The 121896-nt window shown below is 40.3% G+C and overlaps 3 protein-coding genes and 1 long non-coding RNA gene across 7 annotated transcripts; 3 read left to right on the forward strand and 1 right to left on the reverse strand.

Annotated features, from left to right (window-relative positions):
- The first annotated feature begins 18899 nt into the window (after positions 1 to 18899).
- Positions 18900 to 39296, forward strand: LOC140500236 (uncharacterized). 4 transcript variants are annotated; one of them, XM_072602561.1, is made up of 8 exons: positions 18900 to 19172; positions 27238 to 27324; positions 27729 to 28070; positions 30127 to 30240; positions 36221 to 36337; positions 36727 to 36865; positions 37041 to 37118; positions 38234 to 39296. In XM_072602561.1, exons 1-8 carry the CDS (start codon positions 19142 to 19144, stop codon positions 38343 to 38345), a joined length of 1020 nt encoding a protein of 339 aa, XP_072458662.1. In that variant the 5' UTR covers positions 18900 to 19141; the 3' UTR covers positions 38346 to 39296. The 4 variants fall into 4 exon arrangements, with proteins under 4 accessions (XP_072458662.1, XP_072458664.1, XP_072458663.1 ...); XM_072602563.1 differs by lacking the exon at positions 27238 to 27324; XM_072602562.1 differs by lacking the exon at positions 37041 to 37118 and having other exon boundaries at positions 18901 to 19172.
- Positions 39297 to 60552: 21256 nt separating this feature from the next.
- On the reverse strand, positions 60553 to 117350 carry LOC140500239 (uncharacterized). Its single transcript, XR_011965659.1, has 3 exons — positions 117266 to 117350; positions 108765 to 108794; positions 60553 to 61232 (listed from the first exon to the last, which is right to left on the reverse strand). It is a non-coding gene; the product is annotated as an uncharacterized lncRNA (long non-coding RNA).
- On the forward strand, positions 98554 to 108702 carry LOC140500238 (butyrophilin subfamily 3 member A2-like). Its single transcript, XM_072602566.1, has 6 exons — positions 98554 to 98895; positions 99239 to 99580; positions 103219 to 103332; positions 104920 to 105036; positions 105331 to 105491; positions 108112 to 108702. Exons 1-5 carry the CDS (start codon positions 98814 to 98816, stop codon positions 105459 to 105461), a joined length of 786 nt encoding a protein of 261 aa, XP_072458667.1. The 5' UTR covers positions 98554 to 98813; the 3' UTR covers positions 105462 to 105491; positions 108112 to 108702.
- A 41-nt stretch (positions 117351 to 117391) lies between the features above and the next one.
- CCDC166 (coiled-coil domain containing 166) lies at positions 117392 to 119581 on the forward strand. The gene is made up of 3 exons (XM_072602565.1): positions 117392 to 117606; positions 117943 to 118408; positions 118711 to 119581. The coding sequence occupies exons 2-3, from the start codon at positions 117953 to 117955 to the stop codon at positions 119458 to 119460; spliced, it is 1206 nt and encodes a 401-aa protein (XP_072458666.1). The 5' UTR covers positions 117392 to 117606; positions 117943 to 117952; the 3' UTR covers positions 119461 to 119581.
- The last annotated feature ends 2315 nt before the right edge of the window (positions 119582 to 121896 follow it).

Raw genomic sequence — 121896 nt, forward strand, 5'->3', positions numbered from 1 at the left:
ATCCATCCAAGGAATTGACCTGAAAAAATATACTAAAAGAAGCCCTCAACCCTAAGAAAATAACTATGAGCTCAGCTTCTCTGCTGCCCCCTTCCCATATCAAGTTTCAAATACAAGCTAGTGGCTCACATGGATATAGCATCCTTAGCAGCTGCACCAACCTAACAAAATAGGTGAAACATGGTCCCTGTGACACCCAAAACTGAACTTCATATATGAAGTTGCTTTATTCACCTTTCCATTGTGCCTTCTGGAATTCCTATAACTTAATAAAAAACTTTCCTTCATTTTAAACCTATTTCTTGTTTCCTACTCCTTAATTCACAAAATTGTTTTCATTTTAGACCTTTTTCTTTCTTATTCCTTCCATTATCTGGCACTCAGTAAGACCTGGCTCCTTCTCAGGGACACTTTATCCCTCAGAAGTCCTTGTCAATACTGATTTTACCTTCTTTCATAGCTCCCATACATTGGTCCTTTAGAACAAGGAAGAATGTTATTGACTCCATTGCAACTTCCAGAATCCCCCTGTGTTGCTATCACTCAACAATCTTTTATTTCTTTGAGGCTTGCTCTATTTAAATATATAACTCAATCCATTGACAGTTTCCAACTAGCCCTGAGATCATTCCTCTTTATTTCTTAAAGAGTTAAATACCTGGCTCACAGTATTCCTTTCCATTCCAAATCATGTTAAACTAGGGCATTTATTGTTGCTATCATTCAATCATGTACAACTCTTCACAATATGGTGGGCCATGGATGGTCCTAATCCATAAGGTTTTCTTGGCAAGGATACTGGAATATTTTTTTCATTTTTCTTCTCCAGAGGATTAAAGCAAACAGAGGTTAAATGGCTTGCCCTGGGTCACACAGCTAGTAAGAGTCTAAGACCAGATTTGAATTCAGGTCCTCCTGACTACAAGCCCAGAACTCTATCCACTGAGTCATCTAGCTGCCTCTTATGTCTACATTAATATTCCTTGAAACTCACTAGCTTCTCAGCTTCTTGAGTGCCTCAGCTCCCATGATTTAGTCCTCCACTCCAACTCAGTCACACAAAGGTCACATAGCGACATTCTTGACTTTCTCATAACCCACAATTTTTTACTCATACTATTTTCCCCTGTGCCTCACTATTTCTAAACCTAATCCTTCTACCCCTTAATACTTTTCCAGATCATCATCACTGCCATGACTTCACTTTCGTCTATTTCTAATATTAACTCTATAGTTAACCAGTGAAATATTAAATTCTTGTTTTATACCCCAAATTCCACCCTCTTTTAAATCCCCCAATCCTCTCAAAAATATTACCATTCTTCCAGTCACACAGATGCAAGACCGTAGTGTAATCCTCAGTATACTCAGTTGTCAAATATTGTTAACTCTACTTTCAACATATCTCTTATGTTATTAATATCTTTCTCTGCTCATATGGTCACTTTCTAATATAGACCTTTGTCTGTCCTTGCCTGGATTGTTACAATAGCCTCTCAATTGATCTCCTTGCTTCAAGCGTCTCCTCTTTCCTATCCATCACCCACTCACCAGCCAAAGTGATTTTTGCTAGCTTCTTAAGGGCAAAGATTTTTCTCCTTTTGTCTCTGTATCTCTAGTATTCAATACAGTGCCTGGAATAAATAGATATTTAATAAATGCTTCTTATGCTTCAAGGATGCTAAATTTCAAACAAATTCTACTAGACTTTTCCTTTCCTCTTCATCCTGTCCTCTCCCTCTTCTTGCTTCACTTTCAAGGCAAGAATTGTCTGTAACCTACCCCCATTTCTATCTAAATCTATTCTTCCTTCAAGACCCATCTCAGGGGTCATCTCCACACTGAAACATTTCTTGACCCCATTCTCATTGCCAGATAAAAGTGACGTTTTCCTCATCAGATTCTTCACAGTATATACTGTGAGATCCTCCTTTGTACTTCTCTCACTTTTGTACCTATGGCTCACTCTCATAGAGATTGTCAGTTCCAGGAGGGCTAGTACAAGTTAACAAAGGTAAGTGCCTAGTGAATCAAAACTTCATCTTCTTTTTTCAGCCCATACCACAAAGTGAATCATACAGTCAACTGTTCAAAATGTTGGTTAATTGAAACTTTTTTCAATTGCTTTAAAAAGTCAGAGATGATTCTTATTTAGACTCTTACCTTGCCTACCATACCCAGTGGCAAAGATTGGGACTTAGGGAGAGTGAAGAAATAGGTTTTTTTTAATCCCATAAATCCTAGCACATGCTTTGCACACAGTAAATTGACCAACATATGTTGAATCAATTATTGGGGAAAGAACGCCATAGCTGGACAGGATTGGCCCCTCTCAGAGGCCAACAGAGAAATACAAAGTGGGAAATGGGATGAAGAGGGAAATTCATGTGATAACAAAGGTAGTTGGGAGAATCAGGGTTCTAAGAGTGGGCATTGAAGAGCATAGAACATAAAGGATCCTGGGGAGGGCAAGAGACACCCTGAGGAAAGTGATCAGGGACTGGGTAAAAGTCAGACTACCAAGACTCTAGGTTCTAAAATCCCTGTCCCCTCTCTGGCCAGACATGCTTGATGAGCCAGGACTAGGAAACCCTTGCCCCAGTTTTCCCTTATAATTACCTCGGACTAACAGAATCCACAATAAAACTAATAAAAATGTCAGGACCCAAAGTGTAACAAGGAGCAAAAAGAATTTTGGTGGCAAAATCTGTGACTCAAGTTCTTGACCTAAAACACAATTGCGCATAAATGTCAAGATCAGAAAGGTAATGAGAATCCTTACAACCTTTCCCCTCCCTACCTCCCACCCTCAAACCCCCATTGAACAGAGGCCAGGACATTTTGGTCCCCTCTTGCCCCTGCTGCTCCCTAAACCAACTTTGTACCCCATAGCAGACCTCCTCCCTCTTCCACCAATAACATCACTATGCCTATAACCCCTTTCTCCCTCCCCAGATTAGGACACATTACCTGGTCTTATTCCCATTTATTTGTAATATATATGCATATATATATATGTATGTATGTGTGTATGTATGTGTGTGTGTATATATATATATATATATATATATACATATACATATATAAACATTAGGTTACATTGATGGTACCAAGCAGTAAAAGTAGGATGGGGATCAGTTTTGTGTACTTTTGAATGGATGTTATACTCACAGGATCTCAGAGTTGGAAGGGATCTCAGAGGCCCAACACCCACTTGAATCAGAATATCCCCTGAGACTATCCCTACAAGAGGACAGCTAGCTTTTGCTTAAAGATTCACAGACAGTTATAGCTAACTATCTTCCAATGGGTGTCCTTTACACTTTGATATTGCTCTAATTGTTAGGAAGTTTTTCCACACATCAAGCCTAAACATTTTCTTTTGAACATGGTGTTCAAAGAGGACAAGCTACTGTGAAATCGAGATTCTGTGAGCCTCTAAATGGGAAGAAGGACCTTGAACTGTCTTTCACCCAGAGTCAGCTTGAAACAGAAGACAGAGCCATGCCATTACTTCATCTCTAGTGCAGGCAATTTTTCCTGTTTTCAGGTGAAGGAATCTTGGAGATGTCTATGACTCTGTGAGCTTCAAAAAATACCATCAGGGTGTCTAGGGGTTAGGGGTAGGGTTAGGATCTCTGATACTCAGAGAACAGCTGAAGAATAATCTGAGAGAATCCACAGAAAGGAGGATGTCCAGGATGTGAAGAGTTTTGAGATTAAACCATAAAACAAAACTGGTGAAGTTTGGCACCTTCATTCTGCCCATTTAGTGACTGTTGCAGCCTGGAGAAGAGAAGACAACCAGGGCAAGATAGTTGTCTATAAGTATGAAGAGCTAGACTTTAGAAAATGAATTAGACTTGTTCTGATTGTCCCTGTGGCTGAAAGCTGCAAGACAATCGGCTGTAAGTTTGATGTCATTTAAACCTCACTAAATCTATCTAAAGGAGTGGCCTCCTTTTCATTTGAAGTTTTGGTTGGAAGCTCTATCAAATTCAACTAACATTCATTATTTTCCATGTGCAAGTCAGGTAAGGGGCCAACGACAAAGAACAAATGAAAATAGGTACCCACTGGGCAGGTAGACAGAGTTTTCTTGTTCAGAAAAGTGTTAGATGACTTTTGAGTTCCCTTCCAACCAGGACATCCTATGATTCTGTTCATCACAGAGCTGGGAAGATAGTTTCTTTTTCACCCCTAATCTCCATACATGTATACAAATATGCCCATTCCAGGCCCCAGCTCCTCACCTAAGACCTTCAGCTCCATGTCTGCTTCCCCCTGGTGAAAACCATACTCAAAGAGACACATGTACCTTCCTGCATCTAAGAGTCTCACATCCAATATCTTCAGGGTGACATTCCCACTTGTGATGGCATCTCTCACCAACTCTGTTCTTCTTTGGTAATCAGGGGCTTGGTCTCCAAACTGATCCTCTCCATCTCGATAGAGATGTACCAACCGAGTGGATTGCAGCCAGACCACTTCCATGTGCTGAGCACTCTGAGGCGGGAACAGGTAACATGATAACTCTGCCTCTCCCCCAAGTGGGACCTGGATGGGTCCTGCAGGTCCAGTCACTGAGAACTGCCCTGTTTGATCAAGCAGGAAAAGGACATAAGGGATCAAAAAGGATTACACCAGAGGGGTGAGACTTCAGGATATAAAAGGGGGGAAAGGAAGGAAACTTGAAATAGGATGGGGAGGGAGGGAGTGGGGTGGAAGAGTTCAAAGTGAGAGAGAAGTAAAGAAGGAGGGAATAGATTACAAGGATAATGAGAAGGTCTGATGACAGAGAGATTAAAGAAATTGAGAAAATCCCAAAAAAGGACTAGGAGAAATATGACTCGAGAGAATATAAGGAGTAGGGCAGAACAGTTCCAGGTCAAAAGAAACCAAATAAACAGAATCAAATACTTACCTAACGCCATTTGGGGCATCAAGAGGGTGAGGGAGAAGAAGGCTAGGAGGGAGCTAGAGAGAAAGGACACTAAAAGCCTGAAGATCTTCATCACACCTGGGAGAGGACACAAGGGAGGAAATAAGAGAGATTAGTGACTATGGCAGGTACATGAACCTGGGAGAACAAATGATTGTAATGAGGAAGTGGGAGAATTTCTGTGACGGGGGCATAAGGGTCCAATGACATGCTGTGACATAGTGTATATGAAATGTGCATATGACATGTATATGATCAGTGCATACAACAAGTACATAGAAGGACTGAATATGATAAGGATATGGGCACTGGTTGTGGTGAGGATGTATAACAAGGACATGGAGAGAAAGCAATGTGACAAAGTTGTCACATAGTGATTGTGACACAAGGTGATGATAGGATCTGTGAAAGAGATGGAAATGACCATGTCAGTGAGAATCACTCCCTTAGTAATGATCTCAGAACTCTTTTGTGGAGGGAGGAGTCTGAGGACCCCTTAAGGATGGCCCTTCACTCCAGCTTATGTCCACACCTCCTGTCCTATGCACAAAGAGTTCCACTTATGCCAACGTGATTGAGGTATTTGGAAAAGAAAATCAAGAAGGGAATTGTTCAATTTGAGGCTCCCCCTGATGACTAGGCTTGGAGGGATGTTCCTGTATCCCAGATTTCCTTTCAGGAAGAAGGTAGGATATTCCACCTCTAGCTCTCCCTTCCAATTGTTCCACACAGAGATCCAAAAGCGAATAAATAAAGGAATAAAGGAAAGAAAGGAAAGAGTCTTCTCATGAATTCACTCAAAACTTAGGTCACATATTTACTCATCCCAGAACTGGCCCCAAGGTATACTCCCTACTTCCAAGATTCTAACAGTGCCCCCCACTCCCTCTCTTTCCTGTGTATTTGGGGAAAGTGACTCATGATTGAGACTGAGAGATCTTTGAGCCCTGTGATGCCTGCCCGTGTATATAGCGGAGTGATTGTTTCATTAGGGGAAGAAATAAGCCCTTCTGGAAGAAATAAGCAGAGGAGAATAAAAAGGAGAATAAAGATGAGAAAAAAGAAGGCACAGATTTGAATGGGGAATAAGAGATCATTGAAGCCACAATTATACAGGAAGGGGAACATGTACTCCAGCATGTCTTTCAATTCCCAGTGCTTGCACCCTCAAGAAACTGCTAAAAGTAGACATGTGGAGTGAAATCATTCTCTCCCTGATTAACCTTAGATTTTATTGTGCTCCTGGGAGGCAGAACCCCAGGTATGGTATATTTTATCACCTAATTTATCAGTATGGATTCCTCAATTACTCTTTTAAGAACTTGATTTGATAAATATGTTTTCTCCTGTCTGTCAAAATCTTACATAATAAGTACATGGTGAGAGGTGGCATTAAGCTGGCTCAAATTAACCTCTGACTCTACAAATCTGGAGTAGGACTACTTACCCCCTCCTTCCAGCAACCAGGGAAATTGCCTTTTATCCTGAACATCAAAAAAATCATGTCTTTATAATTGAAATATCTGATTGTAAAAACTTGGCCTAATTTCAAGCCCTATACTTTTCTTGAAGTTAGGAGAATGAAGGAATAAGCATGCATTGACTGTAGTCCTTTTACTATCCACAAAGGTAGAATTCCAGTCTCCTAGAAGATGTGAGGTAGGTCATCTATATATCTATTGATATATATCTGGCCTGGACCAAAGACACTTATACATAAAGACTTACCCACAAGAATAATTTCACACTATGGTGGTTTCTCTTACAAATTTTTTTTAAAATATATTTTGGACTACTGACAATTTAGTAGGATTCTGACATTCCACTACTAATGAATATTGGTAAAAATTCTAAATAAAATACTATCAAGGAAATTGCAGCAATATATTATAAAGATCATCCATTATAAACAGATGGATTTATACCCAGAATGGGAATCTGGTTCAATATAAGGAAAACTATAAGCATAGTTGACCAAATCAATAACAAAAAAATAACAAAAATCATATGAAATCACATATCAATAGATGCAGAAAAAGATTCTGATGAAATACATTCCTATTAAAGACACTAAAAAGTATAACAAATAAAGCTTTTCTTAAAATCATAAGTAGTAGCCATCTCAAAGGGGAGTTATGTGGCTCAGGGGATAGAGAATTGGGCTTGGAATCAGGAAAACTCACCTTCGTGAATTCAAACTCAGCTTCAGATACTTACTAGCCAGGGACCCTGGGCAAGTCACTTAATGCTACTTGCCTCAGTTTTCTCATTTGTAAAATGATCTGGAAAGGGAAATGGCAAACCATGCCAGCATCTCTGCCAAGAAAACCCAAAAATAGGGTCACAAAGAGTTGAATGTGACTGAAATGATTGACAACAATCTATTTAAAACCAAGAGTAAGCATTATCTGTAATGGGAATAAACTAGAAGCCTTCCCAATAAGATGAGGGGTTAAGCAAGTATGTCTATTATCAACATTACTACTCAACATTGTATTAGAAACAATTAGTCACATCCAACTCTTTATGACTCCATGGACCATAACTGTTCATGGGGTTTTCTTGGCAAAGATACTTGTGTGGTTTCCCATTTCCTTCTCTAGTAAGTCTTTTTGTTGGGTAAAGAGAGATTAAGTGACTTGTGCAGGGTCACAAACTCAGGAAGTATCTGAGGCTGGATTTTAACTCAGGTCTTCCTGAATCCAAGCCCAGTGCTCTATCCACTGAGCCATCAGCTGCCTCTGTTAGAGATGGTAGCTACAATAATAAGAAAAGAAAAAGAAATTGAAAGAATAAGCATAGACAATGAGGAAATAAAACTATCACTTTTCACAAATGATATGATAGTATACTTATAGAACCCTAGAGTCAACTAGAAAACTAGTCGAAACAATGACCAACTTCAGCAAAGTCGCAAAATACAAAATAAACCCACACAAATCATCACAATTTCTATATATTACTAACAAAACTCATCAGGAAGAAATAAGCTGAATGACCTTGTTACATTTCCGTAAAATAGACGTACAAAAATAATGATATTAGAAATAATAAATCTCTGAAATATTCCTTGAGAAACAATTCCAGGATTCAGAATACCAAGTTATATATGTGCCCCCAAAGACCATCAAAATTAGAAGAAAAAAACTGAAAAAAAATGAGAAACAATTGCATTCAATAAATACTGCCAATAAGAACAAAAAATCATTGTTGTAAATAGGATATCAAAAACAAATTAAAGTTTCCAAACCACTTCAAAACCTAGGATGAAAAATTTTCCTGTGAGGAAAGTGAAGACCAGTCAATCCTTCCAAAGTCACCACTGTAGCATAGTGTTCAACAAACACAAAGGTCCCAGTTACTCAGAGGAAGACTCATTCTTTGACAAAATCTTCTGAGAAAATTGGATAGCAGTTTGGCAAAATTTGTATTTAGACCAAAATTTCATACTATATAGCAAAGCAAATTCCAAATGGATTCATGATCTAGATGTAAAGGTCACATCATTAAAAAGGGGAGGAGACAAGGAAGAAGTTAACTTTTAGATTTCTGTATCAGATTCATGACTAAACAGGTGGTAGAGAGGATCTCACAATACAAAATGGACAATTTTGGTTATATAAAATTAAACATTTTTACTTTAATATAGTTTAAATTTGAAAGGGAATGTAAATGGGGAAAAACTTGGCAAGTTTCTCTGATAATGATCTCGTACTGAAGATACATAGAAAACTGACTCAAATTTATTAAAGAGCTATTTTCTAATAAAGAAATGATCAACAGAAGAGGCCGCTGTCATTCTTCTCAAGATTCCCCTCCTGTCTCTCCAAACTCTCTTTACCCTGCCACAGCAGCCTTTCCCCTCACCCCTGAAAGTTCATTCTGCTTCTGTAGCCTCTTCCCCGTGGAAGTTCACTCTACCCCTGACCTGCTTACCCTCAAGGTTCATCCCATCCCTCAGGCCCTTTCCTCTGATTTATTGGTTTCTCTTAGGAACTCCATTTTAAGAAAAGTATATAGGTCAGCAGTATATGTCTTCTTTCTTTTCCTGGCTGTACCTTTATGAGGACTTCAGAATTCCAACAAAATACAATGAAAAATCACTATTCCAAAATAATGACAATTAACTGATCATTAGGTGGATTAAAATCTGGTTCAATGGCTAGACACAGAGAGTAGTTATTAGTTATTTAAAGTCAACTTTCAAGGTCTCAAGTGGGCTGCCTCAGGGATCTGTGTTTCAATCCCACAGCAATTTTAACTGATGACTTGAATAAATTCCTATATGGCAACAAAGTAGATGCTCACCAATCAATAAATATAATGAAACATTGCATTGCTGTGAGAAATGAGGAATAGATGAATACAGTAAATCTCAGAAAAAGAAAGAAGCCAAAGGAATAAATCCTCTCCAAAGGAAGAAGTGGGCACTCTGAGAAACTGACTTATCGGTGAGGTTTAACATCCAGGGTTTCCTTCACAAAGGAGATTCAATTCAATTCTTCAAACATTTCACTTTGTTGTTGGAGGAAATAGCAAGTTTAAATTTGTCTGAGTATATGGCTTCTTGCAGGTAATTGTCTACTAGAAGATTATGACATGCACAAATAATATGGGACAAAACATGAGGGACAGGAAGGACATCTGAAAGATCAGAGATACCTAAAGCAAAGGCACCCAGCAGCAGAAGGTATATATGGTTTAGAGATAGAGAGTTGGCCAGTTTGGTTAAAGCATAAAGTCTGGAAAGGAGTAGTAAGATGTCTGACTTAAAAGATACCTGATCACGAAGGACAGTTCAATGCCAGGCAAAGGAGCTGAAATGTGGGTTCTAGACAATCGGAATATTCTAGGGCATAAAAGATCTCTAGTATGGTGGATCTGAGGAATAGTCCATGGGTAACTGAGGGCAGAATCATGGAGATATATGCTACCATAGTAAGATATCCTACAAGTCAGTAGACTCCTTGAGAATCCATACTTAACTCCAATGCTGAGTTGAGCTAAGGCTATACTGGGTACCTCTGGTTGCTGACCTGCCTTGTGTGCAGTTTCATTACCAAGGATCTTTACTCTACAAGAAGATGCCTCCTGGATGCCACCTGGGTGGGGAGTCAGTTATGGTAGAGGAGTCAAATCCCTTGTCCACAGTTTCTCTCCTGTCTCCTCTGCCCACTCCCCACAATTCCCTTCTTTCTTCAAGGCAGGGCATGGGCAGATACTTTTATTCTAGGCAATTGAAAAAAGGGAGGACCACTGGAACTGAGCCAAGATCTTTATAGCTCCCATTAACACCTTCTAAAACCTGTTCCAAACCAGCCTTTGGTATCTACAAGATGTGACCCAGAATATCCCTCCTGTCTCCTTCCTGGATCTATATTCTGTGACTGCTTTTTTTCAGGTCTTTATAGGTACCTTTTCTAAACCATTACCCATTTCCTTCCCTTCTTTTCAAACCTGATCCTCATCCCCATGTCTTTCAAACATCTCTATCTGCATCTGGATGTAGATTTTATCTCTCCTTCACTTCCAGCTACCTGAGTTATCTTCCCCTCATTCCTTGGTTTGAGGCTGAATCTCTATTTCCATTACAAGGACAGGGAACTTCTCCCTTGGGACCTGGATATGGAGCTACACTTGGGCCTATGTGTAGGACTGAGTCTTCCCTTATTCCTAGCTACCTACTTTTCCCTCCCTAGTGGCCCAGGTGTACTTCCCAAGTATTTCTGTCCCAAAGCTCCCCATTACTGCTACTTTTGGTTTTCTTGTTCCTGGGCCTGGTTATAAGGCAGATTCTCCCTTTTAGTACATCTTTGTTAAAGCCCTGGACAAGAGTGAGAGAGATAGGCTATGAGTGACAAAATTTCTCTCCCAGCTTGTGCTGTACAACAAGCTTGGAATAAATTCTCATTTCTCAATCTCTTTCTCATCTGACATGATCAGATCTATGACTAAAAAAATCACTTTGGTAGCTCTGTGGAGGATAGATTGGTGAGAAGAGAGACTTAAATCGGGAAAACCCTTTGGAAGACTATTATAATAAGGCAGGTGGTGACAAAGAGGTATGGGTGGGTGAGTAGAGAAAGCAATTGATATAAAAAAAGTTCTGGAGGTAGAGTTAGTAATATTTGACCACTCATACAATATGATATATTTGATGGGTGAAGAGTTAAAGATTACTCCAAGGCTGCAAACTCATGTGACTTTTAGAATAATGGTGCCCTTGATAGAAATAGGAAAGTTTGGAATAAAGATGGGTTTGAGAGGAAAGATAATGAGTTATGTTTTAGAGATTTTAAATTTGAAACACCTATGATAAATCCAGGTAGAAAGACCAAATAGTTAGTTGATATGCATGCCTGGAGGCCCACAGAGAAACTAAAGCTAGATATAAAGATCTGGAATCCATATGCAAGCAGATGACAATTAAACCAAGGGAAGCTGATGAAATCACCAAGTGAAAGAATGTAAAGAGAGATGAGAAGAGTATCCAGGACAGAGCCTTGAGATGTACTCACAATTAGGGGACTGGATAGGAGTACATCTCAAGGCTCTGTTCTTTGATAGAGTAGTCAGATAGGAAGAGAACCAAGAGAGAGAAGTGTCTTGAAAATAAAGAAAAGAGAGTAGTCAACAGTGTCACATGCTGCAGAAAGGTTGAAAAGAATGAGGACTGAGAAAAGACAGATAATGTTATTAAGAGATAATTGATAATTTTGGACAAAGTAATTTCAACTATTGATGAAGTTGAAAGCCAGATTTCAGAGAGTTTAGCAATGAGTGAGAGGAGGAGAAGTGAGGAGGAAGGCAATGAGTTATAGACAGCTTTCTTTGTCAGTCTGTGAAAGAGAAGAGATAGGATGATAACCTGAGGGGATGGTAGGGTTAAGTGACAGATTTTTTAAGAATGGGGAGACCTGGACATGTTTTAGATAGCCAAAAAGGAATTATTAGGTAGAGAAAGATTGAAGATTAGCTATCAGAGATGACTGTGAAGGTAATCTGCAGGAGAAGACAGGAGATTGAACAAGGGTGTATATATAGAGGGGCCAGCCTTGGCTAGAAGAGCCACGTCTTCATAAGAGAGAAGAGTTAAAAAGGAGAGAAGAGAATGACAACTTCAAGAGGCTTGGACTTGTAAATAAGGGGTGAAAGGGAAGTTCATACACATGGGTCTCTACTTTCTCAGTATAATCTGAGGCAAAGTGCTCAGCTCTAAAAATGGGAGAGATTTGGTAAAGGAGGCTTGAAATAAGAAAAAATTTGGAATAGTCAGTGTGGAGAGTGGGACAGAGAATCAATGAAACAGGCACAATTGCCTAGTATATGAACTTTATTGTTAACCTCTCCCCCAAAAACAAGCAACAAGAGAGAATATCAATAGCTATAAATCCGTGTCTAATTTTGCATTTCCTCAAGATTTTTGTGAAAATAATTTATATAGCCATCAAAGAAATCATTGATGAAGGTATAAAAAGGAAATAGGTGAGCTTTCGAAAACAATAATCTGCAGTCAACAACATCTTTACAGTCACACACAGTTGACTGAAAGGTATAGGGAATGCAAAATTCCATCATTTCTATTGCTTATTGACTGTGTAAAAGGAAGCATTTGACTAGCATTTGACTAGGAACAAATTGGTGCCTTCAAGACTTTCCTTCCCAAGGTATCTCCCAAGCATGTGTCATACATAATTAAACAAAACTCTTGGAAAAGATAACAAAACTATTTATGAACTCGTTGTTTATTAATCTCAAGCAAAGAATAGAGGAATGAGTCACCAAAGATGTCTGACATCGTCATAAAGATCGTCTAAATGGAAGAAGGATTTTCTGTAGATCATGTGGTTTCTCTGATTCCCCTATTTGTAGATGACATTGTGCTGTTTTCATCAAACCCAAACACTGTAAAGCCTTGTAAAAGAGGTCCATAACTACTCAAAGTTTTCACATAAATATCTATATAAAAAGTATTAAAAGAATGCATATTGTCCAGAATATAATTTAGAATTGGATAGAAAACTCACAGAGATGGTTCTTCAATGTATCTTAGATGCCACTACACACAGTCAATGAGCTGGACCCAGAATTGCAAGAAAAGAGCGAGCTGAAATGTGTTTGGGAAATTATGTAGTGCTTCAAATTAATCAATCAAGAATTTACTAAGCACCTATTCTGTGCCAAGCACTATACCTGGTGCTAAGGATACAAAGAAAAAAAGGAAACAATCTGTGCCCTCAAGAAGCTTACCTTCCAATGATCCCAAGCTTCTTCCCTAAGTAATGGCCCAATTGTCCTTTTAAGCAGCAATATTCCTTGGTGATACTGTTTGACTACAAATCACAGAATAAGTCTCTGAAGCACTGAAGTTGAGCATTACCCAAAGACTAATGGAAAAGCACAAAGTGGATGGATAGAGATGCTAGCAACACATTAAAAATGAGGAATTATGTAGAAGTGATGTAAATGTAAAAGTGACATTATACAAAAAAAATTATGACTAAAAAGATGGCACACTGATCTTATAGTGAGTGTCAAGTATAGCAGTAGTGTTGTCCAAGTGGAGTCTCTACTGGTCTGGGCAGGATTGTCACTCTCTTTGCCCATCTTTTCTATCTTTGGACAGGACTCTATTTCTTATCAACTTGCTATCTCAGATCCTCCCAACTCAATAAGAATGTTTTTTTTTTTCTAATTGACAACGGAAAAAAATGGGAAGGAAACTGTTGCAACTAATTGTTGGGGGACCCTATCCACTACTTCTGATTCACTCATTCATTATCTAGACTAATTCATGTATGTCCCTTATCTATGCATTGGAAAGCTGTAAAAATGAACCAGAAACAATGAAGTGGGCAGAACTTGGACCTGGAGTCAAAAAGACTTGAATTCAAATTTGGCCCGAGACACTTCCTACCTCTATGAACCTGAGCAAGTTACTTAACTTCAGTGTGTCAATCACCTCACCTACAAAAAGAAGATAGTAATATTATCTTCTTTCTAGGGTTATTATGAGGAGCAAATAAGATATTTGTAAAGTGTTTTGCAAACCTTAAGGCACTACATAAATGCCAGAAATAATGATAATGATAATGATGATGATGATGATGATAGCAGTTATTCTCATTTTCAGCTTTGAACTACCAGCCAGATCATCACTGGGGAAAGAAAAAGAAGAACAGCATAGACTTAAATCTGCCTCTGTCTCGATATTACTCCCCTCTCTCTCCTTTTCTCCTCATCTTTCTCTGTGTCTTCCTTCCCTTCTTTCCTCCCTCTTTTCCTCCCTACCTCCCTCTCCCACCTCTCCCTGGACACTACTTGGTTGACTTTCTCTTCTGTATTTGATCAATCACCCATACTAATCAAGAATGTGATAATTAAGCACATTTTGTCACAATTTCCAACTTGAGACTAAGTAAATAGCACAGCTAGCACGGTGATCAGTTAGGCCCTATTGGATGAGAACATAGATTCTAGAGACCTGAGTCAACACCCATTGTTTATGTCCCATAGGAATTGACCCTGGGCTCTTTGCTCTGGGATTGCCTGATTTCCCATTTTTTCCCTTGTTTTTTAAATTTATTTTTAGTTTTCAACATTCACTTCCATAAAATTTTGAGTTTCAAATTTTCTCCCTCCCCTTTCCTCAAGACAGTGTGCAATGTGATATAGACTCTTATTTATGCATTCATATAAACATATTTTCACATTAGTCAGGATGTAAAGAATGAAAACTAATGGCAGGAACCACAAGAAAGAAGAAACAAAACAAAACAACAAAAGAAAAGGAGAGCAAAGAGTATGCTTCCATCCACATTCAGATTCCAAAGTTCTTTCTCTGGATATGGATAGTATTTTTAATGCATTTATTTATTTTTAGTTTACAACATTGAGTTCCACAAGCTTTTGAGTTTCAAATTTTCTCCCACTATCTCCCTTCTCCCCTTCTCCTCTCTCCAAGATGGCTTGAAATCTGATATAGTCTCTACACATACATTCACAGTAAACATATTTTCACATTAGTTGTGTTGCAAAGAAGAATTAGAACCAATGGAATGAACTATGAGAAAAAAGAAACAAAACAAAAAAGAGAGAGCTGTTTATCATTCTTATAGCACAATAGTATTCCATTACATTTGGATACCACAACTTGTTCAGCCATCCCCCAATTGATGGGCATCCCCTAAATTTCCAGTTTTTGCCACAATAAAAACAGTTGGCATAAATATTTTTGTACATATGGGTCCTTTCCCTGTTTTTATTATCTTTTTGGGATACAGACCTAGAAGTGGTATTTCTGCATCAAAGAGCATGCACAATTTTATAACCCTTTGGTCATAATTCCAAATTGCTATCCAGAATGGCTGGATTACTTTACAATTCTACCAAGAATGCATTAGTTTTGCAATTGCCCCACATCTTCTCCAACATTTGTCATTTTCCTGTTTTGTCATGTTAACCAATCTGATAGGTGTGATGTGATACCTCAGAGTCATTTTGATTTACATTTCGCTAAACAATAGTTATTTAGAGCATTTTTTTCATATGACTATAGATACCTTTAATTTCTTTATCTGAAACTCACCTGTTCATATCCTTTGACCATTTATCAATTGGGAAATGACATATTCTTATAAATTTGACTCAGTTCTCTATATATTTTAGAAATTAGGCCTTTATCAGAGACACTGGTTGTAAAAACTCCCAGTTTTCTGCTTCCCTTCTAATCTTTGTTTCTTTGGGGTTTTTGGGGTTTTTTTAAATTTTTTAAAATTTATTTACTTATTTATCTATTTTTAGTTTTCAACATTGATTTTCAAAAGATTTTGAGTTTCAAATTTTCTCCCCATCTCTCCCTTCTCCCCACCCCAAGACACCAAGACACCATTCCTCAACATATACATGCATTCTGATTACCCTTTCCCCCAATCTGCCCTCCATTCTATCACCCTCTTCCCTTCCTTTATCCCCATCTCCTCTATTTTCTTGTAGAGCATGATAGATTCTGTATCCCATTACCTGCATTTCTTATTTCCCAGTTGCATGTAAAAACAACTTTTAACATTCACTTTTAAAACTTTGAGTTCCAACTTCTCTCTCTTTCCCTCTCCCTACCCATCCTCACTGAGAAGGCAAGCAATTCAATATAGGTTATACATGTGGAGTTATGCAAAAGACTTCCATAATAGTCATGTTGTGAAAAACTAATTATATTTCCCTCCATCCTATCCTGACCCCATTTATTCTATTCTCTCTTTTGACTTTGTCTCCCCCCAAAAGTATTTACTTCTAATTACCTTCTCCTCCCATTTGCCCTCCCTTCTATCATACTCCACACCCCACTTATCCCTTTCTCCCCTACTTTCCTGTAGTGTAAGATAGATTTTCATGCCAAATTGAGTGTGCATGTTAATCTCTCCTTAAGTCAAATGTGTTGAAAGTTTCACTTTTTCCCTGTCACCTCTCCCCTTTTCCCCTCCATAGAAAAAGTTTTTCTTCCCTCTTTTAGGAGAGATAATTTGCCCTGTTCCATTTCTCCCTTTCTCCTCTGAATGTACTCCTCTCACCCCTTAATTTTATTTTTTTATGTCATCCCTTCCTATTCAAGTCACCCTGTGCCCTCTGTCTATATGGATATAATCTCTCCAACTACCCAAATATTGAGAAAAGTCTCAAGAGTTACAAATACTGTCTTTTCATGTAGAAATATAAACAGTTCAAATTTAGTAAGTCCCTTATGATTTTTCTTTCCCATTTACCTTTTCAGGCTTTTCTTGATTCTTGTGTTTGAAAGTTAAATTTTCTATTCAGCTCTGGTCTTTTCATCAAAAATGCTTGCAAGTCCTCTATTTCATTGAATGACCATTTTTTCTCCTGAAGTATTATACTGAGTATAATACTGCTGAGTAGGTGATTCTTAGTTTTAATCCTACTTCCTCTGACTTCTGGAATATCATATTACAAGCTCTTCGATCCCTTAATATAGAAGTAGATCTTGTGTTATCCTGATTGTATTTCCGTGGTACTCAAATTATTTCTTTCTGGCTGCTTGGAATATTTTCTCCCCTGACATGGAAACTCTGGAATTTGATTACAACATTCTTAGGAGTTTTTCTTTTGCAATCTCTTTCAGGAGGCAATCAATGGATTCTTTCAATATTTATTCTACCCTCCAGTACTAGAATATCAGGGCAGTTTTCCCTGATAATTTCATGAAAGATGGTGTCTAGGCTCTTGTTTTGATCATGGCTTTCAGGTAGTCCCGTAATTTTTAAATTGTCTCTCCTGGATCTATTTTCCAGGTCAGTTGGTTTTCCAATGAGATGTTTCATATTGTCTGCTATTTTTTCATTCCTTTGGTTTTGTTTTATAATTTATTGATTTTCATAAAGTCATTAGCGTCCATCTGCTCCCTTCTAACCTTTAAAGAATTATTTTCTTCAGTGAGCTTTTATATTTCCTTTTCCATCTGGCCAATTCTGCTTTTTAGTGCATTCTTCTCTTCATTGGTTTTTTGGATCTCTTTTGTCATTTGGGTTAGTTTATTTTGTAAAGTGTTATTTTCTTCAGCATTCTTTTGGGTCTCCTTTAACAAGCAGTTGACCCGTTTTTCATGACTTTCTTGCATCACTCTCATTTCTCTTACCAATTTTTACTCTATTTCTCTTACTTGATTTTCAAAATCCTTTTTGAGCTCTTCCATGGCCTGAGACCAATTCATATTTTTCTTGGAAGCTTTGGATAGAGGAGCTTTGACTTTATTTTCTTCTGTTTGCATGTTTTGGTCTTCCTTGTCACCAAAGTAAGATTCTATAGTCTGATTCTTTTTTTGGTTTTTGTTCATTTCTCCAGTCATTTACTTGACTTTTGAACTCTTTGTTAAGGAAGATCTCTGCTTCCAGTGGGGATGGGGGGGTGTACTGTCAGCCTCTTGATTCCCCCACAATCTGTGAGCTAGAGCTCCAGAACAGTTGCTGTCTCTGCCTCTGCTTCTGTAGTAGCTCCCTCCTAATCTTTGTTGCATTGGTTTTGTTTGTGCAAAAACTTTTCAATTTAATGTAATCAAAATTATCCACTTTGCATTTCATAATGTTCTCTATTTCTTGTTTGGTTGCCTAGTTTCTCAATAAAGGAATTGGAGTCTCTAATTCTAGAACTGCTTATTATAAAAATGGTTATGTCTCAAGGTCTTGGATTTCCTCAACATGTACGAAAAGGAGTCATATATCAAAAAAAGGTTTTTTTATTCCCACATAAAAATTAGTTTGTTAATTAGCCAGTTCACATTTCACCTCCATTGAGCACAGACCAAATATAACTGACATAATCTTTCCAGCATCCTCTCTCTTTAATATCACCACTTGCCTTGTGACAAGCCCACTTGTGCTATTACTGCCATATCTGCAATGATGCTAACAGACCCTTGCCATCAGCATTCACAGACCTTCTAGGACCTTTCAATGTTTACCTTCAGTGCCAATGCCAATGCTAGAGGAAAAGAAAAACAAACTGAGAGGAAAGGCAATCAGAGGCCTCCAGTGCAAGCCTAGCTAGTTTAAGTCCATGCTCTATATAGGGGTCTAGGGACCTAGAGGATCCTGTGGTACTTCCATTATGCCAGTGTGGGGAAATACTCTTTCTTCCTCTTTCACCTCTCTTCTCCACATGCCGCTACACAGCTTCATAGCTAGAAAGCAAGATAGCCTCACCCAATTCCAGTCCTGCAGGCCCATAGATACTACTGGAGGGCAGTGGCAACTTGGGTGGGTACTGTTCCTTTCCAGAGACACCAGTGAGCTCTGAGGGACCAGAAAAATAAAGTCTGGAAGGGGGAAAGAGAAAGGGAAGTGAGATGGGCTGAAGTAAGTGGGGATGGGCTACAGTCCAGACTTCAGAGCAGGCGCCCACAAAGGATCCTCCCACTTCCCTTGTCTCACTTTTCCTGTTTTTGGGTCTGAGATACCTACTCAGTCACAAAGGAGAGCTAAGGCAACAGAGTCTTTTCCTCTCTTCCTCTGACAAGGAGATATTCTCCAGAGAGCATCTTCTCCCACCCCCACCTACAAGGTATCATAGGGACTGACAGAACAAGTGATCCAGAAATCCCAACCATCTACAAAAATGTGTTGTGACACTGTTGAGCCTCTCTGGATTTGGGGAAGACATCCCTAACCTGGCTCTGGTCCACTTTTTCCAATGCAGAGGCTGCCTTTGGAATCATCACAGGGTAAGTAATGACCCCATACTCACATTCCCCACAGACCTCCTCAGTCAGACACACCCTGATCTTGGTCACAGTCATTGACTCTGTATCCCTGTATAGTCACTATATTCCTGTCAGACACCAACACTGTCTGTTTCCCCATGTCATAATCATTTGCTTTCCCATATTTTTGTCCCTGACACAACCTTAATTCTCCTACTTAGTCCTCCTTCCCCTCCTACTCCTTTTTCTCCCTCTCCTTTTGTTCCTTTTCTTCCTCTGCCTTTTTCTTCTCCTACACATATTAATAATATTGCTCCTTTTCCTCCTAACTTGTGTTCTCTCCTAAGTGTGATAGAGATTGTCCCTTGGGCTCTTTTCTCTTCAGTCCTCATTATTTCCCCACTCCTTAAGATACCGCATTAACTATAGGTGTCAGGGTTTGCTTTTTAGCCACATCTCAAAGTCTGAGAAAGGAACCCTGAAGGCTAAAGAATGAGATTAAAGAAATGCTATATTTCTCTTCTTTTCATTTACCCCCCAAACCATTCTCTGATACTCTCGTAGGCTCTTCCTCCAATGTCTTCATCATGGCCTTTACTTTGCTTCAACTCATGATCTCTTCTAATTCTTTCCCTTCCAACTTCCTTTTCCTCCTCTCCTTTCTACCTTATTATTCCCTCTTCTTCTCCCCTCCCCCTGCTATTTCAGGGGTCTGTCTTCTTCTCCATCTCTACCTAATAGCAGTGTAGCCAATAAGTTCTTGACTTATCTTAATGAGAAGTTTACCCTTCAAAAGGTGGAGAAACCAAAGGAAAGTCTCTTCCACATCACATTATCATTGATAGGGAAGAATAGTTTTCTGGGATGAAAATAATGAAAACTTTGAAGGGTAGTACCACTCTCTCTCATTGTTTGTGATAGAAGAAAGGAAATTCAGGAATCATTTGAAGACACAATAGTAAACAATTCCAAGGAGGAGAGAAAATGGGGTTTGTAAAGAGATTAATTCATTAATTCATATTAATTCATAGTTGTCTTAATTCCCAGCAACTGTTTTAGAGTTATAAGCTAGGAGCAATGGTTAGAAGTTGCCAAGAGGCAAGGTTAAGCTTGATTTCAGGAAAACTCTTCCTCATAATTAGAGCTGACCCAAAGTATCTTCCTTTCTATCTCCCCTGGTGCTGAGTATAAGGCCTTTTATGTAGCTAGCATTCAGTGTACATTTGGCAACTTGAACTTGGATGCTCCAACATGCAGCTGATCCTAGTTCTAGACCTTTTGTCACTAACTGTTACTCTGGGGAACCACACTGCCTGGACTTCCTTAGACTCAGAGGGATACAACCAATGGCAACTCTGAGGGAGGCCACTTGCCCAGAGATCATGGCCTCTTTGTGCTGTACTAGGGGAAGGGATCTTGACCTATAAGTCAAAGAGTATAAGGAACTGCTAGTAGGAAAGTTCTCTCTGCCTATGAAGGTCAGCCACTTAATCTGAGTGAGTTTACCTGGGTCACAAACCTAGTATGGTTCAGAGATAGGACTTCAATTCAAGTCTTTCTGAATCTAAGGCAAGCCCTTTATCCCCTAGTCACTAATTCACAACCGCCTCTCAGAAAACTTTTGTTGTTACTTATTTCACAGGTTTAGGGAATTCACAGTTTGAAAACTACTCCTACTGATCAGCCCAGAAATTCATCTTTTATATTAGAAAACGAACCCAATATACCAGAAACCATCTCTTAGAGACTGCACCCAATGCTGATTTGCAGGGGAATTACTCTACTCCCCTCTGTTTCACTTCCCCTTTAAGAAGAGTTTTTGGCTTCCTCCTTCATCCATATTGAATCTAGGTTGTGGACAAAGTGAACCACATCCTTCTTGTTACATTTTCCAGGCTCAGGGGCCCTTCCCAAGCCTTGCTCATATAAGCTTCTCCTGTGTGCCTCTTGTTCTATACGACAGGCACCTGTGTTTCCAAAGCTACTAGCCTGACCTCTTTTGTATGTGATTTCCTCTCATATACATACAACATACATACACACACACACACACACACACACACACATTGAGTTTATGTTAGGGTGGCACACAAAGGAATTTAGCCCACTCTGAATGGCTCCCCTAGGCTCCAAGTCATGCATTTGTGTAATGGGGAGCAAGCAGCCCAGTGGCGGCACTCAAGACACCTACCTATGACTGCCAGTCACAGAGCTGCCCTTACCTGGATAAGGGACCTCCAATAAGTAACTTTTCCTCTTTGAGCCTCACGTTCTCTCTTGGACAACTTTGTGTAATAGCTATGGGGGTTCAATAGAGGGTTAAGATGGATTGGACTACATGATCTCCAAAGAGACTTCAAGCTCTGACTCCACAGTTCTATGAATGCTCCACAAACAAAACCAGAGGGAGGCAATAAGAGTTTATGAGGCCCTTGTCTAGGACTTAACATGAGAAGGAAGGAAGGAAAGTTTAGGAAGCACCTATTAAGTTTCAGAGTCTATGATAAGCTCTCCATGGGACCTAGGTGTTGGGATTGGTGGAAGACAAAAGGAAACACAAGGCATAACAGGGGAAGAAGAAGTCCAGCTGTCAACTTTTTTTTATAGTGAGACTCAAAATGAAACTTTGAGACTCTCACAGAATGAAACTAATCCACAAACCCTGCGCTAGGAAGACTGGAGCCCCACCAGGACATGCTTGAGAGTCTAGGACCAGGGCTGGGAGACTGAAAAGATTATGGGATTTAAGGATTTAGAAAGTGAGGGAATTCAACAGACTAAAATGGCCAGGTGCCTGAAAGAGAATGAAGACATTTAAGAGGATGAAGGGCCAAAGGAGGTTTATCAGGCCTCTGACTCCAGATTAAGGATACTGAAAGTATGCAGAAAGATCCCTAGACTGGGGGAGTGAGGACTAAGAACCCTTAAGCTACATGCAAGGACCAGACAGGTTATTGTGAACACTAATGCTTTCCTCTTGCCAGATCCAATTGTAACTCCTGGCCTGGCATCACCAAGCTGTTTTCCCCTCCTGAAATCTATTTGCTTGTAGATCTGTCCTACAATATATTCCTAGAACCTTTTTAATTTTTCAGTCTTTGTTACTTATTCCTCCATGTCCTTGGAGCTAGCAAATTTAAGGATAGTGCAGGATAATCTTTGCCTAGATACATGCTCTCATAGCATGATTGCAAAAAATTAGTACCTCCTTCCACAGACGAAACAAAGCAGTGCCAGTCCTTCCAGTAGTGCCCATTCACCCAAGAAAAAGCTATCCATGGTATAAAGAAACCTTACACACTGAAGGAGTTGAGACTCAATTCAGGTTCTCCTAACAAAGAAATCCTATCCAGAGTTGTATACATCCCCATAGGGGAAGCCAAGCCTCTACAAAAACACAAATAATGGACATGCACACACACACGCATGCACACACACACACACACACACACACACACACACACACACACACACACACCACACTCTGAAAAAGAAAAGCCCTACCCTAGACAGAGAAATCCTCTGACAGACAGGAAGACATAAGTCACAACATAACCCCTTCTAAAAGATAGAAGTTCAGCCTTCCTTCCTCTCTTTGCCCTAATTCCCAACCTAATTCTCATTCTCCCTCCTCTCAACCTCTAGACAGAGTGCCAACAAGGGGTGTTCTGGGAGAACAGATAGTTCTGCCACACAAAATCCCTTGCCCACATCAAAGGACCCAGGAGCAGAGACAACTCCCTCTATTAGAACCTGTTGACCTATCCATAGACTGTTTAATCCCATATCACTCACTTATCCTGTCCTCCTCTCTGAGCACTGGGGTGGGGGTAGCAAGATGACAATTAAACTTAATCCTATATATAATGCTTTCAGTTTTACTGAGAGGTTTAATCAGCCTAAATTTGTTGTTTGAGCCACTTATTGATTATCTATAGCAGGGATTCTTAAAGGTGGGGAGAGTTATGGTATTTGTAGATAGATTTTTGGGGTGGAGATTATCCTTGTAATTGGATGGAGAAAATTACTAATTTCTGAGAACATTTCATTTGGGTTTCGAAACATTATGATCCTCACTTCACAAATGAAAAAACTCAGAGTTTACATGACTTATCAAGGATCACACAACAAGCTAACTGTCATAGATAAATTACAAACCAAAATGACACCAGCAACAAGAAAGAGAAGGTTCTTAGAATCACCACAGACTTTCCTGTTAAATCTTCAGGGTCATTTCATCAGTAGATATAGTAGCTGGATCTTGTGATTTCATTGGCATAGGGAACTCCTAGATGAGGATACTCCCATTACTTACGCAGTTCAGCACTTTCTCCAAAATTTAAATTTTTAATCAAGGTGGGATTTGAGTTCTGTCTTTCTGATTTCAAGGACAGCTGCTTTGAGATACAGTAGTCAAAAAAAAAACAATCACAGTAGCACATTGCCAAGAAGTAGTATAATAATTACAATTAAACAATTGTCCATCAGAGTTCCAGGGAACCCACAATGTAACCCCACCAAATCAGTCAACAAGAAGCCATTAAACACCAGCTATGTGCCAGGTGCTATCTTAGGTGCTAGGATTCCAGAGACAAGGAGTCTATAACAGTCTATGAACACTATCCCTCACAATGAGGAAGACAACAAGCACATTTACAAATATAAGCTTCATAAATATAAAGAGAATAAAGGTTTCTAGAAAGAAGGTATCTAACAGACAAGGTAATTAGGGAGGAAGGGCACTGGCAATTGGGAGGATCAGGAAAGGCTTCAACGAGATGATGGTGTTTGTTCTGCTTCTTAGAGAAGTAAAGGAATCTGTTATGTGAAGTTGAGAAAAGGGTGCATTTCAGGCAGGTGGGGGAGGATCGCCAATGAAAGACATGGAGGTAGAAGATGGAGTGCTGTGCATAAGAAACAGAAAAAAGAGTTATTTAACTGTATTGCAGAGTGCAAAAGGGGGAAGGGGTGCAGGTAATGTCCAATGAGATTGGAATGATTGGTTGGAGCCAGCTGTACAGGGCTTTAAAAACTAGAGTTTTTATTTTATCCTAGAGGTATTAGAAAGCCACTGGAATTAGTTGAATAGGTCATTCACATGATGAGACCTGTACTTAACCAAAATTACTCTGTCAGAGTAACACTGGGACCAGAATCATGAAGACTTAAGTTCAAATTCAGCATTAGACAGTTATTGTCTGTGTGACCTTAAACCAGTCACTTGACTTCTATCTGCCTCAGTTTCTTCACCTATAAAATGGGTATAATAATAGCACCTACATCACAGGGTTGTCATGATCAAATAGGATATTTGTAAAGTGTTTAGCATCTTATCTGGCACATAGTTGCACTGTATAGATGATTATCATCTCCTTTTTCCTTTTCTAACAGTGTGTATGGACTGGAATGATGAAAGACTGGAGAGAGGGAGATCAATTAAGAATTTGTTGCAATAATCTGGGCAAGAGGTGATAAGGGTGTGAAAAAAATGGTAGTGGTGTCAGTGAAGAAAAAGTTTCTGATGTAAGAGACAGTGAATGCCCTCGAACACAGCTGTCACACTTGTCTTCCACTCCCTGCCAATTTTCTCTTATCCAGGCTAAATATCCCCAGTTCCTTTGATTAATATTCAAATGGCTTGGTCTCAAGACACTTCTCCACATTTTTGCCCTCATTGGAACTTTCTCCAGCTTATTAGTGTGTTTTCTAATCAGAGAAACAATGTCTAATTCTGGATACTGTGCCTTTCTTAATGTAACTCAAGATCAAATTAGCTTTTATGGTGCTTTAACACATTGTTGTCTCATGTTGTGCTTACAGTTCACTAAAAGTGCAAATGTTTTTCAGATAAACTGCCATCTTACCTTACCTTCTTATTTTGTACCAAGGTAATATTGATTTTTTGAACCCATGTGTAATAGAATTTAAATTTATTTCTATTATTTCACATTTGTTGCTATTAACATTCTTCTTATTAGATTCATCCTAATTGTATATGTAAGAGGTTCTCAAAGTTTTTGGCCTCAGACCCTTTTTACACCCTTAAAAATTACTGAGGACCCCACAAAGAACTTTTGTTCATGTGCATTATATCTATCCACATTGACCATATTAAAATTAGAATGTTATTATTATTATCATTATTATGAAAATAATTTTGACCTAAGAGACCCCTGAAAGTATCTGACCCCAAGAGATCCCCAGACCACTCTTTGAGAACCATTATTCTAAGATCTCCAGAAGCTAAGATGGTGGAGTGATCAGTAATTGCTATCTCCCTCCTTTTGTTGACCTTGAAGAGCCCAGAGAATATCTCCCCAGGAAAAATCCTGGAACAGTGGGAACAGCAGAAGGAATAAACAGTCTCTTAGCCCATGAGTCTAGTAAAAAAGCTAAGGAGGGTCCCTATTGCTGTGGCTGAAGGGGACTAGTGCAGGACTGTAGCTGCCCCAGACAGCCCCACCTCAGCAATCAGGGAGAAGATCCTGAGCTCCAGGGGGGTGAAGCCCACAACCACCAACACCAAGACCACATGCTTGTCTCAGCACCCCAGGGGAATCGGGAAAACACTAGCACAGATGGCATCACCAACCGATGAGCTCACCTATGCTCTAGCTCCTGTGGCCAGATCACCCCTCCCCCACACTTAAAGCAGATAGCTCCAGGGTAACTCTGGGGAAACCCAAAAAGACTTCACCTGGCCTCTGCTTTCCAACACCAGTCAGCTCAGTACCAGGTAAGCTGCAACATTTTAGCTTCTAACTGAAAGAAGCAGAGGTCACAACACACAAAGCCTGAAGTTTTAGGCACAATAACTGTGGGACAGAGCCTCCTGTGCCCTAGATGCAGCAATCTACTTTAAAAGCCAGGAAAGGGTGACCATCATGAGTAAGAAGCAAAGCAGAAAAGACCATAGAATCTTTCTATATGGACAAAGACCAAAACACGAATACCAAAGAGGTCAGCATTGAGACTATACTCCCATCTGAAACTTCAGAAGGGAATATGAACTGGTCTGAAGCACAAAGAAGCATTCTTGGAAGAGCTCAGGAAGGATTTTAAAAGCCAAATTAGAGAAATAGGAGAAAAACTGACAAATTATTTTAAAAATATGAAAAAAATAAATCAGAAGAATTTAAAAGAAAAATTGGACAAATGGGAAAGGAAGTACAAAACCTAAGTGGAGAACTATTATTCTATTCTGTCCAAGATCTTTTGAGGGCTTACGTCAGTCATCCAGTGTATGTCTGGGCACCTAGTTTTATGTCAGCTGACAAACATGCCATCTGTCCCTTTAAATTATTGATAAAGCTTTAAAAAAAAAAACATAGGGTCAAAAAGAAATTCCTGGGACATTCCCCTAGATCCCTGCATCCAAATTAACTTTGGAAATTAACCATTCTTTGAGTCCAATTGTTCAACCATCTCCAAATCCATCCAGTTGTATCATTTTCTACCTAACATTTATTCATCTCCTCCTCAAGTGAAGAATTTTATCTTTTTGCCATACTAAAAATCTATACAAACTATCCTTCCAGGATTCCCCTAATCTACCAGTCATAGTAACCCTATCAAGAAGGGAAATAAAGTTAATCTTGCATGATGACCCATTCTTGATGAAGTCATAAATACTCCGGACAACCACCACAATTTGTTATAGATGTTCTCTTCAATATTCTAGGATTTAAGTACTTTCCTAGGAACTGAAAGCAAGATAATTGGCCTATAGTCTAAAGATCTATCCTCTTTTTAAAAGGATGGGTGAAGGACACATTTACCAGGGTAAAATCTCTGGGACAGAGCTGCCGCAAACTGACAGGCACTGCTTGTGGTGAGCTGAACTTCACTTCACACAAAAATTGAATAACTGCCTGTGGGGCATGTAATAGAGGAGATTCTTATTGGGATAAATGTTGAAGTAGATGACCTCTGAACACCTGCCCACTGCTGATACTCAGTGGGGTTTTGTTTCTGTAAATCCTATGGTTTCTTGAAGTCATGACCAATGCTACTATGACCAGCTACTCCTTGTTCCCATTCTAGTCATTGATCCCTTTTCATGCTTTCTTCTATTTTGCTCTCCTAGGTGTGATGGATTTAATCAGTCTCTCATGCCACTTATTCAGTTTCCTTGTCCCCATTCTCTTCCTTGAGATATCCACATTGGCCTCAGGTATGAATATTTGTTTCCCAGTTCCTTATAATGGGGTATGGATTGAGGGATGAGGCTGAAGAGATTCTATCCCTGCCTCTATCATTCTCCATTAATTCATTTCCTCATTGACTGACATATCAATCCCTCTCTTCTCACATCATTTCCTGGAGTTTTCACTAGTTTATCTTTCTCTCCCTTCTGGAGACTTTTCAATATCTTCACCACTTTTACTAATTTTCCCTTTATTCTTCAATGGGAATCTCTTTCATTCTCTCTCTGCCCCCTCTTTCCTCATTTTCTCTGTTTCCCATCCCACTTGGGAATACTATCCTTCTCCCCTATCTATAGCATAAAGGCTGGCCTCTTGATTCTACTGTATTTCTCTCTAAACCCTGATATCTTCTTCCCAAATGACTGAACAGGGAAATTCTCAGTGACCGGACCTCCAGGACCTATCCAAGTCTCAGTGGGAGAAGTTGCAGAGTTGCCATGTCACCTCTCCCCAGCACAAAGTGCAGAGGACATGGGGGTGGTCTGGTTCCAATCCACTCGGGTAGTACATCTCTATCAAGATGGGGAAGATCAATTTGGAGACCAGGACCCTAATTACCAAGGGAGGACAGAACTAGTGAGAGATTCTATCTCTAGTGGGAATGTCACTCTGAAGATACGGGACGTGAGACTCTTGGATGAAGGAAGATACAGATGTCATTTTGAAAATGGTTTTGATCAAGAGGAAGCTGATGTAATATTAAAAGTCTCAGGTGAGGATCTGGGACCTGGATGGGGATGATAAAGTATAGTATGATCTCTTCCCAACTAAATGCTTCTTCTCCTGCCAAAGAGAGAATACATTTGAGAATTAATTTGCTAAGGGATGGATGATGAAAGGAAAGTCAAGTTTATAAGTCAACAAAAATTTATTAAATTTATTAAATCCTTATTCTGTGCCAAGCCCCGTGCTGAACACTAAGATTACAAATACTAGCAAGAAGAAAAAGACCCTGCCCTCAAGGAGATCACACTCTAATAAAGGAAGACAACACATAAAGGAAAATGAATGTGAAAGAGAAGGAGTGAAGGTAACCCACATGGGACCATGGTGGGGAAAAAGTTATTGTTGAGGGTCATTGTTGAGGAGGAGAAATTTCAAATAATCTCCAGAGGGTGGGTTCCTGGGAGAAAAGAGTAAGAATCAAAGAAGTGAAAAGAATTAAAGGACAAACAGGTGGAAGAGAAAAGAAGGGTTGTAAAAGATTGAACATCATTCTTTCCTGACCAACTTCCTACCTACATTCCCTGATTACCCTCTTCCCTAGGCCAAAGAAGGCCAGCACATACAGTTTCATTCATAGCTAGCAGCACACAAAGGGCATAGGAAATCAGTACTTCCATAACTTTTCTGAACAGGGAACATGTTGGCCTTCAAAGTACTTTTAAAGTATTAGACTAAATCCAGCAGTGCTAATGCTGGAGTACTTGGGGCATGGGTTGGTAAAATTAAGAGAAATTAAGCCAGTTTGTAAACTGAGACTTCTTTCTAATATAAGAAGCATGTAACTTATGCTTTGCTCCATAGTGAATCATTAGAGGGGAAATATTGATTACACTGAAGTAATTTTCTGGAATTAACTTATTATTAAGTATTTGCTAACTAAAGTGTTTTTTATTTATTATTTATTTTTCCTCAGTTACATGTAAAAACAATTTACAAAATTCATTTCTTAAACTGAATTCCAAATTCTCTCCCTCTCTCCTTTGCCCTCTCATTGAGAAGCCAAACAATTCAGTATAAGTTATATATGTATGAAATATATTTCTATATTAGTCATATTGTAAAAGAAAACTAAAGGCCAAAATTAAAACCCAAGAAACATAAAGAAAGATTTTTTAAAGTATTCTTCAATCTGTATTCAGATCTCATCAGTTCTTTCTCTGGAGACAGATAACGTCATTCAGAAAAGTCCTTCAGAGCTATCTTGGATAATTGTATTGCTAAGAAATAGCTATAACTAAAGCATTTTCAAAGAAAATAGTTTGAGAAATATCCATAAATATAATATATCCAGATTTAATCAAATCACTTGACAAGGTTTCTCAGCATGTCCCTAGGGACAAGATGAAAAAACGTGGGATGGATGATAGGCCAGTTCCTTCTTGGGACTGATCCAGGAGAACTTGGCTTTGGGCCTTAGAGATTTCACCTTTCACTGTTTTGTTCACTTTCCTTGATAGCTTAATCACAATTCAAGGTACCAAGTCTCCTGTCCATAAATGGCCCCACTCCTGCTTTATACTCTGAATCCTGAGGTCAACCTCACCATATCCCTTCTTTGGCCACTGCTGTCAGAACTCATAACTGGAGCCCCTTGTCTACTATAATCCACCCCCCCTTCACTTCCTATTATTCTCTGCTCACTATTCAGATTATAAGAATGAACTTTCTTGTATTGCTGAGAAAAGAAAGGAAAATATATAAATTCAGAAATACTCATTGAAAAGAAATCAGTGCAGTCCCTTATGGGATGTTCCTTGACTTCCTAGATATTCTAGCTACAGTTACTCATGGGTCCATAATGATACAAGCTGGCTCTTCCTTTACACTTGGCCATATCTAAACACCTCTTCCTAAACAAAACTCACTTCAGCAGGAGTGTTCCTAAGTCAAGGGAATCATGCACTTTCTGAAGAAAGGTAGTAGCATGTGGAAGAGTAAAGAGACTGCAAGGTTCCTCATCCCAAACACTAGTTCCAGGTCAGAGGAGATTGAGGGCAGGAGATTGCCCTCACTGATGTGTTTTGGTGGTGGTTGTATTTTAGGTGAAGAAGTTAAGCCAGTGTTGGTTTTCTGGATGGTCCTCTTCATTGCATACATAGCTGCCTTCTGGGTACTGACATTTGGCTTTTTCACATGGTTCATCCTGAGATACCAAGGTAATTATGAAAAGAAATTGGGGTAAGGACATTTTTTCTGACCCATCACACTATTCTGGGCAAAGACAGCACAAGTCTTCTAAAACCCTGAGAGTCCTGGGAGCCTGACCTTTACTAGGATCTGGTCACTTACTCCAGTGCATTGCCTTCAGTAACCCTGTGACCTAAACCTTAAATCGGGTAATTCTTAAAATGCCCACTCTTGGGTACGCTTCTTTCTCCTGTACAAATTTGTAACCTTATGACACTACACACTCTGGTCAGCTGGAAACCTCTAAGAGGAGGTGGCCTTCTTATCCATTCTTCTTTTGCCAGCTATCTACTCAGAAAATCTGCTACCTGCTTTGGGCAAAGCTTTTTCTTTCTAAAGGCATTTTCTTTCCCCTTCCTAATCCTTCACCTAGGGGGAGAGGTAGAAGTCTGAAAAAAGGACTATCTTCAACTTCTGGTTTCAATTCACTCAATTTCAACAAAGAAAAGAAGGAGGTGGAGGAAGAGAAGGAAGAGAAGGAGAAGAAGGAGGAGGAAAAGGAGGAAGAGAAACAGGAGGAAAAGGAGCAGGAAGAGGAGGAGGAGGAGGAGGAGGAGGAGGAGGAGGAGGAGAAGAAGAAGAAGAAGAAGAAGAAGAAGAGGAGGAGGAGGAGGAAGAGGAGGAGGAGGAGGAGGAGGAGGAGGAGGAGGAGGAGGAGGAGGAGGAGAATGGTAGACAATTAATACAAAATGTTCTCCAAAAAACCTGCTTTCCAGAATAACTTAAACTAGGTTTAACTTTTTTTTGGGGGGGGGGTCCCCACATGAGAAAGCAGGTGCCACTATCGCTACACTCATCTCTATTCACAAGCCTCACAAATTTACTGGACTGTGAGTTACATGAGGACAGGGCCAGTGTATCTTGCCTAACCTTCATTTCTCCCTCAGTCCAGAGAAAAACACTGTATAAAACAGGTTTTTTTTCGTAAGTGCTTAGTGAATTGAAATTGATTGAATTGAATCAAGGAGTCAAAGATGGTTCTTCTTCATAATTATTTCAACTTACATATTTTATTAGAGTTGGTTTTTTCTTTTCTCAAAAAGCTAGGACAATTTACTTTTTGTCCTGCAAAGTTTTCACTTATAATTTCTTGAAATATAGCTCTGAAAAAACAGGCTTTTAAAAATGGCCAGTAACAGCCCCCAACCCAAACCTCTGTGACTCATTGTTTAGATTTTGATGAGTGAATAGAATTAATAAAATAAATAGCAATTATTTTCTGTTCTGGGCAGAAACTCTAAGGGTCTTCCCCTTTCAGACTGATAATTTTGTTATGAAAAGTTGGGTTATCTTTTGTCTCAATTCTTATCTAGTCCCTAATCATTGAATAAGCATTGCTTCAGACAAATTGAGACATGGGAAAGACCTTAATTTAGAAAGTTTAAAGTCACCTACTGCATCCTTGGCCATCACCAGTCATCTTGACTTTTGTCTTGCCTCTGGACTTGGATGATTCTGGAGAGAGAAAGAGGCTGATGATTTTCCAAAACTCTGCCTCACTTAAATCCAATTCACCTGCAAGTCAAGAGATCACTGACATAATGTCATTGGTCCTCGTTGAGAGCAAAGGGTGAACAACAGCAACTCAGAAAATCTGTGCCTGCTGTGGGCAAGACCCAAAGAGGGTCATAAAGTGTTAGACATGACTGAAAAATTGCTAATCAAATTCTTAAACTAATCAACTAACCTAACCTGGCTTCAGGTTCCTCATCAATAGTCATTAAGCCAGATGATCTCTAGAGTCCCTTCCAGCACCTAATAATCTAATCAAAGACACCTTGAAGGGACCTCCAAGGCCATCTAGTCAAATTCTCATTTACAGTTGCAGAAAAATTAAATGAGATTAAATGATTTGTTCAATATTGCACAAGTAGCAAGTGTCAGAGGTGGGATCTGAACTCATGACTCTAAACTTAGAGCCAATGTTCTTTCCATTGTTCTCTGCTATCTTCTAATCCTAAAGGCCCTCCTAGGCAGCCAAGTGGCAGAGTAGAAAGAGTGTTGAACCTGGAGTGGGAAAATAATCAATTAATCAATAAATATTTATTGAGTACCTACTTTGTGCCAGGCACTGTGCTAAGCCCTGGAGATACAAAAAGAGACAAAAGCCAGTCCCTGCCTTCAGGAGTTTACAGTCTGATGGGAAAGTCAACATGTAAACAAAGCAAGCTAAATACAGAATAAATAGGAAATTATTAAAAGAGAGAAAGCACTGGAATTAAGAAAGAATAGGGAAAACCAGAAATCAAATCCTGCCTCAGATACTTACAAGTTGTATAACCCTGGGTAAGTTACTTAACTTCTGATTATCTCCATTTCCTCATCTGTAAAATAGGGATTTTTTAGCACCTACTTCCCGGGGTTATTGAGAGGAAAAAATATTTTTGAAGTGTTTGAAAACCTTAGTTCTATAGAAAAGCTAGTAAATATTATATAAATACTAGCTAATATTCTGCTGATGAAACCATTCAAGGACACTTACAGAATCATAGAATTAGATTTAGAACTAGAGGGGACATTATAGGCCATCCAGTTCAATCTCCCATTTCACAAAGGGGGAAACTGAAGCCCAAACAGTGACTTGCTCAAACTTACAAAGGTTATAAGTGAAAAAGGGAGTATTTGAACCCAGGTCCCTGACTCCAAGTCTGGTACTCTTCCCACTTTACTACACTGCCTTCTCCTTTTCTGTCCTCTGCCTGCTTCAATTCAAGTGTCCCACCTTCTGCTCTTTCATAGGACTAACCTTTATGCTGCCTTTCAGTTCACACTCTCTCTTGCCTCTGACCCAATGCTGCTTTCCTCCTGGGTCCCCTAAGTAATTGACTGGAGGACTCCTCCTACCCAAGAATCAACACAAGGTCCTGTGAGGATTCTTCGATTGTGGAGACCAGTAAAAATGCCTTCCACAAGTAAGTTCTTATCATCGATACTGGTAGTCAAGGATGTTTTTCTGTATGCAGAAGTCGTTGTTGTTCAGTTGTTTCAGTCATGTCCAGTTCTTCATGACCCCATTTTTGGGATTTCTTGGCAAAGTTACTGGAGCGGTTTTGTCATTTTCCAGCTCATTTTACAGATGAGGAATCAAGGTAAACAAGGTTAAGTGACTTGTCTAGAATCACATAGCTAGTAAGTGTCGGAGGCTGGATTTGAATTCGGGAAGATGAGGCTTCCTGACTCCAACTCCAGTGCTCTATCCATTGTGCTATCTAGTGGCCACCTGCAGAAGCAGTTGCCACCAATTTTGGTTTATGTTCTTTTCATATCTACCTAGGGTTTAAATTACAAAGTAATGCTATTTCCTATTTCATTTCTTTAATCCCAAATTCATTCATTTCCACCACCCTACCCTTCAAGTTTAAGCTCAAGGAAAATATCCAAGCAGAGTTTGTCTCCATTTTAGATTATTATTTTTATCTACTTTACAACTTATTGTGACCAAAAAGGAAAACATTCACCTTATAGTTTAAAATGCATTTACCGTATGAAATTGGAATCACAAAAACATAGTATTTTACTTCAAAATCCCTGCATAACCCTGGAAAAGATCTGAAGATTCTCCCCTTCCTGCTCCTCAGTCAGCAGCTGAGTATGCCCTTGAAACCTGTGTAACATCTCGATTTTCACCCAAGGACAATCATTCCACATATCCAGCCCCACCCTTAGAATTTGTGCTCAGCACTTTACCAGGGTATCTGCACTTTCTCTAGCTGGGTTCCCTCATACCTCTTTGGTATCTCCAATATGATTGACACTACAATGCATATCTAGCCTGGTGGCCCATCTAGGTCCTTGAATGTGTTCCCTCTTTGGGATGTTGCCACAGAGAAGGCCAAGGTCTCAATGCCCAAATTAACCCCTCTCTGGTCTGGCCCTTTAAAGTAGCTGACTCATTCTACTCCAGCAGGGTCCCAGTTAGTGCAAATATTACCTCCTCTGAAGTGGTTCTACGTATTCAAATTTGTGCTCTTTTATATTACATTTAGGTAAAATATGGTAATAGATTCCAGTCCAATGGAAATATACAGTGTAAATTTGAATCATGCTACCACTTCAGGAGTTTCATTATTGTCACTAATCTGGAGCCAACTATATGCCACTCTCATGTTCATTCTTGTGGTGCCTAATCAAGAAGCAGAAGGAAACAATTATGGCTTGGCATAAATCCCAGTAATTTCAAAATGACAATGAGAGAAAACAAGGGAGAAATGCCAGTGAGTTGAGATGAATGTTTTGACCTTAAGTCAATGACATGTGAGATTTTACAGCAACTACCAGTAGTCTGGCCCATCTCTGTCACTCACTCTGCTCTCTGGTCCATAACATCAGCCTAATGCTTTCATCCTATCTCCATCCAAGGATCTCTGCCTCAGCCACTGAAACTCTCTAAGACCTGTCCCAGCTGTCTTAGCTATTCAGGAGTTCAATGACAGTAGTAGTGGCCCATTCTGTTCCCAGGCACTTAGAAGAAATGGAATGTAACAGCAGGCCAGCAGTCTTCCCAAAGGGGCAAGAGTCATGAAAAATTTTGCCATCTTCCAATTTCTCAGTTTCTATCTGAAATTTGTGTTGAGGAAATCCTGTTTTCAAAGTCCTCCTCAGTCTCCTCTGTAGTAGACCCTTGGGCCCCTCTGGCTTATATCAAAATGAAACAGGTTGCAGATTCAGAGTGAAAGCTAACCAAATCTTAGAAGCATACCAACCAAAATGAAGGAGGGAAAAAGATAGTCCTGCTATCTTTTGCCCTGGTCAAAACACAAATTCAATGGTATTTCCCTTCTTGGACACTTTAACATAGCCCATATAAACTCTAGAGATCCTCATTCCAACTTCCATTCTCACTGATGGGTCTCAAGTCCTGAAGGAAGGACTTTAAGGGTACTACAAAGAACTGATGGTTACTCTTTAATGTCATTAGCTTGAGCCCTCTGGTGTACTTCCCCCTCAAGATGATAAGTTTAGAATAAGTGAAGTCAGCCAACCTTAAATAGCTTTTAGAAAGGAGTATTTGCTTAGGTGGTACAAACAGTTGGTACAAAATATTCCCCCCCAAAAAAGTCTGTGACACATTATACAGAATTCAGGAGCAAATGAGCTCAAATTTAGAGAAAACAGAAGATAAAAATGTAACTTACAGATACAAGATACTGGAATTCCTTTTCTCCCATTTGAAGATTATTTAAGAAGAGCCCCATTAGCTTGTCTCCTCTTTGAACCTCCTCTGGCCAAAGGGAGGAGTAAGACAGGGTATGTGAAAGAGACCTGGCAATGACTGAGGTTAAGATGCCCCCTTCCTCATAGGTGGTTCCTCTTCAGGGCTTTTACTGGAAATTCATATTTGCTCCAACATCTGCAGTTCCCTGATTCTGGTTAACTTTTACACAGGACCCAGAGAACATGATAAAATCCTTTATTCTATTCAAATAGAACTCCTGTCTAGTCTTGTTTTACTTTATTTTTCTCAGACTTTCACACTGAGTCTAAGGTAGTTTGATCGAATTTGTTGGTTGGGCATTGTTATCAATCGATCCCACTCCTACACTGGGAAGAATATTGACAAATAGAAAAGTTACAGAAGCTGAGCTGGCTCCCTCCTATTTGCCTGGCTTCCTCACAAGTGCATTTTATCCACAGGGTCATCCTTGCTCAGTCTCAGGTCTTCCATTATACCCCACTCCAGAAACTCCTTAACTTGAAATTCTCTCATTCTTCTTCCTTCTTTAGTAAGAAAGACTCTGATGCACACAGGAACCTAGGGTGACTATTTAGGGGCTCAGAGATGTAGTGAAGATTTCCCTACACATAAGAAGGACATCATGGAGCTCATTTCCATTTTAGGATCATCTTTCTTCCTCTAGGAATATCCCAATATTTCCTAGGGGTTGTGGGACTGTGTGCTGAGGGACCCAGGGGTCACTGTCTTGTGCTAAGAGTGGGGAATTCTTTCAGAATATCTTACTCAGACCAGTCCCTGGATGTGGGAAATAAATGGTATCCTGGTTGTGTCTTGGTCATTTGAAATTGGAATTGCCTTGTATTTCCTGTGGATCCTGCTACGATGCCAAGGTAAGAAAGATGGGTACAGGGATGTCTTTAAATTATGAAATAGTATTAAAGCTCAGTCCCCTCACTACTAGACCCTGAGTCCCCCTGCAGCCCTGGTCTCTGAATACTTTTTTAAACCTCCATTGTGGGCCCACAACTTGTCTGAAGTCTTCCTTAAAGATGGGATCAAGGGGGATGAGTATGGATGGACTCTCAGAGCACAGGGTATCAGGCAATGCCAGAGATCCAGAAGGGAAACTGACTGGAGGCCTGGGAGATCTCAGATCACTGGAAAGAGGGAGGGCAGAAACCTAAAGCACCAACCCACCTAGCTTTAGGGCTGCTGGGCATGGAAGGCCAAGGGCTTGCCCTGACCAAGGGGCAGCTGATGGATCCCAGCGGTTGTGCAGGGTTTTCTCACCAGAGAGAATCTGACAAGCTTGACTGGATGGACTGGGTGACCTTTCTGATCACACTTTTCCTGCCCTGGAGAATGACCACAACACTTTTTACCCTGTTCAAAGGACTGTGCTGCTGTCGAAATCAAAGGTAATTCCAGCTATTCACAGCTATGCATACAGGGATTGGCCTGCCTGGGTCCAACAGAAAACTACGGAAGGACTAGAGTCCTGGAATTCACTTGGGGGGAGGGGGAAGACTGGAGGACAAAGAAAAGAAGTAATTATAGCTGTAATTGGTAATATTTATTTTCACTTGGGACAAGCTGTGAGATTGGTGAGGATCTGACCCTGCAAGGAGAGAGAGAGAGAGAGATGAGGCTCTCCTGGCATCAGGATACAAAGTAGGTACAAAATTCACCCAGGGACAGCCAAGTGAATGTGTGGAGGAAGATGAGTGTTGTAGTAGGATGGGGGATAATGTTCCCCAGAAATGTGCTGCCAGGTCCAATACATTTCCCACTCAGGTACAAGGAATGAAGGAACAGTTGCTCTAATTATATTAGGGGAAGGAAGGGACTCTTGGGAGTGAAATCACTAGGAATCTAGTGAGTTGGATGGAGTCCTTGGAAGATTAAGGGCCTCTTTAAAGGATGGCTAGGTGTGGGGAGGCAGAAAAAAACCCAGAGTTCTGTCTCTCTGTCTCTGTTTCTCTACATCCTTCTCCTCCTTTCACTCCCCCTTCAGTCCTTCCACACCTCTCCCTCTTTCTCCTTCCCTTGTGCCTCTCTACCTGCTCCCTTTGTCACTTCCTCCCATTTCCCTCTCTTTTTCAATTCTCATTTTCCTTCTCTGTCTTCCTTCACCACTCCTTACCCATGCATCCCCCTCTGTCACTCTCTGCTTTCTCAAACAAAAGCTTGATCCCTCATTGAGGTGAGCAACCCTGATCCAAAATAGACTTCCTTCCCTCCCTTGTTTTTAGTTCCAAGGAGGGGTACAAAGGGTGAAAGACCATAATGCTCCTTTTCTTGGTCATTACTCCCTTCCTGCCCTTCCCTGCTGTGCTCTCCAGCCCTTCCACGTCTCTACCTGCCCTAGTCTAAATTTCAGTTAGAGGTTAGTGAAAATAAGGAAGTAATTTTTTTCCCATTCAAGTTCATGGGGTCCTCTGAAAACCCTCCACAGACTTCTTGGAGGTTCATGGACCCCAGTTGAAGAAGTAATGATTCAGAGGCTAGTAAGATCGATCTGTCTCTGGGCCTGCCAGGTGGGGGTGCTGCTGCCAAGTTGGCAGACAGTGGTGCCACATAAGACCATTAAGTGCCCTTCCCCAGGGCTGTCACTTTAGTTTCAGACCAACCAACACACAACCCCAACAAAGGGGTACCAGCAGAATTGGAAGTGAGGTTTAAAGTGTCAATCAGTTCCCTGAAGTTCTTCAGGCAGCTTAGGAATACAAACCACCAATCCCTACACTCAGGCACCAATCTTGTCTCAAGAAACTTTACCTCCCCAGGTTGCTGCCAGGATCTGAGAGAAGCCCCAAGTCCAGCCCCCAAAGTCTCTGCTCTGTGGATCCAATGGCTGGCTGTAGGATCACAAAGGCAACCTTGGAAGATGGTCTCTGACCCTGAAGAGACTGGAAAGCCCTTCCGTACGTGCTTTCCTCAAGCCATGGCAGCCAGTTAACAAAACACCTCTGAGGTACTGCCTCATATCTATCAGATTGGCTAACATGACAGAAAAGGAAAATGACAAATGCTGGAGGGAATATGGAAAAATAGGGACAGTAATGCACTGTTGATGGAGCTGTGAAATGGTCCAAACATTCTAGAGAACGATTTAGAACTATGCCAAAAGAGCTATAAAATTGTATATCCTTTGCCAAGGATATGAGTCAGCCAATCAGCTACCAAGTCTATATCCCAAAGAGATCAAAGAAAAAGGAAACGGACCTATATATTCAGAAATATTTGTAGCAGCTCTTTTAGCAATTGCAAAGAATTGGAAATTGAGACTATGCTCATCAACTGGAGAATGGATAAACGCTATAATATATGATTGTGATGAAATACTATTGTGATATAAGAAATGACAAGCAGAATAGTTTCAGAAAAACCTGGAAACACTTAAATAAACTAATCCAAAGTCAAGTGAGCAGAACCAGGAAAACATTATACACAGTAACAGAAATAGTGTACAATCATCAATTGCAAATGGTTTAATTCTCCTCAGCAATACAATAATCCAAGAGAATTCCAAAAGACTTATGGTGGAAATTGCTATCCACATTCAGAGAAAGAACTGATGGAATCTGAGCACAGATCAAAGCATACTATTTTAACTTTCTTTAGGTTTCTTTTCATGGTTTTTTCTTTTGTTCTGTTTCTTCTTTCACAACACGACTAATGTGGAAATATGTTTTATACGATTACATGTGTATAATATATATCAGATGGCTTGCCATCTTGGAAAAGGAGGAGAAAAAAAATGGAACTCAAAATACTGTAAAATAAATGCTGAAAATTGTCTTTACATGTAATTGGAAACAAATAAATATTATCTACATTTCTTTAAAACTGCATATCTTTTGACTGAGCAATAACACTATCAGGTCTGTATCTCAAAGAGAAGAGAGAAAAAGGAATAGGATTTCTACGTACAAAAATATTTCTAATAGTTCTTTTAGTGGTAGCAAAGAATTGGAAATTGAGGAGATGCCTCATTAGGGAATGGATGAACAAGTTGTGGTATGTGATACTGATGGAATACTATTGTGATGTAAGAAATAATAAGCAGCATGATTTCAGAAAAACCTGAAAAGATTTAGTGAACTGATACAAAGTGAAGTGAGCAGAAACAGGAGAATATTGTATACAGTAATATTAATATTGCAACAGTGATCAACTGGGAGAAACTTACTCTGATCAATGCAATAATTCATTTCAAAATGCTATCTACATTAAGAGAGAAAACTGATGAATTCTGTGTGAAAATTGAAGCATCATTCTCTTTCACCTTTATTTTTCTTGCTTTTTTGCAATGAAGATAATATGAAAATGTTTTGCATGATTTCACATGTAGAATTGAAATTATATTACTTTCTCAATGGGTGGAGGAGGAGTTAGAAGGAAGGAGAGAATTTGGAACTCAAAATTTTTTAAATGAATGTTAGAGTATATTTTTAAAAACAAAGAAATAAAAGTTCCTATGGTGGGGGAAGCAGGAAAGGCACACACTTGGCAACATCCTATCATGGTTTGTCCAACTCACTAGATTAGGGGTCAAGATCAAGGGGCTAATACTGGGTAATACTGAAAGTAAAAGTCTGCTAAGAGAATTTGAACCTATATTTCAGGAACAATCCTGTCATGCATGACATAGAGATGGAGGCTCATTCCTCAACTGATACCTTTCCCCTTCTTACTCAAAGCATTCTGAAAACAATAGAGAAAGAAATGTGGGACTTGGAAGGAATTATGTTCTCTAACAGACCCTGAGGATTTTCCTATAGAATTTCTCCCCATGAGATAGAAAGATCACAGAGTTAGAGACTTCAGAGGATATCTAGTTCAATGCCCTTGTTTTCCAGGTAAAGAAACTGAGGCACAGAGAAGTGAAGTGACTTGTCTAAGATCATATAGGTAGTAAGTGACAGAGACAAGATTTGAATCCAAGTCTTCTGATTCCAAAGGCAGTGCTTTTGCCACTGCATAGCATTGCCATGAGAACTATGGTAGATTATATGCCCTTACTGTGCATGTACCCAGTAGATGACCTTTTAGGGACACTCTAGGCTCTTTTCAAAGATATTTCACCTTTAAATCTAAGTAAATGTCATTGGTAGTTAAGCTAACCCCCTGAGATCAACTGGCACAAGGAAATCTGAGTTCAAACCCTGGTTCTGTTACCTATATGAACTGAAGTAAGTCACTTACCATCTCTGGACCTCAGTTTTCTTCATCTGTTAAATGAGTGGGTTAGCTCAGATAATATATAAAGTCCTTTCTGGGTCTCTGGTCCCATTGACCACCTTCTCAGGCCAGCATCAGGTACTGTTCTCTTCTGTGGACTAAAAAATGCCACTGTTTCTGTTCAAAGACTAGACTGTCACTCATCGAGAAGGATGAAGAAATGGGCCACATTTTATATGGATGATATAGACATGGGTGACCATCCAACTCAAATAGTGAGCTTCCCAAATAATATATAGTCTTGCTGGGTCAAAGGGTATAGGCCAGGGGTGGGGAACCTGTGGCCTTGAGGGCCACATGTGGCCTTTTAGGTCCTTGGGGACCTTAACCTTTTGACTGAGTCTAAGTTTTTACAGAACAAATCCTTTTATTAAGGGGATTTGTTCTATGAAGTTTGGATTCCATCAAAGGGCAACACTTGAGGACCTAGAGGGCCATGTATGGCCTTGAGGTCACGGATTCCCCATGCCTGATATAAGCAGTTTAATAACTCCTTGGGCATAATTACAGATTGCTCTCTAAAATGATTCAACTTCAACTCTTATCTTTGAATCATTCACCAAAAAATGGTTAAAATATGAAGTTCCCAAGTGTCCATTTGGGTGACCAGAAGTGAATGCTCTGGAGAATGAGGTAGAGTTAGAAAAACACCTTTCCCCCATGCCCTACTCCCACCATTGACAGCAGAGGAAAAGAAGATACAAATCAACCTGATGCATTCCTCTTGTTGTTATCCATCCTTGGTTCTTGAAGAGGATCAATGACATAAGAGGGTGGTGTCTCGATTTACAAATGAGTTGGATTTAAGTGAGACAGAGCTGTGCAAAGTCATCAGCCTCACACTCTCCTCCAGAATCGTCAGAGTCCAGCAGCAATTCATAAGTAAAGACAACTGGCAATGGCCCAGTTTACCTTCCAAAATTGGAAATGAAGATGAGGGAGGTGGACTGCAAAACAGTAAAAGAAGGGGTAGAGCCCACAAAAAGAGATAGGTGCAGAGCAAATGACCAAACACATGTGAAGTGCTTTGCCACTGTATAGCATTGTATGTAAATGTCAGCTGCTATGATTGTTAAGGGTTTGAAATTAACAATTTTCTGTTTGATGTAACTTTTTCCCAAGCTCTGGGCAAAGCATATTTGGGGTTACTTTTCTTGATTAATGAGAGATATTACAGATGGATTTTAAATCCTATGAGGTTTTCAATTATTAAATTAGTGTTCATCAACAAGAAAGAACTGTAAAAAGATTGCATATAAAATCATGAGTTTCTGTGATTCACATTTTGTTTTTCCATGTATATTAAATTTAACAAAGTAGTAGCAAGATTTTCCTGCTCGATCCCCTTCTGAATTTCTTTTCATTTTGTTCTGTGTATTTTGTTAATGTTTTGGTGCTCTTTCATTTCCTTCTTGTCTCTATCATTGGGGCAACCAGGTGGCATGATGGATAAAGTGCCAGGCCTGGAGTCAAGAAGACTTATCTTTGTGAGTTCAAATCTGACCCCAGATACTTACTAGCTATGTGAGTCACTTAACCCTGTTTACCTCAGTTTTCTCATCTGTAAATGAACTGGAGAAGGAAATGGCAAACCACTCCAGTATCTCTGCCAAGAAAATCCCAAATGGGTCACAAAACATTGGACAGGACTGAAACAACTGAACAATAACAAGGTTTTTATCACTGTACTATAACCCATTGTTTCCTTAGCCCTTTCTTGTAGCATAAAGGAGACTTTACAAAACTTTGGACAATCTGAAACTATCAATTAATCCATAGTATTTATCAAGTGCCTGCCACATACTAGGTGCTGGGGAATCCAAACACAAAAAGGAAGCAGTCCTTGCCCTTGAAGATCTTCCATTTTAACCCTCAGAGGCATCATATGCCTATATGAGTAAGAGCCAAGATATCTCTGCCAAGAAGTGATAAAGCAGACTTCATCAACAATCCTTTAAAACAGTGGTGTCAAATTCAAATAGAAACCTGCAGCCACATATTGACTTAGAAAACCACACATTAACATTATCTATGTTGAACTGTATTTTTATTTCTTTTGTTAAATATTTTCCAAATGCATTTTAATCTGGTTTGAACATAGGGAGTTTCACTCAACTCTTATGGTTGCTACATTGACACCTCTGCTTTCAAGTAATAATTGTCATTGCTTGAATCAGAATTGTTATCCGTTCCAATATTAAGTCATCACCCATAGCATTTTACCATTTTATTATTTTACTATTCAATAATTTTACAATTTTATTATTTACTATACAACTATTTTACCATTTTTTACCATGTTACTATTTCATTCTCTTATTATTTTACATACCTTAAAATCCTGTGGCAATGGGCTAGTGACAAAGAAGCAGGTACAAATATACTGGGAGCTCTAGTCACAATGATGCACACAGGCATTCCAAACCATAGGGTCATCTTCTCACTGGACTGAAGCAGCAGTGAGATTTAGCAGCCCCCAGGTGACTTGGCAGTCTTTTTGAAGGACCACACTGCTCATCTCCTGGAATAAGAAAGGGCTAGAAAAGGTGCTCTAAAAATCGTCCAATTCACCTAACCTTGGTCTGCTTACCACACCAGGGAGGGATCCCTCCCTGAAGTTGAATCATAAAAACACATACAAAATTTTTACAATGATGATTCCATGGATACATAAATATGTACTCACTTATGGACAACTTGATATCCAGTAGAACTCAAAGACAAACAGCTCTTCTTGCAAGAGAACTCAGAAAGTATCACATCCAAATCACGATAAAAGATGTCTGGCAAATGAAGGCCAGCTGACTAAAATTTTCTCACACAGAAATGACTGATATGGAAGCGTTTTACATGATTTCATATGTATAACCTATATCAGATTGCTTACTGTCTCAGGGAGGAAAGAGGGAGAGAATTTGGAACACAAAACTTTAAAAAACAAGAAAAAGAATGCTAATTATTTTTATGTGTAATTTAGGAAAAAATAAAATATTAAATTTATATAGACATGTATGTATAAAGTAGGAAATGGGAGTTTGTGAACAGTAGAATTCTAACACTTTTGGCAATGACTTTGATGATGTATATAGTATAGGATCATGGATTTATAACTAGAAAGGACTTTCAGTGTCATCTAGTCAAAATCACAGAATTTGAGGTTTGGAAAAGATCTCAGTGACCACCTAGTAATGAACCCTACTCAAAAGGAATCCCCACCACCATGTACAAGGTGTCAAAAAGACCACCAAGGGGGAAACTCTACTACCTCTCTCCACCCGCCTCTTTTGATTTGGGATAGCTCTCATTTTTAGACACTTTTTCCTGATATCATACCTAAATTATCTTCCTTAAAATTTCTACCCATTGTTCCTAGTTCTGATTTTGGTGCCAAACAAAAACGTAAAAAGGTACATTTATTAAGTACCTGCTATACACAGACACTGTTCTAAGGAATGAGGATACAAACAATGGCAAAAAAAAATCCCTTCTTTCAAGAAACTCACAGTTGAATGAAGGAGACAACTTGTGAATATCTGCATACACACAAGATATATAAAGGGTAAATTGAGGATAGTCTCAGAAAGAGGGCATTAAGATTAAGGAGAACAAGAAAGGATTCTTATAGATGGTGAGACTTTAGCTGAGATTTTAAGGGACCCCAGAAAGCTAGGAATGAGGAGAAAGGAGAGCATTTCAGACATAAGGGGACAACCAGAGAAAATGCTCGTAATCAGGATATGGAGTATCTTGTGAGAGGAATGGGAAAGAGGCTGGTATCTCTTGATCACAGAGTATATGGAGAACAGTAAAATATAAGAAGAATGGAGGGGGCATAGTTTTTGGAAGAAGCTTTGTGTGCCAGATGAGACTCTGGAAAGGCAGTAAGCACCCCCTGGCTTTGAAAATCCAGATGTTGGTGCTTTCCTCTCTGGTAACTATGTATGTATGGTCAAGCAGTTGCAGTTGTCTGTTGAATTGTGATGTATGTATTGCTTACTGTCAGATAGTTTGGAAATGCTGTCTGTTGATTTAGACTTTTCTGTACCTTCTCTGAAGTTCACCGTGCTGACTTAATTAAGTGAATGATAAATATGCTTGATTAAAGTGATCGTTGACCCCTCGGAAAAGAAAAAGACTAGAAAGAAGGGAAGGAGGCAGATTATGAAGAGACTCAAAAGCCAAACAAAGGATTTTACATTTGACCCTGGCATTATAGGGAGCCACTGGAGTTTTTTAATTGTTGGGGAGAGATAATATGGTCAGACCTGTGTTAAAGGAAGATCAATTTGACAAATGAGTGGAAAATAGACTGGAGTGAGGAGAGGTTGGAGACAGAGACTCACCACCCAGCTATTACACTAGTCCAGGGGTGAGGTGATGAGGGTGGGGACTGTGTCAGCAGAAACCATAGGGTTTATAAGAGAAAGGCTTAAAGATAAGAACAATAGCACATGGTAACTAATTGGATATATAGGGTGAGAAAATGAGGAGTAAAGGATGACATCAAAGTTATGAGTCTGGGTAACTAGGAAGATGGTGGTATACTCAACAATCAAATAAGTTAGAAAGAGGGGAAGGTTTGGGGAGAATGATAACAAGTTCACTTTGGTTCATGTTAAGCTAAAGATATATATATGAGTTATCCAGTTTGAGGGGTCTAATAGGTTGTTGAAGATAGGAAACTGGAGGCTGGGAGGGATTAGGACCAGAAAAGTATATCTGACAATAATCTGCATAGTGATGATTTTTGGAACCATGAAAGCCTTTTAAATATTTGAACACAGCTCTCTTATACTCTCTCAGTCTTCTGCTTTTCAGAACACCTCATACCCATCAAATTAACAGAGATGACAAAGGAAAGAAAGAAACAAGAGGGTCACGGAGGCTTCACTTTTTTAAATACCCAGAAGAGAACAGAAGGCTTGCAAGAATCATAGGCAAGCAGGACAGTTTTGAAAACTACAACTTGATGTTCCTATTTAACTTATAAGAAAAGCAAGATGCCCATAATGGAGATCCACAGTTTTATGTACAATCCTTTTTTTATTCTACTATGCGTACGGAAAGGCCATTGTATTTAGTGTTTGATAAGTTTCAATATTTTGAAATCTTGATTAGTATTCAAGACACAAGCTAATACATTCTTTCCAGTCTTTGGATGAATTCAATCACTACTCAAAAATGTCATCATTCTATTGTACGTTGTGATTGAGAATTACAAATCAACTTCCCAGGTGCCCCCTTTCTGGCCAGGTGTTCACTTTCGAAATATTTTTTTTCCTTTTGCTTTGTTTCCCATCAATAGACAAGAGAGAAGAAAATCCAACCTATGTGTTTATCTGCTTTAGTTTCCTGTCTAAAACTTGGCAGTCTTTGACACTATGTCTTGAGTTTCTCCTGATGCTATCATTTGTTCCAATGTGAAACACCAGAACAAATCATCTGTTTTGATAAGGTTTGGGAGATCCCATTTTGTCTCATTTACATTTCCAGAAAGACAACACACCTCTTTGGTGTGGGTTTTTTTTATCAGATCCTAAATAGCTGTCTCAGTATCTCTGAGCTGAGAATCTCCACCCACAATTACTATTCACTCTTGTTTGCTGGGTGATCACTCACCTGACTGACAGCTTTTGTGGTTCTTCTATGCTATTCTTTGGAGGACACGCAGGTGCTTCCTCCTGGGAATATGCAGCTCCCTCCCCTTCCATGAGAGTCAAATTTGCTACTTATCTCCAAGTGTTGAGCTGTTCCTTTTCCTTCCTTTACTCTTCTTCCACCCTCTAACCTCTTAGCAAGGATCAAATCTCCCCTCCTCCTCCTCTACTTCAGATCCGTCTTTTAATCGTATAATGAAGCAAAGCCCAATCTTGCATTTTATAGCTAAGGAACTGAAGCTCAGAGTGTTTATGTGACTTCTTCAAGATTACACAGGTAACCAAGTTGGGATGTAGCACACTTGTCAAGTTTTCAGGTGATGCAAAGATGGGAGATGTAGCTAGCATATTGGATGACAATCAGGACCCAAAATGATCTTGACAGATTAGGACAAATGGTTAAATATAACAAGATGAAATTTATTAGATTCAAAAAAATACATGCTTTCCCTTTTGCACTCAAAGAAGCTAATTTCATATGCCCTTGATGAGTGAGGTTGGGCTAATAACAGATCCTGCCAGAAAGAGTTTCAATAATTAAACATTCAATATGCATCAACAATGGAACATGACAGCCAAAAGTTAATGAAATTTTAGATTACACTTGAGAAAATTAATTTCTAGGAACCCATATAGAAAGAACTTCAGTTCAATCTACATTTAATTGAAGATTTCTAGGTGTTTGTACAAGGAATTACATTTTTATTACAAAGTATAATCTGAAAATTTTATTATTTTACACTTTACAGTTAAACACACTTTGTGGATAAAACCTGTTAATTGGGACAAGACCAATTTCACCTCTTACAAATTGAGGGAATGATGCTGTCAATTGCAAGTTCATTTTCTTTGAGTCATTAATGTCATGGCATCAGGGAAAGGAGAAGTAGGAATGGGATCTGAGCAGATGGGGATCAAACCAGGGTGGCTCTTGCATAGACAATTTCCCTTAAAAAATTATTTGGGAATGAGCTCTCCAGGAAATGATGTCCTTGGGCTGTCTTCCCTTCCATTGTTGGGTACTCAAGACATTGGATGTGATGTTGGATATGGGCCAGAAGTATACCCAATAAGAGATGAGGCCCAGAAGAAAAGAAATATTCTCACCCTGAAATACCCCATTGGACATGATATTGTCACCAACTGGGATAAATAGAGAAGATCTGGCATCGTACTTCAACAACGAGCTCTGTGTGGTCACTGGATCCAGATGGCCCAGGAGGAGAAAGTGAGGCTGGTGACCTTGCACAGCCCTCCCTCACTCAAAACAAAGTCAAGTGCAAGTCATGTCATTGTTTCTCACATCCCATGGTCTTCTCTGAAAAAGAAGGACAAACACAAAATAAACTATGTGGCCCCTTTTAGAACACCTTGTGCTTCTCACAGAAGCATGCCTGAATCTCAAAGCCAACAGAGAAAAGACAACATGAATTATTGTATTGTTAACACCTTTTTGCTTAATTTCAAGATCTTTCTCACCCATTAATAGGCCCATGTGATCTGCTTAAATCACATAGAAGCCCAAGTCACATGTTGTAGGAGGAGCTTCCTGAATGGGTGGAACAGGAAGGATAGAGCAGAACTGGGAAGAAGTTGGTGAGAGTCGTTAGGGCAGAGGAGAGAGAGGATGCAGGCAGGCACTTGCTTGTGGCAAGGCCCCTGCAGGGCAGGAGGGTTTGAAAATTGCTTTGTGCCCTGTAGTGCTAATGGATATTGACTTCTTGGTTACTATGACAGATCTGATTTTCTGGTGTTGCGATTCGACTTTCTGGTGTCTGAATAAATGTTTTTATTCTGCCTTCCATATGGATAGTCTGTTATACATTGCAATGCAGAACTATGCTATCATATTCATAGTGGCCATTGGTACAGTGAATATTGTCTTGGCAATACAATTATGTTTGAGACCTTCAGCACCCTAGCCATGTATGTTGCTATCAAGGATGTGCTGATGCTATATGCCTCTAGTCCTACCACTGGTATTGTGATGGACTCCAGTCATTGTGTGACCCGCACTATCCCCTCTATGAAGGTTATACCCTTCCCCATGCCATCCTCCATTTGGATCTTGCTGGCCTTGATCTGACAAACTTCCTCATGAAGAATCCTATCCAAGAGAGGATACAGTTTCATTACAACAGTTGAGAGGGAAATCGTGTATGAGAGCAAGGAGAAGCTGTATTATATTACCCTAGACTTGGAGCAAGAGATAGCCACTGCTAGATTCCGGAGTAGAAAGGCACACATTTGGAGGCTCTCCCCACACAGCCCATAAAATACCTGTAGAGAGGGACTCTCAACAAATTTTGAAGCAGCAAAAGTGGAGAACAACAGAGTGGAGGAGATTTCCAGCCCAGGGTGACCTCAAAGGCCCACAGGAAATGTCTATTCCACCAGGTGCAGAGCAGAGCCCAGCCCAGCCTTGGCCACTCGGCCCAGCTCATGAATAGCCCTTGGATGCGGAATCTCCAGTTGTGGAATCCCCAGTCCCAGTAGCAGCAGGTTCGCAGATTCCTCAATCCACAGGCTCCAAAGGTCAGTGACAGGGTTTTTTCAGCTGGCTGGGAAGAGAGAAGGGCCTTCCCATAGCTCTGGCCTCAGGCAGTAGCCTGCTGCAGAGGCCACATTGGGCAGGCAGCAGCAGTTCTCACAGCAGCCCCCACAGCAGCCCGCATCCACTGTTGGATCATAAAATCCCCTGGCGGCACTGAGGAGCTAATTATTACCTTGGCCCTGTGTAGAGGCCCTGAGGGAGCTGGTCTTTGTCTCGCACTAAATAGTGGCCCTCTCCCCACAGCTTGACCGAATCCCAACCCCCCAGTGCTGGCTTGGTGGAACTGGAGGCCAGGTGGTTGTGGAGAGGAAACTCTGCTAAGATTCTGGGCACAAAAATCTCTTCTTGCTCCCAAACCAGTGTACATGCTTGTTTGTGCCACTTTGGAGGAACTGAGATCTTACAGATTCCCAGAGTATACGCTACTCTTGACAAAGGACCCAAAAGTCAAGTAACTGGTTGAGAAAATGCCCCAAAAAGGGGGAAAAAAATAAGACTATAGAAGGTTACTTTCTTGGTGAACAGATCTCTTCTCCCATCCTTTCAGATGAGGAAGAACAATGCTTACCATCAGGGAAAGACATAAAAGTCAAGGTTTCTATATCCCAAACATCCAAAATAAATATTCAATGGTCTCAGGCCATGGAAGAGCTCAAAAAGGATTTTGAAAATCAAGTAAGAGAGGTGGAGGAAAAATTGGGAAGAGAAATGAGAATGATGCAAGAAAAACATGAAAAGTAGGTCAACACCTTGCTAAAGGAGACCAAAAAAATGCTGAAGAAAATAACACCTTGAAAAATAGGCTAACTCAAATTGGCAAAAGAGGTCCAAAAAGCCAGTGAGGAAAAGAATGCTTTGAAAAGGAGAATTAGCCAAATGGAAAAGGAGGTTCAAAAGCTCACTGAAGAAAATAGTTCTTTAAAAATTAGAATGGAACAGATGGAGACTAATGACTTTATGAGAAACCAAGAAATCACAAAACAAAACCAAAAGAATGAAAAAATGGAAGATAATGTAAAACATTTCACTGGCAAAACAACTGACCTGGAAAATAGATCCAGGAGAGACGATTTCAAATTTATGGGACTACCTGAAAGCCTTGATCAAAAAATTTCATCTTTCATGAAATTATCAAGGAAAACTGCCCTGATATTCTAGAACCAGGGGGCAAAATAAATATTGAAAGAATCCACCGATCACCTCCTGAAAGAGATCCAAAAAAAGAAACTCCTAGGAACATTGTGGCTAAATTCCTGAGTTCCCAGGTCAAGTAGAAAGTATTGTAAGCAACTAGAAAGAAACAATTCAAGTATTGTGGAAATACAGTCAGGATAACACAAGATCTAGCAGCTTCTACATTAAGGGATCGAAGGGCATGGAATATGATATTCCAGGAGTCAAAGGAACTAGGACTAAAACCAAGAATCACCTACCCAGAAAAACTGAGTATAATACTTCAAGGGAAAAAATGGTCTTTCAATGAAAGAGAGGACTTCCAAGCATTCTTGATGAAAAGACCAGAGCTGAAAAGAAAATTTGACTTTCAAACACAAGAATGAAAAGAAGCATGAAAAGGTAAACAGCAAAGAGAAGTCATAAGGGACTTACTAAAGTTGAACTGTTTACATTCCTACATGGAAAGACAATATTTGTAACTCTTGACACTTTTCAGTATATGGGTAGTGGGTGGAATTACACACACACACACACACACACACACACACACACACATACACACACGCAAAGAGAGACAGAGAGCACAGAATGAATTGAATAGGATGGGATCATGTCTTAAAAAAATGAAATTAAGCAGTGAGAGAGAAATATATTGGGAGGAGAAAGGGAGAAATGGAATGGGGAAAATTATCTCTCATAAAAGAGGCAAGCAAAAGACTTTTTAGTGGAGGGAAAAAGAGGGGAGGTAAGAGAAAAACATGAAGTTTACTCTCATCACATTCCACTAAAGGAAGGAATAAAATATACACTCATTTTGGTATGAAAACCTATCTTACAATACAGGAAAGTGGGGGAGAAGGGGATAAGCAAGGTGGGGAGGATGATGGAATGGAGGGCAATGGGAGGAGGGAGCAATTTGAAGTCAACACTCTTGGGGAGGGACAACATCAAAAGAGAGAATAGAAGCAATGGGGGGCAGGATAGGATGGAGGGAAATATAATTAGTCTTACACAAAACAACTATTGTGGAAGTCATTTGCAAAACTACAGAGATATGGCCTATATTGAATTACTTGCCTTCCAAAGGGAACGGGTGGGGAGGGAGGGATGAAGAGAAGTTGGAACTCAAAGTTTTAGGATCAATGGTCAAGTACTGTTCTCGCTACTAGGAAATAAGAAATACAGGTAAAGGAGTATAGAAAGTTATCTGGCCCTACAGGACAAAAGAGAAGATGGGGACAAGGGAAAGGAGGGATGATAGAAGAGAGGGCAGATTGGTGATAGGGGCAATTGGAATGCTCGGTGTTTTGGGGTGGGGGAGGGGACAAATGGGGAGAAAATGTGGAACCCAAAATTTTGTGAAAATGAATGTTAAAAGTTAAATAAATAAATTGGGAAAAAATAAATTTAAAAAAAAAGAGAGATGGATGAACTATCCTGCTGGTAAACCCTGTGAAGTTCTATAGCTTCTGAATTTCCCCATCATTTTTTAAAACCAATCTTAATGTCTGAGTGTTCTGAACCAGACGAGGGAATGTTACACCAAATATTTGAAAATTGCTTACTGCTTTTCTGCTCCACTATTGCTAACCGTGTGTTGGCTCAGCTTTTCCCAGTTAGTAATGAACTGTTCCCACTCATTGAAGTGCCCTAATCTGTTGACATTAAGTCTTCTGGTAGTCATATTGCCTTGGGACTTCTGCTTTTGTTGACTTTGCATATTTATTTTGGAGAGGATAAGTCTATGATCAGTCCAGCACTCTGCATCACACATTGCCTTCATCATCCCCTCATCCTGTCTCTTTTCCTTACAATGACTATTAAATGCCAATGTTTGCTGCAAGGATGCATTCATGAAGTTTATTGTGTTTAGGTAAATGGAAGACAGCGTTGGTGATGACAAGGTCATAAGATGCACAAATTTTCAGTAGTAAGTGACAGCTGCTGGTGCTCTTTTCCTCCCAAGAAGTCCCTACCAGGTCTGGTAATCTGTGCCTACTCTTGCATTAAAGTCACCAAGAAATTACAAGCTTGTCCTCTTTTGGCATATTGATGATGAGGTGTTCAAAAAAATTTTCTTTGACCTCACCAGGGTTCTTCATGGTGGGAGCATACACACTGATGATGCTGGCATGAGACTTTCCTACAAATGGCAATCACATTGTCATGAGTCTGTCATTTGCTTTTTTCGGGGAGACACACAAGCCTGTTGACTAAATTAGCTTTGATTGCAAAACATACACCAGCTTCATGGCATTCCTCTTCACTGTGGCCACTCCAGAAAAATGTTTATCTAGCTCCAACTTTGGTAAACTGGCCTTCATTTACCAGCTTTGTTTCTCTCAGAACTGCTATTTGGATGTGATACTGAGTTCTCTCACAAAAATAGCTGTTCACCTTTCAGGTCTATTGGATTTTGTGTTGTCCATAATCATGCACACATTCCGTATAGCAATGGTGAGTGGAATCATCTTTGCAGAAGTTTTTGCACATTTGTTTTTGTGTTTTGACCACAGGTTGGGATTCCAATCTGCTATGGTAAGCAGACCAGGGCTGGGTAAAGCAAAAAATATTTATGGCACCTTTTCTAGCCCCTTCCTCACTCCAAAAGATGAGCAGTGCAGTCCTTAAAGGGCTGCTCAGACACCCGGGGGGCCACTGCTGCTTCCAGTGAGAAGACAACCCAATGTTCTGGTTCACTTGTATACAGGTTTGTGACTATGGCTCCCAGTGTATTCATATCTGCTACCTCATCTCTTACCTGTCACCACAGGACTTTAAGATAGGGAAAAATGGTAAAATTGTATAGGTGATTTTTTTAATTTGTGTATAAATTAGATTTTAGAGAGACAGGATTGCCAAAGTTGTGACCTCGCTCTCTTCCAGAGTCATCAAAGTCCAATGACAAGACAGAGTCAAGAGAACCAGTGATGGTTTAGGATACAGTGGATGCCTTTGGTATCCTCAAAGTCTAAACAAATTCTAAGCACTCTCTGTTGCCTGCTTCAACCACCTTTATGGCCATTGGAATAAAGTGTTCTCATATGCTCATTCTACTATGCAAAGTCTTGTTATGCTTTGGGTAGACACTCCCCTAATTCATTGAAAGGCTTGAGACCCCTTTGTCACCCTCAATCTGGCTTAGCCCATCTGCTGAAATGGTTTACCAGGGTATGGCCACTGTATATGCTACAGCTTCATGGAGCCACAGATGAGAATTGAGTAGATCAGATGGACACAGAAGATGGAAAGCAACCTTGAAAAGGGCTCAGCAGACCTCACACCAGAGGTACTAGTCTTACCTGAATACACCTTAAGCCCCTAAAATCATATTACGTGCCTTCTCAATGAGTGGAGAAGGAAATGGAGGGAAGGAAGAATTTGGAATTCAAATTTTTTTAAAGTGTTCAAATAAAGTATATTTAAATTTTTTTTAATGTGTCAAGATAAATGAAAAATAATTTAAAACGAAAAGTCCTATTATGCAGGAAGGGGTGGAGGCATTCACTTGGTAGTATCCCACCATGGTTTCCCCAATTCATTAGCTGAGGGGTCAGACTCAGGAGGCTGACTTCAACTAGTAATACTGAAAATAGTAACATACTAAAGGAATTTGAACCTGTATTTCAGAAGAAATTCTAGAGCCCTAAGTTTGTCATGCATGACATAGTCATAGAGGCTCACCCTTCAATTGATACCTTTCCTTTTCTTATACAAAGTGTCTTGAAAACATTAGATAAGGAGATGTGGAACTTGGAAGAAACTACCTTCTCCAACAGTCCCCATGAAGAAGAAGTGAAGATTCCAGATTTAATGACTTTAGAGACTTTGAGGCAAGAAACTGAGGCCTAGAGAGCTTAAGTGACTTGTCTAAGATCATATTGGGTAGAAAGTGACAAAGGCAAGATTTGAATCCAAGTCTTCTGATTCTAAAGGCAGTGCTCTTACCACTATATTGTCTCTTTGCCCAAGCATATGAGAAGTATAGAAGGTTAAATAGATGACCTCTTAAGAGACATTCTAGTCTCTGTTCAAAGCTATTTCACCCTTAAATCTGAGTAAATGTTATTGACAGGTGAGCTAACCCCCTGAGATCATCTAGCACTAGGAAACCCAAGCTCAAGACCTTAGGTAAGTCAGTTACCATCTTTGGGTCTCAGTTGACCTCATCTGTTAAATAAGTAGGTTAAAGACAAGTCCAAAAAACTCATGATGGAAAGTGCTATCCACATCCAGAGAAAAAACTCATACAATCTGAATGCAGATTGAAGCATAGTATTTTCACTTTATTTTTTTCATGTCTTTTTCTTTTGTTCTGTTTCTACTTTCCCAACATGACTAATATAGAAAGATGTTTTACATGATTGCACATATATAACCTATATAAAATTGCTTATTCTCTTAGGGAAAAGGGAAAGGAGAAAGGTAGAAAATCTGGAAAGCAAAATTTTATATTAAAAAAAGAATGTGAAAAATTGTCTTTACATGTAATTGGAAAAAATAAAATATTATTTAAAAGAAAAATAAAAATGAGTGGATAATTTGCTCAGATAATCTCTAAAGTCCTTTCTGGCTCTCAACTTTGTGACCTGTGGCCATACTGACCATCCTCTCAGGCCAGCATGAGGTACTGTTGTCTCTGGTGGACTAAAAAATGCCACTGCTCCTGTGCATAGACTAGTCTATTATCCCACAGGGAAGGATGAGAAAATGGACAACATTTTATATGGATGATATAGGCATGAGTGACCATCCAACTCAAAAAATGGGATCCCCAGACAATTTTAATTCTGACCTTTGGACCATTCACACAGCAAAATTAAAATACATAGCTGCCAGGTGTCCATTTGGGTGACCAGAAATGAATTCTCAATGAATTCACTATTGACTGTAGAGAGAGGATCCAAATCAGCCTGCTGATTGGAAGTGAAGATGATGAGAGAACAGTGCTGGAGGAAGGTCTAGGGATGGCACAGAAACAAGTGAAGTCATACCCACATAGTACCCACAGGGCACAGAGCAGGAGAAGTCTCTGGTGAACTCATACATTCAAAATGGCAATATTCATCCCAGAGCAGAGACCTGATGCCCTTCCCCCTGGATTCTACAGCCAGATCTTTATCTGAAAGATTCCTCAGAATTTTGGAGTGAAGCCAAGTGTGGGAGGGGCGTGTATAATGTAACTGATAACATTTATTCCCCTGGCCCTGCCCAGAGAATGTCACCACCTACTTTCTGTGAAGTGCCTTTTGTAAAGGGATTACTGTCATCCACCTTGAAGTAGCAGTTGGTCTTCAGACACCAACCTGTGGGCTGAAAATGTTGGCTCCTCTCAGAGGAAAGGAATGGGAGTGGGGGGAAGGTGCAAAATAGTAAAAGAAAGGGTTAGAGCCTACCAGGAGAGACAGGAGTAGATAAAATGATTGAATGCATGTGAAGTGCTTTGCAAAACTAGGTAAATGCCCACTGATACTATTGGTAGGGGTTTGGAAATAACAATTTTCTGTCTTTTGTAGCCTTTCTCCGAACTCTGGGCAAAGTATTTTTGAAGTCATTTTTCTTTATTTTTGAGAAAAGCTATAGATATATTTTAAATCCTATGAGTTTCTTTATTATGAAATTGTCATTCATCAGTAAACACAAATATTCCAACAGAGAACTACAAATAGAATTGTATATAAAAGATGCACATACTTTAAGGACTAGACCCCCATTGGCCAGTAGTTATTACATCTGATTATAAGATCTTTATCACAATAATTTCTTGTACATATTTTTCCTAGTTGGCTCATTCTACTCTAATTCTAACTGCACTGATTTTGCTTATCAATCAATAAATTTTGTAAATACCTACTATGCACCAGGTATCATGCTAAGTGCTTGTATAAATACTTTTCAGTGGTATATAATCAAAATTATCCACTTTGTTTTTTATGATCATGTCTATCCCTGGTTGGTTAAGCTCACAGATATGAAAGTTACCTCATTTTCTTGTCCTCTTACATTTTAAAGATATGACCTTTTATGTTTAGGTCATGTTCCTTTGTGAGGCAAGCATGTTATGTGATCTGAGTTGGTAGTCTAAACTGAATTTTTGCTAGCATCCTGTTTTCTCAATTTCATAATGAGGTCTTGCATGGGGGAAGGATGGAAGGGAAATGTTTTGGTTTCTCAGTTGGTTTTCCCCAAGCATTGGAGGAGAACAGGGTGGGATAGGGAAGGGCTGCCAAGACACATAGGGCTAGACTTGTAACGAAGGTGGAATAACTGAAGCTTTGCTACAGAGTACTGAGACTTGGGTGCATCCGGAGAGTGTTCTTCCTCTCTGTTAGCCCACCAGCCCCATGCTTTGTGGTCCTCTGCCAGCTGACAAAGGAAATCAGCTGTGATTGATTAATTGGATTTATTTTTGGTTTGATTATAGTAGTGGGCTCCTATCAGAAAAGGTAGCCCCAACAGCTAAGCTAGACTAACATAGATCATCTCTTAAGTCTAGGTTACCTATAGATTTAATAAATAAATAGAGAAGACTTTATCATTTAGTAGCAGACAATCTAGAAGAATAAAAAATCAGGCGGCCAATGCCTCCTTTCTCTGCCTCTGCTGTGACCGCCATCTTGTTGCTGCCATGTGTTGCCATCAGAGGAAGCCAGCCACCTCACTTCCAGATCCACCAACAGCATGAATCAAGAGAAATTAGCCAAATTTCAGACTCAGGCCCGGATAGGAGGCAAGGGCGCAACGCAAAGAAAGAAGAAGGTGGTATATTTAAAAAAAGAAGAAGAAAATCAGAAGATTATAAGGTATTCTAAAACCTAAATTTCCCCTTGTAGAAGAAAGCAGGGTTGACCAGAGGCTAAGTTCCCCTTCCTAGGCAAAGGTTAGCTAGATGATAAGCCACTTTTTTTATTAAGCTAGAGTCTGAGTTGAGTAATGGACTGTTCTAAGGAAGATGGGAGTAGGAGGTGACTACTAACCACTAACCACAAGTTCTTCTGTCTGATTTTTGGTTACAAAAGGTAGTAACCTGGAGGAAAGGACTTCTGGCATAGGATTAAGAAAGTCTAGAAGAAGCTAACTTCTCAGATGACCTGCCTTTTCCAATTAAATTATGTTCAAAACAGGTTTCTATAATTTTTCCAGTTCCTCTTTTTTTGTTACAAAAATTCATCTCTGTAAATCACTCCCTTGTCTCTGACCTCTGAGGAGTCAGGTGACCTGGCTTAATATGCAAAATACTAGCTCTGCAAATTAAATCATAGATGGCTCAGTAACTTTGTTCTCAGTTTCGTTTTTATTTCAGATAAAAGCCATTGCTTTATATGGCATGATCACCAAATCTCCCACTTCAAGCCCCAGGCTAGGAAACTACATAGGACCAAAAAAGTCCCATGGGACCTTGGGCAGGGCACTGAACTTACCTGGTTTCAGTTTGCAAACCCACAAAATGAGAGACTTGGACTGGTTGGCTTCTGAGATTTCTTTCCTCTCTTACCAACATTAGAGAAAAAGGCAAAGAGATTACTTTTGCAATGGTACCTTCATGAGTCTTTCAACTACTCCTTGCATTCCATGGTCACCAGTCCCCTTACCATCCTGGTCCTTCCCTTCTGCTCATGCTCCAGCTTGAAACTTGCTTTTCTAAAAGGTGGAATCTTAAAGTGGTCATAGTTCTCTACACGTAGGCTGACCTAGGCATAGTGTAGCAGAATCATCACCTCTCAGCTCCTGGACACTTTCCTCTCTTAATGAACACTAGGAGTTTGCTGGCATTTAGGGGATGTAATTTCATACTACTGACCCATCTTGAACTTGTGGGCCACCAAAACCCTCAAATCTTTTTTTTTTTATGTTCACATATTGCTTACGGCCCCTTCAGCTTTGCTCTGTCCTTGTCTAAAGAAGTCTTCATGTTTGTTTAAGAACTCTCACACCTAAGATACAGACACAAGCCTTTTCAAGGAAAATTACAATCCCATGATTGTAGATTTAGTCAAAGGTCATCTAGTTCAACCCCCCCATTTAACCTGAGAAGCATGAAAACTGATTTGCCCAATGCCACATAGGTATTAAGTTGAAGAAAACGAATTTAAAACTAAGTCCTTTGAATCCAGATTCAACAAAGGAAGAAGCTTCCATGCTGTTTATAAAGAAGACTAGCATTTCCAGAAGACACTGTGGCAGCCCTACATCTGAGCAGGCAACTACTCTCCCTTTGCACAACATCTCCCATCAGAACTTAGGGTAGAGTATGTGTATCCTGAAACTGAGGATCCGGCTTGAGATACTCATCTGCTTCACTCATCATGGGAAACTTTTGGAAGGATTTCAAAGTTCTCTTCTTCCTTGAAGAGGTTCACAAAAGTGAGTGGGATCCTGACCATGGAGGCACACCAGGAGGGACACCACAATCTGTCAGACCACAACTTTAGAGATGAAAGTTGGTAGATAAGAAGCAGTTTGGAAGGGTGTGGCTTGTGGTTCATGGCAACAGACTCAGTGAGTCGGTGCACTCAGTGAGAACAAAAGAGGGCTACATGCTGCAGCACCTGTTTATGAATTAACTGGCACAACTGACTATTTTAGTCCCCTCCTCCTGTGATGGGTTGAGATTCAGTTTAACTTCACCTTCAAAAACCACTCCCAGAGACACCATGGACTATGTAACTATTTCTTTAAAAGGCAATAGAATCTTGTACTTTTAATAGTTTGATTGGTTGGCTTTTTTTTTTTTTAATAAATGAATTCTCTATCTTTCTGTCTCTCTGTCTATCTCTGTCTGTCTCTGTCTCTGTCTGTCTCTGTCTCTTTCTCTCTGTCTCTGTCTCTCCTTCCCTCCCCCTTCTCCCCTTCTCCTTTCTTTCCCTCCCTTCCCCTTCTCTCTTCCCTCTCCCTTATATTTCTCTCTTTCTGTCTCTCCCTCTCTATCCCTGTCTTTCCCTCCTTCTCTTTCTCTTCTCTCCTCTCTCCCTCTCCTTTGTTTCTCTATCTGGGTCTTTGTCTCTGTGTGTCCCTGTCTTTCTCTCTGATTCTCTCTGTCCATCTCTCTCTCTCTCTCTCTCTCTCTCTCTCTCTCTCTCTCTCTCTCTCTCTCTCTCTCTCTCTCTTTCTCTCTCTTTCTCTTGCTTCCTCCCTCCCTCTCTCTCTCTCTCACACACACATGTACATGTGTACATACATGCACATACACATACATGCATATGCACATGCACATACAGTTAGGGAGCATGAAGAGAGTGGAAAGAGACTCTAATCTTAGATGCAGGGTTTACTGTGAAGGTTGGAGTGAGGAAGTATTTGAAATATCATATTTTATAATACAGATGAATAATGTTTTCCTTATTTTTATCATGTTTTTACTACCTAATTCAACTGTTCAACTATAACCTTCATGCTTGAGGGGCATGCATCTAGAAGAAATAAGAATGACCAGTATGTGGGGACTGAGCCAATGACGAACAAATTTAGATCATCAAAAGTGAGCAGTGGGGAACAGTGAGGGCTAATTGACAGTTACCTGCCTAGGATCTTATTATAAAAGGACTATGTAGGTATTGGTTGTATATTCATCTAATGAATTGATATCTCATTAAAGGGAGGCCCAGAGATATCTCTATCAAGCCAATATGGCAGGTTTCTGTTTGTTCCCCACCTGCCAAGTCTTCATCATCCCTAATTTCCACTACCAAACAATCTCATCCTCCCACACTAGGAGTTGCTTTCTGGCTCTTCCCAATTCTACTCACAGTTCTAATTAATTACAAACTCCTTTGCCACCATCTGGCATCTGTCTTACATGGTACCCCCAACTCTTCCCATCAAGAATTTTTGACAGTGGGTCTGGCTTAAACTGGACAATACAGAACATTGTGCTGAGGAAATTTTAAATGTATTTTAGAGGAAACCAAAGAATTATAGCCTGACAATTTATGACATAGAGGTTGAAGGTTACCCACTATACACAACTACCTCACCCCCCTCCCTGTTCAAATTTTCCTGAAAAGAAAAAACAAATACGGAGAATGCTATGGAAGATGTGGGATTTATGAGAAATCAGTTCCCCAATAGCTTCTGATGTTGCTCCCTTATCAGGACAATCCAGACATTCAAGGAGGACAGATGATACCAAGTGATGGTTAAGGAATGAATTATCTTTGAGACACACTTTTGTTATTATTCAGTTGTATCCAAGTCTTCATGACTCCATTTGAGGTTTTCTTGGCAAAGATACTGGAGTGGTTTGTCATTTTCTTCTCCAGCTCATTTTTACAGATGAAGAAACTGAGGTAAACAGGGTTAAGTGACTGGCTCAGGATCACACAGCTAGTAAGTGTCTGAGTTCAGATTTGAACTCACAAAAATAAGTCTTCCTGGCTTCAGTCCCAGCACTCTAACCACTGTACCACCTAGCTGCCCAGAGACATACTACATAAGGGCTACCACCAAGTAAAGCTGAGATGATTTGGTATCCAGATATCTGGGGTTGAATTCTGGCTCTGCTATTTACTTTGTACAGTTCAAGTGCCACTTCCTGCATGAAAGCTTTCCTGATCCCAACTGCCAGGCTCCCCCCTTGCATTTATTTTGCATTTGTTCTGCATATATTTATTTTGTGTAACAGTGACTACTCTGGCCCTCACTGCCTGAAGCAAAGGATATTACATTTTACCCCTCCCCCGGGTTCTTCCATACCCTTGAAAGGTTTAAAATATGTCTACTCTCTCTGCCACTGGCTCAAGTTCCCCCCACCCAATATGGCATTCTTCCAATTTTAGGAGTCCCCTGCTCCCTAGTTCCATTTAGCCACTTTTCAGTCAGACAACTTTTACACAGGAATATTTGCCTCAAAGCTATAGTAAGAATAAACATATAAAGATCATTGCCTCCAATACCTGGGTAAAACAAGATCTCCACTTTCATTACTTCAGTCTCTGGGGAGGAAACAGGGATTAGGTTGACAATTCAACTCATTTCCTATATAAACATAACCCCACCAAATTCCTAGTCCAAACTTTTCCTTGGGCTTGAGTCCCAGGCATCCTAACTTCTCAGGGCTTCCTGAATGAGATACTGGCAAAATCCAGACTTCAATTCTGTCCAAGGTCACTTTGATTCAGGTCCTGGTCCAGGGACTCCACCACCTAGTTCCTAGAACTGAAAAGAATAAATGAAATAGGTCAGACCAAACCAAAACTTCAAACTCATTTCTCCGGACTGCAGGGCATAAAAGGTGAAGGACTACCTTCCCCTCACCCAACTCAGTGCATAGTGCTTGTGCTGTGGTTGATTGGGACCTTCACCTTTCTGGATACAGATAGAAAAATCGAGAGATCAAGTAAATGAGCAATTGAACAAGACAGAAAGTGTGGAAAGAAGAAGGGGGAGACTAAGGGGAGAAAGAATAAGAGGGAGGGAGAGAGTAGGGGGAGGAGAGAGAAGGAGAGAGACTTGAATTTTTGCAGTCTGGTTGTAGGGGAATGAGGAATGTCTTCTAGGATATAGTCCCTGGTGTCTCCCACATTGAGTGTCTCCATGTTTGGTGATCTTGGCATGCACAAAGCAAAAGCCTGTTACAGTAGAATGCTTTTAAATTTGTACATATCCTCTCTTGCAATGGAACATAATCTCCTTGAGAGCAAGGGTTGTGGTTCTTTTTTTGTCTTTGTATCCCCAGCATGAAGCACAGTGTCTGTCACATAATAAGGGTTTAATTAATGCTTTTTGGTTAATCGATTAATTGTGTGAACTTCAGTAAGTCCTTAGACCTCAGGATAAACTGGTCCTCAGTTTCCTCATCTGTACAATAAGAATGTGTGGAAGATCAAAAGTTCTTAACCTTTTGGATCATGGCTTCCTAGGGCAGTCTGGGGAAGCATAGGGAACTCTTTCTTCAGAATGTTTCTAAATACATAAAATACATAAGATTATAATGGAAACCTATTATACTGAAACGGTTATTAAATTTAAAAAAAAAATAAGTGTACAAATCCCAAGTTAAGAATCCCTAAATGGGTGAGCTCTAAGGTCCCTTCCAATTCTAAATCTGGAGATTCATGGCCTCACTGACAACCTCTCCATTGCCTGTATCAATTATTCTTACCTACAGTGGAATGAGAGATATAGTTCCCTCTTAGCAGAAACTGGTCAGAATTCTGGAGAAAGATGGGAAAATGTGTCTTGGCCTATATAGATAATGAACTTAGACCTGGGGTTTGTTTGTTTTGTTTTTCGCTGGGGCCACAGCAATCTTCTGGAACAGTCACACAGCTGAGGTAAAGGTCACAGATGCTGGATATTCCAGTGACTGAGGAAGCACCCACCCTCCACCCCACCCCCCCGCCCAAGTCACAGGGTAAAAATGAGAAACTCCCTTCCTCTCCCCGCTTACATCAGGATAAAGAAGCGGTCGTACTGTGGAAAGTCCTGAACCCATAAAATTTATTTCCTGTCCACTGCCAAAGCACACCATCTATACTCTATTCCTTATTCCCCTCCCATCAGATCCTGGATTTGCCTCTGGGATCCTGGACTCTGAAAAGTGAATTTTCATCATATCTTACCTGACACCAAGCCTGCACACCACTTCCAGGTCATTTTCAAATAATGTCTCCCTGGACCCTCTTCCCCTAGTATCCTCACTCTATTATGACTCCATGTTATATGTTTTTGTCCCTCATTGGACAGGGGCAAGGACCACCTTGCTCATTTTTATTTGTATCTCAGTGAATTGCACAGTCCCTGGAATGTTGTAACAGCTTAATAATTTATCATTCAATTTATAACCCCAAGAAGCAAGTATAGGCTTTTCTGGAACTGGCCTGACATTAAAAGATGGGCAAGCAGATCTCCAGGGGGTAAGAGTCTCAAATGAAAGAGAAAGTTTCTTTGAGGCCACAGAAACTGGTAGGATTGGGGAGCAACCTATCCTAAATTTAGGCAAAAGAGAACTAGTGTCACAAAGTGCAAGATTTGGGGTCAAAAGTCTGGAGTTCCAAAACCGAAATCCTAGTCAAGTCTCTTAACTGCTCTCAGTTTCAGTTTTCTCATTTGGAAAATGAGGGGGTTGAGCTCGATGTCTCTAGGGTTCCTTAAAAGTCAACTACAATTTTGTGATCTTAAATGACAAAGTTCATAGCTGTCAATTAAGTATGATGAGAGTGACACCTAGTGGCAATATGTTGCCAAAAAGTCTCAGATCATTTTTATTCCTCTTCCTTTTGATGCTGAGACCTCCATCCCAGGTGAGACATTAGGATTTGCTTATGTGGCGGCTAAGTTCATTGTGATTACAGCTCTTCCTATAAATTTTAACAATTTTTTAATGGACACTGGGATTTTTAAAAGCAGAGAGAAACCTCTGCATTTTGGTAAGGAGCTGGGGGGCCAAAGTATCAGATATCTGATGGGCATTCATGAAACATATTCAACAAACAATTTTGATGCATCTACTATGTGTAAAAGTCTATGCTAGAAGATCACCCATTCCTCTTCATTCCTCTAGTCTGTTAGAGATCCTTGGGCAGAGATATTGGTAGGACCTACCACCCCAAAGAGTAGGGTCTCCAGAGACTGACAGGTCAGGGGGCTAAGATCCCAACTCCACAACAGCTGATATTTATATAAATAGTGCCTTGCCTTTTGCAAACCAATTTTTATACATCATCCTGTGCGAGCTTAAAGAGAACTCTGTGAAAATGGTACGACTACTATTATTCCCATTTTACAGAAGAAATTAAGACTGAGCAATTTTACATAATCTGCCTCGTTTCCCACATCTGGAAGGTGTCAGAGGTAAAATCTGAGTCAAGTCAATAAGTATTTATTAATATGTATGATGTATACCAGGCACAGCGTAAAGCACCGGGAAAAAATGAAAAAGCAAAAACAGTCCCTGAATTCAAGCTACTCACTGTCTGCTGGGGGAGACAACATGCAAACAGCTATGTACAAATAAGGAGAAATCCAGGAGAAATTGGGTTCAAAACTGGGTGTTCCTGATTTCCAATCTAATGCTTTACAATATTCTATTGTTTTCAGTTATTTCAGTCATGTCTGAATCTTCATGTTCCCATTTGCGGTTTTCTTGGCAAATATACTGGAGTGGTTTGCCATTTCCTTCTCCAGCTCATTTTACAGATGAGAAAACTGAGGCAAACAGGATTTAAGTAACTTGCCCAGGGTCACATCTGAGGGCAGATTTGAACTCAGGTCTTCCTGACTCCAGGCCTGGTGCTCTATCTATTACACCAGGTAGCTGCCTGTATTACAAATGTTATCTCATTTAATCCTCACTGCCACCTTGGAAGGGAGGTGCTATTATTATCCACCTTTTACATGTAAGGAAACTGAGGCAAACAGAAGTTAAATGACTTCTCCAGGGTCACAGAACTAGTGTCTGAAGGCTTGATTTGAACTCAGGAAGACCAAGCTGCCTCAGGGTTCCTATCCCTGTTCTGCTACTGGCTTTAGGGGAGACCTTGAGTGATTATCTTTCCCTTTATGGGCCACAGTCCCTCCTGGGGATGATAGGATTGAACCAAGGTAATTGATGGTTCACTCTTGGATTTGACATTTTAGGATTCTAAAAGGTCAGAGAAGCAGGCTGGGGCCAGACTGGCGAAGAAGGAACCTTAAAAGCTAGTTTGAAGAGTTTGGACATGGGAAAGTATTATTGAGGAGAGAAATGAATTTTCACCATATCTTGCCTGACACCAAGCCTGCACACCACTTCCAGGTCATTTTCAAATAATATCTCCCTGGACCCCCTACCCCTAGTATTCTCACTCTGTTATAACTCTATGTTACATGTTTTTGTCCCCCATTGGACAGGGGCAAGGACCACCTTGCTCATTTTTATTTGTATCTCAGTGAATTGCACAGTCCCTGGAATGTTGTAATGGCTTAATAATTGTTTTATCATTCAATTTATAACCCCAAGAAGCAAGTATAGGCTTTTCTGGAACTGGCCTGACATTAAAAGATGGGCAAGCAGATCTCCAGGGGGTAAGAGTCTCAAATGAAAGAGAAAGTTTCCTTGAGGCCACAGAAACTGGTAGGATTGGGGAGTGACCTATCCTAAATTTAGGCAAAAGAGAACTAGTGTCACAAAGTGCAAGATTTGTGGTCAGAACAAAACAACCCAGATGTTCTTACTTCCTGGTGCTTTTCACATTTATCCCTCTCCAGTCTCTACATTGCCTCTCCAGTCACATCAGCCATTTTATAGTTCCAAGGCCTTGGATTCCTCCTCCAGACAGCTCTGACTATTTCTTGTCCTTGTGAATACCATGCCCCTAATACTGAGGTTTTAGTTCCAGATCCAGCCAGTTGCATTGAAGAAACCCTGACCTCAGGGTTCCATATCAATATCTTTCTTACTTCTGTACTCTGCCTTAGATCCCTGCCTCCAGTCCCTGAAACTGAATTTATCAGGAGGACCCAATCCCTGGACCTCTGTAAGAAGACAGTGGCAGCAGTCCTCCTCCCCAGGTCCACACTGAGCTGCCACCATAGCACCCACAGAGGCTGTCCTGCAGCACACAGACTGCTAGGTCAGCAAATAAATCATAGTTACACAGGCCTTAGTTAGGTTTAATAAGGTTCACATAATTCAGCAAGGTTTAGAAGGTAAGTCTGGTTTCCATTCTCAGCTATCCCCTTGCTTCACATCCACCTGAGTGAAGTAAGGATATTGTGAAGACTTTTCATAATAAAATATGGGGAACATTGTATTTTCTAAATAAAATTTCTTTTCCATAAGGCCTCTCTGGATGCCTGATTTCCAGGAATCCAGCGCTTGTGGGCAGTTAAGGCCCTTTCACTCCCTTCTCTCTGTGATAGTGCTACCTGAGCACTGGTATTTTGCCAAATAAGGACATAATGTACTGTAGCTGGAACTTGGAAGTTAATCAAATCTCTCTTTGTTTGATACTATTGCCACATCAACTAAGCTCCCTCTTCTTCCCCTTCCTTCCTTTTTACTTTAGTTATAGAATAGCCACATTAGCAGTTAGTATTAGATAAGGAAGTGTGTTAGGATAGGTGGATCCTGGGTACCTGATTTCTCAGGTCTTGTCTTGTTTTTCACACTTAGATTGTAAGCCTGCCTCCCAGTCATTGGAGAGCAGGGATAGTGAGGGGGATGGGATTCTCTGTGTTAGGATATATGATGGTGCATTATCCTCTGTAAGATGCCTCCTTCCGTTAGCCCTGTCCTGGTGGAGGGATGCCCCTTTCTCACAAGAACTGAATAAAACGCTTTCTGTTCCTACCTTGAAAAGCCTCTTAATTTATTTAAAATTTTGGGTGAGGATCTTGTAACCCACAAACACCTCTGTCTCTGTCTCTGTCTCTCTCTGTCTCCCTCTGTCTCTCTGTCTGTGTGTGTGTGTCTATCTGTCTGTCCTTCTCTCAGGCCCCTGGTCCTGATAGAGAAATGTCTTTTCTGGCTGGCATAATTCTGAGCTTTGATCAGAAAACATTATTTTGGATATTCCAGTATATGACCTCATTGCTGTATGCCTGTGAAACCTGCACAGTCTACCAGTGCCATGCTAGGAAACTGAATCACTTCCATTTGAATTGTCTTAGGAAGATTCTGAAGATCACCTGGCAGGATAAGGTACCAGACACTGAGGTTCTTACTTAAACTAAACTACCAAGCATTCAAACTCTGCTTCAGGGAGCACAACCCTGATAGGTTGGTCACCTTGTTCAAATGCAAAATATATGCTTGCCAAAAAGATTAATTTATGGAGAACTCATACAAGGCAAGTGTTCACATGGAAGTCAGAAGAAGAAATACAAGGACACTCTCAAGGCCTCTTTTAAGAAGTTTGGAATTATGTGACATGGGAGACACTGACACAGGACTGCTCAGAATGGCATGCTCCCATCAGAGAAGGCACTGTAGTCTATGAGCAAAGCAGAATTGAAGTAGCTCAAAAGAAACAAGAGATGTGCAAATTTAGAGAATCCACCCTAAATGTTTCACACGGACTATCTGTGCCCAATCTGTGGTAGAGCATTCCGAGCTCATATCGATCTGATCAGTCATAGTCAGACGCATTGAAACTTGACTCTAGCATAGTGATGTCATTTTAGTCTTCCGAGAAAGAAGGACAACAATCAACCATATGTACAGGTTGTTTCCCAATAGAATGGCAGCTTGAGATCAGTGATCATTTCAAAACTTGTGTCTTTCTATCCTCAGCTCCTATAGAAAGTACTTATTAATTTGTTGCTAAAGGGCTAGGGACTGAGAGATCTAATCACCTAAAACACTGATGGGATTAAAGAGGTTAGGAGTACTGAAAGGATTGGAGAGGCTGAGGTTCTGAGACTGGGGAGGTAGCAGACATTTTACATGTCAACTATCAAGTTAATCTATGTGACCCATCTACGCTGTCACTGATAATCCATCTTCACCCTGCAGCCACAGGAAAATATAGCCCTTGGACGATGTGAGGAAGAGAGTAAGGAGAGCACTTTGAGAGGAGAGATGGGAGAAACCTAGTACAGTACAGGAACAAGAAGGCCAGGGCCTGAGTCTATTGGAAAAGAACAAAGTATGATTGAGGTCCCGAGGACCAAGAACCATCTCCAGGGTTTAACAGTTGATCACATTCAGTTACACAAGAGAAGAATATTGGAGGTTTTAGTATTTGAGCACTTGAGTTCCTCTTTGAGTTTTCTGGGTCTTCTTAGCTCTTCAAAGTCAACACAACCCGGTCTCCTCTTCTCTTATCTGTGGGGACTTCACCCACTCTCCTTCCTTTGAGAGGAAACACAGGTGTACAAAGGTGATAGTAATAGTCCCCTGAGAAAACAAACTGTCACACGGGGGGAATAAAGTATTTGTTTCTATCTCGATCTCTTTTTGCTTCACATGAGAAAGAGCTTTTTCTAACATATCCTTTATCCTTTCCAATGTGCCTAACTCTATGGCCACCACCCTGGCTGGTTCTTGTCACAATCCTTGACACCCCCATCCATGTCCCAGACCCTAATCTCCTGTGTCCCTGTCACAATTATTAATACTCCCTTCTCCTGTTCATGTGACCCTCTCGGGTATGATGGAGATCATCAGTCCTGCAGGTTCCCTTCTCTCCTCTTTCCTAATCCCCTTCCTCCATCTCTTTCCAAAGCTACTTTGGCCTTGAGTACGAAGGTTTTGCTTTTGCTTCTAGCTCTCAGGAAGTCACAGGCACATCCTAAAAACTGAAGAATGAGTCTAAGGAAATTCTGTTTCCTCCACCTCCCAGTGACCCAGGCACTTCTCTCCTCCCTTTCCTAGGTTTCCCCTCATTTCCCCTTTTCTGTTTATGTGGCCTTAAATTATTCTTAGCTCCAGCAAGGCAATTAGTCATGTGAAAGAACATTTATTAATCTTCAATTGTGTGCCAGCTACTGTGCTAAGGACTGGGAAGAGAAAGAAAAACAAACAAAAACATAAAAAACCCAGTCCCTGCTCTCAAGGTTCTCACAGGCTAACAGGAGGAACAACATGCAAACAACTATGGACAAACAAGATACGTGCAGGATAAACTTGGGGTGGTCTCAAAGGAAAGGCTCTGAGACTAAGGAAGCTGAAGATGGGATGTTAGCTAAGTCTTGAGGAAAACCAAGAGGAACAGATAGGAAGGGAGAACATTTCAGGCATGAGGGCTAGTCAGTAAAAATACCTAGAGTTGGGAGATGGTGTGTTATGATTAAAGAATAGCAAGAGGGCACCATTGGATCACACAGTAGGTAGTGATGGTACAAGTGTAAAATGTAAGAAGAGTGGAAAGGTTAGGGACAGGCCAGGTTGTTGTTAAAAGACAGAGGATTTTTAATTTGTTCCTAGATGTAACAGGCAACTATTGGAGTTTAATGAAAAGTGGATTCATGCATTTAAGAAGATCAGTTTGGTAGATAAGTGAAGGATAGACAGAGGGGAGAAGAGATCTGGAGCAGAGAGACCAACCAGCAGAGAAGTGGAACAGTCCAAGCATGAGGTGATGAGGGCCAGTGTCAGAAGATAGAAAAGGCTATATGTACAAGAGAAGGTAGAATTAACAGAAATTCACCACTGATTTGAAATGTGGAGTGAGAGTGAGAGTCAAGGATGATACCCAAGTTGTACACTTTGGTGACTGGAAAGATAGTGGTGCCCTCAACAGAAATAGGGAACTTAGGAAAAGGGGATCAGAGCTTTTTAAATCAAAAATATAGTCAACAGAGATTGGCTGGAAAACATTAGTGTTCAGAGAAAATTAGAGATTTGAAACAGAAACCAAGCTCCCTTGAGAAGTAGATGCAAACATTTGAACTGAGAGAGCTCATCAGAAAGGGAATTGACTAGTGAGTTACAAATCAAGATGTCCATGTTATAAATATACAGAAACAACTAGCAACAAATACTAACCCTAATCCTAATACAAGAGAACTGTTAAAAGATGCTCAAAAGAAAACTGCTACATGAAACAGTCTCTGAAGAATGGTAAAGCAAGTTTGTTTCTCAATGCTAAGAGCGCCTGGAAAGTCTGTGGTTTGATTAAAATAGGCACTGTAAAAAGAAGTCAAATAACTTTGCCAAGAACTGAGGAGAGTATCAGTTTAGACAAAAGGAAAGGGATGAACCCAGAGGTTGTGCCATTTCTGTCTAAAACCTCATTTATAGCAATCACTTGGGAAAAGACAAAAGCCATAAAATTTAGAAACACTGATATCCTGTACTGATTATAACATGTAAATAGTGATTATAATAACTAGCTATATGAGCAAGTTTATATTCAGATGTAGAAAGATCAGTGGGTCACAAAAAATTAGCTAACAAGTCTATAACTAGGCTAAATGATATTACAGGAAAAGTGGTCACATATGCTGCTCATTTTTGAACTATGTATAATATTGCTTTGTTCTTTTTAAACAGTAGGGAAGTAACTCATAGAGTGGAAGAGACTAAAGATTAGTGGTAAGGAAGACTGCAGGATCTATTTATTGGAGAAGATAAGAGTAGATTGGATCAAGGTGTTTGCAGAAAGGCTGCCATGATGAGCACAGTAATGTATTGATCAGAGGCTAGAGGAAAGGAAAAGAGAATAGAAAAGATGGTGGTGATGTCAAGGAGTTTTGAAAAGTAGAGGAAGAAAGGAGAGGGAGTTCCTGATGAATGGTCTCCATTTTCTCACTAAAGTATGAGATGCGCAGGTGTAGGGGATAGTGTCTGAATAGAAATCAGGAAAACCTGGTTACAAATGCTACTTCTACAACTTACTAGTTGGGTGACAATGGACAACTTAATTCAGTTTACTCAACTATAGAATGGACATTAAAATACTTCTAGTACTTACCTCACATACTTATTGCAAAGATCAAATGAGATCAATTGTGAAAAATGTTTTCTACATGTTAAGGGCACTATATAAATATTAAGTCTTAATATATATATACATATATATATACATATATATATAAAACCTTACAGATGTCTGATATCTATTTATTACAACTCTTGGGTTCCCTCCATGAACTGGATGCAACAGGACTATGCCCACAATCAGAGTAAAATCCCTGGCATAAAATCTGCTCTCTCTTTTAGTGAACTTCTCATTCATTCACTTAAAAAGCATTTACCAAATTATGGGAGAATTTGAACCAGATCTGCTGACTAGGGTCAAAAAAAAATCCCTGAAGCTACTGGGCCAGTTCATCTGAATTTTTTCAGTTGTTGTTAAAGGTTTATATATTATAACACTCTACTTGGTAGTTCTTCACTAGCTGGGCATTCCATAGCACATCTATTGTTGTTATCAATGAAATCATGAGGATGTCTGTAATTGATGTTGCAGTTCATAAACTGGGCAGTCCCAAGGGTCTCCTTAATGGTTCCAGGGTGTCTCTTGCCAGAGACTGGTACCTCATTTCTTGAACAATGTATAAGCCACACTGGAGGTAGGTTTAATTTTTATGCTTTTTTCTGTCCCTGGGAATTTTTTTTAGGGATTGGATGATCAAGGTTGAGTTGGAAAGCACAATATTAATTGGGGCCTGTCTAGTCTTTATATAATTAAATCAATCAGATGGTCTCAAAGTTGTCAACTTGTCTGTGTCTCCCTCCAAACAATCTTTGTTCTAATCTATGCATTTCTTAAACCATAAGGCATGTTTTAATCCAAAGGTTAAGTCCACAGGATTTCCTCTTACATTACATTGTGTAGGGTGGAAGTGTGGTATTATAGGGTGGGCATGATTCAGACTGGAACAAAATGAGATACTCATAGACCACCTAATCATTGAAAAAAGGTTTATTCAGCCATAGTAAGGAAAGAACATTTAGCAAGGATAGGACCTTAATTCAGTCAAGCCTTCCTCTCTGTTGGCTCATCTGGGAAGCAACTGTTGCCTCTTCACGAACTGGTTTTTGTACTTGGGATATCACGAAGCAACATCAATGATCTGAGCCTTAGCTCATTGGATCAATTAAGTATCAAGGTTGTTTTCAATATCTTTTAAGAAAAACTAGCCTAACCTGCATCAGGTAAGGCCTTTGGAGAAGTTAGCTTGACCTAAGTGGCAGGGTCTTTTGGAAATATGGTTCCTACCACATGTGGTCTCCAGTTAACCAGTTCTCCCAACCAAATCTAGTCAGTTTCCAAATCTCTCCCAGTCAAGTTATACCTATTTGAGGCAGTTTCCTGACCACCACCACCCCATCCTACTTCTAGCCTCCTTGTTATAATTTTGCATGAGCTGATTTTTTAGGGGCAAGAGTCTTTGGAGTCAGAAGACCTGGGTTCAAATGCTGCTTCTGTTATTTATTACTTCTGTGACTTAAACAATTCACTTAACCATTCTGAGTCTCAGATTCCTCATCTCAAAGGATTAGATTAGATGACCTCTAAGGTCCCTTAAACTTTGAATCTATGAGCCTATGAGCTTCCCTGGTTGAAAAACCTCATCTTGGAGACAGATAATTTCCTTTTCTTTAATTAACCCCTGAAAGTACATGCTGATAAGCCAGAAATTTATGTAAAGTTACCACATCCTGTAAGGCACTTTCTTCCCTGGAACCCATTCTCTCCAGAAAGCCAAAATGTACCATACCATTAGAGACTGGAAAACAGTCCATTTTCTTTTAGAATCTGGACATTTGGATTTAATACCACAAATATTGCCTATCTAAACCATTAAATAATCTCCAAAGTATTTCAATTCCTTCCAAGGTGTCATCTCCCATCAATGCCCAGTTTTTAATAAAATTATCCACCTAGTGGTCTGAACCAAAAGCACTGATCAGGATCCATTCCTAGAAAACTTGGGATCTGTGCATGTACTCTGGTCTGGCCTAGTCCAATCCCGGCTCTACCAAAAGGTTAATCCCAGAACCCAGGTTCCCTCTATCACAGTCTCTCTCTGTCTTCTCCTGGACAGGATTGGGGTCATAGAATAAGATGAAGATAAGGACCTAAATCATTAAGTTTTATGGGCCCACATTAGCTGAAGGAAGGACACATAGCACTAGGCACTCTACCTCCCTGAAGAGAGATCCGGCAAGATCCTTTATAATCTCTCTGTCCTTCCCACCATGACACAGTTTTGTCAAATCCTCTTCTCAAAACCCTTTCCTAATTCCCTCATAACCAGCACAAAGGCTACTTTTAACTTTTGTTCTTTTTCCCAGGCATGTTTGCTATTCCATAATTTCTTCAAGGGAGATAGCTAGTGTCTGTACACTAAGCTGGCCAACAAGACCCTGGTACCCAAATTGGGGATTTGATTGAAGCAGTCTGTCTTGATTGACACTCTGGCTCCAACCCATTTTCCTAAGCCAATTTCACATTACTATTTCTCTTACATTTGACATTCCAACCAAAGTGACCCCCTCACTATTCCCTTGCATACAATATTGCATGTTCCACCTCTGGATCTTTGCAGAGATTCAACCACCTCTTTAAGGAAGCCCTTTCATGATGCCCCACCATTTCCAGTTGTTAACACACTCCATGCTAACATCTGGAAATTACTTCATATTTGTCTGTACAAGTTTCATATTCATTTCTGTAGATAGATCTAAGGTACTTGAGGACAAGAACTATGTCATTTTTGTCTTCATATACCCATAATTTAGCACAGTTCCTGGCACATAATAGGTACTTCTACTTGTTGAATCAAAATCAGTTTAATTAGATTGGATTGGATTGAGCCCGATCAGATTCTTTGTCATTTCTCGGTGACATTGGCTGTAAGAGGTAAAAGAAAGGGAAGAATCAAAGTTCATTAGCAGAGATAGGCAGATTGTTATAGAAACTGTGCTGCATTTTGCTCATCCACTCAACTCAATCCTAGGGCTGAGCCATCCCGATTGGTGGAAGAATACATGAGTGAGTTATAACTCTTCTCAACTTACCATATCTACCCAATCCCAAACCATACTTAATATCCCATCAAGAAATCCACAGGATTCGAGGGCTACCTCTTCCTTCAATGTGACTTTAATATTTACTGTCACCCCAACTGTTTTCCACCCCTTGTTCTGGAAACATCAAATCACTATTATCATTGATAGTGTAAAGAGGGTGACAGGCTACAGCCCTATGGCTACACTCACAATTCCTGTGACTACCTTGACCAAAGCTCACTTCCCTGCCACAACTTCCTTATGTGTAAGCTGCTTTAAGAGAGACTAACTCATAGTAGGCACTCAGAAAATATGTATTGATTGATTATTTCTCCCAGAAATTGGTACAGCCTGAAATATAAATAGCTTCCAATTTGGATGACACATCCTGAGTGTTATTGGTCACTGAGGTTATCAGTTACTGTGTTAGATGGGTTAAGTACTACACCCAAAGATTTCAGATGGATGACTACCTAAAGCATGGATTCTTCATCTTTTTCAGCCATAGGCCCCTTTGAAAGTTTGGTGAAACCTACAGATCCCTTCTGAGAAAAAAAAATTTAATATTCATAGCTGAAACAAATGATAAAATTTTGTTTACAAGTTAGTAAGAAAAAATAGATGGAATTTTGTTCCCATCCAATTTTATGGATCCCCTGAAATCTGTCCTGCATTTAGCTTACTTGTATATAGCTGTTTGCATGTTGTCTTCTCCAGTAGACTATGAACCTCTGGAGAGCAGGGATTGTATATACCTTTTCTCTGTGTCCTCAGCACTAAACACAGTGCCTGGGATATGGTAGGTATTTAAGAAGTGTTTGTTGACTATCTACATATCCCTGGGGATCCATGGACCTCAGATTAAGAAACTAACCTAACCTTGAAAGAAGTTTCTATCATAAAGCCTCAGGGCTCTGTCTTTGGTACTGTATTATTGGGCATTTTTATTAGGAATTTGGCTAAAAGAGTAATCAGGATGCTTATCAAATTTAATAATGATGCAAAGCTAGGTGGGAGAGATACCATGTTGTGTGATAGAATCAGGATTCAAAAATACCTAAAAAGGTTGGAATGAAATAGTATGATGAAATTTCATATAGATGTTTGTAATGTCCTGTACCTGGATTCAAAAGATTACTTGGAATCAAAAGATTACACTGACAGTAAATTCATCAATTTGAAAAGGCTACAAGCCAAGACTAAAGTGGAAGGAATGTTAGTGCATGATTTTCTGTTTGCAGATGACTGTGTACTCAATGTAGCCTCTGAAGCTGAGATACAGCAAAGTATGAATTGATTCTCTGCTGTTTGTGTTAATTTTGGCCTAACAATTAACACCAAGAAAATGCAGGTGCTGCATCAGTCACCATGACACCATCCATACATGAAACCATTGGTTACAAAAAAACGGTGAAGTTTTGAACGCTGTGGATAAGTTCAGTTACCTTGGCAGTATACTTTCAAGGGATGTACACATTGATAATGAGGTTGACACACACATTGCCAGAGCTAGCTTAGTGTTTGGGAAACTTCAGAGGAAAGGATGGGAGAGAAGAGGTATTAGAATGACTACCAAACTGAAGGTCTACAGAGCCATTGTGCTGACTTCATTGTTGTATGCCTGTGAAACCTAGGCAGTATACCAGCACCATGCCAGGAAATTGAATTGCCTCCATTTGAACTCTCTTAGGGAGGTTCAGAAGATCACCTGGAAGGATAAGATATGAGACAATGAGGTCCTTTCTCAAACTAAACTGCCAAACATTCTAATTTTACTGCAGAGAGCACAATTCTGATGGACTTGCCATTTATTCAAAGACAATTTTAAGGAGAACTCACTCAGAAAAAATGCTCACATAGTGGTCAGAAAAAATTATAAAAGGACACTCTCAAGGTCTCTTTTGAGAACTTTGAAATTGATCATGTGACATGGGAGACACTGGCACAGGACTGCTCAGGATGGCATGCTCTCATCAGAGAAGCTGCTGTGCTCTATGAACAAAACAGAATTGAAAAGCTCAAAAGAAACAGAAGATACACAAGTTTAGAGAATCTACCCCAAATGTTCACATGGGCTGTTTATGTCTGACCTGTGGTAGAGCATTCCAAGCTCATGTTGGACTGATCAGCCACAGTCAGACACGTTGTAACTTGATTATAACAGTGATGTCATTTTGTTACTCATCAAGAATGAAAGACAACTGTATAGATGTTTGTAAAATCTTGTACTTGGGTCCAAAAGATCAACTCCGTTTTTCTGTCACGTTTTGAGTTCTGAGTTGTCTCCCTTTTTCCCTCCCAACCCCCATCAGAAAAGACCAATATTTCACATAGATACACATGTGGAACCATAACAATACGTACTTTCATATATCAGTTCTTTCTCTGAAGATGAGAAGCATCTTTCTTCATAAGTCCTTTGTAGTTGGTTTGAATGATCATACTAATCAGTATAGTTTAGTCATTCATTGCTTCAAACAATGTTGCTTTTACAATGTTCTCTTGCTTCTGCTCATTTCACTCTGTTATTTCATGCAAGTCTTTGATGTTTTTCTCAAACCAAGCTGCTTGTCATTTCTTACTCCACAGTAATATTCCAAAAATCAACTGTATTAACACAGGATGATAGAAACATGTTTAGACAGTCATTTAGGTTAAAAAAATGGAATCTGGTTGGGGAAGAGTACTAACTACACATAGTGGAGATCCAGAAATTCATATGTAACCCTCTTCTGTTCTTTGTATAGGGAAATGTTCATTTGTTGATGTTTGTCAAGTTGCTTAGGGGAAAAAAAGGAAATGTTTTAAAAGAGAAAAGATCTGAGGGTTCTAGTGACTGCAAACTCAACAGAAGTGAGCAAGGTGATGAGACAACCAAAAAAGTTAACTCTTAAAACTGTATTAATAGAAGCTCAGGGTCTAGAATGGGAGAAATTCTGTTTCCACTCTGGTCTGATCACTTCTGGAATATAGTGTTAAATGCTAATCTTCTTTGTAGGAAGAACATTGATTTGACAAGCATGACCAGAGAGTGGAGATCAGGATGTTGAGGATTCTCAAGTATGCCATACAAAGATCAGTTAAAGTACCCTGGAAATCTTTAACCCAGAGAAAGAAGCCTTATAAGGAAATGGGAAAAAGTTGTCATGTGAGAGAGGGATTAGGTTTTTTCTCTTGTCCCCAGAGAACAAGACTAGGAACAATGGGCGAAAGTTGCAAAGAGGTAGATTTGGGCTCAATATTTAGAAGGATTTCCTCATAATTGGAGTTGTCTCAAAATGGAATGTTTCCCACAACTGGGGATCTTCAAATGGTAGCTCAATGACCACTTGTCAGGAATGTGGCAGAATACTTCCTCTTCAGGTATGAATGGGCTAGATCAGGAGATCTCTGGCGTGCCTTTTAGCTTGGGAATGTTCTGATGCTCTCAGTCAACGTTCTGTCCATTCTACCTTCCCATTGTCCTCTATATTTATCTTTATCCATTCACTACGTTATCTCCTTAGCCCATAACACACACCTCCTAGCTCCCTCACTTCATACCTCCCATAAATATGCCTTCATCCTGCTCCAGTGGACTCAGTCCCAAACTTAACTACTTGGTCTGACTGACAGAATAGACAGGGGCTTTCCACAGAAGAGGTTAATTCAATATCACTCATTCTTGCTACTGGTCTCTGGATTATGTGTCTCTGCTCATGCCATTGGGTTAAGCTTATCAGAAGAACACAGTCCTAGGATGAGGGGTGGAGGTCCAGGGGTGGGGATACAAGATACAGAGGAGAGCAGAAAACATAACTGTGGCTGTAGAACCAACTTCTGGACCCAGTGGTACCCACAGAGTCACCTTCTGCTCCAGTCCCAGGATAGAAGTGGATTTCCCAAAGTATGAGGACACAGTGCACAGCTCTGCACAGGACAAGTTATAAAGATACAGTAGTTACACAGCACAGCTGAGTGGGACCTAAGAGGTAAGTCTAGCTTCCCATCTTAGATCTCCTGGCACTCCTTATTTTGAACTGAGTCCAGCCAGGCTCTTTCCCACTGAGGAGAAATTAATCTCCCCTTAGTCCCAGATATCTAAGCCTCCCTGGTCCCTACATAAGAATTGAGTGGTGAATCGCTGTGCTATATTCATCCTTAGTTGAGGGATTCCTATGGGCTAACACAGTCAGAACTAAGGCTTCATGGATGACCAAGGCTTGAAGAGAGAGAAAGAGCTGAAAGGATGGAAAGGCTGAGTCCAAAGCACTTCACACTGAGGAAAGAATACAAGCAGGAATACTGAGGGGGGTGGAAATGAACCTGGAAGAAAAGGATTGAAGGACTAGTCTGGGTGGAAAGGAAGGTAGATGAATCAAAGGTTTTACTTTCTAAGTCCTCCTCCCATTACCATGGGCCTGTCTGGGTAGAAAATCATGGAACTCTGAAGCACTGACACACTCCCTCACTGACATAAATACCCTGTCTCTGATGTATTTTTACCCTCAGGTGTGATGGAGATTATCATTCCTTCAGGCTCCCTTTTCTCTAGTTTGTTCATCTTCCTCTTCCTTGAGACTTACACATTGGCTTCAGGTAAAAGTATTTGCTTGTCTGGCTCTCTGGATTTATCAGTTTGGTTCTGAAGAATAAACCCAGAGAGATTTTGCCCGACTATCTCACCCCCATCACTTTCCCAGTCATTCCCTCATTAACCACCAACCCTCCCAAGCACCTTCCAATCTCTCTTCTCTCCTTCTGGAAGCCTTCTCAGTATCCTCATCATCCTGTCCTTTCTTCCTTAATTCTCTCCATGGGCTCTGTCCCTTCATCTCTCCAGATGCCTTCCTCTCTCCCATTATAGGTTCCCCCACTCTCCCTCTCACTTTCTGCATTGATCCTCTCTGAACACCTCTCTCTTCTTCCTCTCTTCCTCAATAGAGCAGTTCTCAGTAATTGGACCTACACAACCCATCCAGGCCCAGGTAGGGGGAGAAGCAGCCCTACCATGTCACCTTTCTCCCCAGGAGAATGCTCAGCACATGAAAGTGATTTGGCGTCGATCACTACAAATCGTGCATCACTATGAGGATGGGGAGGATAAGTTTAAAGACCAAAGCCCTGATTACCAAGGGAGGACAGAGCTGGTGAGAGATGGCATCACTAGTGGAAATGTCACCCTGAAGATACAGAACATTAGAGCCTCAGATGAAGGATGGTATAAGTGTCATTTTGACACAGGTTCTCATCAAGAAGAAGCTGCAGTGCAGCTATGTGTCTCAGGTGAGGAGCTAGGCGTGCAGTTCTGGAAATCTGGAGCTCCTATAGGAAGGGTTGGGAGAGTGTTTTTCCCATCTGAGTCATGACAACTTGGGGCTAGTGGCCAGAGCAGGCAGTGCAGTCTGAAACACAAAAGCCATGGCAAGAAATTGAAAACAACCTTGCAAGACTGGGTGCCAGAGATAAAGAAAAAGGAGAAAGGAAATGAACAGGGAGAAAAGAAAAAAGAGTAGAAGAGAAGGGACTTTGAAGGTAAAAGAGGGAAAGCAGGGGAAGAGGATGTAGAAGAAGAACCCTTATCTTTCCATCTTCCCCACAATACTGGTAAGAGATACTTGATCAGAAGCTTTGCTAAAATCTAGGTAAACTATATCCACAGTATTTCCCTCATCTACTACTTTAGTAATCCTATCGAAAAAGGAAATGAAGCTAATCTGACATTACTTGTTCTCAGTGAAGCCATGCTGGCTCTTTGTAAACATTTCTTCCTTTTCTAAATCCTCACTATCTCCTTCCTTTTTTTGGTTTTTTTAAATTAAATTATCTTATTTGTTTTCAGTGTTCAACAATCACTTCCATATAGCTTAGATATTTTTCCCCTCCTTCCCAAACCCCTCCCTGAGATGGGATACAATCTTTTATAGGTTCTACGTGTATTTTCCTATTAAACACATGTTGCATAGAAGAATTAAAATGAATGAGAGAAACTATAAAATAAAACAAAACATAATAAAAAAGAAAATGGTCTGTTTCTGTCTGTGATCCCATTCCATGGTTCTTTCTCTGGATGTGGAAGGCATTTTGCCTCGAGTCCATTGGAAATTATTTAAGTCCATGCATTTCAATGAAGTACTAAGTCTACCAGAAAAATTCCTCACACACTGTGGTTGTTGCTATATACAAAGTTCTCCTGGTTCTGCTCCTTTCACTCAGCATCAGTTCATATATGTCTTTTTAAGCTTCTCTAAGGTCTTGCTGTTCATCACTTCTCATAACACAATAGTATTCCATAACATTCATATACCACAACTTGTTTAGTCATTCCCCAGTTGATGGGCATCCCCTAGATTTCCAGTTTTTGGTCACCACAAAGAGAGCTGCTACAAATATTTTTGTACATGTGGGACTCTTTCCCACTTCTGTGATCTCTTTGGGATAGAGTCCCAGAAGTGATATTGCTGGGTCAAAGGGTATGCATATTTTTGTAACCCTTTGGGGCATGGTTTCAAATTGCTCTCCAGGATGGTTAGATCACCTCACAGCTCCACCCACAATGAATTAGTGTTCCAACTCTCTCACATCTCCAACATTTATCATCTTCCTGTTTTGTCATGTTAGCCAATCTTATAGGTGTGATGTGGTACCTCAGAGTTGTTTTGATTTGCATCTCTCTGATCAATAGTGATTTAGAGCATTTTTTCATATAATTATAGAAACCTTTAATTTCTTCCTCTGAAAACTCTCTGTTCATATCCTTCGACCATTTATCAATTGGGAAATGGCTTGTATTCTTGTACATTTGACTCAGTTCTCTATATATTTTAGAAATGAGACCTTTATCACAGACACTAGTTGCAAAATTTCTTTCCCAGTTTTCTGCCTCCCTCCTAATCTTGGTTGCCATTGGATTTGTTTGTGCAAAACTTTTCAATTTAATGTAATCAAAATTATCCATTTTGCACTTCATATTGTTCCCTATCTCTTGTTTGGTCATAAATTTCTCCATTCTCCATAAATCTGACAAGTACACTATTCCTTGCTCTCCTAATTTGTTTATAGTATCAATCTTTATACATAGATCATGTATCCACTTGGACTTTATTCTTGCGTATAGTGTCAGGCTTTGGTCTATACCCAGTTTCTGCCACACTGTTATCCAGTTTTCCCAGCAATTTTCGTCAAACAGTGAATTCTTATCCCAGAAACTGGTGTTCTTGGGTTTATCAAACAGTAAATTGCTGTATTCATTGACTACTGTGTCTTGAGTACCTAATATATTCCACTGGTCTACCCCTCTGTTTCTTAGCCAGTACCAAGTGGTTTTGATGGTTGCTGCTTTATAATATAATTTGAGATCTGGTAGGGCTAGGCCACCTTCCCTACCATTTCTTTTCATTAGTTCCATTGATATTCTGGACCTTTTGCTCTTCTAAGTGAATTTTGATATTATTTTTTCTAGCTGTAGAAAATAATTATCTGGTAGTTTGATTGGTATGGCACTGAATAAGTATATTAATTTAGGTAGAATTGTCATTTTTATTATATTAGCTCGGCCTATCCATGAGCAACTGATGTTTTTCCACTTACTTAGATCTGACTTTATTTGTGCAAAAAGTGCTTTGTAATTGTATTCACATAGTCCCTGGGTTTGTTTTGGCAGATGTCTACCCAAATATGCCCAGACATTTTATGATGTCTACCATAGCTTTAAGTGGGATTTCTCTTTCTATCTCTTGCTGTTGGGCTTTGTTAGTACTATATAGAAATGCAGATGATTTATCTGGGTTTATTTTGTAACCTGCAACTTTGCCAAAGCTGTTTGTTATTTTAAGTAGTTTTTTACATGATTCTCTGGAATTCTCTAAGTATATCATCATATCATCTGCAAAGAGTGATAACTTAGTTTCTTCTTTGCCTATTCTAAATCCTTTAATTTCTTTTTCTTCTCTTATTTCTATAGCTAGCATTTCTAATACCATATTGAATAACAGTGGTGATAATGGACATCCTTGTTTCATCCCAGATCTTATTGGAAATGCATCTAGCTTGTCCGCATTGAGTATAATGCTTGCTGATGGTTTTAGGCAGATATTTCTTATTATTTTATGGAAAATTCCATTTATTTCTGTGCTTTCCAGTGCTTTCAATAGGAATGGGTGTTGCATTTTGTCAAAAGCTTTTTCTGCCTCTACTGAGACCATAGAGTTTCTGTTAGGTTTGTTGTTGATATGTTCAATAATGCTAATAGTTTTCCTAATATTGAACCAGCCCTGCATTCCTGGTATAAAGCCTACCTGATCATAATGTATTATTCTCATGATAAATTGCTGTATTCTTTTTGCTAAAAACCTATTTAAAATTTTTGCATCTATATTCATTACAGAAATTAGTCTATAATTTTCTTTGTTTTGGCTCTTCCTGATTTAGGTATCAAAACCATATTTGTATTATAAAAAGAATTTGATAGGACTCCTTTGGCAATTTTCCCAAATAGTCCATATAGTATTGGAATTAACTGTTCTTTAAAAGTTTGATAGAATTTACTTGTAAATCCCTCTGGCCCTGGAGATTTTTTCCTGTGGAGTTCATTGATGGCTTGTTCAATTTCCTTTTCTGAGATGGGGTTATTTAAAGACTCAACTTCCTATCATATCCTTCCTTTTTCAAAAAAAATTTCCCAGCAAAATCAAGTTCATTAGCCTATTATTTTCAGACTTTTCTTTTCCTTTTGTTTGAAAATAAGACACTTGTCCATCTCTAATCTTATGACATACTCTTCCTTTTCCTGTGATGTTTCAAATATCACTGAATATTAATTTTTATGCATTGTATCCACCAGTTCTTTCAGGACGTGAAAATGGAGTTCATCTGGGCCAAGTGACTTGAATGCCGTAGGTACACACACCTTACTTCAGTCCTGACACTCTTTCCTTTAATAGATAGCTAGAAGGGAAACATAATCCATGACCCTTAAGCCTTCAGTTTGTTGTTCAAGATGATAATTGTTAGCAATTCTTTTTTAGGTTCCTTATGGTTGGGTTACTTAAGCCCAAGTCACAAGTCACAAGAAACAAACAGTTGCTATTCCTTTTGATAAGTGAGGGAAGTTCTCAGTTCTGTCTTGGATGTGCGTGTATGTGTATGTATGTTTCTGCTTTCTTTTTTTCAAGGAGAACCTCAAATCTATATTTGATCAGTGATTGTATAACTGTCTTCTTCCTTTCCTTTCTAATATGTTACCCTCTTCCGTTCCTCATTATCCTGAAAATGGTTAAGTCTCCCCATCATTCCAGATCCTTTTTTTTTTCCTTCAAAAGATTTCTATTTGGCATATCCATTAATCCCCTCAACTTAGAGGCAGCTGGTGGGGTAGTTGATAAAGCACTAGTCTTGGAGTCAGAAAGATTGGAATTCAAATCTGGCTTCAGACACTTAGCAGATGTGCTAATCTGGGAAAGTCATTTAACCTCTGCTTTCATAAGATTTCTCAAGTGTAAAGTAGGGGTTTTGTTGCTGTTCAGTCATTTTCAGTCATGTCTGACTCTTCATGAACCTATTGAGTTTTTCTTGGCAAAGATACTGGAGTGCTTTCCCATTTCTTTCTCATGTTCATTTTATAGATGAGAAAGCTGAGGCAAACAGGGTTGAGTGACTTGCTCAGATTCACACAGCTAATCAGTGTCTGAGATTGATTTTAATTTAGATCCTCCTGGTTCCAGGCCTAGCTCTTTATCCACTATATCACCTACCTGCCCATGTAAATGGTATAGACCATCTAAAACTTAGTAGTTAAGTCTTAGAGAATATCCTGAGGATTAAAGTGGTTAAATGACATTTCCACGGCCAGGTGGCTTAGTGTCAGAGACAGAATTTAAACACTGGTTTCCTGGCTTCAAATCTAGGATTCTATGCATTAAGGAATGCTACATATTTTCATGGGAGTCTCTCTTCATACTACACAACACTACTGCATCATCCCTTTTATCTAATTTGTTTGTTTTTAATCTATACTTTTTACCCACTCTATTCCAGTCATGGGTAGCATCCTGTTGGATTCCAATAATACCTATGCATATATATTTATCTCCTTGCACTGAATTCTCTAGTTCTTGTACTAGACTAGTTAGTATCAAGGTATCTAAAGCTATGAACTTTATTGTTGTTCTTGTTCTTGAATGATGTAGCCTATATGTCAAAAGGAATGTCCACTACTATTTTTCCTGTTTGTGTCTTTCTTACCATTCTCTCTGGTATCCACTGTAGCAGTTCTATGGAGACAGTTTGCTCTCACTCTCTTTCTCTTCATTTTCAATTTAACACCTTCTTCAAATATGTATATATATATATATATATATATATATATATATATACATATATATATACACATATATATATATAATGTGTGTATGCATATATATGTGTGTGTATATGTATATACATATATACATACATATATGCATGCATATATACATATACATACACACATATATTCATACATATATAAATACATACAGATATATTCAGGAAAATACATTCTTCCTAGTTTTTGATGTATACTCCATTCCTGGCCACAGATCTATCATTCTTACATCATTGCACATTGTTCAGAAAGCCAGATCCCATTCACAGCTTTCTCAGACACACTTGGAAAGTTCAAAGTTGATTTTCTCTTCTGAACTTCACCACTTTAACTGAATAATGAGAATACCACCAGTGTCCCTAAAGTTTCTTGTCTAGAACTTTATCGTTCTTAGAAATCTCATGCCTTCTGGTGGTACAATTTGCACCCACATGAATCACCAGTGGTGAGTAGTGATGGGATTGACTAGTCTCAGGTCCTCCATCATATCATGGACACACTCCAAGAAAACAGAAGACCTCCCTATTAATTATTTTAGGTTGGTGCCCCTCAGCTAGCAACCTCTAACCAAAGCTACTTATCTCTGCTTTCTCTGATGAGGACTAGATGACTCTCACCTGGAAGCAACTTTAGATCCTCAACAACATTCCATGGATCATGAGAAGTTGCTTCCTCCTCAGAGAGTATAGCCCTGCATTCCATAGCAAGAATTTCATATCCATTACCTAGATCTGAATGCTTAATAAGCCCTTTCCTTCCATTCTTTATACTCCAACCTCTTATAATCTATGATTCCCTTCAATGTCTTGGGAATGTTTTTTTTCCTACTTTTTCTAACATTAAAGCATTTCCATTCTTTCAAGGAATTCTTCATGCTGCCTGAAAAGCTAAACAGTAAAGGGACTACCTCCAGTCCTTTGTCCTCTTTAGAAGAAAAAACAGCCCTTGTTTCCATTCATGCAGTTTGTGATTAGTCAACTTTTTGAGAAAGGCAGTCTTTTCCCTTCAAATTACAGAAACTTTCCTCAACACATGCTAAAACTAAAGCCTTCAGTTCTTTGTTGCTCTTACTGCTGTCTCTCCTGAGTTTTCTTAAATATGCACTATACCCATGGCTGCTAAGCAGACTTATTTCTCCACTCCAGTCATCTGCTACTTGTCAAGATGGGTTTCACCTGTAATTAGCATTTTTCTGCCAAAGCCCAGTGAAGACAGAAACTGTCCCCAGCTGTTCTCTGTGAAAAGGTGTTATGCAGAAATCCAACTTCTGTCACCTCTCACCTTTTCCTTTCTCCTTTCTCCTATCCTCTTCTCTTGGTTCTTTGCTCTGCCATTGCATTTTGACCAAAAGCCCAGGATGTCACCCGTGAAGTATTTTTTAACAGACATTCCTGTGTTTTTCCCCTTATCTGATGCCATTTAGAAGGTGCCCTTAGCTTCAAATAGGTGTTCTAAAAGTCATTTGGTTGAGGACTATACTTGACCTGAAAATGTGGGTCATGGGATGGGGGTGGATATTACAAAAGTTGTGTTTTAGCATCATGGAACCTCAGAGCTAGAAAGGACGTCAGAGGTCATCTAGTCAAACTCATGCTTTGAATAAGAATCCCCTCCATAGGGGTTATACTCCCTTCACTTGTAAGTGGTCATCTAATCTTTACTAAAGGCCTCCATAGAAGAAGGAATGTAGAGTATATTTTCACTGATCCTCTGATGACATGGGCCCAATATCCTCTAAATCCTTGGTTCCAGTCTAGCTTTTCAATGTCTTTCGTGACAAAGAGTGGGGGAGAATTGAAATTGAATTAGAAGACCCATGGACCCCATTTACAATCTTGTATGACCATGGACAAGACATCATCTCTCTGAACCTTAGTAATAATACATTCCCTACTTATCTGAAAGGGTTGTTGTGAAGAAAGTATTTTGTAAATTACAAAGCACTATTCAGATGCATTTTTATTAGTATTATTGTCTTCCCCAGAACCAAACATCACAGCCAAATGTGGTACAACCAGAATAGATGATGGTGAGACTATCGCATTCTTCATTCTGGAAATTATCTTGCTTTTAGTACTGAAACACTCATCTCTCTGTAGTTGCCCCAATGATGAAAATTGCAACCAAGTACAGTAGTCTATACACAATCTCTTCTATCACAGTCCTGATCCCTTTGGCCAACATAAACTTCTTTGTTGTATGCCCTGCCTGATTAGGTTGTGATCAGGTCATCATTGAACAGGATTATTTCTATTATTGGGGCATCCAAAGAATCTTGGATAATTTTGGTCTATGGAGGGGAGACACTTGGTTGGAAGGGAAACTTATGACTGTGTTTTGTTCTACCAAATTAAATTCTTTTTATAATCAACTAGTAGTAAGTCCCACAGCATCCCATATTTTCCATATCTTTTAGTAACTTGCACAATTACAAAGATATGATCCATCATTGGCCTAAAGACCTCCTTCTCCCTACTAATGCCCTCATCAAGGATGCCCTTGAACAATGTGTACATGAAGTTCATAAATATTACATACAGATGAGAAAGTAGGCTGAGCAAAGGAAGAGAGCCACAGGATAACACCAATCAAGAATAGTAGACATGAGAGTGGGAATTTTTGAAAGGTTGGGGAGGCTTGGTTGTATCTGTAGGCAACAGAGAAGGAACCAGCAGAGAAGGCATAATTAAAGATCCTTTCTCTGCCTGACAAGTCAAACTGACAAGAAGCTTTTTAGGCTATTTTGGCCTCATTTTAATGGCAATGGAATTACTTCTGGATAAAATTATTATAATATTTCTATTAATGACAGTCTAATGGGCTGTCATTTGACAGAAAGCTAATGTTCCAAGGTAACGATTAAACCATTTCCTTGTAGGTAAGGTTGCTGAGCAGCAGATACAACCATGGCTGACCATCTTTACTGGGATCATTATTGTAGAGTGGGTTCTGTCATTTATCTTTTCTGTGGTTTGCACCCTACGGCACAGAGGTAACTATACTGGGGAACTGAGGGCAGAGGTTACTCTCCAGCATATGTGGGCAGTTTTGAGCAGGAAGGGCAAAAAAGAAGATGAGAAGTCAGAGTACTGGCTTCTCATCCATCCCTCAACTACTGATGACTCCATCTCCTGGAGTTTCCCAAAAATCTCCCATAGGTCACTCCTCCAGATGCCTACCATAAAGTTACTCTATCCAACACATCCTTCCTCTCAAGGTCACTATTCTACCCCATCCCCAACTTCCCCTTCTCCACATATACATAGTACCTGATCAGCAGAGGGTCTGAGAGGTTTAAAAATTCCCATCCATACTTAGATGTTCATCCTAAAGTCACAGAATTTCAGTATTGGAAAGGACCTCAGCCGCAATCTAGTTCAACCCAAATACAAAATGAAGTATCATTAGGACATACAAAACATATGATCCATCATCCAGACCTCAAAAGAACTCACTACTTTTCAGGGTGACCCATTCCATGCTTAGGCAGCTTTCATTATTAGGACAAAGATGAATTGGCTTCTTTGAAATCTCTATACATTGTTTTGGGTTCTGCCTTACAGGGCCAAATAGAACAAATCTAATCTCTCTTCTACAGCATAACCCTTCAGAAACTTGAAGACCACTCACATGTACCCTTGAATCTTCTCTTCTCCAAGCTAAACATGCCAGTTCCTTTATTTTATCCTTATATGGGAAGGATCCCATATTTCTTCACTACCCTAGATGGCCTCCTCTAGACATTCATCAAATTACCAATATCCTTCTTAGACTGCAGTGCCTGCCAGGAGTGGGGAAACATGAGGCCTTTGACTGAATCCAAATTTCACAGAACAAATGTCCGTAATAAAAATTATTTGTTCTGTAAAACTTGAACTCGGACAAAAGGCCCTACCCAGGGACGTAGAAAGCCACATGATAGACTGAACATTATTCCAGATGAGGACTGGTGGAGGCAAGAGTACAGGAACACTAATCTCTCCATGGTCCTGAAAGCACTCTATTAATGTAGCCCCAAATCTACTTGGTTTCTTCAGCTACCACATTATGCTGCTTACTCATACTAAGTTTGCTATCCACTAAAATCCCTAGAATTTTTTCAGATAAACTGCTTTGTAGCTTGAATCTTGTTCTAGTCTAGACTTTCCCCCCATTATTCTACTTCATCATTATACATTCCAGCCACTTCATCATTATACATTCCAGCCACACAGAAGTATTCTCTAAATTCACCATGCTATTCCCCACCACCATACCTTTGCACAGGCATTGCCCATGTATAGAATGTACTCCTTACACACTGCTTCATTTCCAAATCCTTAACTTTCTTCAGAGCTCAATCACTTTTCTTGAGCCAGTGTGGATCAAGCCCCAACTATATATGCAAAGTTTCTGCTGTGTCCTGGGATAGAGTAATAGAAGATCCTTGTCCCTCTCTTCAATCTCAATCTGCACAGGAAAGGAGGGAGAGCATTCCCACATGGGGAACAGCTTGTGTAAAAGCATAAAGGGGGGATGGGTGTATGAAACGGTGGGTAGGCCAGTATGACTAGGTGATAGTGTAAGTAAATGAAAGTCAGGAATGTGTTTAGAAGATGAAAAGGTAGGATAGGGCAAGGTTGAGAAGAGCTTTAACTGACAAATATGGAAATTTACTGAGTAGTGGAGTGACATAGACCTTTGCTTTAAGAAAATCACCTTGGCAACTCTCAGAGGATGATTAGAGTGTGGTAGGATTTGAGAGAGGGAGAACAATTAGGCAAATATTGAATTATATCCAAAATGGGTAAGAAATAATACAAGGCAATTTAAGGGAGAGAAATTACAAACTTGGAGTGGGGAAGAACATAAAGAGAAGTCTTTCCTTAACTGATGGGGAGGAGAGGTATGGAGGAGAATAAGGGAGGTCAGAGCTGTTACTGTTACACCTCTTGGGGCTTCTTTCAGGAAACATTATCCAAATCCTTCCCTGGCCATGGGAGTTAAATGGGATCCTGGCTGTGATGTCAGCATTTGAAATTGGACTTGCCATTTGTTACCTGTGGATTTTGCACACATGTGGAGGTAAAGGGCTGGGGGGAGATAAGAATGGGTTTTGAGGAGGGGAACAAGATGAATTTAGAGTCCAAGGTTCCACAACTCCTGTGCAACTCTGTTTCCTCTAATCATTCCACTCCCATGTTGCCCTGACTTAGAATGCCTTGTCCAGACCAGCCTTAGTTGTGTGCTTATCAAGGAGGCTGGGGCCTGCCAGATCTATCATAGAAGCAGAAATAAGTGACCCAGACATGCCCAGGACAGGGCTCCAGCTAATGGACCTTGGTGTTTGACCCCCCAGGACTTGTTTACAGAGAGAAGTGGAATTGGATGGACTGGTTCATATGGATAATCTTCATGGTCTATATTGTTCTCTCTGCTGCTGAACTTGGGATTGAACTATTTGTCATCTGCCTAAGTCTACTATATATGACCACTCGCTCCTTCTCTTGGGCCACTGAAAAGGTAATATGACCCAGAGAGAGTACGCTGTCCTCTCTCTCTCTTTCATCCATCTCTCCTTTTTGTTTTCCTCTCTATCACTTGTTCCCAATGTAGTTGTCCCTGACTTTTCCCCTTTGTATAGAATTCTTTCCTCTCTTCTCTTTTGCTTCTATCTTCTTTAATGTTTCTCTGTGTGTGTTTCTGTCTGTGTCTCTTTCTATGCATGTGTCTGCCTCTCTGTCTCTCTTTCTGTGTGTCTGTCTTTCTCTCTCTTTGTCTCTGCCTCTCTCTGTCTCTCCCTTTCTGTCTCTGTCACTTTTTTCTCTCTTTCTCTCTGTCTCTCTGTCTCTTCTCTTTCCTCCTCCTCCTCTTTCTTCTTCTTCTCCTCTCTCTCCCCCCCTTCCTCCCTCTCTCTCTCTTCTCCTGTCTCTCTCCCTTTCTCTCTCTCCCTCTCTCCCCCCTTCTCTCTTCCCCTCTCTCTCTCCCTCTCCCCTCTTTCTCTCCCCTGCTGCTGAACTTGGGATTGAACTCCTATTTGTCATATGCCTATTTTTGCTTCTTGCTTTAGGGAAGAGATGTTGGGATGTCTGGCTCTGAATCCTGGCTCTGATATTCACTGATTGTGTGACCTCAAGCAAGTCTCTCATCTATCAATCAATCAACAATCACTTATTAAGCACCTACTATGTGCCAGGCACTGCACTAAGTCAAAGTATGGACAGGGATAACAGCAGTGAAAAGACAGTGAAGATAATCGTCAGAGGCAAGGCATGCACCTTAAGGAGGATTCAGAAAGGCCTGTTTTCTTCTGAGTTCCTGACACCAGTAAGTCTGGTGTAGCAAAAAGAAGCTGGATTTAGAATCAGGAGACTGGATTTGAATTCCACTTCTGCTGTGTAATAGTTTTGTAACTTTAGGCAAAGACCCTAATTTCTATGAGCCTCAATTTCACCATCTGTAAAGGGATACAAGGAGAAGTACATTCTCACCCCAAATAATATAATTACAAAAGGCCCAGACATCTCAATTGAATAAATCAATAGAAATGCTTAGGTTACCATAGATAAATATGATATAACTATGCCCTTGGATCAGGAGGATTAAGCAATCTTCCTACAAATGTGTAATCATGTTTTTAGTCAGTTGTAGAGAATTATAGGCTGTTGGCCCCTGGATAAAGGCAGATGACACAGGATTGTGATTGGCCAAAAGTATCAGACATATTCCTGAGCCTATGCATAAAAACAGTTAGCATTTCAGAGGTGAGTCAGTTCAGTCATAGGACGAAAATCTTTCAGTTCAAAATTCATCAGTCCTAGAAGAGAACTTTTCTTTCTCCTCTTCCCTCCATATATCCATTGACAGTATCAGGCAGTGCATTCTGCTAAGATCAGAAAGACTAGACCTGTAGGAGACAATGCCTCCAGCCTTGAGCAAAGAAACACACTAAACATAAAAAGATGCAGAGATAGTAACATTAAGGGGAGTCACATGAGGACTCTGCACAGGAAGAAAGGACTTCTAGTCCCAGATGATGGGAGGAAAGGCAACTGCCCAGAAGGTGACCCTTTGTGGCTGAAAGAAGTGTTGGCTATAGACCCTAGAAAGTCACAGAAGACCCTCTCAGAGGAGAGAGCTCTGCTCATGGGGAACTACATGAGGCATCCATTAAAAAGGACAGGACTTCCAGTACCATTAAGTGTGAATTACTCCTTTGCCACATATGCTCTCACTATACCATGCTCTCAGCTTGTGCCAACCCTACCCACAGGTGTATTTGTGGGAAAGTGTGTCCCAGGGATTGTGTGAGGAATGTTTTAAATGAACTATTCCAGGGATACCTCTTGATAAATTCCTTTGTTAAGAGTTAATTGGGCTATTGACTGATTATTTAAGGAAAACACACTGCTGGGGGCTTATGAGCAACAATATGAGAAGGAGGGCCCCTCAGGGTTACCCCTAGAATACTGAGATCAGTAGTTGCTTCCCTCTGGAACCCAAAACAATAAGCACCATTTCGAGTTGGGGAGAATATGTCTTGTGTGCACATAGTTATTTGTATGTTGTTTCCTTTAGAATGTGATTGGCCACATTTGTGGTTTTTGGCCACATTGATGGCCACAATTGTGTTTTTTTCTTTCTTTGTATACCCAGTGCTTAGCACTGCACAGGGCACATACTAAGGGCTTAACAAATGTTTATTGACTGACTTATTGGCTGAGAATGTGTTTTTTGTAAAATGAAAGGTTTGAACTAGAGAATGATCACAATAATAATAAATAGCTTCCATTTATATAGTGCTTTAAGACTTACAAAGTATTTTATAAATAGTATCTCATTTTATCCTCATCACATTCCTGGGAAATGCTATTAATTTCTCTATTTTAAAAATGAGGAAAACTGAGGCAGACAAAAGTTTAGTTATTTGCCCAGGGTATGTAATGGTAATTTAAATGAGAAGATCTTTCCCATTCATTAACAGGCCCATGTGACCTACTTAAATCCCATGGAAGCCTAAGTCACCTGTGGTAGGAAGAGCTTGCTGAACAGGTGGACAGGAATGGTAGAACTGGGAGGAATTTGGTCAAACTAATCAGAGCTAGGAAAGGACAAAGGAAGCAGACAACTAGGATTGTAAGTTTTATTAGGAAGGCCTGATAATGTGTATAGACTTCTTGATCACTATGATGGATTTCTTTGTTGCTATGATGAGTTCGGCTTTCTGGTGTTGTGATTTGGCTTTCTGGTGTTTGAATAAATGTTTTGGGTCTGTCTTCCATGTGGAGAGTCTGTTGTATTTTGCGATTCAGAACTATGCTGGCATACTCATGGCTGCCATAGGTACTGTGAATATCACATTGGTGCTACAGGGTCACACAGCTAGTAAGTGTTTGAGGCTGAATTTGAACTCAAGTCTTCCTGACTCCAAGCTCAGAACTCTATCTGCTGTACCACCTAGCTGCCTCTCAAGTTTTTCCCAGCTCTAAATATTATGTTCTTATGAAAATTAGCTAAAACAAAACTTATCAGTTGCAAGGGAGAAGAAGATGGTAAAAGTCTCTAGAGCCTCCATTTCCTGGCTACTACTTTAGTATCTCTCTCCCTTTCTGGATTCCCTAGCCTCTGATGTACTTAGAACCCTTAGAACTCATATCCCTAATCAACCAATGGCTGTTTTCCCTCTCTATGTTCAGGGCAACCTTGATGATTAAGAGCAGAATGAGATGTCATTCACTCTCAGTAACTTGAAGTTGTCTTGGTGAGACAAGGTAAACACAGGAAATAACAGTATGTCCTTCCCCTGCTCTGAGAACCATCCATGACCCCTACTGCCCACAGTATAGAATCCAGACTCCAGAGACTAGCATTCAAGGACCTCCAAAATTCAGTCCCAATATACTTTATTTCCAATTGCCCCCATTCTTCAGCTAAACTGGTTCATTCAATGTGCCCTGAATGTGTATCATTCAGTACAACCTCCAAGCCTTTGCTTGCCCTGTTCTCCCTGACTTGAATGCTCCCCTCTTCCCCCTCACTTCTCCAAATCTTATCTATTCATCAAGGTTCAGTCCCAAACCCACATCCTCAAAATCACTCACTTCTTCAGAGATCCTTCTATTCTCTGGCTTCCTTTGCCTTTAATTGAGTAGACCTCTCTCTAGACCCTTATCAACCTGTGTTATTCATTTTTCTATACATTTATAGTGTTACCCCAGATTGACTGAACTCCCTAAGGGCAATGACAATCTCTGGTCCATTGCTTTCTCACTCACAACTTAGTCCACAATAGGGTCTCACAAATAGTTCAGCTTCAGAATGTATGCAGAAATGTTTAAAGAGAGGTAAAGGTATTTGTGTAAGAGCCCCTCGAGGGAACAACATCAGCTTCCATTCACACTCTCAGTTTGAGTCTCCTGAAGGAAACATGCCTTGGGTTTTAGTGGTGATCCTGTGAGTGGCTGCTACTAACTCAGAAGTCTTCATTAATGTACCTACCACTGATTTAATTAGCTTTAAACCAAGGCACTTACTAAGATGGCTCAGTAACAGTTAGTATAAAACATTCCCCTCCAAAAATCAAGCAGCAAAATTTTCAAGAAATACACAAAGTTTGCATGGGAAGAATGAGTTCAAACTTACAGTGCATTGCCATCAAGACACACGTGCAGAATGCACATGTGGCAGAGTGTAACACACTTCCAAGTATCAAAATCCTGTCTCTTTTTCTTTCTTTCTTTCCTTTTGCTTTTCTTCTTCCTCTCTTGACTTCTTTCCTTCCTTCATTTCTTTTTTCTTCCTTGTGTTTTCCTTCTTTCTTTTTTCTTTCCTTCTTTCTTTTTTCTTTCCTTCTTTCTTCCTTTTTCTTTCTTTCTTTCTTTCTTCCTTGGTAAAGTGCTCTTGTAGCCAGAGCACAGTTCTTTACTGGGAAAGCTGTTCAAGTGGAGCCACTCCAGAAAAAATGTGAATCCAACTCAGACTCCAATAAACTGGCCTTCATTTTCCAGCTTTGCTTCACCCAGGGCTGCAATTTGTATGTGATGCCTGCTGAGTTCTCTCTCAACAAAAGCTATTTGACTTTCTGGTCCACTGGATTTTGTGTTGTCTATAAGTATGTGCACATTCAATGAATGGATGGTAAGTGGACTCATCTTTGCAGAAGTTTTTGTATAATTTTTTGTTTCAGCCACAGGGTGGGAACCCACCTGCCATGGTACCCAGGCCAGAGTTGGGTAAGCAGACAATTTTTAGGGCACCTTTTATAGCCTCTTCCTCACACTAGGAGGTAAGCAGTGTGATCCTTAAAAGGCTACTCAGACACCCAGGGAGTTGCTAGATTTCACTACTGCTTCCAGTAAGATGACAACCCTATGGCCTGGGCTGCCTATGTGCAAGGTTGTGACTACAGTTCCCAGTATATCTGCACCTTCTGCTTAGTCACTTGTCAGCCTGTCACCACAGGACTTTGAAATGGGGAAAATGGTAAAATGATGTGGGTGATATCTTTTGATTCATGCATAAATTGGATTTAAGTGAGGCAGAGTTGCATGAAGTCTTTGGCCTCACTCTCTCCTCCAGAGTCATCACAGTGCCATGCCAGAACACAGTCAAGATGACTAGTAATAGCTCAAGATGTACTGGATGACCTAGGAGTCTTAGATAGCTAACCAAGCTCTAAGCATACACAGCACATGCATTAACTGCCCTCATGGCCATTGGAAACAATTGTTCTCATCCATTCAGTCCATCAGGGGAAGTCTTCACATGCATAGGGTAGATACTCTCCTAACTCACCAACAGGTTTGACACCCCCTCAGTTACCCTCACTCTGGTTTAGTTTATTGACCAAAATGGTTTACTGGGCTGTGGCTGATGCACATGCTACAGGTGCCACAGGTGAGAGGTGAAACAGGTAGACACCAGATATATGGGTATTCTATTGCACTTTTCTATATTTCAATTGGATTTTTCCTAACATCAGACAATGACTTTAAAAAGTCATCTAATGAGAGTTCAATCAATTCCATCTGTAGTTCTTTAGGTGCCCTGGTGATATCAACTAGGTGAGGCTGAAATGCTAATTTGAGTGTGGTTATGATTCTCAAAGTCAGCAAACCTTTCATTGTATTCTCCAGTTAATAGGTCTATAACAGCTGTGTATTCTTCAAATGATCTGCATATGTCATCTTGCTCATTAATGGCCTTTGCTAACTGGAGAAAATATTCATCAGAAGTTTCCTTTTAAAGAAGTGTTTTGAAAAATGTTAGCTTTTTCCAAAATGCTAGGATTTTTTGCCACATATCACGTATAGACAAGTTTTACCTTGCAAAGAAATATTCAAGTCATTTTGATTTGAAATGATGTCACACAGAAAAGCAGCATTTCTACAAAAATCTTTCAATGATTTACATTGCTAATTCTGTTCTTCATAAAATTTAACTATCTGTTCTTGCAGAGATAAAATTTTGGCTAACACCCATCCCTGAGATAGCCAGTGCATTTTAGAATGATACAACAAATCCACACTGAATACCTCAGCATTCAACTTTAGCATGTTACAAAACTGACAATGTCGTGTTGCCTTTGTACAAATATAGTTCACAATACCTATAACTTGATGCAAAGTGTCACTTGAAATAGTGGCTTTAGCACAGATATTTTGCTGAGGCAAGATACAATGAGAAGAAATGAGAACATCTGGATCTGTTAACACTTTTTTTATCTGTGCAATAAGCCCTTCATGTTTTCCTGTCATGGAAGGGGCACCGTCTGTACATACACTCACTAAATTTACCAAATTCATTCCAACTTCAAGACATTTATCTTAAAAGATGGTGAAGGTATCTATTCCCAGTGTTCTGTCTACAAAGCCCAAAGCAAGTAACTTTTCATAGCAAAGAAAATCTTCTCTCATGACCCAAATGAAGTATAAAACCTGCACTGAGTCAGTAGTATCAGTTGATTCATTCAAAGCTATTGAATAATAATTATTTTCCTTTTGAAGTATTGCATAAAGTTGTTAAGGTGAAGGCTCAATCATGTTGCCTATGAATTATGGTTCTCCTTCAAAAAGGCAGTTGTTTGTACTTTGAAATGTTATTGAGGTCTAAGCATCTTAAAACTTTGACAATGCATTCTTTCACCATTTCCACATCACTGAATGGCTTCCCTTTTTTTTCCCCAAGTATATAAGCTACTTTATAAATTGCTTCAGTGATATTATTCCCAGGTCTTACTGCTACTTGAAAGAATTGTCTTTGCTTTTACTTTTCATCTTTTAACTTTTAAGAATTTATTATATTATTAATATTACAATCAATATTAATGATTTTGGTAATTTTAACTTTTCTTCAATACAATCTTTCACACCTCACCCTCTAATTTATAATATTTGTGGTCCTTATGAGTGTTATAATGCTGATGAGCACTGAATTACTTTAATGTTAATATTGCAGTATTACAAAACAAGGTAATCATCTTCTCTTTATCAGAAACAAGATAATATTGCAATTTCCAATCCTAATTTTTAAAAAATACTGTTTTTTTCCTTCAGTATTCTCTCAGTCTTCTTTGACACGATAGACTGTTAAGTAGACAGAATTTAAAAATACTGTCTAGTTGTGCAACTATTCACAAATTCCACTGCAAACAGAAACACAATGCAGTGTTGTCAAAAGTTGATAACAGATTGGCGTATGTGACCCCTATAAACTCTAGCCAATCAGCTTCATACATGGCATCAGTCAGGTGGGGGAAATTAGAATTAAATAATGAACTTAGCAGCTGCCAACTTATCCCTTATGGCTTACTAATGTTCTAACTGTTCCACTCAGTCTGGGAGGATTATTTCATTGAAACTTATTTTATTCTTTGGTATTTTAAATACATACATTTTTAAAATAAAATAAAAAGATAAAAGATAAACAAAAATGTATTAATAAAAATAAAAGGATTTGTTCTATAAAATTTGGATTCAATCAAAAGACTGCACTTAAGGACCTAGAAGGCCACATGTGGCCTTAAGACCACTGCTTCCCCACCTCTGCCTTTGTCCATCCCCAACACTGACTCTTTAACTCATAAAACACACCTTCTAGTTCCCAAGTCCCTCACTTCACACTTCCCATAAGCTATGCATTTATCCTGCTCCAGTGGACTCAGTCCTAAACCTCAGTTTTTGATCTGACTGGCAGCATAGACAGAAGTTTTCCACAGAAGAGGTTAATTCAATATCAAAGTTATTCTTGCTACTAGTCTCTGAACTGTATCTCTCTGCTCATGCCATTGGGTTAAGCTTATCAGAAGAACACAGCCCCAGACAGAGGGGTGGAGTTTCAGGGATGGAGATACAAGCTCCAGAGGAGAACAGAAAACATAACTGTAGCTGTAGAACCAACTTCTGGGCCCAGTAATATCCCTAGAGTCACCTTCTGCCACCAGTCCCAGCACAGGAGTAGATTTCCTGAACTGTGAGGACACAGTGCACAGCTCTGCACAGGACAAGTTATAGAGATACAGCACTTACACAGCACACCTCAGTGGGGTTTATGAGGTAAGTCTAGCTTCCCATCTTAGCTTTCCTGCCACTCCTTATTTTGCCTAGTCCAGCCAGCCAGCCTGAGTCCAGTCTCTCTCTTGAGAGAAATCAATCTCCCCTTAGTCCCAGATATGTAAGCCTCAAAGAGGACCATGACGTCAGGAAGATGACACCATGACTTACAAGTGAATTGGATTTAATTAAGGGAGTACTGTCCAAAGTCACCATCCTCCCTTTCTCCTCCGGAGCCATCTGGGTCCAGTGGCAAGATATAGATCAGGATTACTGGAGATGGGCCAGGATGTAGTGGAAAACTTTGGCCTTTTTAAGCTAAGGCCTTTCCAAGTTCTCACTTTGACTGAGGTAGTGCCCATTGAGTGACTAACGCTAGCTAAAAAATGAACCAAGAAGTTGCCTCTTTTACCTAATCAAAAAACAATCCATCTGGAAGGGAAGACCCTCAGGGTTTCCGGACAAAACAGAAAGTTACTATTTACATTCAGTCTGAGCCATCAGGGCCCAAACAGTGACCACTAATTGGGCTTACACTGGAACCTATTGTTGATCAATCAATGAGAGCCAGAGTGATTTTGGTTAAGGCATACACTTTAAGAAAGAAATCTAGCCTGTAAAACCCAAGGTATCTTCCTAGGTTTCAGGCATCAAAATTTACATTCCTTTGGACAGAGCACTGGCAGGTAAGGATATGATACCCTATGTGGACAGAGGGAGAGGGATGATGAATGGGAAAGGAAGGGGAGGGAGGGGAGAAAGGAAGAAAGAAATGAATGTGTAAACAAGTAAATGAATGAAGGAAGGAACAAATGAAGTAAGGAAGGAAAAAAGGAAGGAAGGAATGAGCTGCATTGCCCAACTGAAACTGGCCAATTGGGTCCCCAGTAAGTCAGTTTGGACTACTCACAGGTTATTTGTCCTTCTTTCTCAAAGAGGACCATGATATCAGGAAGGTGATGCCATGACTTGCAAGTGAATTGAATTTCAGTGAGGGAGAGCTGTGTGAATTCCCAAGCCTCACTTTCTCCTCCAGAAAAAAAGGCAAGACATAGATCAGTATGACTGGAAATGGCCCCTGGTTCCCACATAAGAAGTGAGTGGTGAATAATTGTGCTATATTCACCCTTAGTTGAGAGATTCCTATGGGATAATGCAGTCAGAACAGGCTTCTTGGAGGGCAAGACTTGGAGAGAGGGAAAGAGCTGAAAGGAAGGAAAGGGTAAATTCAGGGCATTTCAGACTGAGGAAGGAGTAGGAGCAAGAGTACAAAGGTGGGTGGAAATGAACCTGGAAGAAGAGGATTGGAGGACCATCCTAGGTGGAATGAAAGGTAGATGAATCTAAGGTTTCACTTTCTAAGTACTCCTCCCATTACCATGGGCCTGTCTGGGTAGGACATCTTGGGACTCTAATGCACTGAAACGCTCCTTCCCCGACATAAATACCCTGTCTCTGATGTATTTTTACCCTCAGGTGTGATGGAGATTATCATTCCTTCAGGCTCCCTTTTCTCCAGCTTGTTCATCTTCCTCTTCCTTGAGACTTACACATTGGCTTCAGGTAAAAGTATTTGCTTGTCTGGCTCTCTGGATTTATCAGCTTTGTTCTGAAGAATAAACAGAGAGATTTTGCCATCCCAGCTCACTCCCATTACTTTCCAATTCATTCCCTCATTAACCATCAACCTTTCCAATAGCATCCCAATTTCTCTTCTCTCCTTCTGGAAGCCTTCTCAGTACCTTCATCATCCTGTCCTTTCTTCCTTAATTCTCTCCATGGGCTCTGTCCCTTCATCTCTCCAGATGCCTTCCTCTCTCCCATTATAGGTTCCCCCACTCTCCCTCTCACTTTCTGCATTGATCCTCTCTGAACACCTCTCTCTTCTTCCTCTCTTCCTCAATAGAGCAGTTCTCAGTAATTGGACCTACACAACCCATCCAGGCCCAGGTAGGGGGAGAAGCAGCCCTACCATGTCACCTTTCTCCCCAGGAGAATGCTCAGCACATGAAAGTGATTTGGCGTCGATCACTACAAATTGTGCATCACTATGAGGATGGGGAGGATAAGTTTAAAGACCAAAGCCCTGATTACCAAGGGAGGACAGAGCTGGTGAGAGATGGCATCACTAGTGGAAATGTCACCCTGAAGATACAGAACATTAGAGCCTCAGATGAAGGATGGTATAAGTGTCATTTTGACACAGGTTCTCATCAAGAAGAAGCTGCAGTGCAGCTATGTGTCTCAGGTGAGGAGCTAGGCGTGCAGTTCTGGAAATCTGGAGCTCCTATAGGAAGGGTTGGGAGAGTGTTTTTCCCATCTGAGTCATGACAACTTGGGGCTAGTGGCCAGAGCAGGCAGTGCAGTTCCTTGAGGTCTGAAACAGAGATAAAGAAAAAGGAGAAAGGAAATGAACAGGGGGAAAGGAAGAAAGAGTGGAAGAAAGGGTACCTTGAAGGTAAAAGAGGGAATGCAGGGGAGGAGGATGTGGAGTATTACCACAATACTGGTAAGAAATATTTGGTCACAAGCTTTGCTAAAATCTAGGTAAACTATATCCACAGTATTTCCCTCATCTACTACTTTAGTAATCCTATCGAAAAAGGAAATGAAGTTGATCTGACATTACTTGTTCTCACTGAAGCCATGCTGGCTCTTTGTAATCATTTCTTCCTTTTCTAAACCCTCACCAACCATATCCTTCATTTTTTTTAAATTTTCCCAACAAAATCAAGTTCATTAGACTATAATTTTCAGGCTCTTCTTTTCTCTTTTTTTGAAAATCAGACACTTGTCCTTCTCTAATCTTGTAGCGCACTCTTTCTTTTCCTGTGATCTTTCAAATATCACTGGATATTAATATTTAGGAATTGCATCTGCCAGTTCTTTCAGGACATGAGAATATAGTTCATCTGGACCAAGTGACTTGAACAGTACTCTCTATCACCTTACTTCACTCCTGTCACTCTTTCCTTTAAGAGATAGCTGTAAGGGAAACATAACCCATGACCCTTTGACTTTTAGTTTCTTCTCCAAGATGATAATCATCAGCAATACTGCTTGCGTTATTTGTGCTCCAGTCAAAAGTGACAAGAAATGAAAGTGACCATTCATTTTGATAAGTTGAGGGAAGTTCTCTGTTCAGTCCTGGGTGTGTGGGGGGTGGGTGTGCATGTGTTTATTCTCTATACATATGTATATGTGTGTATGCATGTATGAATATGCCATTCCTGGTCACAAATCTATTATTCTTACATCATTACATGTTCAGAAAGCCAGGTCCTATTCACAATTTTGTCAGACACACTTGGGAAGTTCAAAGTTGATTTTCTCTTCTAAACCTCCCCATTTTAATTGAATGAGGAATTGAGGAATGAAAATACCTCCAGTGTCCCTAAAGTTTCTTGTCTAGAACTTTATCATTCTTAGAAATCTCAGTGCCTTCTGGTGGTACAGTTTACATCCACATGAATCACCAGCGGTGAGCAGTAGTTACAGAATTGACTAGTCCCAGGCCCTCCATCATATCATGGACACACATGGCAAGAAGGCAGTAGACTTCTCTATTGATCATTTTAGGTTGGTGCCCCTCAGCTAAGAACCTCCAACCAATGCTACTTGTCTCAACTTTCTCTAATGAGGACTCAATGACTCTCACCTGGGAGCAACTTTGGATCCTCAACAACATTCCATGGATCATGAGAAGTTGCTTCCTCCTCAGAGAGTTTAGCTCCACATTCCATAGCAAGAATTTCATATCCATTACCTAGATCTGAATGCTTAATAAGCCCTTTCCTTCCTTCTTTATGACACATTCTTTATACTCCAACTTCTTTCCGTAGTCTATGATTCCCTTCAATCTCTTGGGAATGTTTTTTTCCCTACCTTTTTTTTACCATTAAAGCATTTCCATTCTTTCAAGGAATTCTTCATGCTCCCTGAAAAGCTAGAGAGTAAAGGAGTTGCTTCTGAGCTTTTGTCCTACTTTAGAAGGGAAAACAGCCCTTGTTTCTATTCATGCAGTTCGTGATTAGTTGACTTTGAGAAAGGCAGTCTTTTTGTTTCAACTACAGAAACTTTCCTCAACACATGCTAAAACTAAAGCCCTCATTTCTTTGTTGCTCTTACTGCTGTCTCTCCTGAGTTTTCTCAAATATGCACTATTCCCAGGGCTGCTAAGCAGACTTATTTCTCCACTCCAATCATCTGCTACTTGTCATAATGGGTTTGATCTGTAATTAGCATTTTGCTGCCAAGACCCTAATGAAGACAAAAGCTGTCCCCAACTGTTTTCTATGAGGTGTTATGCAGAAATCCAACTTCTGTCACCTCTTACCTTTTTCTTTCTCCTTTCTCCTATCCTCCTCTCATAGTTTTTTGCTCTGCCATTGTATTCTGTCCAAAAGCCCAGTGAAATGAAGTATTTTTTATAACAAGCATTCCGGTCTTTTTCCCCTTATCCGATGCCATTTGAAAGGTACCCTTAGCTTCAAATAGATATCCTAAAAGCCATTTGGTTAAGTCCATACCTGGGCTGATAATGTGGGTCAGACCCTCTTGGCATGGAAGTGGATATTACAAAAGTTGTGTTTTAGCATCTTGGAACCTCAGAGGTTATCTAGTCTAACTCATGCTTTAAATAAGAATCCCGTCCACAGAATCACCTATAAGTGGTCGTCTCGTCTCTACTAACGGCCTCCATAGAAGGAGGAAAGTAGAGAATATTTTCACTGATCTTCTGATATCATGATCCCAATATCCTCCAAACCCTTGATGCCAGTCTAGCTTTTCAATACCTTTTGTGACAAAGAGGTGGGGAGAATTGAAAATGAATCAGAAGACCCATGGATCTCATTTACAAACGTGTATGACCATGGACAAGACATCATCGCTTTGAACCTTAGTAATAATACATGCTGTACTTATCTCAAAGGGTTGGTGTGAAGAAAGTATGTTGTAAATTGTAAAGCACTATTCAGATGCGTTTTTATTAGTACTATTGCCATTCTGAGAGCCAAACACCACATCTAAACGTAGTACAACCACAGTAGATGTTGGTGTAACTATTACATTCTTCATTCTGGAAAACATCTTCTTTTTATTACTGAAACTCTTATCTCTCTGTATTTCCCCCAATGATGAGAATTGCAACCCAGCACAGTACTCTGTACACTATCTCTTCTATTGCTATCCTGATGCATTTGGCCAACATAAACTTTTCTGTTCTATGCCTTGCCTGGTCAGTGGTTGTGATCAGAGCATCACTGAATAGGATTATTTCTATTACTATACCTTAAAAGGAATCTTGGATGATTCAGGTCTGTGGAGGGGAGACACTTAAAACTGTTTTGCTCTACCAAATCAAATGCTTTATCATAATCAACTAACAGCAAGCTCAGTAACATCCCATATCTCTACATCTTTTAGTAATTAACACAATTACAAAGATATGATCATCACTGACCTAAAGTCTTCCTATTCCTTACTAATGCCCTCATCAAGGATGGTCTTGAATACAGTGTAGACGAAGTGCATAAATACTGTGTGTAAATGGGAAAATAATCTGAGAAAAGGAAGAGAGCTATAGGATGATGGTAATCAGTGATAACAATAGTGAGAGTGAGAGTTTTTGAAAGGCTGGGGAGGCATGGTTGTATTTGTAGGCAACAGAGAAGGAACCATTAGTGAAGGAGTAATTGAAGATGCTTTCTCTGCCAGGCAAGTCAAGCAGACTGGGAGCTTTTTAGGCCATTTTGGCCTCCTTTTAATGGCAATGGAATTACTTCTGGATAAAATTATTATAATCTTCTATTAATGTAGTCTAATATGCTGTCATGTGACAGAAAACTGATGTTCCAAGATAATGATTAAACCATTTCCTTGTAGGTGAGGGAGATGAGCAAGAGGTGAGACCTTGGTTGGTCATCTTCATTGAGATCATTATTGCAGAGAGGGTTCTGTCCCTTGTCTTTTCTGTGGTTTTTATCCTACGAGACAGAGGTAATTATAAGGGAGGAGGGGCTAACAGCAGCTTTCCAGCATACTTGGGCAGGTCAACCAGAAAGGGCAAAAAAGAAGATGAGAAGTCAGAGTCCTGGCTTCTCATCCATCCCTCAACTACTGTCGATTGGTCCTAGCACAATTCCAACCACTCCTGAACTCCCCTAAAACCTCCCATAAGTCACTTCCTCCAGATCCCTACCATAAAATTACTCAACCGAACATACCTGTCCTCTCAAGGTCACTATTCTACCCCATCCCCAACTTCCCCTTCTCCACATATACACAGTATTTGATCAACAGAGGGGCCCTGAGAGGTGTAAGAACCCCCATCCATCCTACAGTCCCAGAATCACAGAATTTCAGTATTGTAAAGGATTTCAGCAGCACTCTAGGGCAACGCATATACAAAATGAAGTACCACTTTAACACACAAGAGATCTGTCATCCAGACCTCAAATGAGGGGGAACTCATTGCTTCTCAAGGTGACCCATTTCATTCTTGGGTAACTTTCATTATTAGGACTAGGTTAAATTTGTTTCTTTGACTCAAGGTCCTTCACCAACCTGGATGCCCTCCTCTAGACACTCATCAGATTATCAACATCCCTCTTGGACTACAGTACCTAGATTGATCATTATTCCAGATGAAGGCTGGTGGAGGCAGAATACATGGTCCTGAAAGCAGTCTCTTATTGCAGCCCAAAATCTGCTTGATTTCTTCAGCTGCCACATCACACTGCCTACTCATATTAAGCTTTCTATCCATTTGCTATTTTACCCCAGATCTTTTTCAGATGAACTGCTCTCTATCCTGAATCCTATTCTAGTCTAGACTTACCCCCCACTACTACCCTTCATCAATGTATATTCCAGCCACACAGAAGTGTTCTCCAAACTCACCATACCTTTGCACAGCATTGCCCATGTATAGAATGTACTCCTTACACACTGCTTCATTGCCAAATCTTTAACTTCCTTCAGAGCTCAATCACTTTTCTTGAGCCAGTGTGAATCAAGCCCCAACTATATATGCAAAGTTTCTGCTGTGTCCTGGGATAGAGTAATAGAAGATCCCTGTCCCTCTCTTCAACCTCAATCTGCACAGGAAAGGAGGGAGAGCATTCCAGACATGGGGAACAGCTTGTGTAAAAGCATAAAGGGGGGAGGGGTGTATGAAACAGTGGGTAGGTGATACAGTAAGTAAGGGAAAGTCAGGTATGCATTTAGACAATGTAAAGGTAGGATAGGGCAAGGTTGAAAAGAGCTTTAATTGACAAATATAGGAATTTACTGAGTAGTGGAGTGACATAGACCTTTGCTTTAAGAAAATCACCTTGGCAACTCTGCAGAAGATGGATTAGAGTGTGGTATGACTTGAAAGAAGGAGAACAATTAGGCAACTATTGAATTATATTCAAAATATTTAATAAATAATACAAGGCAATTTAAGGGAGAGGCATTGCAAACCTGGAGCAGGGTAGGACATAAAAAGAAGTCTTTCCTTAACTGATGGGAAGGAGAGGTATGGAGGAGAATAAAGGAGGTCAGAGCTGTTACTGTCACACCTCTTGGGGCTTCTTTCAGAAAACACTATCCAAATCCTTCCCTGGCCACGGGAGTTAAATGGAATCCTGGCTGTGACTTCAGCATTTGAAATTGGCCTTGCCATTTTTTATCTGTGGGTGTCACACACGTGTGGAGGTAAAAGGTTGGGGGGAGATGGGAATGGGTTTTGGGGAGGAGAACAAATTGAAATTAGAACTCAAGGCTCCCCAGTTCCTATGCAACCCTGATCCCTTATCTTTCTCCTAATCACTCCCCTCCCATGTTGCCCTGACTTAGGCTTTGTGCCTTTGTGCTTTGTGCAGCCCAGCCTTAGGCTTTGCTCTGCAAGAAGGCTGGGACTTGCAGATCTGTCATGGAAGCACAAACCAGGGACCCAGACATGCCCAGGACAGGGATTCAGCTGATGGGCCTTGGGGTTTGACCCCCCAGGACTTGTTTACAAAGAGAAGTTTAACCGGATGGACCAGTTCTTTTGGATAATCTTCCTGATCTATGTTAACCTCTCTGCTGTTAAACTTGGGATTGGATTATTTGTCATCTGCCATTTTCTGCATATATGACCACTGTCTCCTGCTCCTGCCACTGACAAGGTAATATGACCCCTTTCTGCTTCTCTCTCTCTCTCTCGCTCTCTCGCTCTCTCTCTCTCTCTCTCTCTCTCTCTCCCTCCATATCTGTCTCTCTGTGTGTGAATCTGTTTCTGTCTCTGTATCTCTTTGTCTCTCTCTTTATCTCTCTGTCTCTCTGTGTCCTTCCCTTTCTTTCTCTGTCTCTTTTTCTCTCTCTTTTTCTTTCTGTCTCTCTGTCTCTTTTTCTCTCTTATTCTTTGTCTCTGCCTGTTTCTCTCCGTGTCTTTCTATCACTCTCTCTGCCCTCTCCCATTTTTCCCTTTCCCACTCCTCCCCTCCCCCCAGGTCATAAGCATACTTTCCTAATTGATCTCCAGGGGAGCCAAAGCCAATCTGATATCCTGCCCCTGAAAAGATTTCCTGCTGTAGGGGAGAGATGTGTCTTAGAGAGGGGACCTGTGTCTCTGAAACCTGCCTCTAATATTTACTGATTATATGACCTCAGGCAAGTTTGGTAAACTAGAAAGAAAAGTAGCTAAAACAAAACTTATCAATTGCAAAGGAGAAGAAGAAGATAAGAGGCCCTAAAGCCCCTGTGTCTTGGCTAGTGCTTTAGTATCTTATTCCCCTTCTGGATTCCCTAGCTTCTGATGTACTTGGAACCCTTACAACCCGCATCCTTCAATCCAATAAAGCAATGGCTATGTTCCCTCCCTGTGTTCTGGGGAGCCTTGGTGATTAAGAACTGTATGACATGTCATTCACTCTCAGGTAACTTGCAATTGTCTTGGTGAGACAAGATAAACACATAAAATAACATCGTGTCTTTCCCCTGCTCTGAGAACCATCTGTGACCCCTACTGCCCACAGCAGAGAATCCAAACTCCATAGACTAGTATTCAAAGCCCTCCAAAATTCAGTCCCAATATATGTTATTTCCAATTGTCCCCATTCACACACTCTATGCCTCAGCTAAACTAGTCCACTCACAGTGCCTTGAATGTGTATCATTCAGTACAACTTCCAAACCTTTGCTTGCCCTGTACTCCCTGACTTGAATGCTCCCCTCTTCCTCCTCACTTCTCCAAATCTTATCCATCCATGAAGGTTCAGTCCCAAAACTCATCCTCAAAATCACTCTCATCTTCAGAGATTCTTCTATCCTCTGGCCTCCTTTGCCCTTCATTGTATGGACCTCTTACTAGACCCTTATCAACCTGTGTTATTCATCTTTCTATACATTTATATTGTATTACCCCAGATTGACTGAGCTCCCTGAGGAAAATGACAATCTGTAGTCCATTGCTTTCTCACCTACAACTTAGCCTACGAGAAGGTCTCACAAATATTTCAGCCTCAGTATGTATGCAGAAATATTTAAAGAGAGGTAAGGATTATTTGTGGAAGAGCCCCTGGGGGTACAACACCAACTTCCATTCACACTCTCAGATTGAGTCTCCTGAAGGAAACTGATGCCTCGGGTTCAAGGGGTGATCTGTGAGTTGTTGCTACTAACTCCGAAGCCTTCATTAATGTGCTTACCACTGATCATCAGTCAGTTCATTTAATTAGCTTTGAACCAAGGCATATACTAAGATGGCTCAGTAACAGTTGGTATAAAACGTTCCCCTTCAAAAAACATGGAGCAAAATCTTCAACAAATACACAAAGTTTGCATGGGAAGAATGAGTTCAAGCTTACAGTGCATTGCTATCAAGGTACACATGTAGAAGGCACATGTACCACACTTCAGGTATCAAAATCCTCTTTTTTTCCTTCTTTCTTTCCTTTTTTTCTTTTCTTCTTCTTTCTCTCCACTTCTTTCTTCTTTTCTTCATTTCTTTTTTCTTCCTTGTGTTTTCCTTCTTTTTTCTTCCTTCCTTCCTTCCTTGGTGATATGCTCTTGTAGCCAGGGTGCAACTTTCTGCTGGGAAGGATGTTCAGAGGGATTCACCTAATTTCTTTTTTGAATCCATCTTCACTGCTACATTTTGTTTCAAGTTGTTTCTTCCCTCAGGTAGCCTCTCTCTATCCCTGTCTGTCCTGGGGTGGGAGCAGGGTAACTTTGCTCCTAGACGTATGTATGTATGGTCTCCTATTAGTCCAGTAAGTCCACAGACTTGGTTGTTGATTGGGAGTGATAGAGGAGGAAAATCCCCTTCTCCCACACCCCACTCCCACAAGCTCCTCCCCAACAAAGTACTCTTCAAGCTCGGACCTGAATGACTTGCTGTTTTCCTATAAGGCCCAACAAGTGTGACTGATTCAGCCAGTCACAGGAGGCTTTCTGTGTGATGTTGTTTTCTTTCACCCAATGGCCAAGGCCCTACAGTCCTATGAAATTGCTTAAGGACTTATTCAAACATTGTAAAGTTATAGTAAAAATTTCTTAATGCTTGATTTAACTTTGTTTGCATTTTGGGCTCATTGATTGATTAGCTGATGGTTTCTATGACTATTCAGCTGAGGAGGGGAGGAAAACTCCTTACCTTGTCTAGTAACCAATTAGGAAAGCACTAGGAAGGGAAACTCTAGTAACTAAATAATTCATCTCTCCTTGCTTCTGTTGAAGCCAAGATATTGAAGATGAGGGACTGGGAGGTTGATTCCAATGCATCTGTGGTCTTGTGTCTTTCCCTAGACGGATGAGGCATATTATGCAGAATCGTAAATGTGCTGACTTCACCACTGAAGTGTGATTCTGATGGAAACTCAAACCACTTTCTCCTGATTAACCCTCTGCTGTTGGGTCACAAGAGGATTCCTTGAGTTACAGAAGAGATTATTTATCACCCTTACTTATCTCCTATGGAGAGTGAGCCAGAAGAAGTTTGCCCTCTAGTGTGCATCTCCTCCCCTCAAGTCTCTCCCTACTCAAATCTGTTCTCCACACAGCTATTAAAATGTTCTTCCTAAAATTCAGTAGCCAATGGCACTGGTCTTCTGGCTGTTTGTGACCAAAAAATATTCTATCTCCCAACTCTCTCTGTCTCCCATGCCTAGCATGATCTGTCTCCTCACCTCCATCTCCTAGTTTCCCTGACTTTCTTCCAGCCACAGAACAAAACTCACTTTCTGCCTTTCCTGGTCCTTCCACCCATTCCCATTGCAAATGATTTCCCTCTGAGATTATCATGTATATACCTTGTATCTACAAGTTTTTGTATGTTATCTCCCCCATTAGACTGTGAGTTCCTTGAAGACAGGGCACCTGTTTGTTTTCTTTTCTTTGTATTCCTGGCACATAGTAGCTGCTTAATAAATACTTGTTGATATGACTTGGCTTCTTCCTACCTCTTCTGTCTTCTCAACGTTGTACTCCTCCTAGATGGGGTCAAAGGAAAGCAGAGAATAAATGGGGTTAGGATAGGAGGGAGGGAAATAAAGTTAGACGTTCACAACATGACTGTTATGGATGTGTTTTCCATGACTGAACATGCATAACTATATCAATTCTTTGCTTTCTCAATAAGAGTGGGTGGGAAGGGAAGAAGGGAGAGAATTTGGAACTCCAAGTTTTAAAAAGGAATGTTAAAGTTGTTTTTACGTGCAACTGGGAAATAATATATACAAGCAATGGGATGTAGAAATCTATCATACTCAACAAGAAAATAGAAGGGAAAGAGATGGAGGGAGGTGATAGAAAGGAGGGCAGATTGGGGGAAGAGGTAATCAGAATGCACACTATCTTGGGGTCAGGGAAGGGGATGCATGGGGAGAAAATTTGGAACTCAATTTTGTGAAAGTGAATGTTGAAAACTAAAACTAAATTAATTAATTTTAAAAAAAAATGTAATCCTCCGGCTCACTTGCACTCTAAAATCTAGCTGTACTAGCCAAACTCCACTCTTAGCATTCTCTCAGAAGCAGATACTAGTGTTAGTAGATAGACTGCTGGACCTGGAGTCAGAAGATGTGAGTTAAAATCTGGCCTCAGACACTTACTACCTATGTGGCCTTGGGTGAGTTCCTTAACCCAGTTTACCTCAGTTCCCTCATCTGTAATATAAGCTAGAGAAGGAAATGGCAAATCCCTCCAGTATCTTTGCCAAGAAAATTCCAAATGGGGGCACAAAGAATCAGACTCACCTGAAATGACTGAATGACATCAAAAAAAAGATGATAATAGCTTCTACTTCAAAGGGTTGTTGTGAGTTTCAAATGAGATGATCTGTAAAAAGTGCATAGCACAGGCCCTAGCACATAGTAGGCTATATATGTGTGTGTGTGTGTGTGTGTGTGTGTGTGTATATGTGTGTGTGTGTGTGTGTGTGTGCGTGTGTGTGTGCTTATTACCTTCCCACCACGCCTCCTAGTTCATTAACATATGCTATTGCAGCAACATTAGCATTGCCCTTTCAGAGGAAAGTCAGCCCTTACTCTGATTCATCACTAACCTGGACGCTGAACATTTGAAACAATATACCAAACGTTTATTAAATGCCTTCTATATAATCCTCCTTTATCTAGTCCAACTCATAACCAAACAAAAACTCGTTCTACAACATCACTAACAAGTGGCCACCAGACCTCCATTTGAAGTCTACTTTTTACTTCCTGATGGTCCCCCTCTCTATTGGGGGTCTGCCTCCCTTGGGGGCTGTCCTGCCTTAAGCTGGGGTCTCCCTTAAGAGTGAAGGAGCCTGCTTGGTGTGTTGTGTTATCTGCAATAAACTCCTTCACTTGATTTGAAGACAGCCTGCGTGAATTCTTTTGAGCCGACCTTGCACCCCAACATTTTGGAGAAGATGTCCCCCACTTAAGGAAGATGCTCACTATCCAGGAGAGGTTAGGGATTCTTATAGAATCCTCCTACCAAGAGCAGAGAGATGAGGTAACCAGGGATAGTAGTTCAGAATTTCTGGCATTATCTATCTATCTGTCTTTTATTATTAATTACTTCACTGTTCAGCTTGGGGAGCAGAGTCTGTTAGTTATATTTCATTGACCAGCCTACTAGAATTTCATTATCTCCTAAAGTGACTTTAAGTGGTACTTGAGATAATGAACTTCTCATTGACCACTCTGTTTGAATCTCATCACTGGGACCAAGAATCCTAGACCTGACAGAAGACAAACCACTTGTTCTGAGTGCAGTAGCTTGGTGTAGACATGCCTTTCTTGCTAAGATAATTAAAACTGATTCTGGAGTAAAATCTAGTAGAAGAAAAACAGATGGCTGAGCCAATTCCTTTTCTTTTTGAGAAAGAGGTGGCATCTCAGATGAAAACTACAACTAAGTAGGTAGCAGGAGTGATTCTAATGGAGAGCAAGAGAAATGGAGAACCACAGAGAGGCAGAGCAGATCTAGCAAAGTAACACAACAACACAACCAAAAAACACTCCCCCCATTACTATAATGTTTCCCTATGTATATGACCACACATCTATGCTTCCTAATGTGTGATACCTAAGAGCATCTACTCTTCCCACTGACTATGTGTCAATCTCTTGAAGAGTACACCCAAGGTTTGCTGAAGTAATGTTCTATTGCTACTTTTATTGCCATATTATTTCATTAAAATATGTTGCTTTGAACTAATTGTGTATGGCTGATAAATAAAAGTGAAACCATCAGTAAAAACCTGTGAGCTATGATTGTAAGTGGGCAGACCCACAGGACACATTGAACCTAGAATAGCTTTTCTTTGGGAACTTATATGAAAGAAGGGGTACCCCAGATACTACACTTGTATTAAACAAAAACGTTCCTTTCTATGACTTCTGTTGTGGTCTAGGGATGCGGGAAACCCCAAAATGCAAGGGTATAGGGTGGTGAAATTTGGAGGAATTTGACCACTCAAACCTACTTCCAGGCCAAGTAATGAGTTTATTAAGACATGGGTTAGGGTGGGTGAGATTCCTAGTGAATCTGTGCTGTTCATGATGCCAATACAAGCGGGCCAGATTTTAAGAATCTGAGCATTTGATAAGGGCAAAATTGATATTTTATACAAAAAGACTGTAGGAAGATCTAGATGGGATTAAGGAGTGGCAAATAGCCTGGAATGGGACAGGTGCAGACAATTGAGGGAGTTAAGCAGCTAGCGAGTACAGTGAAAGGGCAGTTAAAATGATTATTGACTGGGATGGGATGGATGCATCAAATGAACACCAGAAATCTGGGTTCAGGGGCTTTGGGATCCAGGTCCCAAAGACATGGTCTTTTCCTTTTAGGGATCCAGATCCCATCTCCATCATTCCCCCCTCAAACAAATGGGACCTAAAATCTTTTAGGTAAGGGGTGAAGGTCTCAGCTTCTGAAACTGCCTCCTGCTGGCAAGGGGTATAGAACTGTCCCTGTGACTGAGGGGGTCCCAAGGAGGAGGTTGAATGGAACCTAGCATAGGCTGCATTCAGAGGATAATTGGGTGGACATAGGCTGGTGCCCACTGTTTGCTATCAACTGTAGGTGAATGGTCTGTGGTCTGGAAGATGCACATCTAACAAGCTACTTTAATATTTAAGGTCCAAATATAGGGAGAAGTAAAAGTAATATTAGAAGGAGAGGAAACAAAGAAAAACAGGATTATATGATATTGTTACTCTCTCAAAAAGTTTCCATTCTGATTCCAGTCCCTTCAGGAGGATCAGATGCCAGTGGGAAGTAACAACACTTTTGCAAGTAGAAGTTTTCCACCTCTGGGTTCAACAGTTACACAAATGAATTTCCCAGAAACTGACTTTTACTCCAATTATAACAAAAGACTTAGGAGGATACTTAAGTAATGACTAAGCCAAATAGGTTACCTCCTTCTAAGAAAATTGATTGCACTGAAATTCCCTTCCCAAACCAAACTGATGTTTCTGTTTTAATTTCAGTTATTTTGGGATATGGAATGACAACACATTCAGGTGTAACAGCAAGCACCCCAACATACACAGTAGGGCCTGCTGTGCTTAGGTTCTTAGATCTGCTCTTCTGAAAGGAAAGCACATTTTGAGGGGTCAACAATCACTTTAATCAAGCACATATATCATTCACTTAGTTTAGGAGAAAAAGTCAGTACCCTGAACTTCAGAGAAACAAAAATCAACCAACAGATGGGGCTTCCAATTGTCTGGCCATAAGCAATACATACATTACAGATTAGCAGACAGATCCAACTGTCTGACCACTACACACCGCTAACCTGAAAACTTGGTTAAAGGAAAGACATCAGACTAAAGGCATGCACTATTTATTAATTAATTAATTCCCTCTTAAAGATAACAGTCATAGCACTATGGAGTCAGAGGTTACTGTGACCACTTGGTACAGAAATCATTTGTCTTAAATACATTTTGCTATGAGAAAGGAACTGTCTTAGTTGAACAAATCATAAATTTAATAAGACAAGACAATTAACAAAGCAACGTCAATTGGGCTTTGTGATTCCAGGCTGTGTAAACATAAGTCTCTGTGACATACGATAAGAAAGGAAATCCCACCACTCTAGTGGCAGGCTTCCTGTCCTAAACAGGTACTCGAAATAGCTGACACAGGAAAGGGTAAACAAAGTTTCAATTGAAATTACAACCCAGGACATCTGTGTTTTTCCTTATCACTAAGATGCCAGGAGAAGGGTCTTCTAAGGAAGTTACTAAGTCAGCCCTGTCTGCTTTTCTGACAAAAGGCATTTTCTGAGTTTACTTAAGATAACAAGGGAGACTATTAGGTCCAGACTCTTCTTAATTCAAGCTTTGGCCCTTACTAAAATCTAAAATTTATATTAAAGGATTATCAATAGTTACCAGAGAGAGAAGCACCAACATCTGGGTTTTCAAAGCTGGAGGCAGAGGGAGGGGGGGAAGGGGAGGTTCATCTTTAGCAGCTGCCCAGAGTCACTTCTGACCAAACACTTGTAATGAGTAAGCCCCAAAACAAAACCTCACCTCAGAGTATTTATACTCTTTTCAGAGCCAGAAGGCATCACAACCCTTGAAAACCAATGCCTCACTAGAAAATTAATGAAAGGTGCGGGTCTCCCTTATTCTAGTTTCCCTTAATGGGCAGGCCCATTAATGGGTGGGGAAGATCTCTAACTTTCATTAGCATTACATCAGGTCAAAACACCAAGATCTCACACACTTGGATTGTGCCTGTCTTTTATTGACCATTTGCTCTGATTATAGAAATTTGCTATAAAAAGATAAAGCAGGGACAAGATTTATACCAAATATGACAGGATAAAACATCCTTTGAATTCAAATGATTCACAGTTTTCCAACCATGCAGTATTAAGTCCATCTCATAGTCAGACTCAGGAATAGCCAGGTGGATAACATTCCTTTTCAAAGGAACACAATGGGAAAACCAAGCCAGGAGAATCCCATCTTAGACTGAGGCTAAAATTGTCCTCTCAGCTTTTCCCAGTACAGACCTCCACTTCCATCACATTCTTTGAGTAGCTTGTGGCATTTCTCTCAGATGGTGGATTATTGACTATTGATTGTGGATGGATTATTATGATCCATCAGACAACTTAAAATAAAATCAGTTACAATTGCCATGAGCTTTTACCTCAAACAGCAAGTTTTCATTAATCACAGTTTAGGGGAAAATTTACCAGGACTTAACACCTCAAATTTAAATTTTTCCTAGCTTAAAAGCCAATTGTTAGAGTCCAATTATATATGCTTGTAAATTCTCAGCAAGCCGAGTTCATTGTTTAGGAACTCCATAACCCAAACAAGCTTTTTGTCAAGTTTACAAAATAATGGGCGATTGACAGGGATCCCACAGAGGGGGCTTCCTATTCACTCTGTTTACCCTTAGAGTTGCTATGGGCTGTGTCTTTTGACTAGCCCTGAGGACTGCTCTGAATGGGCAGAACCAACCTGCATATCTCTTTCTGACCAATTATCCACCCCTTCTTACAACCTGTGGATTTAGAGACCCCAAAGCTTCTGCTGCCACTGTAGCAGTTACCACTGTAGCAGTTACCCTTAAGGCCTACCGTTGTCATTTCCATGGCCCAGGCCTGATCACCACTTCAGTATGATCAACATTTTCTGCCATGTTCCTAGGTTGTCTGGTATTGCTTCACCCTGACCTTTTGTTGATTCTCCACTTCCAGAATTTGAAGTGAGGTGTTATTATAAAGTTGTTGGGACAGTTCAGATGAGTTACAGCCTCTACTTCATCATCTTAGCTCCAGATCCATTTCTTGTTCTTTTGAGGAGAAAAAGAGATGAATAGCTGATATTCTGAGAATCTCAGAACTTCAAAGTTGAAAGAATCTTCAAAGACAATCTAATCAGTCAGTCAATAAACATTTATTAGGTCCTACCATGCACTATTTGGTAAAAAAAAAAAAAATGGGGGGAAAATCAGAAAGCAGTCTGGTAGAAATGAGGTATAGACCAACATTTTACACCAAGACAAGCTCAAAATGGATACGTGATCTAGATATAAAAGGAGATATCCTAAGTAAATGACAGGTGCATGGAATGTATTGCCTATGTTTATAAATATTAACAGATTTATGGATGAGAGATATGTTTAGTTTTTCTGGGTAATATTCCTGGGAGTTTTCATTTGAGGATCTTTCAGGAAGTGATCAGTGGACTCTTTCAATTTCTACTTTACCCTCTAGTTCTAGGATATCAGGGCAGTTTTTCTTTATAATTTCTTGAAAGAAATGATCATGGCTTTTAGGCAGTTCAATAATTCTTAAATTATCTCTTCTCAATCTATTTTCCAAAACAAAAAGAAAAAAGGACCTATATATACAAAAATATTTTCAGCAGTTCTTTCTGTGGTGGTAGAGAATTGGAGATTAAAAGAATGCTCATCAATTGGGGAATGGCTGAATAAGTTGTGGTATATGATTGTGATGCAATGAATACTATTGTGCTGTAAGAAATGAGAAACATTGGTACACGGAATGTGTGCATGCTCATGGACAACATAAAATCCAGTAGATCTGAAATACAAATATCTCTTGTTGCATGATAACTCAGAAGAAATGGCATCCAAAGAGCAGCCCTGGCAAATGAAGACTAGTTTACCAAAACTGGGGCTGGATACATATCTTTCTGGAGTGATCATCATAATGAGGAGCATTGGAAGGCTGGCATAGTTTTCTCAGTCAAAGCTAATCTAATCAACAAGCTTTTATGCCTCCTAACAGGAGTGAATGACAGTCTCATGATAATGTCATTGTCACTTGCAGGAAAGTACCACACCATCATGATCATCAGTGGATATATTCCCATCATGAAGAACATTGATGAGGTCAATGAAAATTTTGTGAGATATTTCACATTTTCTTCTATTTTTTTCATTCTTTTCACTTTGTTTTTTGAAGTTTTATGGAGTCATTAGCTTCCACTTACCCAATTAAAGGAATTATTTTCTTCAATGAGTTTTTGGAGCTCCTTTTCCATTTGGCCAATTCTACTTTTTAAGGAATTCTTTTATTCAGTGAATTGTTGTACATCTTTTTCCATGTGGCCAATACTGCTTTTTAAGGAGTTCTCTTCAAGGAATTTTTGTACACTTTTTTCCACTTAACCAATTCTGCTTTTCAAAGACTTCTCTTCAGTGGACTTTTGTGCCTCTTTTTCTATTTGATCTATTCAATTTTTAAGGTGTTGTTGTCTTCAGTATTTTTTGTGCCTTCTTTACCAAGCTGTTGCCTCTTTTTCAAGATTTTCTTGCATCACTCATTTCTTTTCTCAATTTTTCCTCTACCTCTCTTGATTTTTAAAGTCCTTTATTTGAGCTTTTTCAGGAATTCTTGTTGGGCTTAATGCCAATTCATGTTTTTCTTTGAGGTTCTGGATATAGCAGTTTTGACTTTGTTGTCTTCTTCTGAGTTTATATTTTGATCTTCCTGTCACCATAGTAACTTTCTAGGATCAGATTCATTTTTGTTGGGTTTTTTTGTTTGTTTGTTTGCTTGTACAGCTGTTTTCAGAGCTAGTTCTTGGGGTCTGTAAGTTTTCAGTTCTTCCAAGGTGGTTTTATCTAAGGAGATGTGTGTTTACTTCTCTCCTGGCCTGTGTTCTGGACTGTGATTACCCTTTTCCACCATGAAGCTGTGACCAGGGTCCCCATTCCACAGCAACTGCAAACTCTTGTGTATTAGTGGTCTTCCTTCCCCTGGGACTGTGACACAGAACTGTGACCCAGATCCAGTGCCAGCAAAGTTGTTTGGAGGGGAACTTGGAAGACCTCAGGTGAGCCCACGCCTTTTCTCTGCCATCTGGGCTGCACCACTTTCCCCCCACTATCTAAGGAGACCCTCTGAGCTCTACATCCTTCATGAACGATTGGGATCAGTCATGATCCCACAGACATAGGGAGGTACTTTTTCCTCAAAGTATTTGGCTCTCTATACCTCTACCCCAGAACCTGAGGAGGGTAGGAGATAACTACTTAAAAGCTCAGGGTTGTTTCAAGTCTAGAGTTTTCCCCAAAAAAGAAAAAGAGTAGAAAGGTACTCAATGCTTAATGTATATTTGATTCTGATGGTAATAGGGAGCCACTGGAATTCATTGAGTAGAAGCAGGATGTGATAGGAAAATCACTTTGGCTATGTGAATGTTGGAATGGGGAGACACTTGAGTCAGAAAGACCATTTAGGAAATGATTACAATAGACCAGATGAGAGGTAATGAGTGTCTACTACGTGACCTGTGTGAACACAGATTTCCTGATCACCACTACCCTGACCTTTCCCCACCCCCACCCCCAAATAAAAAGCCTTCAAAGGCATTTAACAACCTCAGAGCCTCTTAAGGGACCCAAATATTGATTCTTCTATTTCAGTGCTGCCAGTATCAGGGGAACATAGACAGCCACAAACCTTGCTAAGAGTCTCTTCATGGATATGTACACATAGGGTACCAACGCCCCACAGGCATCCACATGCAGAAGTACATGGGGTACTCCCTTCTTGTGATCACTGCATAGCCAGGGATTGGTGGAGAGGGTGAATGGAGCCAGGGTCTAGGCTGATGCAATAGTAAAAGTGATGTTTAGAGCCTTGGAGTTCCTTTGACCTTCTCTATAGCAACAGAACTCCAAACCCTTCTAAAGGGACTGGCTGTCAACATCCACAGGAAGGGATCTTCCAGGCAGTGAAGAGCTAGAAATGAGGTGACCCCATGAACTCAATCAGGCTCCAACCAGACCAGGAAAGAACAGGTTAGTAGCCCCTGATCCCTCAATATCTGTCTGCCTCTTCCTCCTATTGAGTCCCTGCCCCCTCTCTCTTATTCCTACCAGGTACAGGGGAATGAGAGGGTTGATCCTAGAGGACTGGGGTGTGGGTGGAGGAGGAGGGAGACCAGATTGTGTGACCTTGGAGGATAAAGAAGTGGGTGACAAACTCAGGGGGATAAAAGAATAGGTGAGATGACCCCAAGAGCACAGAGTAATTTGTGGGATGGTCCTAGAAGGATGGATATAATGACCTCAGGGCACAAGGGAGTGGGCAGAATGACCTGGGCAGTGCTCCTGAAGTCCCACATATCCCCACAGGCCCCACCCCATGGCCTCAAAGAAGAAGATTGGGGGCGCGGGCCGCCGGGGTGCAGGGGGCACGGGAGGCACAGGCACAGATGGCACGGAGACAGTGGTGCTGTCGGATCGCTATCAGTTTCTACAGCGGGAGTTTGCAGCATTGACTGAGCAGCTAGATACCTATGAGAAGCGTGTGCAGAATGTGCTCTGGGAGAATGATTTCCTGGACCGGGAGGCTGCCCAGCTACGTGAGGAAAACCGGCAATATGCATCTTTCATGTCCTCACGGGCCCAGCGCTGTGCCAACTTTATCATCACTCTGGATGCACAGAACCGTGCAGACCTGGCCCAGGTGCACTTCCAACAAGAAGAGCTTACTGCTCTGTACCAGGGTCGCGAGGGCGCAGTACGCTCCCAGCTCACAGAGATGGAGGACCGCTCGGCCAAAATGGCATACCAGGTGGAACTGCTACAGCCCTTCAAGGTCAGTGACTCATGGGTGAGCAAGGGTACAGATGGGGGTTGCACCCAGGGCTGGGGAAAAGGAAGAATATGCAGATGAGGGATTAGATAAGGAGGACTTCACAGTGCCATCAGAGATGGCTTGTAAAGACCATCAGACTCAATTGGTCCTAGCCCCATACACATATCTGTCCCCTGAACCTCAGAGATGCTGGCTCAAAGGTCTGGACATGGGATAACCTATATCAAACCTAGGGGACTATACAGGGGACTGTCCGTGTCAGCACCTTGGGGCTGATCCTATGGTCCCCTGGACCCTCCCAGGAGCTACAACTGGAGCAGCTGGCCAGGATCAAAACCCTGGAACGAGAGTTGTTGCACATGCGGGTGGAGCACACCCAACTGCTGCACCGTGTGAAAGGGCGCTTCCTAGAGGATAAAGCTGCATATGAGCGTGAGGCCCGGCAACAGGTGCAGTTGCTGGTGCGCAGGGCAGAGCGCGAAGCCTCTCGCTCCCTCCTCAAGCACATTCAATCTATCAAAGCTGAGAACAGGCGTCTCAGGCAGGAGCTTCTGGAGCTCCTGCTCCGGACAAAGCTGCTACATGATACCAGGCAGGAGCTGCTAGAGCAGCGGAAGAGGTTACGGCAGGAGCATGAAGACACCAGGGAACTGGCGGAAATCCATGGCTGGCTTCAGCGGGGCCCCAATGGGCCCCGGCTTTGGGAGCCACCACTCCATGAAATTGGCTCCACTTCACTCTCATCCTTGATCACATCTTCCTCACTCATCCCCATGTGCACATCCTTGGCTCCTTCCTCACCCATGCCCCAAGCCTCACCCATGCTTCCTGCCTCACCCTGTCCCTTAACCTCACCTGTTCCCCCAGCCTCACCCACAGCCCTAGACTCTTCAGAAAACACTGCAAGGCCCAGTATGCTGGCTGGTAGCCCCGATGCCTCTTCATCTGCCCCTACAATCACCAATACCAAGTCTCCAGCTCCAGGTGGACCTCATGAGGTTCCCTCTCAGTCCTCTTTACAGAGTCATGGCACTTCTCATATGAGTCTATGAGCACAGGATCAAAGGCAGACCCCTGAGCAGCACCCTGGAAGCTGGAGAGGGTTGGGGGGGAAAGGGAAAACAAGAAAGGGAGAGTTTCTAATAAAGGTCTATGTCATGTCCCAAGTCCCAACATTTATGGTGATCTATGTATGACCTTCAGTGATTTGCTACCCTTTTCTGTGCCTCAGTTTCCTCATCAGTAATAAGAAGGAGGTGGGCCAAGTCATCTTTAAAGTTCCTTCTAGTTTTAACATGCTATGATTCTAGGCTTATTCTTTGTTCATTTATTTACCTATTTATTCATAATGTGAACTGGTAGCTAGCTGGGCCAGTAGATAAGAGCACTCTGCCCAGTCAGGAAGACGAGTTCAAATGTGGCCTCAGACACTTACTGTCTGTGTGACTGTGGTCAAGTCAATCAACCTCTGTCTGCCTCATCTGTAAAATGTGGATAATAATAGCACCTACCTTGAAGAGTTGTTGTAAGGATCAAAGGAGATAACATTTGTTTAAAAAAAAAACCACTTAGCACAGCACCTGGCACATAGTAGGTACTATATAAAAGCTTATTCTCTCCCTCCTTTCCACCAATGCAAAAAAAATGGGACAGTTTGTATGGGTTCAGCGTGCACCAGTGATACATTTACCGTAGAATTCTACATCTGGTTTATTTCTCTGCTCCCTGCAACCTACAGAAAAAGTCTGTCAAATGTTCTACATAACTTGGCCACCAGGTGACACTAGCCTCTAGCCACTATTCAAAGGCTTTAGTCAGGTATTAAGAGCAGGTATGCAGGTTTTCCCACAGGCTTCAATATTTTCGTCGCTCATCAAAACTCTCAGTCTACCAAATCTTAGATTTTTTTTCTTTTTCCAATAACACAGCCTCCATAAAATGCTGGGTCTTTGGATATGGAATAAGAAAATGATGAGTTGCCCTGAAATGTTAAAATTAGAGAAATGTCAACGATTCTGCCTCCTTTCCCCCCTCCCCTCCCACCCCCGAAACATTTAGGACATCTCATGTTCTCATTGGTTTCATAAGACTCAAGTTTAGACATTTTTAATAGTCATGTGATTCATTCAAACAAAGCAAGGTAAATTTTTTTAAATTAAAGGAGCTATCAGGACCAACCTTTTCCTAAATCTTTTACCCAGTTCTGTTCCTGAATGAACATAACTCCCATAACTAATCGTTCCTCTTAACTCTATGATACCAGTGCACCCCAGCACTCTGGAACATGCTCCAACAGCAATACCATAAATCTTGGCCAACAACACCAGGTCCTGACCTCAGTTCTGGCTGGTCTCAGGCCCAGTAGTTAGCATCTCAGAGGCCAATGAAATAGCAGCAGTCATACTACCATTACTTGATGCCACTAGCTGGTCTTCCTTTTCCTTCTTCCCCTCTGTTCCTCTCTCCTTTCCTTCTCTCTCTCCCTTCATATCTCTCTCTCTCTCTCTCTCTCTCTCTCTCTCTCTCTCTCTCTCTCTCTCCCTCTCTCTCTCTCTCTCTCTCTCTCTCTCTCTCTCTCTCTCCCTCTTTCCCTCCCACCCTCTTTCTCCCTCTCTCCCTTAAAAGTTGGGTCAGCCACATGGAAAGACTCCAACAACAAGAAGACCAACAACCTCTTCCTATGAATAGCCCAAGAGAAAGGATTGAGTTGCAAATATGTATGAATAATATCATCCTTTCTCTCAACTTCTTAATTTCAACATAGTCTCAAATTTGTCACTAAGCAGTCCTGCTTTCAAATCTTGAAGACTCAGTTTCTCCTGTGCCTGCCCTCAGAGTCCCTCAGACTCCCACTGAAATAAAATATATTGTAAACCCTGATCCAAGGCCAGTAGTTAAAAACGCGGGTCTGCACCTAATTATAAAAGCTTGGGTTACTTTTACTTTCCTCTTCTATAAAATTAAGAAGTTGGGATAAGCTATCTATAATGTCCCTTTCATCTCTAGAGAGTATGATTATTGTTAAGTTACAAAGTGGGCTACATGATACGAGGGATGCTCACTCTTTCCAATATTATTTGCTATAGTTTTGGAAATGCTAGCAGTCACAATAAGATTAGAGAAAGAAGTCAAAAACATAATGATAGGTAAAGAGGAGATAAAACAATCCGTATGTGTGGATGATGTGATGGTATGCTTGGATCCTCCTAGGAAATCAGCAAAATTACTAACTGAGAAAATTAATTGCTTCAGCAAAGTTACAAACTACATAATATACCCTCAAAAATCAACTGTATTTCCATATAATAATAACAAAATCCAAGAAGCAATAATAGAAAGGGAAATCCCATTTCAAATAACACAAAATGTTATCTTGTGGGATCAACCTACCAAAGCACAAAAAAAAAAAACTTACATAGACTCAATCACAAAGTGCTCCTTTTAAAAAAAAATTTATTTTATTTTCAATTCATCAGACAAAACAAGCA

Source organism: Notamacropus eugenii, chromosome 4, assembly GCF_028372415.1.
Source record: "Notamacropus eugenii isolate mMacEug1 chromosome 4, mMacEug1.pri_v2, whole genome shotgun sequence".
Taxonomy (NCBI): Eukaryota; Metazoa; Chordata; class Mammalia; order Diprotodontia; family Macropodidae; genus Notamacropus; species Notamacropus eugenii.

Bases quoted from the DNA above. Each gene is read 5' to 3' on its own strand.
- LOC140500236 (XM_072602561.1), top strand. From the start codon at position 19,142: ATGCAGAGGCTGCCTTTGGAATCATCACAGG. The intron at 27,325-27,728 runs GTATGAATATTT...ATGACTGAACAG, and splicing joins GATATCCACATTGGCCTCAG to GGAAATTCTCAGTGACCGGA. The intron at 28,071-30,126 runs GTGAGGATCTGG...GTTGTATTTTAG, and splicing joins TGTAATATTAAAAGTCTCAG to GTGAAGAAGTTAAGCCAGTG.
- LOC140500238 (XM_072602566.1), top strand. From the start codon at position 98,814: ATGGAGATTATCATTCCTTCAGGCTCCCTTTTCTCCAGCTTGTTCATC. The intron at 98,896-99,238 runs GTAAAAGTATTT...CTTCCTCAATAG, and splicing joins GACTTACACATTGGCTTCAG to AGCAGTTCTCAGTAATTGGA. The intron at 103,333-104,919 runs GTAATTATAAGG...GGCTTCTTTCAG, and splicing joins TTTTATCCTACGAGACAGAG to AAAACACTATCCAAATCCTT.
- CCDC166 (XM_072602565.1), top strand. From the start codon at position 117,953: ATGGCCTCAAAGAAGAAGATTGGGGGCGCGGGCCGCCGGGGTGCAGGG. The intron at 118,409-118,710 runs GTCAGTGACTCA...GGACCCTCCCAG, and splicing joins AACTGCTACAGCCCTTCAAG to GAGCTACAACTGGAGCAGCT.